Raw genomic sequence first — 137169 nt, forward strand, 5'->3', positions numbered from 1 at the left:
GTGTCCGTGTGTCTGTCCGTGTCCGTGTGTCTGTGTCCGTGTACCTGTGTGTCTGTGTGTCTGTGTGTCCGTGTGTCCGTGTGTCCGTGTACCCGTCCGTGGCCGTGTGTCCGTGTGTCCCTGTCCGTGGGTCCGTGTGTCCCTGTCCGTGTGGCCGTGTGTCTGTGTCCATGTGTCCCTGTCTGTGTGGCCGTGTGTCCGTGTCTGTGTGTCCCTGTCCGTGGGTCCGTGTCTGTGTGTCCCTGTCCGTGGGTCCATGTGTCCGTGTGTCCCTGTCCCTGACGGTGTGTCCGTGTGTCCCTGTCTGTGTAGCCGTGTGTCCATGTGTCTGTGTCCATATGCCCGTGTCCGTGTGTCCCTGTCCCCGACGGTGTGTCCGTGTGTCCCTGTCTGTGTAGCCGTGTGTCCGTGTCCGTGTGTCCCTGTCCCTGACGGTGTGTCCGTGTGTCCCTGTCTGTGTAGCCGTGTATCTGTGTCCATATGTCCGTGTCCGTGTGTCCCTGACCCTGACGGTGTGTCCGTGTGTCCGTGTGTCCCTGTCCCTGACGGTGTGTCCGTGTGTCCGTCCCGGCTCCCAGCAGGATCCCGGTCCCTCCGCCGCGTGCCCGCGGTCCGGCCCTGGGGGCGTGTCCCGGCCCGGCCCCGCCCCGCACCTGGCCCGGCCCGCCCCGCCCGCGGCCCCGCCCCTCCCGCCCCGCGGATGCTCCGGGGCAGCGGCGGCCGCGGAGCCGGCGCGGGGCCATGGCGGCCCCGGACAGCTGCGTCAAGGTGGCCGTGAGGTGGGTGCGGGGATCGGTGCTTCCCGCGGGGGAGGGCTGTGCGTCCGGGGGGGGCCGCGCGGAGCTCGGTGCGCCCGGGATCGGTGCCGAAAGGCGGGGCGGGGCGCTGCAGCTGCGGGTGCGAGGCGGGGGTTGCTGGGTGCCCGCTCGGCTCTGAGCCCCCCGGGGCAGTGAGACCCCGCCGGGCCGGTCTCTGCCGCACCCACCACGGCCCCGCCGCTCTCCTCCCCACCCCCCTCCCCACCGTTTCGGGATCTCTCCCCCCGCTCCCCGCCGGCTCCCGCGCCGCGCAGCCCGGCGCTGCCTTCCCTGCACCCGCCCCCACCGCCCGCCATCCCCCGGGGCCGGGACCCCCGGCTCCTCCACCTGCAGAGCCGGCGGTGCCCCAGCCTGGGCAGTTCCCGGCGCTGCGCGGGTGGGTTTGGCCGTCCGAAGTGTCACCAGGATGCCGGGCATTGTGGGGGCTCCCTGCCCGCCCCCCCTCGCTGGGCGGTGGGGAAACGATGCGGTGTCTCGGTGTCCTTTGTGCTGGGAACAATGCGCCTGCAGACCCGCACCTCGCACAGGAGCTGCTGGCGGCCTCGGAGCCCGCCGGGGCTCGGGGGGCTTGGGCCGGGCGAGGAGCGGGTGACACCCCCCTGTGTCACCGTGGTCTTTGTGAGCGCCATGCCGGGCCGGTGCGCGGGGCTGTGCCGCTCCCTGCCCCTCGGGAGGAACGAGTCCCCGCGGAAAGAGGGGATCAGAATCCCACGGAGCGGCCACGCGGGACCCTGCCCGGCCCGGGTCCCTGTCACAGGGGGAAGGGACTGGCCGGCCCCCGCTCAGCCCATCCCTGTGCCGGGGCAGCCGCATCTGCCGGGCCCGCGGTGTGGGAGCGGGTCGGATCCCGGAGCAGCCCGGCCGGACACGCCGTGCCTCCCCTCTCTCTGTCCCCGGTGTCCCCGCCGGCTCGGGCAGGCGGGGGCTGGTGGCAGCGGGGGCTGTGCCGGGGCTCGGAGGGCACTGCCCGCCCTGCCTGGTCGGAGCGGGAGCACAAAAGATGCTGCTGGTGCAGCGGCAGCGATGGAGGGAGAGCGGGTGGGTGTGGGGCTGTGTGTGCGGGTGCACGCGGATGTGCGGGGCTGTGTGCGTGTGCACGCGGGTGTGTGCACCGCCACACCTCCCAGCTCCCCCTGCCCCTCCATCCTGGGAGCAGCCGCAGGCGATGTTTTTGCCATTCTCTCGAGAGGCCGAGGGTCGAGGCCAGGCTGTGGCTATGAAGGATGGGGGAGCTGCAGGAGCGACGGCAGCCCCTGATGGGGTGGCTGCACAGGGGCAGGGAGGGCTGTGCCACGATAAAGTGTTTGTGCCAGGACACTGACCCGGGAACCGAGTTAATGCTGACCATGGGGGTGGAGATTTCCCCCTAGCCAGACTCTTCCCGTCTCCATCCTGCATTTCTTTCGAGATGATGCCTTTTAATATCATCCTGGAGGTGGGGTGGGTGCCCCGCGGCATGGCGGCTGTGCAGTGGCTTCTGCTGGGCTCTCCTGATCGCTCAGGTCCCTTCCAGCAGTGGGGTCCTGGGCCGGCTGGTGCTTGGCCAGGAACCGCAGCGGGGAGGTGATGGGTGTGCAGCATTGCAGTGGGGCTGGAGCGGCCGTGGAACCAGGGAGGGGGGGAGAGGTCCAACCCTCTTGCACCCCTTCCTTGAGGGACTGAGCCGACATCCCGCTCGGTGCAGCTGTGGGAGCTGGGCAGATGGAGGGATGTGGTGCTGGAGGTGAGTCGGGAGGACAAAGGAGCAGGGGCTGGGAGCAAGGAGGCTGCAAAACAAAGCCGTCAGGTCGCGGCGCCGTGTGGGAAGGTGGCTGTGATGCTGAGCTGAGTGTGCAAGGGCTGAACTGCTCTCCCTGCAGACCACCCACCTTTTCTGCCACTGCAGCCCCGGGAGGCTGGGTCCCCTCCTGTCTTGGACTTGGAACAGAGCGAGGTTTTCCTTTGTCAGTGCTGGTGACACCCTGCTGGTAGAGCAGCCAGGCTGCAGGATTCTCTAAGAGCCTTGAAGTAAACCTGCCCCAGATCCCACCTCTGTCAGCCATCAGAGCACAGAGGAGATTGAATGTTCCTGGGATGCAGCAGGACACGGATCAAAGCTCCCCTTTGTCCCTTGATAATAACATGAATGGGCCAGCTGTGCTGTTTCTTTGGGGTCTCTGTCTTTCTTTGGGGTCTCTGTGTCTGTGCTGCTAGTGGGAGGGAGGTGGGAGCTGGGGAAGGGCCAAGGACCCTGGGAAGTGGCAGAGTGGTGTTGGTGGAATGCACTGTGTCTGCTGGGGTCAAACAGTTGATGTCAAGAGTGCCACAGCCACATCTGTGGTCCCACAGAGCCCTTGGGGTGGGAGGAGTAGGGAGTTGAACAGAGATGCTGGATCTGTGCATCCCAGTTCCTGCTGATGGTCTTGGTCTGTCAGGAGAAGGTAGGAGGGATGCTGTGGTTTTTCACAGGCTCCCGTCTTCTCCTTGAGACCCTCGTCTGCCCCATGTGCACTGGGCTCCAAAGAACCCTGGTGCTGAGCCACCAGTTGTGGTGTGGGGACGTTACTGAGGCTTTCCACGTGCTGGGAGGGAAATGGCTGGTACCTGCGGCAGCGCTGCTGTCAGCAGGAGGAAATGCAGCAGCTCCTCCTGGCCCAGGGGCTGATTTGTTCCTGTACCTTGTACCTGCAGTGCCTGCAAGGGCAGGGCTCTATCCTGCCCTGGCCCTCGCCCTCCCTGCCAGCAGGGTCTGCCTTTGCTTGCCCCTTAGCCTGGAGTGTGACTTGTGTCTCCTGGGGTGGGGAGGAGCCGGCAGGGCTGAGCTGTGCTGCACTCAGGCCGTGCCTGGGTAGCGGTCTGGGCAGGAAGCTGCTCCTGCCGCGATGGTGCTGAGCCATCCTGGGGGCCAGCCCTCCTCAGACAGCAGCCGCTGCTTCCTTCTTGGAGGTGACCTTCAAACGGGTGGCTGCAATGCAGCCGGTGCAGCAGCTCCCCATCCTGCCCTCTGTCTAGGAGCACGGCCTTGATTTGAGAGCTGGCACAGAAATTTGAGGTTTGTGCCTTGAGGCTCGGCAGCCCCTCTGCCCACAGCCCCTCCAGGATCGCAGACAGGTGCTGCCAGCTCCTGCAGCCACAGTGAGCCGGGGAGTGGCACTGGCTGTGGTGGTTGCAGGAAGCAGAGCAGAGCAGTTTTTGCAGTGTCAGGAAGGGCTGATGGCATGTATTGACCCCCGGAGCTGTTAAACTCCTTGGACGGAGGCCTGAGTGGCCTGGCTGGCTGCAGTGCTGCTCCCCGAGGGCACCTCCACACTGGCTGTCTCCTTTGAGAGAGAGTGGCATCCCCTGTGCCAGAGCTGCCCCTGGCACTGAGCATGCCTGGCCTGCTGAGGAGACGCAGGAAACGGAGCTTGTGAAATTGGGGAAGGAAGTTGAGTCGTATTTCAAGTTTATTTAAACTCTGCAACCTCCAGTGCCCTGCCGCTCTCGCAGACGCTCCTGCTGCGATGCTCTGTGGTCCACACCATAGCCCCTTGTTGGCTGGGGAGTGACTCCCAGCTCCTGCTCAGAGCCCCCCCTCCCCTCATCACCTTTGGGGGGCTTCAGCCAAGTGACTGAGCTGGCAAAGGCCTGGTGTGGGATCAGCTGTCTCCAGCCCTGCCAGCGTTGTGGCATCTCTGTTGCCACATGGCTGGGGCTCTCTGCCTGCTGGGATGCTTTCTGTGAATCCAAAGTGTCTGGAACCAACTGGGGTCAGCCACCAAGGAAGTGAAGGTGCACCCCTTCCACATCAGCTCTTCTAGGATGGGTTGGGTCCAGCTGGAAATGTTGTGTGAACCCAATTAGTGCCACTGTCCGTGCTGCCCAAAGGCTCCAGTGGGGAGTGGGAGGGCACAGCCCTGGTACCTGCTGCCCACCGTCCCCTGCTGCTGCTGTGGCTTGGAGGCCCTTTGGTGTGGTCCTGGGGGGACACTGTTTCCTGACAGCTTTGGCAGTGTTGGCCTGGCTGTGCTCAGCTGGTACAGGGCCGTGCAGGGAGAGATAAGGCAATCAATTCCACCCCAAGGCATGGGATGTGACTGTCTGCTGGAGGGGGAGGGGAAGGGGGGAGGGGAGCAGCCCATCCTGCTGTAGGGCACAGCCCTGGGGTGCTCTATCTCCCGTCTGCAGGGTCAGGGGGTAGCCCTGATCCCCACAAGATCTCAGGAGGCTGCTAAATCCACAGGGCACTGGGCTGGCAAACCACTGCTGTGGGCACCCCGGCCCCTTTCTCCCCACCCTTTGCACCTACTGAGGGCGGCTCAGCCGTGGCAGAGGGGCCCAGCCCTGTCCTGTGACTGTTGTGCTGCTGGGCTGAACCCACCCAGACACTGCTGCTGCTCTGCTTTCACTTTGGGGCTCTGCAGCCTCTGTGACTCAGGGCTCCAGAGGGCAGGGACACAGCGAAAGGAGGGAGAGCTGGGCAGCACGCTGGGCTCTGGGGCAGTGCTGAGCCCAGGTGTGTGGGTGCAGGGGGCTCTCAGCGGGGTTTTGCAGCGGAAATGTTCGAAAGGGGATGGAGGGGGAGCAGGGCTGCACCCCCCGGATGTGCCAGCACCCACAGCAGAGCAGCTTGAGGAGGGTTCTGGTGCTGCACACATCACCCATGGCAGGGGATGTAGCTGAGCACCGTGGAGCCCAGGAGCTCGGGAGCCCAGGGCCTCCCAAGGATCAGTCAGAGGACAGAGCCAGCTGCTGCCTCAGCAGTGAAATTGGAGGCAGGAGAAAATTGCAGATGAAGCCCCAAACAAAGCTGTCAGAAACATGGCTCCTGGCCCCAGGGGAGGGAAGGCGATATCCTCTGTGAGCCCAATGAGAATCACAGAGCCAGCCCTGGCCAGTGGCTGTACTGCTGTTCCTGCTGGGGGTGGGGGGCTGGCCCCGGTGGTCCCACAGGGCTATTTCCTGCTGGAGATTGTCAAAACACTCCATGCCACTGGTTAAACAGCCGGCAGATTTGGGATGTGGTGGATTGTGAGGGCAGCTGTCTCTGGGATGTGCTGCAGGAGATCAGCCTGCAGGGGCTGCCTCTGCACCCTGGGCAGTTGCTGATGGGTTTTGCTTTGGCTTGGTGGAAGGGACAGTGACTGGCACCTGCCTGCCACCCCTTCCCTCTCTGGCAGAGCAGGAGCCAGTCCAGTGCTGCCCTGGTGTGTACTTGTGTCTCCCCTGGCACTGCCCTGCTGCCCCATCTTGCTGGGAATCTGCTCTCTGTGTACAGATGCAGGTGATCCAGTCATGGCACACAGTCATTACCCCCATTCCTGGGGAGGGTTCAGAGCTGAGCCTGATTCCAGTGCAATCCCTTTCCCTGCTCTGCAGCTCCTTGGAGCCTGACATGGCTGGGAAAGATTCCCTGTCACAGCTTGCTGTAGTGGAGCCCAGTGCCAAGCTCCCCTGTCCTGTGGTCCAGCTGCCCCTGGGGCTGTGAGGGGCTGTGGGCACCTCCCTGCCCACTGTCCATGCCTGACTTTGCCAGAGTGAGATGTCTCCATCCCTGCTCTGGTCTGGGATGCTGGCTGATGCTAGCAGGGGGCTGAACTCCTGCTCCTCCTCTTCCCCTAGCCTCCCAGCACTGAGTTCCCTGGCCCAGTGTTGCTTGGTAGGAAAGCACAACCCAGCCCCTCCAGCTGGAGGAGAGGGAGGATCTCTTGGTCCATGGTGCTGTGGTCTGTGCTCATTCACTGTTTCAGGCTGCACCTGTCTGAGACAGGCATTAGGTCCAAACCTTCCCTGTTCCTTGTCCAGGTGAGGGACTGGGTTTGCTCCTGGGTGTTTCACAGCATCCCACATCCTTCTGGCCAAGGGCTTGGAATTTATTTGTATTTTGGGGAAGGGCTGGAGAAGCACCTCTTTTGTGCCACCTGCTCCCATGAATTGTGGGCAAGTTTGCTCTGGTGCTCTCTGGGGCTGCAGAATCTTCTGTCAAGGTCCTGGTGATGTTTCCCCAGTTGCAGTTGGAGTGCACTGGGAGGCTGCCAGCACACCAGCTCTAGGGCAGCCTTATCTGCAGTATGGGCAGCCCATAGTGGTGCTGGGGTGGAAGTGGGACATGGGGACCTTACAGGGCACCTGGGAAAGGGAGAGATCCTGTGGGTGTGATTCACTGAGCTGGGAGGAAATGGGAGCCTCAGTACTGGGGTGCAGAGTTGAGTGGGGAAGTGTGTCCATGTCTCCAACAGACCTGTGGGATTCCTGTGCTTCACAGGATCAGGCTGATGGCCTGGCAGCCCGAGGGTCTATTGGTAAATGATGGTTTCCTTTAACTCCTATTAATTGCCAATTCTGCTGCTGAGCCAGTGTTTTTGGGGCTGTTCCTGCGTGGCTGGAGGGGAGCTGGGACTCTGCTGGAGCATGTGGCTCATCGTGTGTGCTGTCACACGTGTGTTTCCCACCCCACCTGGGGTTTGGTGACACTGCACCCCTTTAGAGGTGACTGTCCTGGCTCTGTTTGCAAACATCCTGGTGGTGTTCCCCTTGGGCTGAGCCCAGGGTGATCCCAGTCACTGATGGGGGTGAAGGTGGAGTCCAGGGAGATCCCAAACTGCATTGGCTCCTGCATCCCCTGGGCCCTGCTGGGGCTGGGTGTCCCTGGTGCTGGCTGTGCAGGCAGCATGTCCCTCATCCCTGCTCTCAGCACGGAGCAGATGGTGCAGCTCACAGCCTCGTGCTCCTGCCAGAGCTAATGAGCAGCACATGGTGCCTGCCACGGCCTGATTTAAAGGTTTCCCTAAGCCTGGGAAAGTCTGGAGTGGTGGGATTAGGGGGAGCCCAGGGGGCTCTGGGGTGCAAGGCAGTGGGGCTTGCCCTGCAGAGGAGCAGGCTGGTTGGTGTTGGGGTGGGTTTTCTTGGGGGATGGATGTAGAGGCATGTCCCCCCTTTGGGCTGTGCCCAGTGGGCCTCTGGGTGCACCCCAGCTCTGTGGGGTGTCTCCAGGCTGCCCAGGAGCTCTGTGTTGTCCCAGTGCTAATCCAGTCATGCTGGCTGTGGTACCCACTGCCTTGGCAGGGTTTGACTGGGCACAGTGGCTTGGGGGGCTCTGTGCTGGGCTTGGTTCTGCTGAGAGGTGCCTGGCTATATCTCTTAATTGGGCTGTTTGCTGACCAGACCTGGCAGTCTCCAGGGAGCCTGATTCAATTTTCTCTGATTGCTGAGCCACTTCCCTGCTGTGGTAATTAAATGCTGAACTTTGTCTTGATTTGTGTCCAACATAACCTGTGTGCAGAGAGGCAGCCCTTGGCAGCCAGCCTTCTCCAGGTCCCCATGCTCAGGGAGAATGGGGCTGGGACGTCCTTTCCCAGGTGAGGGGGGAGATTCTCCTGTGGGAGCCACTGGGGAGGGTGGGCAGCCCCATCCATGCTTGAGGTGTTGGCCTGGAGATGTGGGAAAACCTGGAGCATTTTGCTCTGATCCTACCCCGTGGAGCTGCTTGGCCAAGCTGAGTGCCCCACACACCACCTCACCTGTGGGTCTGTGATGCCTGGGCTGCCCCTCACCCATGAGATGTCCTGGGAGAGCACTGGAGGATGTGAGAGCTGCTCCTCCTGGCTGACTGGGCTGCTTGGTGGGATTACAGGGCAGCAGCAAAGCATGGACAGCAGGCTTGGGGCAGAGCAGAGTGAAGTAGGTGGGGAACAGAGAGGACAGCGAGGCTGGCACGGGGGCTGTGGGCAGGGCTGGGCTGCTGGGCAGCTGCTCCCGGTGCTGGGGAGGCTGGAGGGGCCTGCTGGCACAGGGAGCAGAGATGGGGCCATGGCAGGAGTGGGGATGGGAGCAGGGCAAGCTCAGGGGATGTGGGGATGGGAGTGGGGTGAAAGCAAGGTCATGTGGGGAGGGGAAATGGGGTGAATGCAGGTGATGTGGGGAGTGGGGTGAGCACAGGTGATGTGGGAGCAGAAGGAGTGCAGGCAGGGTGGAGAGAAGAGCCAGGTGCTGTCTGGGCTTGCCCAGCCCACCTGTCCTGACAGGCTCCCAGAGCTGGGCTGTGCCCCTGGTGGGGTCTGGCAGCTCCAGCTCTGCCAGCCCACAGTGGGCTGGGGGCAAGCCCAGGTGAGGAGCAGTGCCTCAGCAGCACTGCAGTGGGCAGCCGTGCCCCTCTGCAGACAAGGTGGACAGGAGATGGTGGCTATGAGTGTCTGGGGCCTGGCACAGAGAGGGAAAATCCCATGGAACTCTTCCACCCATCACTCTCCAGCTCTCTGGCTCTGCTCCCTGGGCAACCAGCCCTTCCTGGCTGGGCAGCCTCCATGGGAGGGAGGAGGAACAGCTCTTTGTAGGGTCTGCAGGCAGTTTGCAGAGAGGTCATGGAGGGACAGGAGCTCTTTGTGATCCCCCAGTCTATGAACAGCTGCCCTACAGCCCCCTGACAGCACTGGGAAACGTTGGAAGATGTGAGTGCTCAGGCTCCCTGCGAGGTGGAACAGTCCCCGTGTGACATGGGAGATCCTGGGTGATGGATCCGGGTCCCTCTGCCCCTGCACAGGGCAGCTGTGTCTCAGCAGGATGGTGTGGCCTGGGTGTGCCCACAGGCAGTTTGGTGGGGTGGGGCTGTCCTGGCTGTGCCTCTGTGCTGAAGGGCTGTGGGAGTGTGCTGCCATGGCTTTGCCAAAGTGCTGGGGGCCAAAGGGTGCTGTGAGCCCCTTGGGGCTGCCGTGGTGCTGGGCTGGGCTGGGAGACAGGAGGCTGGTACAGCTGGGTGAGGAGGACATGAACCCAGCAGTCCGTGTCAGCCAGGCTGTGCAAGGAGACAGCCTCCCTTGGGAGCACAGGAGGCTGCTGCTGTCAGTGCTGTGTGCAGCCCTGACCTGGGGATTCTGGCTGTGCCCCCATCCATCCCCTTGCCTCTTGTAGGGCTTGAGATGCTGGGATGGGGAGATCCCTCCGTACCTGCTAGGATCAGGGATCCATCCCCAGGCTGACCCTGCCTGTGGAGCTGCCTCACAGTGCCCACCTGGCACCTTGCTGCCAGCCCCTCCTCCACTCCCCCAAGCCTGGCATGGGGCAGCAGTGCAGAACAGCTCACCCTTTGTGCCTGCCTCAGCTCCTGCCCCTCGGGTGCAGGACCCGCTCCCCGCCCTCCTTGCAGATGCTCGGTGTCCCTCCAGCTCAGCCATGGAGACGGTGCTTTCAGCGCCTGCCAGCCTGGCAGGGATGGCAAGGGGAGCAGTGGAGACGCTCCAGCCGGGGTCCCCTTTGTGCGTGTCCCTGTGTGCTGCAGCTCTCCTGGCATGCCTGGCTCGTGCTGATGCTTTGGATGCTGCTGCTGGATCAGGCTCCTGCTGTGCCGCCCGTCATCGCCCCAGCGGGAGCTGCCGGTTCGGGAGGGATGTTCTGCACCCCTGCCTGCTCCTCTGTGTGTTCATCCTCCACCTCCTGCCTGGTGTGCTGGCTGCCTGGGAAGGTTTTCTTGGCAGGAGCATTTGGCTGGGGCTGTGCAGCTCTGTCCTGGCTCTCCATTCCTTGTCACCGTCCCTTCAGAGGGAGCTGAGGGGCTGATGTTGGTGTGGCTGTGGTCCTGCTGGCTTTCTCCTTTCCTGCTGGCTTTCTCCTTCCTAGGGTGCTGCCTGTGATGATGCTGGTATATTCATATGGGCAGGAGGGAGATGAGCACTGAGCTGCTGGCCTCAGGACAGGCTGTGTCCTCCCTATGCCAGCTTTGGGCAGAGGTGGTCACCAGTGCCAGTGTGGGGCTGGCTGGGCACAGGCTGTCGGGGAAAGCTGCGGCTTAGGTCACTCCTGCCAAGCTGGAGGGCAGCACCCTGCTGGTGATCTGTTGGTTAATTTTGGCTGGCATTTAATAGATGGGTAGGAACCCATCACGTAACAGGAGCCTGTGTCATGGGCTCGCAGGAGGGCAGCAAGGCTCTCCTGTAGGCCAGGACACCCCAATGTGTTTGGCTCTGCTGTGGGTCCCACTGGTTGGCACAAGCTGTCCTCAGGGCTGGTGGCTCATGACCAGGTGTGGAGCAGGTTGGCTATGTCTTGGTTTGAAAAACAGGTGTCCGCTGAGGAATGTGGGAGCCTCTCTTTTGAAATGGAAAATGTAAACCCCCTCCTTCCAAATTATTGTAATTTTGAAATTAAGGAGCTCTCAGGTAAAGATATGGGAATAGGAATAACAGTTCTTTACTAGGAAAATTAAAATAAAAAGACAGTAATACTAAAAAACAAAACACTGATGGAGTCAGAACACAACCTGACACTCCATCAGGCAGGGTGTTGGCAGCAGTCCCATTAAATGGTGGCTGCATCCTCCTGCAGTGACAGATGTGATTCAGCTGAAGCAGTGCTCCTGTAGAAGGTGCAGTTTTCCTCTGAAGGTCCAGTGATGTTGTAGAAGGGTCTGGTTTTCTTCTGGAATCCAGTGGAAAAGGCTGCTCTGATGTTCCAAATCTCAGATTTTATCTGGGTAGGAAATGCTTGGCTCCTCCCCCTGGATGAGGCATCTCCCAATGGGATGATGGAATTTTATCAGTCATGCACTGGGACTCAGTTGTGGAAAAGATGAAGAGCACTGCCCTACCTGGTTTAACAGATGGTGATAGAATCCATACTTTTGGTTGCATCCTGCTTTACAACCCAAGACAGGCTGGCAGGTGAGGGAGCATCTCTGTCATTCACAAGTTTGACCCTGACAGCATCACACCCAGTTCTCCTGGACCTATGAACAGACAGCATGTGGCCAGGATCTTTTTTGGTAGAGGTAGGGACAAGGAGTGCCAGAACACACTCAGATGGTGACTTTATGGCTACCAAAGTTGCTCATCTCTGTTGGGGAACATGGGAAGCTCAGGCAGAGGATGGCAGGCACTGCAACCTCCTGCAGCATTACTGGTTGGGGTTGGGGACAGGGCCAAGGACAGAGCCCAGGCTGGTGCTGTGGGTGATTGTCATGTTTGGCTGGAATGCTGCTGGCAGGAAAGAACCTGGTGGAGGCTGCTCAGTGCTGGCTGGCCATGAGCCCAGGTGTGCCCGAGAAGGCCAATGGGACTTGGCTTGTACCAGCCACGGGACCAGGGCAGTGCCCATCCCTCTGAGCTGGGCACTACTGAGGTACCTCCAATCTGAGGAACCTTCACAAGAAGGACATTGAGGGGCTGGAGCATGTCCAGAGAAGAGTCTGCAGCACCAGGAGCAGTTGAGGGAGCTGGGAAAGGGGCTCAGCCTGGAGAAAAGGGGGCTCAGGGGGAACCTCCAGACTCTGCACAAGTCCCTGACAGGAGAGTGGAGCCAGGTGGGGGTTGAGCTCTGCTCCCAGGTAAAGTGACAGGGCAAGAGGAAATGGCCTCAAGTTGTCCTGGGGAGGTTTAGGTTGGATATCAGGGAAAATTTCCTTCTTGGTAGGGTGGTCAAGCACAGGCTGCCCGGGCAGTGGTGGAGTTGCTGTCCCTGAGAGTGTTCAAAATATGTGTGGATGTGGCACTTGGGGACATGGTTTAGTGGTGAACATGGCAGAGCTGGGGGAATGGTTGGACCTGGTGATCTTAGAGGGTCTTTTCAATCTAAACAATTCCATCATTCCATGTTTGGAGGAGATGTCATGGTGCCTGGGCATGACTAGGAACTACATGTGGACACCTCTCTAACCCAACCAGGGTCTTGTGTTGCTCAGGTCCCAGCCTGGTGGGATTTCTGAGAGAGCAGGGGTGCAACACTGATGCAGGAGAGCTGGGGCAGTTGGACACTGGGGAGCAGGAGGAGCAGCTGCACTGGCCTAGAGAAACCTGTCTCCTGGTGGCTACATAAGATTTCCATGATGCTGTGTCGTGTGTGTGCTTTCCCACATGAGTTTTGGCAGCTGGTGCCTGTCCTTGCCCTCTTGCTCCACTCATCCCACTCTCAGAGCAGAGCCTGTAGTATTTGTCCACCAGCTGGCAGCAGCTCCCAGGGACAGCCCTGGGTGGTGCTTGGCCAATTGCCTGAAGAGCAGGACCTTCCTGGGGGATTCCTGCATCCCCAGTGTCTCTCATGTGCTGGGGAGATGGGGCAGGATGGCAGGGGGAGCACACTGGGGACTGGCACGTGGGTCCTCCCCAACCACAAAAGTCTCCTGGCTGGAAGAGCCAGGGTGAAGGATGGGTCTCTAGGGTACTGGGAGCTGGCTGGGCAGTGAGATTTGGGGAATGGGGCAGATGGTTTTGGTGTATGGACCCTGGAACAGCCCAGCATGGCCGGCTCCAAGTGAGTTCCTAAATGCCCTGTGAAAGATCCATGTGCACACACCTCTCTAGTGCTGCTGCTCATGCTGTTGCAAACCCCCCTTGCAGGTATTTAACCCCCTGGGAGGAGTGGAGAGACAAAGAAATATTTTGCTAAAATCCTGCTCTCGTTTTTCCTGAGACAGAAAAAATTCCCAAACGTATTGTGGCTCCAGTTTATTCCTCTGCCCATTCCCTGGGGCTGCAGTTGCTGTTCATGTCTAGGGTGGGGATGGGGGAAGCACATCATCTTGCTCCAAAAGTAATTAAAGTCAGGGATAATTTTTCTGGAGGAGGGTGGAACCCTGGGAAGGCGACAGGAACGAGTCTGGGACTGAGCACATCAGAAGCTGCTTTTTATTGTGGCTGCTGAGCTAAATATATCCACAGAGGCACAGAGCAGTTCCCATGCGTCTGCTGCATGGGCTGGGGGAGTGCAGGGGTGCTCGTGCCCTGCCTGTCCTGCTAGGGACAAACCCAAACACAGCCCTGGGCTTTGGCCCTCCTGGGCTGGGTGAGGAGCAGAGAATCACGCGTGAAGCTGTGTCAGGGGAGGGTCAGGTTGGATATTGGGGAAAGGTTCTTTCCCCAGAGGGTGCTGGGCACTGCCAGGCAATGGGCACAGCCCCGAGGCTGCCAGAGCTCCAGGAGAGTTTGGACAGCACTGCCAGGGATGCACAGGGTGGGATTTGGGCTGTCTGTGCAGGGCAGGGGTTGGACTGGATGATCCTGGTGGGTCTTTCCAGCTCAGGAGATTCCATGATTCTGGTCCCAATGCACACAGCCGCTGCTCAGGTCTTGGTGTGGCTTGCCAGGGATGTGGTTGGAAAGAATTAATAGCGGTGTTTATGGAGCACCCGGGGACGGGAGCTGTGCAGTCATTAGCACTAATGAGAGCTATTTGCATGGCGCTTGGCTCCGAACTCCTTTCTCCATGAGTCCCCTGGGAGCCCCCTGCTTCCTGCAGCCGGTGCATCCATCCACCGCAGCCGAGCTGTGCAGCCCTGCAGAGCAGCAGTGTCTGTGCAGGTCTGGCTGCTCTGTTCCCACACTCCTCAGGCAGGGATTGAGAGCACTGGGTGGGATGTGATGGGTGGGTCACGCTCCCTGCCCAAGCCAGGAGCCAGCACAGCCTCGCCTGTCCCGGTCCCGTGGTCGAGTTCAAGGCTGGCGACAGCTTTTGGGCTGGGTGGTGCTTTGCTTCAAACGGTGAGGACTGGCTTGTCATGGGTTTGTGTTTTGCATTTCCAGCCTTTGTAGCTGTAGTTTGATGTGTCTGTGTTGGGAGTGAGTGGGGCAGTGCTGTGGCTGCCTGGCTGTTCCCCAGTCCCTGCTGGAGCTGCTTTGGTGCCATCCACAGCCCTGTCTGTGCCCAGCCCTGCCAGGGGCATCGGGGGCAGTGAGCCATTGCAGCCACCAGGGCTGCCTGGCTGGGGGTCCAGGACAGTTCTAGGGCCAGGCTGTGTTTGCCACCAGCTCTGTGCCCAGCCCTGCCTGTCCCTCATTCGAGGAGGTGTCTGCTGGTATTTCTGGGATGTGTCAGCCTCTGTTCTCAGCTACAAACAGGGCAGGGTTATGGCTGCAGGAGCTGAAGCATCCCCTGCCCTGTATGCTCGGTGCTGCAGAGACGCTGCCAGTCTCCTGCCTACATGAGCCACATCTCCAACAGGAGTTGTAGAATGTCCTGAGCTGGAAGGGACAAGATTCACTGACTCCAGCTCCTGGTACTGTGCAGGACACCCCAGCAATCCTACTCTGTGCCTGGGAGCGGTGTCCGGACTCCCCTGGAGCTCTGGCAGCCTCAGGGCTGTGCCCATTCCCTGGGGAGCCTGGGCAGTGCCCAGCACCCGCTGGGGAAAGAACCTTTTTCTAATATCCAACCTAATCCTCCCCTGGCACAGCTCCAGCTGTTACTGGAGTCCTTTCACTGTTGTTGGGTCCTATCACTAGTCACAGAGAGCAGAGATTGAGCTGCTCCTTGTGGGGAAGCTGCAGACCTTAATAAGGTCTGACTTCAGGCTGCTTTTGTCCAGTCTGAACAAGCTAAGTGACCTCAACCGCTTCTCATAGGGTTCCTCAAGGTCCTTCACCATTCTTATGTCCCCTCTTTGGACACTCCCTAATACCTTTATGTCCTTCTTGCACTGTGGTGCCCAAAACTGCATGCTGCACCAGTGGGGAGCAGTCTTTTCCCTCTGATTGTGCTGGACTAGACACGCTCTGGCACATGGATCACAGGATGGGCTGTGCTCACATCCTCAGGACCAGACTGGTGTCCCCAAGGCTGGGCTGCCCTCAGCCTGCTTCTCCTCCCACAGGATCCGTCCGCAGCTGCCCAAAGAGAAGATAGAGGGATGTCACATCTGTACCTCGGTGACACCTGGTGAGCCCCAGGTGCTGCTGGGGAAGGACAAGGCCTTCACCTATGACTTTGTCTTTGACCTGGACACGTGGCAGGAGCGGATCTACACCACCTGTATGGGGAAGCTCATCGAGGGCTGCTTCGAGGGCTACAATGCCACTGTGCTGGCCTACGGGCAGGTACAGCTGTGCCCTCACCCTGGGGTGTGAGAGGGCACCTGCACAGCTTAACAGGGGGAGGGTGTGTGAGAGAGCAGAGTTGTCCCTGTTTGGGTGAGAGCTGGGGGCAGGGGGGGCCTTGGGTGGGAAGAGGGGGTGGCAGGGCTGGGAGTGTGGGAGCTGGGGGTCAGCAAGGGTGGTTGGGGAGCCTAAACTAGCAGGGGTGAAAATGTGGGGTGCATTGGGCAGAGCTGAGCCTGGGAGGGCTCAGGCAGCTCCCCCTCGCTGTCCCTGCACAGACTGGAGCAGGGAAGACCTACACCATGGGCACCGGCTTCGACATGAGCATCTCGGAGGAGGAGCAGGGCATCATCCCCCGGGCCATCAGCCACCTCTTCAGCGGCATCGAGGAGCGCAAGCGAGCGGCCCAGAGCCAGGGCGTGGCTGCACCCGAGTTCAAAGTCAGCGCCCAGTTCCTGGAGGTGGGTGTGGGAGGGCTGGGGGGCACCATGGCCCTGGCCTGTCCTTGCTCCCCTCCCGTGCCTCGGGCTCCTGGAGATCTCCGTGTCCTGACTAGTTCCTGGCAGAGCTGGACCCTGTGACAGGCATGGGGCTGGGGATGTGTCGAAGCACCCACCTGTGGTTGGCCTCCTGATGCTACCAGCTGGGTGGAGGGAGCTCTCAGCATGGGGAAAAGTCTTACAGCTTGTTCCCCTGGGATACAGGGGCTCTGGGCTGTTTGTTACCTCTGTGTGAGGTCAAGGATAGCCTGCTGCCTTGGACCAGAGTTCGCAGTGAAACAGGAGAGAAGAAAGTGCCACTCTCGTGGGGGGGTGAGGAAGGACTGTGCTATTTTCCCTGCCCTTTGTTGCATTTCTGACCTTGAGAATGCATCTTCTCCTGCTCAAAAGCCTCTTCTATTAACTGCTTCATTCCCTGGAGAAGTTTGTTCTGGGAAGCCTGTAGACCTCATGTATTAGCAGCATTTTTCCTGAGAGTTGCTCCTGGACTGAAAGAGGAAAGAGGTGTTTTAAGGCCCCAGTGAGAAAGCACAGGGTGGTGCTAAGCAAAGCTGAGCTCCCAAGCAAGTTTTGTCTGGTTGAGGTTGGGACCGGGGATGCTCCCAGAGAAGATGGGCAGGGAGGAGCCCTGAGCTGTGATCTTGCCTCTGGGTGGCTTTGTTGGCCATCACATCTGGGTGTCTTCAAATGTTGATGGCTTAGGGAGGGCCCAAAGTCACCTCCTTGCTGGAAAAATCCTTCCCACTTATGTCTCCATCTGCAGAGCCTTTGTTAGCTCCTGTGGTGCTGTCATGCCCTCCCATTCCCATTACTTGGTCTATCCAAGCTCCTGGTTGCCTGCCCAATTGTGCTCAGTTTGTGGGGCTTCTGTTTAGGGATCCTTTGTGCTGGGATGGAAATGAAGACAATTTCCTTCCTGTCCTGAAGTCCTGCATGGCTAAAGCAGCACATGGCCACATCAGGCACTGGTCACTACCCCTGCTGTCCTGGCAGGGGCACAGGACTTGTTCTGGCTGATCCCTGTCTTGTGACTTTGCTCCTGGGGGCAGGCTCTGGGAGCAGGATTATACCTCTGAGGAGCCTGGCAGCACCTGGGGCAGCCAGGGATGGATTAGCCTGATCCCTTCTGCTGGCCAGGAACCTGCAATCCTTGCGTGACCCGGTGCAGATCATGGGGGTGAAGAGGTGACATTGAATGGTGGTAGCAGGAGGACAGATGGGCTGGGGTGTTCCTCCATACTGAGGGGGCTGAGAGGGGACCCTGCAGAATTAGGGTATGGATGGAGTCAGCTATGGGGCAGCAGGGTTTTCCTGCTTGTTCAGCACCCCCTGGTCCCCCTTAGCCCCTTTCCACCTGACAGAGATAACCTTGAGCTGTGATGAGAGTAGGGTTTCACTGGCTCCTGTGGCCAGGTGACCCTGGAAGGCTGGGGGGATGTGTAGCTCCTGGGTGTTTGCTCAGTGGAGCTGCTTGTGTGTACCAGGAACTGGACAGCTTTGGGTTGCAGAAACCAACCCAGATTGCAGCTCAGAGCTTTGAATGGCAAGTTCTGGAGCACCAGTCTGATGAGGAGTGGTTGAGGGAATTGGGGGGCTCAGGGGGACCTTCTTTCTCTTTACAACTTCCTGACAGGAGGGTGGAGCCAGATGGGAATCAAGCTCTGCTCCCAGGGACAAGGAATAGGACAAGAGGAAACAGCCTCAAATTGTGCCAGTTGAGGTTTACATTGGATGTTAGGAAAAATTTCTTCCCTGAAATTGTGGTGTAGCACTGGCACAGCTGCCCAGGGCAGCAGTGGAGTTGCCATCCCTGGAAGTGGTCAAAAGATGTGTGGGTGTGGCATTTGGGGACATGGTTTAGTGGTGAACATGGCAGTGCTGGGAGAGTGGTTGGACAGGATTATTTTAGAGGACTTTTCCAATCTGAAGGATTCCATGATTTTGTGCATCTTCTCCTCTCTGCATGCACATGCTTGTGCCTGCTGTCCTACACCTGCACGCAGCCCAGCTGCCCTGTCAGCCTTGCAGACGTGTGAGCACACACGGCTATGGGGAGCAGCAGCAGGGTGCCAGAGGGCAGCTCCTGCCAGTCCCTCAGTGCCAGGCTTGAGCAGCTCGTGCTTGCTCTGCTCACCCCACACCCCCTGCCCTGCTCAGCTCTACAACGAGGAGATCCTGGACCTGTTTGACAGCACCCGCGACCCCGATGCACGCCACCGCAAATCCAACATCAAAATCCACGAGGATGCCAGTGGGAGCATCTACACCACGGGGGTCACATCACGCCTCATCAGCTCACAGGATGAGGTGAGTGCAGGAGGGGGCAGACACAAAGCAGGGCTGGCAGCTGGGTGCCACTGGCCAGAGATGTGCTATGTGGTCACAGCTTGGTGGGGGAAGAGCTCTCCCAGGATGGGAGAGCATCGCTGGGGGTGTTCTGGAGGTCATTGTGCTTGCTGAGCTGCACAGGGTCTGTCCTGACTCCCTAGAAAGGTGCTTGAAGGTTTCCTTCCCTGCCTGGTGTCGTTGTAGCTGATCCAGTGCCTAAGGCAAGGAGCTCTTTCCCGCACCACTGCCAGCACCCAGATGAACGTGCAGAGCTCCCGGTCCCATGCCATCTTCACCATTCACCTGTGCCAGACAAGAGTGTGTGCCCGCCCAGAGCTGGTGAGATGTGGTCCTGCCTCATGGCCAGGGTTCCTGGGTTCCATACCCAGGTGATGCATGAAGTTCCCTTGGGAAGGGGAGAGGGTTTGAAGTCTGACAAAGAGAAGCAGAGATTTTTCTGTCTTCTTTCCAGTCATGGCCAGCATTAAGATTTAATGGGAGCTGAGGGTGAGTTGATCCAAGGTGGGATGGTTCAGAGCAAGCTGCTCTGGGGATCCTGTCCCCATCTCTGAGGGGCTGGATATGGAGGGTGAATGCTTGGCTCAGACTCGCTGAGTGAAGGCAAGGGAGCCTCTGCCTGCTCCACTCTGGGGTAGTGACCCCTCATGTGTCCCTGGTTGCAGGTGAATGAGGAGGTGAGCAGCCTTCTGGATGGATCCCAACCTGCTGCTGAGTACGAGACCTTGACAGCCAAGTTTCACTTTGTGGACCTGGCTGGCTCAGAGAGGCTGAAGCGGACGGGTGCCACTGGCGAGAGAGCAAAGGAAGGGATCTCCATCAACTGTGGGCTGGTACAGCACTGGGCTGCACTGTTGGGTGGGGGGAGTGGCAGGGCAAGGGCTGCCAGGGAACCCTGTGACACTTCTGGCTCTTGCTTGGAGCTACCCTGGGCTGTTGGGGTGCTGCTGTCTTGGCTGGGGTTTGTGTTGATGGCATGAAGTGCAGTGCCGATGGTGAGAGCACAGCTCTGTGCCAAAGGAGGCTTGTGCTTTGGGGAGGGGTGCAGCTGGGCACAGTGGTGCAAGTCCCAAAATCAGAGCTACAAAACCCACTCTGGGGCTTGATGCTTCTTCTCAGTGCAGCCCAGGCTAAGGGAAACCCCGTGCCGGCCCCTTGTGCAACCCAAACCTGTGCTTCAGTGCATGCCCCAGGCCTGACGTGCTGGCCACATGGCAGCTGTATCCTCAGCCAGGGCTGAAGCTGGGGGGTTCCTTTTATGTTGGTAGCTGGCCTTGGGGAATGTCATCAGTGCCCTTGGAGACCAGAGCAAGAAGGTTGTGCACGTGCCCTACCGTGACTCCAAGCTCACCCGCCTGCTGCAGGACTCCCTTGGGGGCAACAGGTAAGGGGGTCCCAGGGGGAGCTGAGTTTGGGCTGAGGGCTGCTGGGGCTGTCCCCCTGCAGATGGGGCTGAGGGGACTCTGGAGCTATGTAGGAGCTATCTCAGGACCCCAGTGGCTGCCCAGTGAGGAAGAGATACCTTCTTCCAGCCATGGCATGGCATTACAGATGTAAAGACCATGGCTCCTCATCAGCCTCAGGTGCAATTAGCAGCTTTGGCAAAATCACCTGGTGCAAAACCTTCCTCAGTCCTCACAGATCTGGAACTTGGCAAGTGATGGTGCCCAGTATGGGATTGAATTCCCTGCCTCTTCTCCAAAGAGGGAGGCATTGAGGAGGGGCTTTCTTCGCTCGGTGCAGTGTGATGTACTTGGGTCTTGTGGATGCTCTGGCTCTGGGAGGGATGAACCCAGTTCATACCTTGTTTTAAAACCTGGAAGGGCCCAGGATGGGCTTCCATCCAGGATGGGTGCCTGGGGGCACATGGTCTGTGCTGAGTCCTGGGTTTCCACCTGCTGGGTTACTGAGCTGTGCCGGGACTGTCTTTCACCCTGCCCTTGCATCCCCAAGCCAAACCATCATGATTGCCTGTGTGAGCCCCTCTGACCGGGATTTCATGGAGACCCTGAACACGCTCAAGTACGCGAACCGGGCTCGCAACATCAAGAACAAGGTGGTGGTGAACCAGGACAAGACGAGCCAGCAGATCAGCGCCCTGCGGGCTGAGATCGCCCGGCTGCAGATGGAGCTCATGGAGTACAAGGCAGTGAGTGCTCCGTGTCCTGCTCTGACCCTGGCCAGCAAGGCAACCAATGCAGCCAGTTGTTCACTGCCCCCCAGTGGGATGGGGGAGAGAACTGGAAGAGTAACAGTGAGAACTCATTGGTTTAGGTACTGTTTAAGAAGTAAAGCAAACCAAGGAACTCATTCCCCATGTTCCATCACAGAGAGGTGTTCAGCCATCCCCAGCCCATCAGGGCTCCCTCAAGTGTAACAGTGACTTGGGACAACACTGCAGGCATCCTGTTTCTTCTTCCTTCCCCCAGCTTTATATGCTGAGCATGACATCATGTGGTTTGGGATATCCCTGTGGTGAGGGCAGAACAGCTGTCCTGGATGTGTCTCCCCAGCTCCTTGTGCACCCCTGGCCCAACGCTGGTGGGTCAGGGTGAGGGGCAGAACAGCCCTTGGTGCTGTGCAAGCCCTGCTCAGCAAGAGCTGAATCATCCCTGTGGGATCAGTGCTGTTTTCAGCACAGATCCCAAACACAGCACCACATAAAGCTGCTGTGAGGAAAATGAGCCTAGCTGATGGAGCAACCCTCGGGTGAGGAGGCAGAGACAGATAAAGTCCCCTCCTTTTGTTTGAGCTGGGGCAGGGTTAGTGGGACAGACCCTCCTGTCCCCTGCCCCTATGGATAGGGGTAACTGCTAGGAGGAGTCAGGACACTTAAGAAGCAGGGTCTCAGCTCCTGCCTGTAAAGGCAGGACCCTGGCCAGGTTTTGGAGGTGGTAAGGCAGGGAGCAGCCCTGAACCATCTCTCACCTGTGTGTTCAGCTCAGGCTTTCCTGGTCCCCAGGTTTGTCCCAGCTCTCTAGGCTGGGGTTGCCCCTGGGTGGGTCTGCGTGTCCCAGCTTGCCCTGCACTCAGGGGGTTCCCTCCTGTGCCCCCAGGGCAAGCGGGTGATCGGGGAGGATGGCTCGGAGGGCTACAGTGACCTGTTCCGTGAGAACGCCATGCTGCAGAAGGAGAACAACACCCTGCGCATGAGGGTCAAGGCCATGCAGGAGGCCATTGATGCCATCAACAGCAGGGTCACCTACCTCATGAGCCAGGAGGCCAACCTGATGCTGGCCAAAGCAGGTGAGGCTGGGCTGGTACGTGGCAGGGTGTGGCAGCCCAGGAAGCAGCTGGGACGGGGGCTGTGCCACAGCCGGTGTCTGCCTCTGTCCAGCTGTGCCTCTGTGCTGCAGGTGACGGCAACGAAGCCATCGGCACCCTCATCCAGAACTACATCCGGGAGATTGAGGAGCTGAGGTGAGTGGGCACACAGCTGGCACAACTGGGGAGTCCAAGGTGTGAGGCTGGATGGCTCACACATCTCACTGCCTCCACACTGCTGGGGTGAGCTGTAAGCCTTGTGCAACAGAGCTGGTGGCACTGCTGCTACAAAGAGTTGAAGGAGTCCCAACCTTGGTGCCAGGCAGTGCTTTGGTGATTGTTGGAGTGGGGAGGGCATTGATGGAGGGGGAGGTCCTGTTTGAAGTGCCTGGGGTATTCCAGGGACTGCTGCCTCCCAAAGGTGGGTCCAATCCAGTCTCATGCTCAATTCTGGTACCCTCTCTGGCAGCATTGTGGCTTTCTGACCCATCATTAGTTGGAATGGTTTAGTTGTGACTCTGTCCTTGGCTCATGCCATCCAAGCATATCATGTTCAGTCTATAGAAGACTCTGGGAAGATTTTAGAGCCCCTTCCACTGCCTAAAGGAGGCTTATAATAAAGAGGGAGAGTGCTGGATTTTAATTTTTTTACATGGACTGATAGTGATAGGACAGGGGAAAATGTCTTTAAACTAAAAGTGGAGAGATTTAGATTAAAGTAAGGAAAGAATTCTTCCCTGTGAGTGTGGTGAGGCAGTAACACAATTTGCCCCAAGCAGCTGTGGTTATCCCATATCTGCAAGTGTATGCAGCTTGGAGCAACCTGGCCTAGTGGAAGGTGTCCCTGCCCATGGCAGGAATGTGGTTCAAGGTCCCTTCCAGCCCAAACTGTTCTGTGATTCTAAACCCAGGCAAGATTTCCCCCTGCTGGGATGTGGGATGGCCCCTCTTGCACTGTGCCTGTTTCCCCTCCCTAGGACAAAGCTCCTGGAGAGCGAGTCCATGAACGAGTCCCTGCGCCGCAGCCTCTCGCGGGTTTCTGCCCGGCCCCCGTTCTCCGTGGGCTCCTCTCCAGGCTCTGGCCTGGCTGCTCTGTGCAGCCCCGCAGCTCCCACGGACACTGAGGCCTCTGACGTCCTCCGGAGGGCCAAGCAGGACCTGGAGCGCCTCAAGAAGAAGGAGCGGCGGCAGCAGAGGAAGAGGTGAAGGGAGCTGGGCAGGGGAGCTGTGTGCTGTCTGTGCTGTGGGGTTGGGAATCCTGCTTCCCCCATCCCTGCTACAGCCAGAGCCTGCACACCTGGGGCTGAGCCCTGCCCTGCCCTGCCCTCCCAACCCTGCCCTTGGTCTCCTGTTCACCCATCATGACCTTCCAAAGGCTGTCTTCCCCCAAAGCAGGAGGGAAGGTGTGCCCAGCAGGATCTGTTTGTGGTCACTCTCATGCTTGGACTCACCAGCCCCTCTCTGTTCCCCCCAGCCCAGAGAAGGAGGCGTTCAAGAAGCGGCAGAAACTGCAGCAGGACAATGGGGAGGAGACGGATGAGAACGAGGTGGAAGAGGTGAGTCTCCATATGGAGCACTGGAATTGGCATACAGGGGACAAGGACCAAGCTCAGCCTGGCCCTGGAGCAGTCTGGAAAGGTTGTTTTGCTGAGGACTCCGTGCTGGGGCAGGGGGAAGCTGAGTACTCTGCAGTCAGCCCGGCTGTAGAACGAGGAGTCCACAGTTTTGAGGGCTTGGTTTCAATCAGCATAGGTAGAGAGGGGTCAGGCTGCTAAACTGGGAAGGGATAGATGCAAGAATGGGTGGGTCAAATTGCTGTTCCTCTCAACAGGATGTGCTGAGGGTCCAGAAATGGTGCTGCAGCCCCTGGACATCCTGTGTGGGAGACTGAGTCCCACCTGGGGGGCTGTGGTCCATTGCTGTAGGGTGAGCTCAGGTCTGGAGGAGGGAGAAACTGTGGGGAGAAGGACAGACCTTCTGTCTCCTGCTGGCTGAGAGTAGGCACTCATGCTTTAGGAGGAGGAAGAACAGGATGAGAGTGGCTGTGAGGAAGAGGATGGGCGTGAGGACGAAGATGAGGACTCGGGCAGTGAAGAGAGCCTGGTGGACTCGGACTCGGATGCAGAGGAGAAGGGTAAAGTGGAGATCAGTGTGCAGCCATGCATGCATGGAGGGCCACTTGCTGGTAACTGGCAATGAGCTCTGCTTTTGGGGAGGCAGAGTTCATCAGAACATCCAACCACGTCTGCTCTGTGGGACTTGGAAGAGCCCCAGGGTTGCTGCAGTGCTCTTTGGGGTGCTGCTGCTCCCCAGCAATGTGCCTCGTCTGCCCTCTCCCTGTGCTGTGATTCTGGGGCCATAGAAGTGATGTTCCCCATGCCTCCCAGCCTGACTTTCTCCTCTGCCTCCAGCTGTGAATTTCCAGGCTGACCTGGCAGATCTGACCTGTGAGATTGAGATCAAGCAGAAGCTGATTGATGAGCTGGAGAACAGCCAGCGGCGTTTGCAGACCCTCAAGCACCAGTATGAGGAGAAGCTGATCCTACTGCAGAATAAGATTCGAGACACACAGCTGGAGCGGGACCGGGTTCTGCAAAACCTCAGTGAGAACTGCCTGACCCATGGGATCCCCTTCTGACAGCCTCAGACCCCAGTTCCAACTCAAGCCCAGCTAACTCTAAGTCAATCTGCCCCTTTCTCTGGTAGAGCTTTGTCATCCCCCTGCCTTTATTTGCATCCCTGGCACCCCCAAGACTCTGCATGTCTTGCCATGGGAGCAGCATCAGTCAGCTGCACAGCTCTGGACTCTGCTGGTGCTGGGGAAGGATGGTGAGGCAAAGCCTCTTCCAGCCTTGAGCACCACTTCATGGGCTGTGGGTACTCCTGGGGAAACTGAGGGGCGATAGACCTGGTGGTGTGGCTGAACTCCGCACTTAAATAGGACAGGGTCACCCATACTTGTGGCTGTGGGTCTCAGTCTGCAGCTCTGCTCAGGCCAGCCACTGTATCTCCACTTCGTGCTGAGCTCTTCCAGCAGATATTCCCAGCCAGCCCGCAGTTCATGATGGGGTGAGGGGGGCTCTGATGGGATAGGGAAGGACACAGTGCTCAGTGCCTCCAGGCAGGGAATGTGGGTGCAGGAGGATCCTGGGGTGCATGGCCACTGTGAGCTCTCTCCCCACCCACCAGGCACCATGGAGTGTTACACAGAGGAGAAAGCCAACAAGATCAAAGCAGACTATGAGAAGAGGCTGAAGGAGATGAACCGGGACCTGCAGAAGCTCCAGGCAGCCCAGAAGGAGCACGCTCGCCTGCTCAAGAACCAGTCCCGCTACGAGCGGGAGCTGCGCAAGCTGCAGGCAGAAGTGGCCGAGATGAAGAAGGCAAAGGTACCTGGATGTGCCAGGGCAGGGAGGAATTCTGGCATTGGAGCAATGTTTCCCACTCAGGTGGCGAGTGCAGAGCATGTCTGCTGGGTGGGTGGGGGCCCAGGGCAGTGGCACACGCGGGCCCCTCCTTACAGGTGGCGCTGATGAAGCAGATGCGGGAGGAGCAGCAGCGGCGGCGGCTGGCGGAGACCAAGAGGAACCGGGAGATTGCGCAGCTCAAGAAGGAGCAGCGCCGGCAGGAGGTGAGAGCCTGGCTTGCCACAAGCTGCCAGTGGCTGGGAGCTGGTGTTTGTCCTGCTCTGGCACTGCAGGTGCTCACAGATAGCTCGAGTTGGTGAAGCCTTACTGGAGCCCACACAGCCCTAGCAGAACACAGCTGGGTGAACGGCTCCCGAAGGATTCCCACAGCTCCTGCTGTGTTGTGGGGGATGCTGTGGGAGGGGAGGACGTGCAACCAGAGCAAGCTCAAGGCTGGGAGTCTGCTCGTTGTTACTTAGAATCAGTAGTGAGATTGTGCCACAGAGAGCACTGGGACTGTGACCATGATTGGTCTGTCTGGGCTGGACCTCAGTGGTGTCTTTTTCTTTCTCACTCATGTAGTTCCAGATCAGGGCTCTGGAATCTCAGAAGCGACAGCAGGAAATAGTGCTGCGGAGGAAAACTCAGGAGGTGAGGAAAGGGGGTTTCCTCCACATAGCCCCCCACCTCCTATGGAGGTCTGACCCCAGTGCTTGGCTCGGAGAAATCCCATCCTTCAGACAGAGCTGGCTTTGGGAGTGGGGTTCCCAAAAGGAAGGGAGAGGTTTTATGGCTCAGGAACTGGGTTGGGAAATGGTTGTAGGCAGCAGCAGAGTTCCCCATCCCAAGCAGCAGAGCCTGGTGGCAGGGGTGGGCTGTGAGGGAGGAGAGGGAACCCCATGAGGCACAAATGTCCCTGGGCTTTGAGCTGTGGAGCTGCTGCTGTCAGAGCTATGGGCACCTGGGGTGATGCCAATGGGTTTAGGCTGGGTGGGGCTGCCCAGCTGACACCCTCTCTTGTGCCCTTCCTCCGAGCAGGTGTCAGCACTGCGCCGTCTGGCCAAGCCCATGTCAGACCGGGTGGCAGGCAGGATGAACCAGAAGCCGGCCATGCTGGACTCGGGTGCTGAGGTCTCGGCCAGCACCACCTCCTCCGAGCCCGAGTCCGGCGCTCGCTCCGTCTCCAGCATTGTGCGCCAGTGGAACAGGAAAATCAACAACTTCCTGGGAGACCCCTCATCCTCCATGAACGGGGCTCGGCCTGCCAGGTCAGGGCAGGGGCTGGGTGCTGGGGGTGAGACATCCCAGGGACCCCCATGCCTGGCTTTTGGCTGGTGGCGGAGGTTGAAGGGTGGCTTCTTAATGTCCACTTGACCCATATTAAATTAGTGATCTGTGATAAACTGTGCTGACAGAGTGTGACTGTCACCTGGGCTTGAGCCCAAAGCCGGCCTTCCATGAGGTTTGAATGCCTGCTGGACTCATCTCTTGTCCCGCTTTGCTGCGAGGAAATGGAAATTTGGGCAATGTGGAAACAACACAGATGTGTCCTCTGTTTCTGGCCAGCCACATCCCAGATGTCTTCCTGGGGCAATGCTAGCTCTCCAGCACGGTGTGACCATCTGCCCATATGCCTCTTCTTCCCTCTGGCTGTAGGAAGAAGTTCCCCAAGAAGGGGACGAGCCAGACCTTCAGCAAAGCTGCCCGCCTCAAGTGGCAGTCGCTGGAGCGGCGCATCTTTGACATTGTCATGCAGAGAATGACCATCGTCAACCTGGAGGCAGACATGGAGAGGCTCATCAAGGTGGCTGTGGCACTGGGGACAGAGAGGGCTGGGTGGTGGGTGCAGGACAGGGAGATGACCGTGTGGACACTGCTAATCCCCCTCCCCTTTTCCCCCAGAAACGTGAGGAGCTATCGCTGCTGCAGGAGGCGTTGCTGAGCAAGCGAGCAAAGCTGCAGGCAGAGAGCCCCAAGGAGCAGAAGGGTCTGCAAGAGCTGAACGAGGAGATTGAGGTGCTGGGGGCCAACATTGACTACATCAACGACAGCATTTCAGACTGCCAGGCCACCATCATGCAGATTGAGGAGACCAAGGTGGGCAGTAGGACTGGGTCTGGCTGGCAGGGAGAATGTGAGAGCATCCCTTTGTGCAAAGAGCATCCTTGGGCACAGCCAGCTGGCTCTGGGCTCTGGTCAGAGGACCCTCAGTCACTCTTGGTGGGACTTCCCCCACACAGTCACTTCCCATGAGGTTATTAATTGCAGAGAGGAGTTCTGGCAGGTCCTTGCATGTCCATGGACAGGCTGCTGGTGTCCCCTGCCCTGGAATTGTAGAGAAGCTGTGGCCCCCATTTGCCCATGGGTCTGGTGGCACTTGTCCCCATGGTTGCTTCAGTGCTGGAAACATCCCAGGAAGACTGGGTTTTTCCCAGCAGAAACCATCGAGGTTTTGTGTCCAGTTGTGATACTGGGCATGGCACTGGGCAGCTCCCAACTGCCCTCAATGCCTGCAGCCTGAAAGGGAGGCTGTGTGCTGTCCCTGGCTTGTCCCCAGATGTCACTTTGATTAGCAGGGAAGAAGGGCTGCTGTTAATCACACCAGGCTGTGGGTTTGGGTGGGCCTGGTGGCTGTTCAGTGTCTAGTTTTGTGTTGGAACCAGAATTTCTATAGCAGTGCATAAACCCTTCAGTGTTGAACAGTCCCATAGTTGGATCTCTCCAGCAGCCACTGGCCAGACTGGGGAGGGCAAGGGTTGGACTGGGCAGTGCTTGCAGGGTGATAGAAGTGCTGTGCTTGCCACGGAGGCCCTTCCACCCATCCCACGTCCAGCAGCAAAGCTACCCTGCAGCATCCAGCACTTGTGTCTGTGTTTCAGGAGGAGCTGGACTCCACGGACACCTCGGTGGTGATCAGCTCCTGCTCCCTGGCCGAAGCCCGGCTGCTGCTGGACAACTTCCTGAAAGCCTCCATCGACAAGGTGGGCTGGGCTGGGGTGTGTCACAGGGGTTCTTTCCGGGTGCCAGGGTGGGGACCTGGTGGCAAGGACCTGTGGCACCTGCCTTAGTGCCAGCATTGGTTCTGCAGGGGCTGCAGGTGGCCCAGAAGGACGCTCAGATCCGGCTGCTGGAGGGGCGGCTGCGGCAGTCAGACGTGGCCAGCTCCTCGCAGAACCACGCCCTCCTGGATGCCCTGCGGGAGAAGGCTGAGTCCCACCCTGAGCTGCAGGCACTGATCCACAACGTCCAGCAAGGTGAGGCCTGAGGCAGGAGCATCTTCAGGCCAGGTGTGCTGCCTGTGGGGTGGGTGCCCAGCTGTGCTGGTCCTCCAGAAAGCGCCTAGAGGTGCTGTGGCTGGGACCCTGCCCCAAGGGCCATGGTGGGTGGGAGCATGTGTCCTGGCCATGGATAACAGGGACAAGGACTGGCTCACCCCCCACACCTTCCTGGGCTGCCCCCTCCACTGCAGGGTTGGATGGGGCTGGTGGCAGTGGGGTCCCCTCTGCTGATGCACTGTCTCCCTCTCACAGAGAACGGCTACACCAGCACGGACGAGGAAGTTTCAGAGTTCAGCCTGGCCTCAGATGGGAGGTGAGCACCCAGCCTGGCACTGTCTGAAGTGGTGGTGGCTGGCACACAATGCCTGATGCCTTCATGGATGAACAAAGCCCCACCTGAGCTTTTCTGTGGTGCCCAGCCCTTGGTGGGGGGAGCAAGATGTTTCTTGGACTGGAGCAGGGAGTGAAGGCTTGGTCATTCCTTGGAGAAAGGGTGCTGGGGAGCAGAAGGTGACACAAGGACTCTGGTGGTCCAGTGGCACCAGCTTTCTGAAGAGACTTTGGCACTGAAGATCCATCTTTGCTCCTTTCTCCTTGCAGCATCTCCCAGTCTTTCACCATGAAGGGCTCAGCAAGCCAGGATGACTTCAAGTTCAAGGTTAGTTGGCCTTTTTGTGTGGCCTGGTCACAGAGACTGGGAGGAGGGATGGAGGGATATTCAGTGATGCTTCAGGCCTCTACACTGCAGTCTGAACCTTGGGGAGCCAGGCTGGGCACAAGGCAGTATGGCTTCTCTCTGATGGGCAGAACCAAGGGCTCCTGGTCCTGTCCTGAAGCACCAGAGACTCAGGAAACACCCACCACACCAGCCAGTACCTTCCAAATCTGAGTGGCACCGAGGATGTCCCGGTGCAGGGCAGATGGAGGGAGGCAGCCATGGTTCTGTCATGTTTGTGTGGAGAGCTGGCTGTGATGGGCATCCCAGAGGGACATGGGGGAGCTGCTTTGTGGCCAGAGAGCACAAACTCCTCCAACCCACAGTGCTGGCTGCTCCCACTGCCCCCCATGCCCTCTCTGGAGAACCCAAGCTCTAGATTCTCTGCTCTAGGGAGAGCCCAAGCTTTCGGGACAGATGAAGGCAGTGTCTGCTGAGTGTCTGGGACCTACGCTGGACGTCTCCACCAAGAACATCACCAAATCCTTGGCATCCCTCATGGAGATCAAAGAGGATGGGATCGGCTTCTCCATCCGAGACCCCTACTACAAGGAGAAGGTGTCACGCACCATCAGCCTGCCCACGCGAGGAAGCACCTTGTGAGCATGGGCTGCTCCTGTTTGGGCACTGGGAGGCTCATGGAGGCCTGGGGAAGCTGTACCTGGCCTGTGCAGGTGCAGAGGGGTGAAGGGGAGCCCAATCCTCCATCTGTCCATGCTTGGTACAGCATGCAGTGGTGAATTTCCTCAGCAGGGCTTGGAGATTGTGTAGGAGTGGGTTGGTATCCTTTGCAGATGAACAGGAGGATGTTTCAGGCTCAGGGAAAGAAGAGGAGTGTGAGGGTCCCCAGCTCCCTGCTCTGGGTTATCAGACATTTTTTGAAAGTGTCTTGGGTTGCCAAAAGCCTCTGCACTCGTGGGCTGCCTTGAGATTTTGACTCCAGCCCAGTCTTGCTGTTCTGGGGGAGGACACAGGTGTTCATTGGGGTGGGATCCTAGTGCAGGGGCAGGCACCCACTCTGCTTTGTTCACTTCAGTCCCAGGCAGTCCCGGGGCTCAGACACCTCCCCCCTGACAAGGCGGAAATCCTACGACCGGGGGCAGCCTGCCAGGTGAGCTTGGGACAAATGGGGACATGGGCAGGGGAGGCTGTGTGGCCCAGAGCAGCGTGGAAGGATCCTGTCTGGGCCCTGGTGTGCCAGTCAGGTGCCAGGTGAGCCATTCCCAATGTATCCCTCTGGTCCTTTTGGCTCAGGCCTGCAGACATTGGCTTCACACCACCCTCATCCCCACCCACCCGTCCGCGCAATGACCGCAACGTCTTCTCCCGTCTCACGAGCACGCAGAGCCAGGGATCTGCCTTGGACAAGTAAGTCCTGGTGGGGTGAGAGTGTCTGACTGAGGGGCACCCAGACCATGAAAGCACATGGCATATGGGGGTATATAGGAACACCAGGGCTTGGATTGGCTCCAGCCAGTGTCCTGTCACTGCTTTCCCTCCCTGCTTCTCCCCGTGATGGAGCAGCTGCCATGCCAATGCTGTGCTCCTGCCCACTGTGCCCCCTCTGAGCTCACAGTCCTGGCCTCTGCCCAGAGACAGGGTGGTGCCAGACTTGGACCCCTGGAAAGGTGAGGGAGCAGGATGGGGTGAGGGGATGAGGGCTCAGAGGAAGCTGATGGACTGGCATCCACCCACAAATGCTGCTCCAGCCTCTCCCGGCAGCAGGTCAGGTGCTGCTCTGGGCTGGGATGTTGCTAGCAGTGCTGGTGTTCCCTGATGGAGACCTGCTGTCTGATCCTCAGATGCCCTCCTGCTCTTCTGCTCTCTCCTGGTTCTCCATGTGTGCTTCTCCTCTCCTCTGGTTCTCCATGTGTGCTTCTCCCTCCCTCCACTCCTCCTCTCTGTCCTACACTCGCTTGGATGCAATAACAATCTTCCACCTCTGACTCCACTGCTGCCTTCTCTAGTCTGGGTTTTCTCTCCCATAATCCTGCTAATTTTCTGCCCCTAGGTCTGATGACAGCGATTCCTCTGTCTCGGAGGTGCTGAGGTATAGACAACTTTCTATTTATTATCCCTTTCTCCGCTCCTCCTTCTCTCTGTCAGATGCCTGCTCTCCCTTTCCCCACATGGCCTACCTGCAGCTTACTGCTCCCCCCCCCTCCTGGCCTGTGTGTCTGTCTGCTCCTGGCATGCCACCTCTGGTGTCTGATGTTGTCCCTCAGCTGCAAGTGCAAACTGTTCCTGCTTGGACTAGCCCATGGTGCTGGGCTCACTAATGGGTTCTGGCTGGTTTGGGTTGGCAGCATGTTCTCCTCCATCTCTGATGGTTTCTTGCCTGCCAGCATGAGGCCACCACATCCCACCCCTTCCCCAGCAGGATGGTGAGATGATGGGGAGGGGTGCTTGCAGTACATCCTCTGTGCAAGCTTCTTCCAGGCAGTTATGTCAGGTTCACCCGGTTGTGCTTCCCTGGTGCTGAGTTGGAAAGGTCAGTCTCTTCACTACAGAAATCAAGTCAGATTGTGGTTCAGAGCTCAGACTTGGAGTTAAAGTTCTCCTGGGCTTCTCCCTCTGCATCCACCTGACTACAGAGGTTTCCCAAAACAAGGGCCACGTTTCCCCCGTCCTTTAGGAACACTACAGCCTTCCAGTGCCTAAAGGGGCTTATAACAAAGAGGGAGAGCACCTTTTTACATCTGGACTAGATGTTAAGAAGAAATTCTTCCCTGTGAGGATGGGCAGGCCCTAGCACAGGTTGCCCTGCCCCATCCCTGGAAGTGTCCAAGGCCCGGCTGGATGGGGCTTGGAGCAACCTGGTGTAGTGGAAGGTGTCCCTGCCCATGGCAGGGGAAGGAATGAGATGGTGTCTAAAGTCCCTTCCAACCCAAACCATTCCATGATTCAGTGATCAGCCATCCAGCACCCAGGTGTCCCCTCACCCTGCCTGTGCCCTGAGCTCCTGCAGGGCCCTGTCACTGGGGGAGAGACACTGCACCAGTCTGAGCTGGGTCACCCTGGGCAGTTTAGTCAGGCAGCCACTCCAAGTCCATGGAAGATGCCTCACCCTGCAGTGCAGGGATTTCCCCTTGGATTCAGTGTTGCTTTGAGACTGGTGGAAGCACTGGGGATTAGGGGTGGGCTGTTAGCTTGGCATTGGTACATGCAGAGCTGAGGGACATCATGTGCATGTGATCTCCAAACCCAAATTAATGAGCCTGTGCTTGTCCTCATGACTAATACAAACCTTACCCTCCTCTAGCCCCATGCATCACTTTCCCTGCCTGTAAGAACAGCACAGCTTGGGGTCTTGTGGCTGTGCTTGATGAGCAAGCACATCGGGGCCTGCCAGGGGTCACACACGGGAGGGGGAGGCTGCTGGTCCTCAGCACCCTGAGCATGTCTGAAGTGGAGGGGATTGGCAGATGATGTGTCCCCCAGAACTGACAGCAGTGTCCCTTGGAAGCAGGTGTGGCAGGGGTAGGTGCTCTCCTGCCCAGAGCCAGCAGTGGGTGCAGGAACAGCCATTGCAACAGGGCAATGCCCTTTGTGCTGCCCTTTGTCACCTTGTAATCTGTGTAGAGGAGCAAGGCCCTGTCCCCAAATGTCCCCAGCCAAAGTATATCAGCCTCCAAGGGAAGGGGTGCCAATACTGAATCCTAGCAGAGCTTTAGCTTCAGGCTGGAGAGGGCACAGTTCGCCCCAAAATGGACCTCAGGGCCAATGAGCTGAGTCTCCTGAGCTGTCCTGGATGTGCGCTGGTGAGGCATGAGAGGTTTGGAGGCAGAGCAGAGGTCACTGGGCAGCCTCTCCCTTTCCCTGTCTGATTGCTGGCCACAGGTAGGCAGGGGCTGCCCGTGGGGGGATCCCTGGGGTCTCCAGAGACCTCAGCTCAGACATGCCATGTTCAGGTGGAGGAGCCTGTCTCACTGCTGGGCAGTGGAAGATGCTTGGTGTGACAGCTCATGTTCTTCCATGCCCTGTGCTGTGGGCACAGTGCCTGTCCAGCCCTGCACTGTACCTGTTCTCTCTCTCCTGTGAAGGGGCATCATTAACCCCGTGGGTGGCACCAAGAATGCCCGGACAGCCCCCCTGCAGTGTGTCTCGGTGGCAGAGGGACACACCAAGCCTGTGCTCTGCCTGGATGCCACTGATGAGCTGCTCTTCACTGGGTCCAAAGGTGGGTGATGGGCACAGGGGCAGGGAGGATGCAGATGCTGTGGGAGCAGATTGGCATTGGGAACATGGGAAATGTTGGGCATTAGAGGGGTGATCCCTGTCTTCAGTGCTGAGCCCTGCCCTGCCCTGTCCTGCCCCCGTGCTGGGTCTGGCTGGCTCCTTTCCTCTGGCCCTGTGGGTGGGGGGAGAGGCTCAGAAGGCGTCCCCAGGCCACCGTGCCCTTGGAGGAGACACCTCCAACACTCTTGGGCATGTTCTTCCTCCCACAGACCGGAGCTGCAAAATGTGGAACCTGGTGACAGGCCAGGAAATCGCTTCTCTCAAGGGGCACCCAAACAATGTGGTTTCCATCAAGTACTGCAGCCACACGGGGCTGGTGTTCACCGTGTCCACGTCGTACATCAAAGTGTGGGACATCCGCGACTCCGCCCGCTGCATCCGCACCCTCACGTACGTGCAGCTCTGACCACCTGGGCAGCTCTGCCTTTGCAGAAGCCATTTCCAGAACCTGCAGGGGCTGGGGACATGGCCAGATACCAGCTCCTTTAGTGCCTGTTTGGAGTGCTGCTTCCTTAGGGAGCAGTAGGAGTTTGGGGTGAGGGAACTCATTGGGACCTCCTGCAGCAAAGACTCAGGGTCATGAAATCAGAATATGCTGAGTTGGAAGGGGCCCATCAGGATCATCAAATCCACCTCATGGCCTTGTGCAGGACACACCAACAATCCTGCCCTGTGCCTGGGAGCATTGTTCAAATGCTTCTCGAACTCAGGCTCAGAGCTGTGCCCATTCCCTGGAGAGCCTGTTCAGTGCCCCAGCACCGTCTGGGAAAGAACCTTTTCCTGATATCCAACCTGAATATCCCCCAGCTCAGCTCCAGTCATCCCCATGAGTCCTGTCACTTGTCATGACAGGGAACAGATCAGTACCTGACCCTCTGCTGTCCCTCATGAGGACATTGAAGGTGTCAGTGAGGTCTGCCCTCAGTCTCTTCTGGGCTGAACAAACCAAGTGACCTCAGCTGCTCTTCATGAGGCTTCCCCTCCAGACCTTCCACCATTCTCATGGCACTTTCTAGGATGCTCTCCAATGGCTTCATGCCTTTTTTGTATTGTGGTGCCCAAAACTGCCTGGAGAGCAGTTTTTTGAGGTGAGGCTACCCCAGTGCAGAGCAGGGCAGGACAGTCCTTTGACCAGCTGGCAGTGCTGTGCCTGGTGTGTCCCAGGACATGAATGTCCCTCCTGGCTGCCAGGGCACTGCTCACTCATATTCAGCTTTCCACTGGCCAGGATCCTCAGGTCCCTTCCCACAGCTGCTCTCCAGCCTCTGTTCCCTGCTGTATACACACAGCCAGGGCTGCTGTGTCCAGGTACAGAATCCAGCACTTGCCTTTGTTAAGGGTCAGGAGCTTTGAAGAGATTTTGCAGCTGTTCTGGGGGTGGCCAGGAGACCTGCCAGCTCCAGTGGGGTACACAGCCCCAAAAAGTGCAGTGGGTAAATCACAGGCCCTTCAGTGGAAACCTGGGTCTCTGTGAGGAATTTGAGGACCAGAAAGGATGGTGGAGCAGACTGTATCTGGGGCTGCCAGTCTGGAGTAGGGCTCAAAGGTTAGGACAATGTGGTAGGTCAGAGTTACCCACTTGCTCTAGCACAGATCTCCTTTCTCCTTCCAGCCTCAGCTCATCTGCCTTGGTTGAAGGTGCTTCTCTCTTGGTGCAGAGGCCTCTGCTTCCCTGTGCTGGATGCCAGCACTCACCAGCTCTTCCTTGGGAAGCAGAGAGGCACAGGAGGAGTGCAGGGGGCCCCTCAGCTGGAAACCAGGGCAGGATGCTCTGAGTCATGCACAGACCCTGCATCCTTGGCTGCCTTTGCAGGGTGGGCACTGGCCTGTGGGACAAAGCTGTTGGTGGTCCCAGTATGGCCAGAAAGACAGGGATGCTTCCAGGGCCTCTCCTCAGGGTGGGACCCAGCTGTGCCAGCCTGGAGCCAACAGCTCCCTGTGGCTCATCAGTCTCATCAGTCTCATCCTCCCCCTTTGATCTCTCCTTCCTTTAGGTCTTCTGGACAGGTGATCTCTGGGGATGCGTGTGCTGGCACCAGCACCCGCACTGTCACCAGCGTGCAGGGGGAGCACCAGATCAACCAGATTGCCCTCAACCCCACGGGCACCACGCTCTACGCTGCTGCTGGCAACTCTGTCCGTGTCTGGGAGCTGAGCAGGTGAGGGGCTGCTGGCCTGGGCACGACATCCTGGGGGTGCCAGGTGGGCACCAGCTGCTCACAGCAGCCTGAAGTGATCCCCCTGGGGAAAATGAAAGTCTCTTTCACAATGGGAGTTGCCTGGAATAAGGATTTCCAGGACCCTTTGCTATGGCACCCAAGGGGGGATGAGCAGCATTGGAGCAGTGGCGTGGGGGGTTTGTCTGTGCTCTGGGAGGGCTCAGCAGGAGGGAAAGGACAAGTGGGATGAGCAGCAGGACCCTGCTTTTCCCTTGCCCTCCTACCTGCCCAGTGGGCACTGGGCTGCAAACGCTGTGCTGCAGCCTGGGCTGTGCAGCCAGATGTTGGCACACTCTGAGGCTGTGCAGCCAGATGTTGGCACACTCTGAGGCTGTGCAGCCAGATGTTGGCACACTCTGAGGCTCCCTTCCTCCCCCAAATCAGACAATGGGGTCTCCCTGCCCACTCTCCCCCGGAGGGAGCAGCCCCTGCTGGGGCACTCCAGGGCTGGGGGAGGCTCTGTGTGGGAGGGCCCTTTGGGTGAGCTCCAGCACACAGGAGGAGCTGACCTGTGCCCTTGCACCCAGGCTGCAGCCCGTGGGAAAGCTGAGTGGCCACATCGGGCCTGTGATGTGTCTCACAGTGAACCAGACCGCGAGCAACCACGACCTGGTGGTCACAGGCTCCAAAGATCACTACGTCAAGGTACTCTCCTCCCTGGGGAGCAGCACCCCGAGTCCTGTAGGGAAACCCAGCTGTTGGCAACCCCTCATTCTCTCCTCCTGAAAGCTGAGCCCAGATTCTGTTTTCACCTCTGCATGTGAGGTTTTCACTTGTTTCCTCTTCCCAAATTTTGCCTTTTGCTTGGTCAACAATGCACCTTTGGAGAAGTTGCCTTTCTGTCATGCATCAGACTCTCTGACTGGGATTTGCATGTAAGGGCTCACCCAGATGAGCAACTCACTTTGTTCTGCTCAATAATCCCCCCTGATAAAGATGCCTTGTGCCTCCTCAGTCATAGCCCCAGCACAGCAGGAGCCTGTCCCTTCCTTTCAGGTTTTAGCAGGTTGAGTTAGAGCTGTCAGCAGGGAAGAGAGAAGGGGTGGTGAGATGGTGAGACAGGATCCCACTCAGCTGTCAGCTTGGCTCCTCAGGGGTGTGAAGGCTCACCATGAGGAAAATGCAGCAGAGTGAGGCTGTCCCTGGTGGCAGATCTCCTCTGCTTGTGGCAGGACCCTCAGCCCCAAAAAGCCTCCAGGAGCCAATGCTCAGTCCTGTTTCCAGCATCATTCTAGGTGCTCTGAGCCTAGAATGCAGAGGCCGGTGGCCAAACTCCCCAGGAGAGGCCCAGCTGTGTCCCCAGTGCCATCTGTTACCTGCTGCTGCTCTTCCCCAGGTGTTTGAGATCATGGAGGGCACAGTGGGCAACATTGGCCCCACTCACAACTTTGAGCCCCCTCACTACGATGGCATTGAGTGCCTGGCCATCCAGGGAGATGTCCTCTTCAGCGGCTCCAGGGACAACGGCATCAAGAAGTGGGATCTGGAGCAGCAGGAACTAATCCAGGTCTGGAGGGGAGCAGAGCACGGGTCCTGTGGTGACACAGGGCAGAGGGGGGTTGCTGCTGGGGCTTGGGGGTTGTCCAGGTACCTAATGCCAGTGAGGAGCTCACCAGAGAGCACTCCCAGTCCTGGGCTGTGTGTGGGTAAGGGTGTGCTGTGCCCCATTGGTTTGTCCAGCCGGGTCCTTGGGATCGCTGGCTCTCCATCAGACAGGCTGTGGCATCAGTTCACAGTGTGGGGGCTTGTATTCCACCCTGAATTCTGGGTTGTTGTGTCCTTCCCAAGGGAGAAACCAAGCCCTGACTTTGGAGCCCATACCCTTGGCTCCTACTGGGCATCACCAGTTCCACAGTCCCAGTCAGTCCCAGGGTGTCAGTGAGGGGCTGAGCTCCCTGAGACAGGACCCAGCTGCCCAGGATGGGTGTGTGAGGCTGCCTGTGGTGCTGCAGGTGAGGTTGGCCATGACCTGTGCTCTGTGCCTACAGCAAATCCCCAATGCCCACAAAGACTGGGTGTGTGCCCTGGCCTTCATCCCCGGGCGCCCCATGGTGCTGAGTGCCTGCCGAGGAGGCGTCATCAAGGTGTGGAACGTGGACAACTTCTCCCCAGTCGGGGAGATCAAGGGGCACGAGAGCCCCATCAACGCCATCTGCACCAACTCCAAGCACATCTTCACTGCCTCCAGGTGAGCCTCGGGCATTGCCCCACGGCCCCTGGGAAGGGAGACCCTGGGTTTGAGCCATCACCTGGGCCTGGGGGGTGTGCTGGGTGAACGGGGAGCGGGGAGGGAATCTCAGCTTTTTAGTCCCTCTACTCCATCATCTCCTTTTGCCCACTGTAGCCTGCCCATGGCAGGGCCTGCCCACTGCAGCACCAAGAGCTGTCCCTGCCCATCCCTGGGTTACTCCCCATGCAGGGACCCCTCTCCCTCGGGGCTGGGCATTGTCTGCTGCTCTCGGGGAGCTCTTCAGCAGCAAGACTCTGATATCCTCTTTTCGACCCTGTCCCTTTTCTCCCTTCCTTTTTCTCTGTCTCTCTCTGCCTCTCCTTCTCCCCACCTCCCATCTGTGCCACAGCGACTGCCGGGTAAAGTTATGGAATTACGTGCCTGGGCTCACCCCTTGCCTTCCACGACGCGTCCTTGCCATAAAGGGCCGTGCTACTAGTCTGCCTTGACCCTCCTGCTCTTTGACTCTCTTGCTCATATGCTCTTCTTCTGTCTCTCCTTCCCTTTCCTCTCCATCTCTCCCTCCCCTCTGTCCCTCTCACTGTTGCTTTGGCTCCTCTCTCTTCCCCCCCTCTTTTTCTCTGGTCTGAGCTGCTTCTTCACGGTATGAAATATTCTGCGTTTTTCCCCACTCGATAAGTCTTTGTTAGAATGGACTCACCCCCTTTTCCCAGTCACACCCCTGCCCTGGTTTCACTTGCTTTTTGGTTTTTTTTTCCTCGCCAAGTGCCCACATCTACTTTGGCCATGGCTTCCCACAGAGTTGCCTGCCCGTGCCTTTGCATGGATAGTGGGTTGGGAGTCACAGCCACCCCAAAATGAGCCCATGCCCCAGGAGCAAAGCAGCTCCCTGGATGTCACTGCTGGGACCTAGCTGGAGCTCATTCGAGGCGGGTAGGAGTCCTGGTGTGGGGTCAGCCCTGGAGGTCACCATTTCCCTTTGTCACCAGTGGGGTGAGCTGGAGGCTGAGCCCCATCGGGCTTGCCTTCTCCCCAAAGTGCATCAATCACCCTCCTGCCAAGAGAAAAGGGCCTGGCAGTTTGGGGGGCTGCATGCTGCCACGGGGGGGACAGGGAGTGCCTGTGGGGCAGTGTCTGTGGGGCTCCTGCCCCAACCCCTGGGTCATGCTGTCCCTCTCACCTTTGTTCCTCAGCGACTTGACAGTGAAGCTCTGGAGTGGGAGGAGGTTGCCTGCGGGGTCAAACTAGGAACTGCAGAGAGACTGGAAGGCGTGGGGGCAGGGTGAAGGTCAGGGTGCCTCCCCTGCTATCAGGACTCAGTCATCTCCAGGAGCTCAGCCCAGGACAGGGATTTCTTGGTGCCTGACCCAACGGGGTGGACAATGCTGCATCTGGTACTTTGAGCACTGTCAGCTCCTGTGAGGAAGCAGCTCTGGGGCAGCTCCACCTGCCCTCCTGCTGAGGTTTCTGGATGGTTCTCCAGTGAACAGGAATTGTTTCATCTCTCCTCTCACCCATCCTGCTGTAACGACTCTGGGGTCAGAGATCCCTGACTCCTCAGACACCCAGTTCCTGCTGCCCCTGTGGGCTAACGTGGCCTCTGCTGCACTGCTCCTGGGCTGGTTCCTGCAGGAGTCTTCCTCCACTCCACGAGGACATTTGGTGGCTGCTGGCCAGGACCACGACACAGAGGGTGCTTCTCTGGAGCCATTACTTGTGAGACACCTCTGCTGTGGGAACTACAGAAGGATTTCCTGGTACTCCCAGCCTTCCCTATCCTCTGTGGACCTGTCCCCAGTGGTCAGAGGGGTGCACCTCGATCTCCTTTGCCATGTCCCATCTCGTGAGGCACAGCAAGCCTGGGAACATCTCTGTTGGACAATGTCCAGACAGACCTGCTGCAGTTCCCTTGGATGTTCTCCAAACCCCAGCTGTAAACTCAACTGCCCCATGGCTCTGGGCTCTTCCCCACATGCCCAGCCTGCTCTGCAGTGGGAAGAGTTGCTCAGCCCTGCTCTGGACATCATGACCCCCATCAGGGGTTTGTGCTGGGTTCCTGCAGCGAGTTAACCCCCTTGAGATGGAGAAATGAAGCAAGAATGGAGGTTACAGGGCAAAAAAGCCAAGGCTGGATTTGTCACCCTGCTGCTGTGGCTCTGTCTGTCCTTCCCTTAGGTTCTGTCCTCAGACCTCTGCCTGGACTGGAGCTTGCTTAGGCTGGGCCTACATGGATCCAAGGATGGAGAGGACCCAGCAAGGCAAGGAGCAGCCAGAGTCCACTGTGGCAGGAGCAGAGGGGGGAGGGACTGCACACACTGATCTGCACAAGTCCCCTGATTCCCCCTGTGCTCCAGAACAATCCTGCAGTGGATGATCTTGCACAATCTCATCTCCTCGAGGGTCTGGGGGCTCCACCAGGAGTGTTTCCCCAAGGATGCACATTCTACAGGCTCTTTCCTCTGTCTCTCCTGTTCAAGGGGGGCTGGTAAGGCCCTGGTCTCACACTGGAGCTTCCCTCCATCTCTCCTGTGGCCCACTGGACCATCCCCTGCTCTGTCCTGCCCTGGGTCACCCAGGGCTCTTGTGGGATGGCCAAGGAGACCCCAGGATGGGTGTTCTTGCCTCACACGTTCTCCTTTCCCTTTTGTCACAGAAGAAGCGTACTTGAACTCAAATTTAAGGATTTCTCTGTGTGATCCCACCAGCACTGAACTGGGATCTTGGAGGCCAGGGGCTCCAGGACCTGCCCCATAAAGCACAGACCATTTCCCCTCTGCTCTCTCCAACCACGGTGATACCTTGAGCAGCCCCAGGGCATGTGCCAGCAGCCCTGATTCGAAGTGTTCTGGCTGGAGTGAGGGGATTCCTCTGCGTCATGAGAGACAGGAGTATTTCTATTGATTTGGTGGGGGAGGGGGGTTGCCTTTTTTTGGGAAAATTCCATCCTACTGGCTTGCCTTGTTGGAGGGTAAATGGTACCTGTGTGTGTGTGTGTGTGTGTAACCCTGCCCTGCACAGTCACTGCTCCCCTGTGCATGTGGCTCAGCCCTGCCCAGCCAGCACTGATGACTGTGTTGAGGAGAGGTGCCCAGCCATGCTGTGTGACCTGTGGAGCTGAGGTGCACAGAAAATGCACAGAGACCTCACCACACAGCAGCACACAGACATGGGGCTCTGGGGGTCTGCAGGAGGTGTTGTCCCCCCCAGCCTGTCCTGGAGAGGGTTTCTGCACTCATTCCTCAGCTGGTTTATCCTTTGCTTGGCTGGAGGGGCTGTGTGTGTCTGCCAGAGTGTTTGGCTGTGGCCTGGTGTGGTGTGTGAATCTCTGTCTGCTCTGGGATCTCCAGTGCCTGCCCTGGAGCCTTCTCTGCCCCCTGCTGCCATCGCTGAAGGGGACTCTGGGGCACCTAGGGTCACACCTGCCTTGCCTTTTGCCACCAATACCTTCCTGTGTGCAGGCTCTAAGTGCTGTTCAGCATTCCAGGGCTGAGTGACCAGTCCTGGGTGATGCTGAGCCTCTTGCTGCTGTGTCCAGTCTCTCACAGCCCATGGAGGAGGGAGCTGATGCTGGGGCATTGGTGTCCTGAGGCAGGGGGGGTTGAAGTGAGGAGTGTCCTGATTTGGGAATAGCATTCTCCAATTTAGTGCTCCCACTAAAACTGTGCACCACTCACACCCCCATCCCCAGCAGAGGGGAGAGGGGAATTGGAGGCACAAAAGATGAAAAACATAGGTTGAGATAAGAGCAATGTGAGATAAAAACAAATAGTAAAAAGCAACAATATTAATAACAAAAGTATACAAAAGAGAGGATGATTCACATGCAGAATGCTCACCCTGGAGTCCATGACCTGACTGCAGCCATGTTTTAGTGACCAGAATTGACCACTCCAGAAGAGAAGAAATGGATTCTGCCCCAGCTATCTCAATGGCACCAGGGTCCATTGTGTGTAAAGCCTTACACTCCTGTGGATCTGCTGTGCCAGCCTTGGACCCACACAGTCCAACAGAGCCCACTGCTGCTCTCCCCACCTGGCTGGAGGCAGGGCCCCTTAATGTCATGGTACTCACTGCTTACTTCTTGCAGATGTGAACTGAAGGTGCATTCAGGAGGATCAGGAGTGATGTTATCCCTTTAATTCTGTCTGAGCATGTGCCCAGTGGAAACTGCAGTGGCATTTATCCTTGAAGAATTTCCTGCAGTTGTTTTTCCTCTCAGCTCACACACCCATGCTGCTGGGGCAGGGGTGGGTTTTCCATCCCATTTCCTCTTGTCCTCTCTGTGGTTGTGCAGGTAGAACTGAGGGTTGCCTTGTGCTGTGTCCCCTCTCTCTCAAGAGAGGGGCAGTTGTTCCCAACAGCAGAGACTGTACTGGTGTGACAAGGGACATTTCCTCAGTCCACAGTCCATGGGCTGGTCCACAGTCTTAGACAGTCTTTACACAGCTGAGACACAGCTTGGTAGGAAGAAAAAAAGATGATGTTCATCATCAGAGTTGGGGAGTCACCTTTAACACTTTGTTCTCCTGTTGGCATCTGTGCCAATGAGCCTGTGCTCTGTACAGCCTCCTGCCACGTGGAGTGTGTATGCTGGGCCTCACCTGCAGATACAGGGCACTGCTGGTTATTGGAGTCCCCAGGGGCTCCCTCTAACACAGCCAATTCCCTCAGGACTGGCACCTTCTCCTTGGTGTCCCATCTGCTTGGGTGCACTGCTCCATCCTTGAGGGAATACCTTTCCCTCATGCTTGACAGGAGTTGCCTCCAGAGGCTGAGCTCCTCTCCTCTCCCTCTCCTCTCCCACACCCCAGAACAGGGATCCATCCCAGTTTCTTGGCTTCACTTCCATCAGTTCCATGATGTGGGCTGCAGTGTCCCAGCCTTGGAGCAGTTGGGTCACCAAGGGCTTGACCTGACTGGCAGCTGAAATCTCTTCACCTCTCAGCTCCCCTGGGGTAGGGATTGGGTGATTATCTCCAGCCCTGCCTCTTCCTCCTGTTGTGAGGATCCTGCTTCCTCTTTATCCCTCTCCATGCAAGCTGATTTCATCTTGCATTTCTTCTGTTTAGGGGTGGCTGCTGCCAGCCTGGGTTGTTGCTGTGTTCAGCTGCAGTTTGAGTGGCCATGGCTGTGTTCTCTGCTTCCCTCCTCCTCTCCCTGAGGGTTCTGTCCAGTGAAAAGCACTGTCTGATAAATGCTAACCAGGGCCCACCACACTGCAATGAGTTCCTCACTGGAACTGCCACAGCATTCTTGCAAATGCTCTGTCACTTTTACAGCATCTAGTACTTGTTCATGGGGACACTTCCAAACCACTGGAGGAGAGAATTTCTCCCAAAAGTGGCTCATTTTCTCCCCCATTCTATGCCAGTCATGACTGTTCCCCATCAGGGCAGATCTCTGAATAACCTCCCCTAGAAATCCCTTTCTTGACTCCAAAGATTATGTGGACTCCACTAAGGAGACCTGGCAAAAACATGATTTCTTTACCATCTGAAAGGGAACTCAGAACTTCAAAAGCTATTTTAACAGGCCTCAAGGAGGAAAAGTGAGTGAAAGACTGGAGAAAATAATCCTCCTCTGTTCCCCCACAGGCTGTTATGATTGTTAATGGATTCCCAAAGGTACTGACCAAGGTAGGGGTAGAAGAGCAGCACTCAAGACATATCCCAGATAACCCTCACTGTCCTTGATGTTATTGTGTCATAAACTAACAGAACAATCCTGATCCTCTCTCAGCTCTGAGACAGAGCACTGGGATGGGATCATACAGAAATATGTACAGGGCTAGGTACCCACATGGGCAGACCAAGCAACATTTTGACTTGGTACCTGATACAGAAAATGTTCAGATCAAATTTGTTTCCAACCCACCCTGGGCAGATCTGTTGTTACCTCAACGGTTCAAGCCCTACCTTGGATGCCAAAAAAAAGCTCTTGTGCTTTAGGAATGGTAGTCCCCAATTTAGGGTTCCCACTGCCACAACCCCCACCTCCCTCCTTCCCTGTGGTGGAATGCAGAGAAGAATTGAAGGCACAAAAGGTAAAAAAATCACAGGTTGAGATGGGAACAATTGACTGGAAACAGCAACGAGATAAAAAAAAAGTTAGAAGCAACAATATTAATAACAAAAGTGTACAAAAGAAAGCAAATCACATGCAAAATGCTCACCACAGTGCACACTACCCTTATTGGAGACTCCCTTCCCCCTGCCCCAGCCATGATGAGGGTGGCACAGAGGAACCTCTGGGCTCTGGCTCATCCCCTCCTGGCTACTGCAAGAATTGACTCTGTCCTGGCTGGAACCAGGACAGGGGTGCTGTGATCCCATAGCTGTGTGTGTGTGTGTGTGTGTGTGTGTGTGTGTGTGTGTGTGTGCAGGTCTCAGTACCTGTGTGGGTTGATGTTTCTCATGCAAAAGAGCATTTCCTGATTTCCCGGCTGTTGATCTGGTTCAGCTACCTCACGGTGCAAGCTGGGTGCTGTCATTGGGTTTTGTATTGGGGATGGGAGTTTGTGGTGTAGACTTTTTTTCCCCCTCTTAATTATTGTTATGGTTTTGACACTTGAATTCATCCTGGGGACAGGTGGCCTCAGTCCCACCTTGCCGCATGTCTGAGCCACCCCCTGTGCCCTCCTGGGCAGAGCAGCAGGGCTGGAGCCCCTGCACTGCCAGCTCCCACCTTTGCAGTGGGATTCCCCAGTGCAGCTGCCACACCGAGATTTTGCTCCCATTTCTAGAGGAATTTTGGTCTGAGGATCTGTGGTGTTGCCACTGGTTATTTGGTTGATTGGCAGCCTGGATGTGGCTCCCATCTTATCCCATGGAAGGGTGGAAAGGGGACTCTGAAAGGCTCAGCTCAGCCCATGTTTCTTCTCCTGCTCTCACAGATATTCTCTGTGGATGTGATGAAGTTCTTGACTGGGAAATGTCTGCAAAGCACATTGCTGGCATGGGCTGGTTCCAGCCACCACTTTCCAGAGCCTGCTGCAGCTGCAGGGCTGCAAGGACTTGGTGCTGTAAAAGCCTCTGCTCAAGCTGAGCATGGTCTGTGAGAAGCTGATTCTGGTGTGTGATGTTGGATTTTTCACTCCCAAAAAATGTAGTTGTGTTTAGATTCAGTCCCAGGCACTGAACAAAACCAAGGGTGGCCCTGGAGCCCCCAGCTCAGCCCTGCTTGAGGCTGGGAGCTGCCCTGGGCCAGGGGGTTGGGGAGCTCTGAGCCACACCATCAGTTTGGGATGCAGGTCCTCCCAAACAGGAAAGCACAAGGTCCCACAGGCTGCTGGGTCTAGGAGGGGTGGCCCTTGGGCTCTGGCCCTTCAGAGCTCAGGTGGGACCATGGCCTGAGACAGCTGAGGAGGAGGAGGGCTGGGATGAGGGCTCTGCCTGCCAGTGGCCCTGGGTGAGCTGTTCCATCCCGTTGCACTGTGCTGGCTGCTCCCTGAGCTCAGGGGCCCAGCTGCACAACTCGAGTCCCCTCTGGTGGTCTCAGAGCCCCTCTGAGAGCCCCTCCAGGGCAGGGACAATTTGGAGCTGCCTTTGCACCTCATTTTTCTTTGCCCTTGGCGCCTTGATTTGTGACAAGGGTGTGATCATACCTGCAGTCCTTCCTCAAGCTGCTGGGTTATGCTTTTTTCCCCAGGGCTAACTCTTGCTCTGGGGATCTCCTCACCCCCAGCACACAGGGGCCAGCTCCAGCCTCTGCAGGGCTGCCCCAGAGCTGAGCTTTGCACAACAGGGGTGGACAAGAGGAGCCTAAAAGCACTGGATCCCCAAACCACTGTGAGCCCTCCTGAGCACTGTCCCCTCCCTGTCACCCACAGTTCTGCTGACACAGGGTGGGCTGGCCAGCTGTGAGGAATGGCAGCTCTGGGCTCCCATCCTGTCCCCCCTAGGGGTGTTGTTCCTCCCCATCACCTCTGAGCACAGCTGCTTTGGGGTCTCAGTTGCTGCCTCCTGCCTTGGTGCTGCAAAACCAGTGCCTGCTTCCCACGGTGCTCTCCCAGTGCCCCACACCAGTCCTTCCCCTGCCCCACACTGAAGAGAGTCCAGGTACGATCCCTGCCAAGCACAGGGCTCCAGCTTGCTTTCACAGGCTCCCTGGAGCTTCACTGTCTCCTGCAGGCTGCATGTCCTGAGCCCCCCTCACCCTTCTGGGAAGGGACGAGGACCCCCAGCCCCTCCAGGTGCTCCAGCTGGAACTGGGACAGAGGCCAGCACATTCCTGACTCCCAGAAAAGTTCAGCCCTGCACCTTCCTCCTGCCCCAGGGCTTGTCCCCTCACCTGTCACACTGCCCTGGTTCCTACCAATTGCTCCTCCTGGCCTGGGACCCCCAATCCAGCCCCATGCAAGGCTGGGGCAGCTACAGCACTGTGTCACCTGCTCCATCACTCCTCTGCACAAGGAGCACAACAGCAGATGCCTTTTCACACTCAGAGCTTTTTCCAGAGGCCAGCTGCTCTGAAGGCTGGAGGTGTCTCTGTGGGGGTTGTGCAGCCTGGCCCTGGTCTGGGTTTGTCAGAGCACGAGGTGTGTGCGTGTGTTTTATACCTTGGTGTGTTCCTGTAAATAGTGTAAGTTATTGTGGTCTCCTGCTGTACGTTTTTCAATGGCTGTGTTTGTTTCTTGCCTTTTTGTCTTTGCAAATAAAATGTTCTTGACATGAAGGGATGGAGCACAGAGATGGCTTTGAGGAGGGGAAGGTACAGCCAGGAGCCTCCCATCCCCTCCTGTCCCCATGTGCCTGGCCCAGGGGCTGGGGGTTACATGGGGAGGGGGGACTGTGGCTGCAGCCCTGCTGGCCCTGCCCCATGGAGTGGAAAGTGTCCCTCCCCACGACAGGGGATTAGATGTGGTGGTCCTTAAAGGTGCTTTCCACCCCAAACCATTCTGGGATTCTATACTCCCATTGGTTGGGAGAAGATTGGACAAGAGGGGACAGTCTGAGGTTGTTCCGGGGAGGTTCAGGTTGGATAAGGGTGGTCAGGCCTCGGCACAGACTGTCCAGGGCAGTGGTGGAGTCACCATCCCTGGAAGTGTTCAAAACACTGGGTATGGTACTTGGGGACATGGTTGAGTGGTGAACATGGTGCTGGGGGAGTGGTTGGGCTTGATCTTGGAGGGCTTTTCCCAACTAACATTTCCATGATTCTAAACTGCAGTGCCAACCCCTGCAGGATCAGAGCATCCCTGAGCCTGCAGCATCGCATCGGAGGGGAAGGGGAAGGGGAAGGGGAAGGGGAAGGGGAAGGGGAAGGAACGGGAAGGGGCAGTGTCGCGAGGCTGCCGGCAGGGGGCAGCGCTGGCTGCGCGACCGCAGCGCCCGGAGCGCGACGAGGGGACACGGGAGGGGGGGGGTCCTGCCGGGGTTCAGGGGAGGGGCTGGGGGTCGGCAGGGTCCTGCCGGGGTTCAGGGGGTGTGCAGGGGGTGTGCAGGGTCCTGCCGGGGTTCAGGGGAGGGGCTGGGGGTGTGCAGGGTCCTGCCGGGGTTCAGGGGAGGGGCTGGGGGTGTGCAGGGTCCTGCCGGGGTTCAGGGGAGGGGCTGGGGGTGGGCAGGGTCCTGCCGGGGCTAAGGAGGGCTGCTGGGTCCTGCTAGGGGTGACGGGAGGTGCTGGGTGCCCTGCATTGCCCTGTGGGGTGGGGGGATATTGGGGCAATGCGGGGTCCTGTTGGTGAGAGGTTTGGGGGGAGATTCTGGGAGGTGGGGCCGGCAGGGCTGGGGTGCGGGGATATGTGACACGGTGCGGGATGTGTGACACGGTGCGGGATGTGTGACACGGTGTGGAGATGTGAGACACGGTGTGGGGATGTGTGACACGGTGCGGGATGTGTGACACGGTGTGGGGATGTGTGACACGGTGTGGGGATGTGTGACACGGTGCGGGATGTGTGACACACACGGTGCCAGTGTGCGGTGCCTGCTGAGCCCCCCGAGGTGACCTGTGCTGCCTCCTCCAGGGTGGGGAGGGGGACAGCGACCGCAGCTGCAACCCCTCAGGGCCGGGCTCAGCTCCTGCAGCCTCCATTCGCTGTTCTCCAGCCAGCTCTGGCTGAACTGGTGAGACAGAGCAGCGAGCCAGCCCCGGCTGTGCCCACACCGACCCTACACTGACGGACTCGGTCCCTGCCCCTGCCTGGGCTCCCCCTGCCCTGACAGCCCGGGTTTCAAACACGCCTGCAGTCCCGAGCAATGCCAGGCCAGCTCTGAGGTGTCTCTGGGGGCTGGCAGTGCCCAGAGGTGTCCCAGCCCTCAGCACTGTGCCCTGCACCACCCTCAGCCTGTGGCCTGTGTCACCTTGAGCCTCTGTACCAACAGCCGCTGTGGGGCTGCCAGGGCAGGTGCCAGCCTTGGGTTCAAACGTGGGGGTGCCATGAGCCCAGCTCCCCTGGCAGGGCAGGTGACATCACAGCATCCTGCTCCCACCTGGTGGCTCAGCCATGCACGGCACCACAGACACCTTTTCTTGCCAGTCATCATGTCACCATGTCACACCACACTCATGGCCACTTCTTTCTTGCTGCAGCAAGATGCCAAGCCTGGGCTGGCAGCACCCTGTGCTATGCACCCCACATGCCTAAAGGTGCACTGGGCTGGCAGCAAGGGGACAGCAGGGACACAGCCCTGGGAGGTCCAGCTCTGGTGGGGAGATGCTGGCAGCCCTGTGCCACCCTTCCTCAGGCTCAGGGATGGGCTGCTCTGTGCCCATCAGGGCTGTGGCTGCTTCTGGGCAGGGGAGGGTCCCATGGGCACCATTCTGCACTGTGCTGTGACCATGGCTTTAGGGAGTCCATGGGGACCCCTGAAGAGAGGCTTATGCCCTCCCAAGCTCCCAGCACAGTGTTTCAGAATCTCCAGAGAGTGTTGCCCATGGTGATCTCCCCAGGGCCCATTACAGGGCCCAGGCTGTGGCACATCAGTGGACAAAGGTGCAGGAAGGGCATTCCTGCAGGCAGGAAAGCTGCAGGGGGTTGGGGAGGATAGCTCAGATCCACTGACCTCCTGATTCCCAAACCCAAATGGAAGGAAGGGGCAGACTGAGCCACAGGAGGACCTGGAGGGCTCCCGTTATGCCAAGCACACACTGGAGGCTGAGGGTGTCACCCACTGGGAGCCCCTCTCCCATGGTGGCATTGTCTGGGCTGGCTGTGCTGCCTCCCTGAGGTCTGCAGGGAAGGGGGGCCCGGAGAGGGGGTGCTCAGGGTGGTCTGTGTCACACAGCCCTGCCAGGCAGCCACTGGATTCCCTGTCCTGGGCAGAGCTGTGGGTGGGTGGGCTGCACATGGCCAGGGCAGGAGACTCCCCACGGCCACATGACCACCTCGTCACCCCTTGGCTGGTGGCCCAGGGATGGCGCAATGCTGGCATGTCCCACCCTGCTCCAGGGACACCTGCAGTGTAGTGGTGGGTGGAAAAACCTCCCCCAGGGGCAGCTTTCCAACCACTCCGAGTGGGCAGCCAGGTCCCCAGGCACAGGGGTGCCCTGGGCTCGAGCTCTGGCTGGATGCACGGTCAGGCTCTTTCCCTGGGGGCCCTGGCTTGCCCTGTGGCAGCTGGGGCTGCTCCCTGGCACGGGGATGTTCCTGTGGGATGCTGTGGCCAGGAAGGGTCTGACAGCTCTCAGCACTTGTGATTGTGCTGTGGAGGAATGAGGCTGGGGTGGGATCAGCTGCTGGGACCCAGTACCTCCTGGGCCTGGGGGATGGGACATGGGGGATGTGACATGGGGGACAGGACACAAGCCACCCTGCCCTTGCCGGTTCATGTGCCAAGCTGGAGTATCCATGCTGGCAACAGTCTGTCACCACGGTGTCACAGGAGGTGGTGTGCTGCCAGGTTTGAAGTGATAAGGACCCTGAAGTGACAAGGAGGCATCTGTGTGATGCCAAGGGCTGCTCTGCTCCCAGGTGTCCAGGATTGCCTCAGTCTGCAGGTGGCATGGGCTTTGGCAGGGACTGGCCTGGGGCTCCCTTGCCAACACAGGGCTAAACTCAGCAGGAATATACCTCAGAAGGGCTCCAGGTACCCCTGCCTAAGGCTAGAGGGGCAAGAGCCACCAAAGGTACTTCTCCAAATGCATCCCACACCCCTGCCTCGTCCCTTGGCACCTGTCCCTGGTGAGCATGCATGCTAGCTGTTGCCAGGTGTGACATGGCAGGGCAGGGGCTGTCACAGTGCCTGTCCCAGACCTCCCCCAAGCAAAAATCAACCCATTCTCACAGAGAGAGCAGCAATTCTCAGGCACTTGCCTGGTTTCTGCTCTACCCCCACCTGTCCCCACCTGACCCCAGCTGATCCTGGTCCCAGCACATGCCCTGTCCCCAGCATTTGTCCTGCTGGGTCACTGAGACCCTCTCCCTGCTCTGGGAAATGTGTGCCTGTGCCATCCAAGCCTGTGCTGCAGGCACAGGGCAGCACACATGCACCTGCTGGCTGCCAGGGCTGGGCTGCCCACCCGGCCAGGTGCATGCCCGGGGCAATGTCCTGCTCTGCGGCCGCAGGCACACCCCAGGTAGGGATCTCTAAGCCCCAGGGCTCGCCCTGACCCCAGGGGTGTTTTTGGCTGCAGGAGCTGAGTGAACCTGCTGCTGTGAGCAAACAAACATGAGCCTGGCAAGAAAACAGCCAGTGTGGGTGAAACTCTGGGCACCGGTGGGGCACGGGCTCTGACAATGATTAAACTGGCCAACCCAGATTTCCCGGCAAGGCAGCGCAGGGCTGGGACCCGGTGGTTCATATTATGCAAATCACCTGGATCTGGGAGCATGAACGTTTGGGGCTGGAATTCCCCTCGGGCTGCCAGATTGTTACGCCGCCCAAGCTATAAAAGCCGAGGCACGGGCAGGGCTTGCCCATCGGCACCAGCCTCCCGGGGCCCATGAGCAGTGGCTAGTGGCCAGGCCGGGCTCCGTCTCCCCTTGCTCCTCTCTGGATTACCCGCCGCTCCCGGAGCTGCCACCACAGAAGGTACCAAAGCTTTTTTGCCGAGGCCTGTTGACGTCCCTCAGCCAGGACAGCTGCTTTGCTCTGCTCCCCGTGCACCTTGGCTCTCCGCGGGGATGCTTTGGCCTTTCCTCGCTCCACGTTTGCTCTCCTACCGCGGCTAAGGCCCTTTGGGGGCCAGCGGGACAGCAGCTCCCCTCCAGCCCCCAGGGTCTGTACAGAGGACAGGACAGTTTGGCTTTTTGTGAGGGCTGAGCAGGGGCTGGGTCCCCTCCTGGCTGTGATTGGGATGTGATTATTGCGACTGGTTGAGAGGACCGGAGCTGCGGGCACAGCGGCGGGCAGCGGGGCAGCCAGCCGTGCCATGGGGTCAGGAGTGCCCACGGAGGGGCTCTGAGTCACTGCTCTCTGCCAGCCACCTTCTTGGTGTCACCCCTTGCTGGCTGCCAGCAGGGCGAGGCCAGGCTGCTGGGGACAGGGCTGTTACGAGCAGTGACGCCACGTCCCCAGTTCGCTCCGGCTCAGCCTCCCTCTCTGCTGGCCCCTGAGGAGCTGGTGAGTCAGGCCCCAGCCCCAACCAGCAGGTGCTGGGTGCATATTTCTGCAGAAGTGACCTGAGAGGTGACGAAGGGAGGAGGGAGGGACAGCCTGACCTCACCCAGCCTGACGCTGGGGTGCTGCAGGTGCCGTGAGCCTGGGTCCCTCTGCCTCCACGGGGGCTCACTGTCATCTCTCGGCACAGAGCTCCATGGCAGGATCTTGTGAGATCAGCAACATCTTCTCAAACTACATCAGCGCCATGTACCAGCCGGATGAAGTGCAGCCAAACTTGGACATGCTGGGACACCTTGGGGACGAGAGCAACCTGGGGCTCAGCTTCCCCGCCAGCCAGCCGCCAGCACAGAGCACAGGTAGGACCAGGAGAGTGGCACTGGTGGCACTGGGGAGCCATGGGGCAGCTGTGAGGCAGTGCCACTGTCTGGGAAGAGCACTGCAAGGTCCTTGTCCCAGTGGGACAGGTCAGCAGCTCCCACCATGCCTCAGTTTTCCCCGGGAAAGGCCAAAAGGCTGTGCCACCCTGGGTGGCACAAGGTATGGCTGTTGGGAACACGTCTGATTTACCCAGGACATGGGGGAATAATTGTCCTCCTCCCACAGCACAGCGTAGGGCACAGGCTGCCAGGGTTCACAGGAGCAGATTGGAAGTACAGTTCTGTGATGGGGGATGTCATCTGATGGTGCTCAGGGAGGATGAGACACACAGCAGCACAGCAGGGTGGATGGCAGCACAAACAGGACAAATGGCACCGAGGCCAGCCCTGGGACAGTGTGGGGTCATTGCCATCTGCAGGGCAGGGCACTAAGGACACTTTAGTCCCGTAGCTCTCCAAGTGAAGGGCTTGCTGTGTCCCACAAGGTTGCACTGGACCAGACCAGGTGTCCAGTGGCCACTGGCAGCCCACACGAGGCACACGGTGCTGGCACGGCCACCCTGCCCTGAGCCCTGCTCTCCCTCCCTGCAGACAAGCCGGAGTGGTTCAGCGAGCTCCCGTACTTCTGGACCAAGGTGCAGGTGCTGGAGTGGATCAGTTACCATGTGGAGAAGAACAAGTACGATGCCAGCTCCATCGATTTCTCCTGCTGCAACATGGATGGGCACACGCTGTGCCACTGCACCAGGGACCAGATGCGCCTCATCTTCGGGCCCCTGGGGGATGAGCTCTACGATCGCCTGCATGAGATCAGTGAGTGTAACAAGGTCTCCTTCATCTGCAGGCCTGGCAGCCTGAAGGAAAAGTTTGAGAAGCCTCCACTAGCCCAGGATCTCCTGCTTCCTGGGCACTGCAGAGGCTGTGTAGGAGGGTGTGGGGGCACAGACCAGAGTCCAAGCATGGCTGGGCTCGGCTCCCAGTATGCAGTATTCCCCTTTATATGGAACAGACAGTGCTAATCCCAGTCCTTCACCTCTGTAGCATCTGATGAGCTGAACTGGATCATTGATTTGCTGGAAAAAGAGGAAGCAACTTCCCAGACCTTCCTGAACTCCAGCCACCTGGGTAAGAGAGGAGTCCTGGCCAAGCCTTTTCCCCAGGGATCACATACTGATGGCAGCAAGGCTAATCCCTTCTTCCCTTCTCTGCCCCTTCCAGAGCTGGGAAATCCCTGTGCCAAGGACTCCCTGGAGGACTTAAAGCCCACAAACCCTTTCACAGACTTCACCTGCTTGCCGGGTGCCCTGTCCCCAGGCAGCTCTGATGTCTCAGGTGAGTGTTTCGTCAAGGGTGGGTTTGTGTCTTGCAGCAGTCTGGTGGTAGGGGAAGCAGTGGGAACCAGGGGGAAAGCGTCCAGATGCTCAGCAGTCTGAACCCTGATCCTTTGCCTCTCAGGGCCTGTGATGTCCCATAGCCCCAACTCTCAGGACTCCGGTGGAAGTGACCTCGACCTCGACCCTGCAGAATCAAAGCTCTTCCCTGAGGGTGAGCTGTTTGCTTCCACACAGGAGCTGGGAGGGGTGGGCTGGCTCCCGGGCAGTTCTGCACTTCCTACCTGCCAATGGTTTAGGGACAACACCTGAACACCCATCCTCACTGAGAAGGAGGAAAAGATCTGTTTCCCCAAGTGCTGTGCTTCTGTTTCTCTCCATTGAGCAGGGTGATGGGCTGGGGTAGCTGGGCAGTGGTGATCCTGGTGGGAAGGGGTGGGTGCTGGCAGATGGGTGAAGACTGCAACCAGGGATCCTGGTCACAGAAATCAGTGTTGGGTATTGATCTCAGCTGATGATGACACTGGAAACATCGGGAATGCAAGGAAGCAGTAGGGTTTGGAGAAGGAACAGTGTGCTGCCCTAAGCATAGTATAGGGGATGAGGGTGGAATGAGGCTGGAGGGAATGGGGTGACCTTGCTGTCAGGGGACATTTCCCTGGCACCTGGGCCTGAAAAGAGGGTGGACAGGGAGGGGGCTGCAGCCCAGCATGTGCTCCCCAGCCTGACATGTGCCCCTTTCTTGTGTGCACAGACCATTTTTCAGGCAGCAAAAAAGGGGACAGCAAACACGGCAAGCGGAAACGGGGACGGCCCCGAAAACTCAGCAAGGAGAGCAGAGATTGCCTGGAGAACCGCAAGAGCAAGCACTGTAGGTGAACCTTCAGCCCAGCAGCCTGGACTGCCTCCCCCTCTTGGCTTCATGGGGAATGATGGGAGGAAAGGCCTTGGCAGAGGGGTTTATAGTGATCCAAGGACTTGCAGGAGCTTCCCTCCTTTACAACTCACAACTTTACAATCTCCTCTTTCAGCCCCAAGAGGCACCCACCTGTGGGAGTTCATCCGGGACATCCTGATCCACCCCGAGCTGAACGAGGGGCTAATGAAGTGGGAGGACCGAAGGGAGGGAGTCTTCAAGTTCCTGCGCTCGGAAGCAGTGGCTCAGCTCTGGGGCCAGAAAAAGAAAAACAGCAGCATGACCTACGAGAAGCTGAGCAGAGCCATGCGGTGAGTGCCCTATCCTGTCCTGTGGGGGGGAACTGCCCCACACAGCTCAGCCTGAGCCCTCCAGCAGCTCCTCAGGGTGTGGGGCTGCATCCAGAGCCCTGATTCCACTCTGTCTCCCACAGATATTACTACAAACGAGAGATCTTGGAGAGGGTTGATGGACGACGCCTGGTGTACAAGTTTGGGAAGAACTCCAGCGGCTGGAAGGAAGAGGAGGTGCTCAACAGGAACAAGGAGCTGTAGGAGTCCTGGATGAGCCAGGGTCTGATAAGCCCCTCAGGGCCAGCCCTGAGCCGGGCTCCTTGACAGGAACCTTTGCCTGCAGCTGTATCTGGGAGCTGCTGCCCCGTGCAACGTGTGGAATTACTACCCTGCATGGGCACGCTCGTGTGTGCGGGTGACTGCCAGCACTGAGGTGTTCAGAGCCAATATTTTGGCTCCAGTAGGTTATTGCAAACTGTGACTTCCTTTGCTGGATTCGTACCTCCAGTTGGACCCGTGGGGACTGTGGTTGTTTCAAAGCCTGAACAGATGAAGGGGAAGAGAAGCTCAAGCCCCACTGTGAGAACCCAGCAGGTCTCCTGCTGTCACCCACCTCCTGCCTGGGTAGAGGAGCAGCACATCTGTGTCACCTGTGACTGAACAGAGCTTGTCCTAGCTGTGGGGTCTTCCCTCCCACTGCTTGCGCCATGCTGAAGGAGCCCCCTGTCCTGTTCACTGCATGTGGGTTGGGTGAGACCCCCTTTGTGTAGCAGCTTCTCAGTGTGGCACCTGCTGAGAGAAGATGGGAACATTGTGGAGCTTCACCCAGAAAGTCCTCAGTGAGAGGAGGACATGGGACAGCGGGGCCATGCTGCATTTCCAACCTGGGCTGTGTCTAGAGACAGCCCTTTTCCCCAAAAGTGGCGTCTAATTTATGTAAGACCCAAAAAAAGCACAGAGTGAATGTACAGATATATTTTTTCATGAGTAAGATGTTCCTGCGTGAGAGTGAGTGCTGTGGGGCACACAGGTGTGTGGTGGCAGGTGGTGATGCTCAGCTGGACTGAAGTGATGTCCCAGGGCACAGACTGGTGCTGTGCCAGCCACAGAAGAGGATGTTAACCCAGCCAGGCACCCACCAGGTGCCTGTGGTTTCCTCCTTTTCAAGTGGGAATGTAAGATGAATAAATTGTTGCTTTTTTGGGTTTTTGTACCTACTTGTAATTTTTCTCGTTTTTCTTAAACCCATGGTGAGGATCAGGCGTGTCCCATGGCATGAACCTCTGCCACCATGTCTGGCTGCTGTGGTCTGGGCCTGCCTGGTCATCCTGAGATCACAGGCTCTTCCTCAGGGTGAGATGGGACTGGCTCAAAGCCACCCAGGGAGGGGCATCTTACACCCACTCCCAAACCTTGGCCCTTCTGAGAACCCTCTGAAATTCTAGCCCTGGCTCTCTCCTGGAGCACTGGCTCCAAGCCAGAGCTCACCAGCTGCAGGCTGATGGGATGTAAAGTCCTGGGTGATCTGGGGAGGGGCATCTCTCAACACTCTGCACCTGAATACCCAGTCACAGCCTGTGGGAGGACCTTTAGCCTCTCTCGGGCCAGGGAGGCATGAAGGGATACCAAGAGGCAGCACAGGCACTACTGTATGATTAATGCTTGCTCATCTTCCACCCTGGCTGTTTTCTGGCCTCTTCCAAGATCTGGGTGACACGAACACCACATCTCAGGAGGGGGGACTGCACTGACCTGGCAGTATGAGCAGTCCAAACACATCTTACCTTGTTGTGTTGTTCCCAAACACGTGTTCCCCTTCTTGCCTCCCCCATCCAGTCCCAGCTGTGAGGCAGCCAGGAGTTGCTCAGGGGTGCTCAGGTTTCATAGTGAGTCTCTCTGAACACTGCTGGGCACCAGAGGGTCTTGGTGCCATCCTGACCTTCTGCTGGTGCCCAGAACCTGCTGGATGGGGGCACACAGGGCACTGGACACTGCTCAGTTCCTGCTCAACCCCAAAGAGAAAAGCCCTGGGACCTGTCCTTTGAGCTTGGAGCTGGACCAGGTCTGGGACACCCAGGCAAAAGCTATGCCTCATCCTCCTGAATGGCTTCAGCCACTGCCTGGAGGGATTAAGGAAAGAAGCCAGACCACCAGCAGGAGGGTGAGGGGAGATTTTGCTGCCTAGACAGTAAAGGTGCTTTGCAAAGCCTGAGATGCATTTTTAGCAGTGGGATCCAGCCATTATCATAGAATCACAGAATCATAGAGCAGTTTGGGTGGTAGGGGACATAAAGCTCATCTCGTTCCACACCCCTGCCATGAGCAGGGGCACTTTCCCCTAGCCCAGGTTGCTGAAAGCCTCATCCAACCTGCCCTTGAACACTTCCAGGAATGGGGCAGCCACAGCTTCCCTGGGTAACCTGTGCCAGGGTCTCACCACACCCATAGGGAAGAATTTTTTTCCTGATATCTAATCTAAATCTATCCTCTATTAATTTAAAACCATTCTCCCTGTCCTATCTGCCCATGTTCCCCTACTGCCCTTCATTACTGCCAGAGACATGATACTGTTCAACATCCCCCACCCAGCACTTGCAGGAGTGGGACACATTGCAAAACAGAGCAGTAAACCCTTGAAAGCAAGGTCTCAAACAGACATCTAGGCTGTTCCCCATGAGCTGTGCTGCCTGCAGCAGTTGGAATTGCTCCCAGTCTGCCTGGCCTCAGCTTGAGTGTGAGGTTGGTGGCTTGAGCATTCTCCTAGAGATGCTGCTGCAATATCAAGGGCATGACCCACCTGCTTTGCAGGGGCAGAAGGTGCCCATGGGCCAGACCCATCTTCTTTTTGTGGGTTTGACTGCTGTTTATATATGGAATTGCCCTGCTGGTCCACCTGGGATGCCTGGTCTCATATGGAAGACCTCTTTTTGCTGCCTTCCAGTATGCTGGGCTGAAGTTGTATTGTTCCCAGATACACACTGGGATGAGGAGATCAGGGCTGCCCTGTGGTGCAAGAAGAGGTCCCAGTCCCTGGGTGTGAACCTGGAGCCAGTCCGTGGTCTGGGCTGCAGCCAGACCTCCGTCAGGTTCCTTGCGTAACCCTCCCCAGGGAACAGGTTTTCCTGGCTGGTGTCTGCCGGCTCCGGTGAGTGAAGGGTGCTCCAGGTCTATCCCTGAGCTCCTACAGAGAGCAGGCTGGAGGGGTGGCAGCAGGGACAGTGGCACACTGCTCAGGGGCCAGGCCGGCGCACGGTGCCCATCAGGGTGTTTGTGAGCAGACACGGGGAGTGGGGCAAAGCCAGGCTCAGGCTGGGTCTGGCAGGAGCTGCCTGTGCTCCTGGCTGCTGGCCCTCAAGTTTGGGGTTGTGGGCGAGGTGTTTATTCTCCGTAAATAGATAACCCCAGCATGCTGGCAGTGAGAGGGGAGCACTTTGTCACGCAGGCTGGTGCCCTGCCAAGTGCGCCTTGTTTGCTCAAGCAGTTTCATTTCTTTCTCGCTGCAGTTTGTGTTACCTAACTGGCCTGGGACAATGTTTAACCAGCTCCAACAGCAGCAGGGAACCTGTCTGCCTCGCCTCCTGCGTGTCCCCAGTGCCCATCTGAGTACCCACTGCCTTAGCTGAGTGGGTGGCACACCAGGCAGGAGGCTTGGGGCAGACGCAGGGTCTGGAGATCATAAAGTCTGAAAGTGGTTTGGAAGGGAATTTATACACCAGTGTGATAAACTCCCTCTGCCATGAGCAGGGACACCTTCCACTATCCCAAATTGCTCCAAGCCCTGTCCAGCCTGGCCTTGGACACTGCCAGGGATGGGGCAGCCACAGCTGCTCTGGGCACCCTGTGCCAGGGCCTCACTTCCCTCACACGGAAGAATGCCCTTGTAAAATATAATCTAACCTACCCTCTGTCACTGAAGGCATTCCCCCTTGTCCCTTGAGGTCCCCCAGCTGTGTGGGTACCTTGTGAGAGAGGGGGAGGCAGGGGTGTGTGGGCACAGATGGTGGGACCAGATCCTGCAGCTTCTCATGAAATTTCTGTGGGTCAGTGGGATGAAGGAAGGACTGGAGAAAGAGCAAGGCTAGAGAAATGCACACATGTACACCAACATATGTGCACAACCAGCACACACTTGGGGTAACCCCTACAGCAACCTCCAAGCCCACACTGAGCCACCCTAGCAGAGCCTCCCTTCACTGGCAGGAAAAACAAATGATTTGTTTATTTTTTTATTCTCTTTGGTGATGCCTGGATTTTATGGCTGTGGCAAGCCATGACAAGAACTGAAGAAAAAGAGGATCTTCCTCCAAGACAGTCTCCCCTCACACTTTTACCCTGTTGGGAGACTTTTCCCATCAGGTGGTCCCAAGTTGAATATGCTTCTGGCACACAGTTCTCATGCAGATATCTTGGGCACCCTTCAAGTCCCAGCACTACAGTGAGTTTTGTCATCCTCAAGGCTTCCCAAGGCCATTGCTCAGCCCTGGTCCCAGTTAGGGAAGAGAACAGTTTGCCCTGGCCACTCTTCCCTAGTGGCCAAAAGCAGGTTGCTATGGCTGAAATGTGCTGAGTGGGAGCAGAGAAATTGGGTGAGGGGAGAGGTTTCATCTGGGCCAGCAAGAAGGTGTCCAATATCCCACATGCCAGACCATGAACTGCCCCTGAGCACAACAGCATGACCTGATTTTCCAGCCAAGCCAGACTGTGGCCATCCTTGAGCAGATCAGAGGAGATGGGAATGCAGTGGGGATGGGGACAGCTGGTGGGAGGCAGGGACCATCCTTCTGGTTTCCCCTGCTCTCACTGCCTTCAAGCTCCCTGCAGTCCCTGCTGGCCTCACCCTTCCTTACCCTCCTGCCTTTGCAGCCAAGGGCAGAGCTCAGGGGTGGCAGAGCTCAGGGGTGGCAGAGCTCAGGGGTGGCAGAGCAGGGAAGGCACTGTGGGAACCATGCACACTTTGAGGACAGTGGAGGAGAATTGTTGTACTGGATAGCATTGGGAGAAAAGGATGTGGAGCAGGTGGAAGCACTGCTGAGGGGCTGGGTGGAGCATTAGGGGCTGTGCTGCGGGCAGGAAGGTGAATGTTTGGGGGGCCATGCTGTGAGGGAGAGGGCTGTTACACATCTGCACTACTGAAAGTGGGATTGCTGTTGCTCAGGTCATATGTGGCTGCCCAGGGGACCCACATCACACAGGAGCTGGCCAGGACAGTGCTGCCCGGGGTTTGCAGCAGGGTGCTGCTGCAGCAGGCTCCAATCCAGCCTGGCTGGCATGCTCAGGGCTGGGCAGGCCCCCTGGGCTGCAGCCCTGCTCCCCGGGGTAGCAGCAGTGACCTGGGGGCAGTGACCTGGGGGCAGGTACCAGAACACCCTCCCCCTGCCTCGCAGCCCGACGGTTCCTGTGATAATCACTCCCACCAGCAGCTGCCAGGGGTGCCTGCTTGGCCAGGGCAGCTGCCTGCTGACATGAGCTCGTCTGGCAACCCTGGGCTGTTTGGTTAACAAGAGAATGGCTGTTCCCACTGGAGGAATGGGGAAGCTGGTGCAGTTGCCTGGAACCAGAGGCAGCAGGTAGCCAGTGACATTGGGAAGGACCCGAGAGCAGGGGTGCTTCCCCCGGGTACCACTGGGACACACTGCATGCTTCTACCTGTTCATGCCCATCTTCCTCTCTCCCTGTGCCCAGCACTGCATTTCCACTTGTGCATCCCACCCACCCCTTGCTTCCAGGCAGAGTTCCTGAGGGCTGTACCAGGACATCCTTTGCTTGTACATGCAGGATGGGACTGGAGGGTCCAAGCTCCCAAATGGCTGGCTCCTGGTTTCCCACTTGGTGATTCAGCACAAGGCATTTTCCCTGCAGCCTGAGAGAAAAGCAAAAGCTGCCCTATCACCCATGGGGAGGGCCTGTCCCAGCCCCATGGCCCCATGCTGTGCTTGGTGCTTTTCTGGGATCAGAGCTCTGCTTGCACTCCAGCTCCTGCTGACCAGGGCAGCTGCTCCCTACTCCTCAGGGACAGACTTCATGAACAGTTTGCCCAAAAATGTTGTGGCTGCCCCATTCCTGGAAGTGTCCAAGGCCAAGCTGGATGAGGCTTGGAGCAACCTGGTCTAGTGGAAGGTGTCTGTGGCCATGCCAGGGGGGTGGAACCGGATGGTCTTTAAGACCCTTTCCAACACAAACCATTCTAGGACTCTGAGTACATGACCTGACTCCAGTCCAAAGCTTTATTCTCACACGAGTTTAACAAAGCTGTATCTCTATATCTTCCCTAGCTCCTGTTCCTGCTCAGATGCTTCCCCTCCTACAGAAAATACCAGACCTCAGACTACCCAGGATGGGATACGTGTTCAGCCCTTGGTTTCTGGCATCCTGAAAAGGGTCTTCTTGGGTGGATGTCTCTCAGCTTCCTTCATTCCCCTCTCTCTCTCATTGCCACCAATCACAGGCCTTTTTCATTGTGGAAAAAAAGAAATGTTCATTACATTTTTGTTTCCTGGACGGCCCTGCCCTTTGTTATCCACCAAACATGATAGGGAGCCTGGCACTCCACCAGCTTGAAATGGAGTCGCTGGGCAGAGAGCATGAGCTGGGGAGTCCAGGAATGGGAAAACACAAACTGAAGAGCCCAGCCAAGCTCGTGGCATCCCTGGTGGGCTGGCAGATGCCAAGGAGGCTGCCATGGGCTGCTGCAGCTTCCATCACACAGACATTTCACTTCAACTGACCAATGCCTCCTGAGAGCTCCTTCCTTCCCACAGGCAATCAGGCACCACTAGCTCTTCTCTCCGCTCCCTCCTGAGCAGGCCACATGCAAACAAGCCCAGGAGCCCTTTGCCAAGCCATCATGATGTGTGCTCCTCAAAGCCCTGTGTTCTGGAGAGGCTTGGGGCTTGCTGATGAGAGCCCGTGGTGATGGGGCAGCTGTGGCTGTGTGATGGGGACAGAGCTGTGTGAACTCACAGGCTGCAGCTCCCAGCTGGTATTTTCTTTCCTCCAGTCTGTGCAGCTTCATTTCACAGTGAAGTCACCAGGAGCCCCAATCTCTTCCACTTGCTGCTCACCTTCCCACGCAGTTGTGGCCACATGTTCATCTGTAAGTTTTCACTGAGAACATACATGGTAAATTAGGGTGTTTGAGCTCACTGAACCATTTTGGGTGCATTTTGGCCCCAGTTCAGCAAGGCACTAAGTAGCAAGTGTTACTCTTCAAAAGACAGAATGTCAAAAGCCAGTGTGGCCAGGGCACTGCACCTGCACTGCTCCAGGTGTGTGTGAGGTTGTCCCAGCTCCAAACCTTCCCCAGTGCAGAATCCCAGCACGGGAGCACATGCAGTCAGGGAGGAAGGAGAGCTGTGGTGGGGGGAGAAGGATGGAAGGAAGGAAGATGAGGAGCAGTGATGTCTGAAATCCCTGGGAGGAGATGCAAGGGAGTGGTGAGAACTGGAATACAGGAGCTACCACCCTGCTGCACTGTGATGATGTCAAATGAAGCCACAGACATGGGGAGCCCCTTGCTGAGCATTTCTTTGTGCCCATTGAGCCTGGTCAGAAAGGGAAATATCTCTGGGTGCTCCACAGAGGATTCTGGGGGTTCCTGACTGGGTATGTCACGAAGGCTGCGATGGCCAGAGGTGTTACAAGGGCACACAGGGAGGAAATGGGAACAACCACACAGTCAGTGTGTCACCCTGTGGCAGGCAGCACCACCATGGCCATGGACAGGAGCATCACAGCCCTCCTGTGTGTCTTCCTGGCAGGATCCCAAGGGTCAGTGGGTGGAGATAGGAGACAGGTATAATACAATATCCTGCCTGCTGAGCCATGCACTGTGTTGTGCTGTTTGCTCCATTTCCCTGCCTGCCTGCTCCTGGATCACAGAACCATTGGGTTAGAAGGGAACTTGGAGACCATCTCGTTCCACCCCCTGCCATGGGTAGGGACACCTTCCACTGTCCCAGGCTGCTCAAAGATCCCTCCAACCTGGCACTGAACATTTCCCAGGATGAGGCAGCCACAGATGCTCTGGGCACCCTGTACCAGGGCCTCAGCACCCTGAGAATTGAGAAGAATTTCTTCCCAATATCCCATCTATCCCTGCCCTCTGCCAGTGGGAAGTCATTTCCCCTTGTGCTGGCACTTCAGGCCCTTGTCCAAAATCCCTCCCCAGCTCTCTTAGATCCCCTTTAGCCACAGGAAGGGGCCCTAAGGTCTCCCTAGAGCCTTCTCTTCTACAGACTGAACAAATCCATATTCCCTTATCCTTTCCTGTCACCATCCACAAACACCAGAGGTTTCCATCTGCAGTGTGCCCCTTGGGCAGGACAGGGCTGCTGGTGCCCTGAGAGCTGCGGGCACACCCGCTGAGCACAGGACAGGTTTGCAGTGTCTCTTGCGTCAGCCCCGCTCCCTGCAAGAGCCCCAGGGCAAAGGTGTGCTCGGGGCTGAGGTGTCAGAGCCGCCTCCATCCCTAAAGGATTGTGTGAGCCTGGCAGATGAAGAGCTGAGCATGTAGTCCTGGTCATCCCAACACAAAACCTTGGCAGGTATCACTTCACATTGATCTGGCTGGGGGCAGATCCCCCTGCCTGGGCTTCCCTCATCCAGGGAACTCACCTCTTGGGGTGAGGTCTCTGCTGCTAAAACACACCCCAGGGCAAAGTGGCTGTGGCCACAGTAGCCAGGCCATGGATGGCAGCCTCAGCTGGGGCACACCCAGCTGGCTGAGGGGCTGCCATTGTGTGGCAGCTCCTGTGTGATCCTCAGGCTCCCTGGAGAGCTGGCACTCCTCCAGCCTTTGCCTTCAGGACTGCAGGTGAGCAAGTCCAGGCCTGAGCCTGCTCTTGGGCAAAGGGTGGGTCTGACAAGATCTCATTGCTCTAGGCCTTTCTAAAACGAGCTGAGTTTCAGAGCACTCTGTGGGAGCCACAAACATCAGTGCCATTACATAAGGCATGCTTGGGGGGTGTGCAGCAGGGTGAACTGAGAAGAAGCCCAGTTCCTGGGCCACAGTGGTGGTGCAAAAACCAGGGACATTGGGGCCAGGTCCTCAGGAATGAGACAATTGTGTTTTCTCCATGGAATCTGCATTATTCCAGCACCAGGAGGAGATCCTTGGTTCTCTCTGTCACAGTGGGCACAGTGTGGCTTGTGCCATTGGAAGGACTGCACAGGCTCCCGGGTGTGGAGGTGCCTATCCCAGTTTTCTTCCTTGCACATTTCCAGTGTACCCAGCTGGGACCTGGCTCTGGGCTCCAGCTGGTGGCATCTGAGGTGCTGGCCTTGTCAGGAGCGAGGCCAGAGCAGGCAGTGGGTCCACCAGAATGCACAGAAAGTGTCTGGCCCCCTGCTTCTGGCAGTTGCCAGGATGTTCTGTGTAGGATCCAGAGAGGCAGAGAGACCCTGAGTCCCTTGGGGTTTACCTGAGGAGAAGCCCTTCAAAGCCCTTCACCTCCTCCACCCCAACAGACTGGTGGAATCCACGAGCAGGAAACCCTTTTCCAATTCAGGACTAAGACAGAGGGTGCCCTGACATGTGCCTCAAGGGTTCTTTGAGCACAGCAGGAGAGGAGATACGAACATGGAGGAGCTGATTTGCTGTGCCCTCTCCCTGGGCACATGCAGCGAAGCCCTGAGGCTTCCTAGGGCCTCTGGTACTGGGAGCCCTCCCCAAGCTTATCCCAGAGAGCAGGTCCCAAGGGTCACTTTACCCGTGGGCAGGTCCTCAGCCTTCGTGCAGACCCATCCCTCCTGCATCCTCCCTTCCCAGAAGTGACGGTGGCAGGCGGTGGCAGGTGGCCAGCTCCACCTGTCTGGCAGGTAGAGCAAGGGTGGGGGCAGTGGCTGGCACCCGCTGCCTGTCCCAACCTGTCAGGGTCCTGCCAGGAATCACTTGTGGCAGGAGCAGGAGGAGAGCTGCCCCCAGCCCCAGTGCCACCGTGCAGGGACAGCTCTGCCCCACCACACAGGGAAATCAAGAGGTGATTCAATGCTGGGTGAGGATATCCTGAGAAAGGGAGTTGGGGTTGTTCATCCTGGAAAAGAAAAGTTCCAGGGAGACCTTAGAGCCCCTTCCAGTGCCTAAAAGAGGCCTATAAAAAAAGAGGGTGAGCAATTTTTACACAGGAAGATAGTGATAGGACAATGTTTAAACTGAAAGAGGAGAGACTTAGATTCGATATCAGGAAGAAATTCTTCCCTGTGAGGGTACTGAAGCCCTGGCAGCAGGTGCCCAGAGAAGCTGTGGCTGCCCCTGCATCCCTGGAAGTGAACAAGGCCAGGCTGGACAGGGCTTGGAGCAACCTGGGATAGTGGAAGGTGTCCCTGCCCATGGCAGAGGGATGGAACAGGATGACCCTCAAGGCCCATTCCAGCCCAGGCCTTCCCACAAGTCTGTGCCTCTGTGATCCTGCACCATGTCCTGTTACCCACACACACCCAACTGCACCACACACACAGGGGGTCACGGGGGGTCAGACACTGCACACACACGGGCACTAACAGAGTGTGTGACACTGGAAACATCCCAAACACAGAGACACAGCTGATGCAGGCACAATGTGAGGGTGACAGTCACACATGGACATGCAGTGTGTGAGCTGCAGGTGTGCACACACACACACACAGGTCACACTGCAATACTCAGGTGTGTCAGCAGTTACACACAGCATTACTCACATGCAGTTACCCACACAAGTACCCACACAAGTCCTCACCCATGGGCATACACACTCCCTCAGGCAGGCTGCACCCAACACAGTGGTGGCCCAAGACACACACATGTCCCACCTCCATCACCCACAGAAGATGCCCAGGTGTCCCCTTGTCCTCAGCCAGCCATACACACCCCAGCCTGTCTCTTTGCTCACAGCTCCCTGGATGGAGAAGGGCTTTGGAATAGGCAGAAATCCCTGAGGGGTGATGATGGGAGCAAGGAATCACAGTGGTGTGTCATGCCCTGATCCAGCCCACCTGGAGGCAACAAGGAAGGGCACCTGATGATATGGGATAAATGCTCCCTGTTTTGTGGCAACAGAACCCCCAGGTGTCAGAAACTGACCCCCAACTTTGCCTGGTGAAGGTGCAAGCAGACCACAGGTGGACTCATGCCCATCCCTGCCATTTTATCAGGAGAGGGTGAAGACAGCCTTGTATCTGCTAGCCAGCACCCTGCCTGCTCTGGCACCCATCCTCCCAAGTATGTCCCCAGCAGGGGCTGTGAGGACCCATTTGGGGCAGGGCTGGGCAGCGTCCAAGGGCTATGAGACCCCACACTGTGTATTTTCCTGGTTTCAGTCCCCACAGATTGGTGGCCTCAGAGCTGCAGGGACAGGCTCACCTGGGGTCAGAGACCTCCAGCATTCACAGCATCTCAACATCAACTGAGAGTCACAAATACCCTCCAGATCTGGCTAGGCCACTCCAGCCCTGAGTGACAAGCAGCAGCATCTTGCCCAGCCACTTCCAAACGAGCTAAACTGCTTGAGGTCTTGCAAAGGTGCTGCAGACATCTCAACCCTCTCACAAACCAAGCTGAGGTCTGGGCTGTGCCTCTCTCCTCCAGGCAGGGTGAGAGTGCCCAGATGCAGAGATAGGTGGGGCCTGGCAAGTCAACCACAGTGGGTCACACACACCAGCCCAAGTGACTGGTATCTATCTCAGTTTGCCCAGGCAAAAGCCACCAAGCGTCCCTAGGGCTGTGGGGTGTGGAGCACACAAGTCCCAGAACACAGGGGTAGGGTGATGGAGCCCAGTGGGATGAAAGCAGCAATCAGGTCTCCATGAGGCAGACACGCTGGCCAGGGTTCAAAGCAAACTTCTGCCAGCTGAGGGAGGGAAGGAGGGCTGAGGGTTCAGCACAGCAAGAGGTGAGTTGGCATTGTGCAGAACTCCTGGTGCACAAGGTTCTGGGGAGACCAGTTCTTCCCTACAATAACATGTTGGGAATCCAGAGCCTACAGCAGTCTTCAGCGTGGTTCCCCCCCATGTCCTCAAACAGAGAGCAAATCCCATTTATCCTGAGGAAACAGGCACCCAACATGGGTGTGCCACAGGGAAAGCTGGATGGGGAAAGGGCCATGGGCTGCAGCTCCCATGGGCCTGTGACTGTCCCACACTGCCCCCGGGGTGGTGATGAGATCATCCCGCTGTGGTTACCCTCCACACCGCATGCCAGGTGCTTTGTCATGAGGCAAGAGGAGGAGGGGAAACAGGTTATTCAAGGTCTGCAGGGCCCAGGGTACGAACAGGGTGAGGGCAGGGGTGGGGGTAGGAGAGCTGGGCCGGCAGGGAGGGTGCAGCCCCCTCCCCTTTCTTCAGGAGCTCCAGGAAAGGGGGGCTCAGGAGGGAGCCAGCGCCAGGCACTGCGGTACAGCCACAGGGCACGAATGGAGGGAGCAGCAGACTTTGCCCCCGCCTACAAGGTGTGGCACAGAGACTGAACAGTCTGCAGGGCATAATTATCATCAAAGCCGGAACAGGTGGGTTGGCATCAGGAGAGGTCATATTTGGGTCAGGTCAGGAGACCTGACCTGCATGTGATCAACAGAACTCCCCTGTGATGGGCTTTGTAGCATGACAGCCTCCTTCCATGGCAGGGGCTCCTCAAAAGTCAGTGTGTCCCCCACTGGCCCATTCCCAGCCTGAGAACCAGCAGCTTCAATGTGCCCAGATGGACCAGAACAATTCCACAGCCCTGGAGCACCTCCTGCCCTCCCCAGGCTCTTTTCCACCTGTCCACCAAACTGGGCAAACTCCTTTTGGAGAGGCCATGATCCTGCAAGGCACAGGGAGCCGGCAGAGCAGCCCTTCTGCTCTGCCATCCCAGGGCACTGGACCCTCTGGGCACCTTGGCGACCTGGTGATGCTTCACAGAATATTGTTCCTTCTCTTCTGCTCCAACCAGTGCTTTTCCTGCTGGCAGATGCCACAGCCAGAGCCCCTGAGCCCCACGTGCTTATCCCCTCCACCTTTGGGGAGGTTGTAGTGCTGTGCCCCCTTCCCCTGAACCGTACCACCCCCCACCCCCAGATCCTCCTCTCATGCACATCCCAACCCTGTACACACACATACTCACCATCCTTGCCCTCCTCTTTCCCCTATCCATGTCCCTCCCTGCTCTACCCCTTGGGCTGCAGGTTGGGGTCTTGGGGTCATGGCTGCTGCCACAGAGGGTTGTCTTGGAGAGCCCGGTGTCGGGCTTGGAAACTTGGTGTCATCTGTACAAAGATTTGGCTGCTGCCAAGGTCTCTAGAAAACAGAGGAGGAGCTGGGGAAGCACTGTGAGAGGTGAGGATGCTCCCAAACCTGCCAAGTCCCAGAGCCATCCCTGTCACTAGCACACAGTTGGACACTGGCAAGAGCCAGCAGGGACCTCTTCTCTCAAGGGCTGGGGGACTACAGGAGTCCCCCTTCTTGAGGACAGGTCCAGCATTGCCCCAAGAGTGCACCTGGTCCTTGTTCCAGACACTGGCCTAGGAAATGGTTGTAGCTCCTCCCTGGCCTGATGATGGTTGGAAATTTTCTCTTTTCATGTTGAAGTACGACAAGAGACACTGTTGTCCAGTCACTTGTCTTTCTGTGACCTTTGTGCGTGGCCAGGAGAGCTGCCCCCCACTCCTGACAGCTTGTTGGAGGACATCTGGCTGGGCTGCACTCACACCCCAAAATCTGGGGATGGAGGGAAGAGCAGAGCTGAGGGCACCTGCCCTGTATGGTAGCAGAAGGATGCCCTGTGGAGAGATGACCTCATACAGGGAGCTTCCAGGCACCAGCCCAGTGCAGGGGGCACATCAGTAGTGCAAAGGAGAGAGGGTTTGAGAGACCTGCAAACCTGGGGCATGGCCAGGCATGGCTGAGCTGCACACTGCCTGGTACACCCAGCACCAGAGCAGGTCCCTGGGTCCCTGGCTGAGCTGGTGGGAGGAGGGAGCTCCTTGCAGCCCCCTGGTGTGGTGTACCCAGGTGGTGTTTGCGTTGTGGGAGGTGTGTGCGCACGCGTGTGTACGTGGGCAGGGCCCCCGCGCATGGAGCTTACTGAATGCCATGTCAGACAGGCTGCGGCACCACCCATACATTCATTTTGCAAACAGTCATGGGGTCATGAACAACATAAAGGGCAAGTGTAGGTAGTGCCAGCGCCCATGCTGAACCATGCCTCCCCATGTAGGTCACCCCAGGAGAGCTGAGATGCAGTGGGGCACAGGGGGATGGGTGGAAGGACACAGGGAAACTCTGCCCTGGGAGGAAAGTACAGCCCCAACTCATGCAAAACCAAAATGAGGGACTGAGGATTCCCCCAGCCAAGTGCCTGGTGGGTCTGTAACAGCTGGAGCTGCATTCCTGTGCACCTCCCCCAGCACTGGGCATAAGAATCTGGGGTTCATGACCAGCTGGCTGGACTCCCGCTGGAGATGTGGGAGGCCAAGGAGGTTCCTGGCACCCATTCAGATCTCCAGGGCAGCTGGGGATCCTGCAGTCCTGCTGGGTCTCCCAGGGCTGCTGAGGGTGGCCAGGCTTTTAGTTCAGTCTAGCCATGGTGACCGCAACACCATTTACCTGTTGCTTGGTGCAGTGGCCAAAGGCAGGGCTGGATGTTCTGGTGCTCCTATCCCTGCCCTCCCTGCTCTCACTGCAGTCCCATGGTGGCTGGGGATCCCACTGTCTGTATTCCACCCTCCAGACACCTGCAGGCAGGGACATCAGGGCACAGCCTGGGGAGACCAAGGACACCTCATCAGCCTGAACTGGTGGTTTTCCAGAAGAGGGATGTGGTAGCCTTGACAAAGCTCTGCTTCTCCAGCACCTCAGGTGGTTCTCTCAGCTGCAGATGGCATTCAGCGTGCAGGGGTGTCTTGAAACTAATTTGCCTTAAACCTGTTGCTCACAGAAATAAAACACAGCACTGAAAGTGCCAGTGGAGACCCCAGAGTCAGGCCCATTTTGAAAGCCCTCCTTTCCCCCAGCCTGCAGCCCGTGGTCCTGCTCTCACAGGAGCCCTTGCCCTCTGGCACAAAGCTGTGCAGCCCCAGACAGCGGATCAGGGCCTCGGCAATGTGGTACAGGTCTCACTGCTGTTAATGCAGGACTGGCTGAGATACCCACTGGGATGAAGGCAGCACCTTGCCCCCATTTCCCAGAGAAAGGAAGGTCTGTCAGGGAGGGGAAGGGCTGTAGGACGCTCTGAACTTTGCTGCTGTGTCCTGCTACCAGGCCAGTTCACAGGCAGCCGCGGAAGATTGCCTGGTGCTGCCCACACGCCATGGGGCTGCAGGCTGTCCCCTGTCCCTGCGGGCACCACTGCCACTACGGCTCTCCGTGCCACTGGATTTTCCGAGCACTGGGCTCAGCCGAGCTGCCGTGGAAATTCCCCACCTCCCTGGCCCGGCAGGAGCTGCTCCGCCCCAGCAGCCCGAGGGCTGTCCCGGGCCGGGCCGCGCCTGTCCCCGCGGCCTGGAGAGCAGCCCGGGCCCTGACTCTGCAGAAGCCCTCATGGGCGAGCCCTGGCAGCGCTGCAGGCGGAGCTGCCTGCGAACAGTGGCCTCTTTGTGGTGGCCGGGAGCTCCTGCGACTGATTTATTTATTTATGGAGGTGAATGCTTGCTGCTTGTTTGGAAGGAAAACACGGCACCTCGGGGTGCGGGCAGCGGGGCCTCCCCACGGCCGAGCCGGGAATCCGGAGCTGGGGCCGTGTCCTGGAGGGTGGGGAGGGCCCGGAGCACCCAGGGACCACTCGGTCCTGTTGGACCCCAAAACCCTGGGATTTCTGAGCCTTCTGTGCTTTCTGGCACTGATCCCCTGCAGAACACTGCTTTTGATCTGAAGCCATGGAGAAAGCTTCTAAAATTGAGTAATGAAGTTAAAATCACGGGTGTGTAGTTAAATAAAAGTGTGTGCTTTTAAATTTGAAGTTTTATAGTACAGTAATAAGTATGAGACAAAATAAAAAGTTTTAGGTAGTGTCTCTTTCAGTATTCATCTTCCTTCTTCATAAGTTTCGAGTAGTAGTTTCTAGCTGGTCAGTGTCACACTAAAGCTCATAGGAATTTAGTTATTAAGTAAAAAAAATAAATAAGTATTAATTCTCTAATGAACTGTTTAGTTTAAAAAAAACCTTATAACAACTAAATCTTCCTCCATTTTCCTTGCTTCTAGCAAGTGGCTAGAAGTGCTACTGAACACTCTGTACTTTTTAATAAGATGTAATAAACAACCAAGCCCAAACACAAGAAAATCCATTCCTTTCATATATTTTAAATCCTAACTCTAAGTGAAAACAAACAAACAAAAAAAAACCCTAAACCAAACCACTAATTAAGTAGTGCAAAACTCCCACCACTGTTACAGGTCCCAGTGCAGACCCCACCCCAGCCCTGCTTTTTGGGAAAGGGGACACTGAGGCAAGAAGGAAAGGACAGCAAAAGGCCTCCAGGATCCTTCCAGTCCTGTCCTATGGCTAGGACTTGAGGCAAACACCACATCCAGCCCTTCAGGGCTTGTCTGGATCTGCTCCAGCCCTGACACAAGCTCATCCCTCACCTGGAGCAGCACATGGAGTGCTGCACCCATAGTGGGCAACTCCTCCCTGCCTTTGGCTTACAGCCATAGTGAAGGTGCCACCAGGCTGCTGCAGAATGGCTGATGTGACCCTGATGCCATGTCCCCCAAAATCCTTCTGCTCCTGGGACTGGGGGCAGTGGGCAGGGAAGATCAAGGCACAAACTTAGTGAGGTTGCAGTTAGGAAAAAGAATGGTCTTGATCAATATATTGGGCTGTCTGTGGGCAGAGGAGCTTCATGTCTACCCAAACTGCAGGTCTTGGCTGCCATGAGACTTCACTCCCACAGCACAGAGTTCTCCATCGCATGAACTCAGCTGGCCAAACCCTCTCCCAAGGTGTGGCTCATGTGCCTGCAGAGAGGAGTGTCTGTGTTTTGGGGGGCAGGCCAGGTGAGAAGCTGCTAGGTGTGTGGGAGGGAACTCTGTAGCTTTGGGCTGTGGAGAGGAGCTGCTGAAATGTTCATATTTATCCTCCATCAGTGTTATCTCACTAACCACAGTGCCACCTTGGCCATCCTATGCCTGGGATACCTGGGCATCTTCTTCCCTATCAGTGGAGATGGCACAGTGGTCCTGCCTCTCCTCCATCAAGGAACATCATTAGACCCTTGTGGCAGCTCCTGCTGGAGTCTCACCCACTTGGCCCCATGGTGATCACGGCCACAGGGATGACTCCATCCAGGAGGTGTGGTAATTCTGGGTCAGGACCTCAGGAAGCCTGAGGTGTTCCAGCAGTGTGTGCTCATTCTTTAGTGCTAGTGACCTGCAGAGGGGAATGTGTGCTTCTGGGGACATCCAACTCTCCAGCCTTTGGCGTCCTGGGGGATGATGACCAACAGTGGTGATGCAAGTGTGTGGTCATGTCCATCAGTCCTGCTGCAGCTTGGCTGGTGGTCTCCCAAGAGCAGACCATCATGTCCAGTGAGGCTGGGGCAGGTTCAGTGGGAGCAGGTGGGATTTAAGCTCATCACCAGGAGAGGCTGATGGCCAGCACAGCTTTAGGATGAGGTCCAGCAAATCTGGGGAGAGACTGGAGATGTAGGAGCACTGTGATCTATTGCAGCTGCCTCTCTGAGCACAGCTGATTCTGGTAATGGGGTGGCCAGACCAGCCTGGACCATCTCCAACCTTCTCCACACACAGAGAGCTGGACTTGGCTGGCCTGGGAATGGCCACAGGAGGGCAATGACCACACAGGACATCTGGACAGTGCTTGTAACAAACTCTGTCAATGGAAACCTGTCCTACATGGAGCTGGTGAGCCCACGTAACACTGTGGGCCAGCACAGAGCTGGTCTGTTTGTTCTTTTGCTTGTCTTCAATTTCTGCTGAAAAAAGACACCTGCACCAATCAGTGTATAACCTTCCTGCTTTGAATTCATCACAGACTGAGTCTGCAGAGGTTTTGTTCTGTCAGCAGACTGGTCTGTAGATGTCTGCTTGTTCTGTTTCTGAACAAGGAGAAATCAGATCAAACCAGCCCATCTGATTGATCAGTGCAGTTTCCCAGTGGCCACTGACAAGTCACTGGGGTGCTTGAGCTCTCCCCGCTCATTAGCTGTGGGCAGCCATGAGTCTGCAGCCACCAAACGTGAGATAACAAACCATAAGAGCCAAAAGCAGAGTTCAGTGCCCTGTCATGGCTGAGACCACTGATGGCACAGAGGAGGGTAAGGTTCAGGTGTCATGGCTAGACTTGCTCAGACCCAGGGTACACCTTTACTCCCAGCACCCACCCAGTCAGGGAAAGTTGCCTTTCCCATGTAGAAATTCCTGTGCATCCCCAGGACCATCATCATGACAACGTCTGCAGGATAATGCAGGTCTGTTCACCCCTGAAAGCAAGCTGGTGAATCCCTCCTGCAGCCCACAACAACCCTGCTGCTGTGGCAGTTGTGGCTTGCCAGTATCCCTCACCCTGCAGCCTCCCAGCTCAAACTGGATCTGTGTTTTTATTGCAAAGCCTGCTGTGGGGGGAGCAGGGGAGGCAGGCCTGGGGACACAGCCAGGGCTGTCCCTCCCTGCCAGCTGCTGGCTGTCCCCATGTGCTGTTTGCTCAGCTCTGGGTACCGTGTGAAGGCAAACAGGGCTGTGCTGGGAGGAGCAGAAACGAGGGCAAACAGAGGCTGTCCCAGTCCTGCAGCCACTGGGCATGGTGAGTGATGTGTGGGGGTTTCCAGGCACAGGCAAAGCCGATGTCACCCCAGGGCCCCAAGAGCCCCTTTCCTCCTTAGTGGTGTGGGATACCCTGCCCAGGGGCTCTGGCTGCCACAGCCCCAGCAGTGTCCCCCTGTCCCCCCCAAACTGCTCTCACAGTGTGCAGATTTAAACTGTGCCACGTGAACCAGGTTGACCAAACTCCCCAGAACAGAGAGCTTGGTGGCCCCTGAGGACACAGTGACAGTGCCCAGCAGGAGGGTGGCTAATGCCATCACACTAAATTTGCCATCATTGTGTGCCATCCTGAGAAGCAGAGCCTGGACTGGTCAGTGACCCTTGTGCCATCAGCAGTGTCCCCCCCCCCACCCCCGCATGCAGTGCCTGCCCCTCCTCTCTAAGCCCCAGGCATGTCCCCTGCTGCTGTCACCTGTGCAGCCTCATCCCCCTCCACTCTCAGCTCCTTTTGGCTGCCCCAGTGGAGGGGAGGGAAGGGAGGAGGCAAAGCATCTTTCCAGTGCTGCTGGGGAAGGATTAGCCAAGTTCAAACCAGCAGCACGTGGGGCAGACAAGGGGCCCATCTGACCCTAAAAGAGACCTTGCACATCTGGCTCCTTGGGAGCCCTGCAGCCCATGGCCAGAGCTGACCCCGTGCCAGGCCAGGACCTGGCTGACCCTTGACCGTAGGAGACTCTGAACAGTATGTCACCTCCTCCTCCTCTAATTAGCACAGCCATTTGCTGGGGAGCTGTGCTAATTTTCTCCTATGACATCTGAGGTCAGGGACAGTCCTAGTTTTTCTCCTAACACCTGCTAAGCCTGATCTGCTGAGAATAGAGTCTTCCCATCCCACACGTGCTGCAGCAGGCTTTGCTCTGCTGGGTCTGCACAGGAGGATGCCTGCCCCTGCACTGTGGGAGCCATTTCTACACCTCTGAAAGGGGCACCCAAAATAACTTCTCACCTCCCCCCATCTACCCCACAGGTAGTGGCAGAGGGGCCACAGCGTGTCTCTGCTGTGCCAGGAGCCACCCTGACATGGGCAATAGGGATGTGGCCAGGGCTGCACAAAAAAATGCCCTGGCATTTCCAGGATCTTCTGCCGATTCAAAGCAGAGAGAGAAATCCAGCGTTCACAGGCTGATTATTGTGTGCTTGAGGTGTGTCTGCAGATACATTATCTGTCCCATGGTGGGGTCTGAAGTCCAGGAGATAAGAGGCTGGGGAAAGCACTCTGCAGAGCTGCTGTGGGAGAGATTCCAGGGTCTGGCAGAGGGTGTGGAACAGATTCCCAGTGCACAGTGCTGGTGCTGCCAGGTGGTGCTGGGAAAGGTCAGGTCCCCTGTGGCACTGGTCCAGTGCAGGGCTGGCTGCCTCCTGCGTGCCAAGCTGTGCAGAGGGGCAGGGGGACATCACTGGGATGTGCTGGAGCAGCAGGAACTGCCCAGCGAGGGTGATGTGAGGTGGAACAGGGCTAGAGGCATTGCTGGGGCTCACAACAAGCAGAGGGGAGCAAATGCTGCTCTGCCAAAGCTTCCTGCATCCCCCCATCCCCACACAAGAATCCTTTGTTTCTGCCATGTCCCTGTCCCCCCTGCTCCTCCATGAGTGAGGGACGAACCCCACAGCTCTGGTGACTCTGGCAGGCAAAATGAGAATAATTAGAAGGAGGTGCCTTTATTACAGGTGTCTGTGAGGGCCTGCAGAGTCTGACCCGGAGGGCCCTTTGATCTCAGCTTTTGAAACCCTATAGCTTTGCTGACAGAGCTTCTCTGTATTTCCAGGTCACCAGGATGATCATTTCCATCTGGGAACAATGAAGTCTTTATGCTGCCCTGTGTGCTGGACTGTCCCTGTGTGGAATGAGTTGGTGTGCAGGAGGATGTGCTGCTGCACAAGCCCTGTCAGCCTCGACTCCTCTGGGTGGGTGAGGGACAGCAGCAGGAGAGCCCACCCAGCTCAGCATCCTCATTACCAGTGGAAAATGGGAGGCTCTTAGTGCCAGGGGATTAAATTTACCCAATGCAGAGCCCTGTGAGAGGGCCTTTATTCCCCAGGATGTACCCAAAACCTTCCTGTTCCCCTGGGGAAAAGCCCTGGACATCCCCAGCTGTAGCAGCAAACCCAAAGTCCAGCATCTGGGATGTTCCACAGGGAATTTGCACGTGGGGGAATTGCTGTGCCTCCCAGTGCAGTGGGCCCAGCACCTCACAGCAGGGGCAGGAGATGTCAGGGCTCCTGAGCAGGTCCCTGGCCAGGGCACTGCAGGGTGGGCACCTCCACTGTGTGCAGTTTGGAGGGCTCCTGGCATAGCCCCCAAAACAGCAGATCCCCAGGCACTGTCCTGGGTCTCCTCAGTGCCCCATGCTCAGGCCCCTGTGCTCTGCTGGTGCCCAGGCAGCAGCAGAAAGCCCGAAGCCTGTATTTCTCAGGGCAGCTTGGACTTTGCTGGGGGGAGCCATGCTGCAGAGACTGGAAGCTGGTCAGGTCACCTGGGGACAAGGCAAGGACAGAGAAACACTTAGAGAGGAGAAGCCCCTCAACGCCCTTGTCCCACTTTGGGATTTTGTCTGAACTGAATAAGCAGCATCTGAAAAAACCCAGCATTTTCCTGCTTGATGTGGTCTGCCTGGGCCTTTTCCAGCTCTACAGCCTTCCTCAGCCTGGGAATCTGCAGACACCTTCCTCTCCCTTTCCTCTCCTGTCAGGCTCCCTGGGACTCTGTATCCGTCTCCTGGTCCCAGCTTGGCTGGGGCTGCTGGAGGCTGTGGTTTGCTTCTTCTTTGTCAAAACAACACATTGTTTGGTGGCAGCTGCAGGCGTGGGGACCGGTCCTGCCAGTTCCCTTGGCTGGGACAGTTTTGGTGGGGTACAAGGTAAAATTTTGCCTGGATAAGCTCCAAGGTCTGCTCCCTGGGAACAGGGTATCCCCACAGGTACTCTGGGGACACCCACTGGATCCAGTCTGACCCCCTTGGGCTGTGCTTGGGTGATGGTTTCATCCCTCTACACTTGTTGGAGCATGGCTGCTCCCAGCCTGAGGAATGAAATGAGTTGCCTGTGTGGAGGCCAGCAGTGCTAGCCACTGTCTTCCATGCTCTAACAGCAACTGGCTCCAGTGCCAGACATCAGCCCACCCCTCTCCTGTACTGATGGAGTCCTGGTGGGCACTGTGGGATGGGCTCTGAAGCCAGAGCACAGATCCTGGGCACCAGCTGGTGTGAAGACCTGTGGTGGTGATAACAACAGCCTGGCTGATGGATTCATGGATAACAAGAACACAGCCAGCAGTGTGTGGTTTCTCTGGGTGCTTGCTGCCCTCTCCGTGCACTGCATGTCACCTCCTGGTTTTGCAAAGCAAATTCTGGCTGTGCAGGAGCAATGGAGGGGGCACACCTGCTTTTCTGACAGATAAATTCCCCAGGGACCAGAGCCTCTCTGTCAGTGGGGTGTGGCACGTGGGGGCACTCATCCTGCTCCCTCTCCCCTCCATGCTCACACAGAGCTGTCTCCAGGCAATCCAGCCAGAGAAGGAGAGTCTCTCCCCTGCAGAGGTGTGCTGGTGCCACACATACCTCACATACCGAGATGCAGGCATCACCAGGCACCAGGATTGCTAACCCTTTCCCATTCTCCAGGCAGCAACACTCCAGCTCAGTGTTGCTCTCCCAAGGATGCCACTGCCCTCCAGACCCAGACCCAGTACCCTGAGGATGCAGCATGGTGTAGGCAGTGCTGGCACCCAAGAGCCTCCATGGTGCCAAAATTTGGCTTTGCTGTCTCTGCATGTGTCCTTCCAGCCATGAGCCAGCTAAAGTGCAGCTCACACTCCTTGAACCCTGTCACCTGTTTTCTGTTACCACCCCTCTGGAAATGTGCACCTCCCTCCATCATCCTCTCAGACAAGGATGCTCCCAACTACCTTAGAGAAACAGAAGTCATAGAATGGAATGGGTTGGAAGGGACCTTAAAAATCATCTCATTCCATGCCCCCTGCCAAAGGCAGGGACACCTTCCACTATCCCAGGTTGCTCCAAGCCCTTGGACACTTCCAGGAATGGGGCAGCCACAGCTGCTCTGGGCAACCTGTGCCATGCCCATGCCAGGGTCTCTCCATGCTCACAGGGAAGATTTTCTTCCTAATCTCTAATGTAACCCTGCCCTCAGGGTTTGAACCATTCCTCCTTCTCCCGTGTCCTAAGTCACAATGTCAGTTGTGATGTATAGAGTTCACTGCAGGTGGAGCCTTCCCAGAAGCTCTTTGTCTGCCTTCAACAATGTTCAGGGGAATCAGACTGGATCTTTGCTTATTTCTAGGATGCTGAAAGGTCCACCACATTCTCTGCAGCATCTCCCACTCCCATATGCAGCCTGGCCAGCTATGCACTGGCTGCTTCCAGCAAGCACTCACCCCATGCTCAGGCCATGGTGATCTGACACCCAAACCTGGAACAGTGAGCCTGGGGAAAAATCAACATAAGCCCCAACTGTGGCTCTTCAAACCTCCCAGCCCACATTTCACATCCTTGGAGGAGGAAGGTTTTTTTCTGCTGGAATCTGACTTCCAGCTGAGCCCATGTCAGAGTAGACAGGAAGTTCTTGCATGTCTAGCAATGCAAATGCTGTGTTTCCACTTTGGCATGCATGTGGATGTGTATGCCTTTGTTGTAGATGCCTCAGCAGGTGAGAGTCTGCATATAGCTGAGTCCCCAGGTTGCTTTCAGGTGTTTGTGTGTTCTCCTGGCTCTGGGTGCTCTCTGCAGGGTGGGTGCATGCAGAAGAGAATCACATTATGCCTGTCCAGGGGCTGCAAGTCCTACTCTTGCACCATCAGTTCTCATTGCAAGGACTCCATAAGATCACCCTACTCATCTCTCTGCCAGTGGGCTTTGCTTAACCCATTGTCTTGGAGTAATTTATGATGATAGTCTACTCCATGACTCTCTGCTTTATGCCCCAAAACAGCTGCTGTATCTTTCAGGCTCAGGACTGGATGTGTGCAGGGCTAGGGCAGGTGAGGAGCTTTGGGGTTTTTGGTGGCATTTTCAAAGCCTCACTGCCCAGGCATTCTGTGGCACTGTGTAGTTTGGTTTTGCTTGACTTGCTTGGGGTTTCTTTTTGGCCCAGGTAAAAAGCTTTTCCCTTCCCTGGCTTGGAGAAGCTGCAGCAGCTGCTTTGAGCTGAATCTTTTAGTTGCCTTGAGCTGAACTGAACTGGTCAGGGGCTGGAGAAATGGGGCTGGTGGGAGTGGACCACCCTGTTCCAGCCCCAGGCCTTGGGGAGCTGAGCTGGGCAGAGAAAGCACACCAGAGAATCCAGGCCAGCTGCTTCACCTGCCCTGGAGAGCAGGTTGACACCAGAGGGTTTTGCCTCCTGCTGGAACTCCTCTGTGAAAGCTCCACTTCCCTTGGCATGAAAGCTGGTGCCATCTCATATCATGTGTTGGAAAGTGTATTTACTTGTTCAATGCTTGTCCCATTCTCTGGACATTTTTGGGTCTTTGTTCCTGTTGGGGTGTGAGGAGGAGGAGGGTGTGAGTTCTGATAGTTCAGTGTTTAGCAGCTTTTTCCTTTTCTCCTTTGCTTTGTGGGCACTGTTGTTAATAAACTGTTGGGTTGGTTTTCTTTTTCACTTTCCTCCATTAGCATTCTTTTTTTGGTGGAGGGGGATTGTTGACACTCTTTAGAGGAGACTACTCATTGCAGAGTGTCTCCTCTTAAATTTGTCTCAAAACTGAGACACCCACAGTACAAGCTTCTCCTGCATCCTCCAGCCTGCTGTCTGCCTGGCTTTGGGCAGCCCATGCTGCAGAGGCTGATACCCTGGGACTGCCTGAAGTGATTCTTCCCCCTGAGCCAGCCTGGCTATCCTGACAGTACCCAGAGACTCATGCCATGCAGGGGCACGCTCCTAAGAGCCCTCTAGCCAAAGCCCTGGCATCACAGGGCTGTGGGGGTGGTCTGGACACCCTCAGTCTCTCCAGCTCCTCACAAACCTGCACAGCTCGCAGTGGAGCAGGAGGGCTACAGGATGGGACAAAGCCACGGGTGGGATGTTCTGTGCCAGAGAACAGAAAAGCTTGTGTTTGGAAGTGAGAGCCCCAGCACCAGGCCAGGCATGGGTCTCAGGGGTGCTGGGTGTCACACCCACAGCACAAGCAGCGTTATTTGGAAGCCTTTGTAAGTGGCATAAAGAAAGAAGGGGGCAGGTCAACCATGAAGCATCACATGCAGGTGCCTCTGGAGGATACTAAAGGTGAGCTACACACAGGCAGCACCCAGCACACACTGTGCTCCAGGCCCTTTGCTAGCCAGAAGAGAGGATGGAGTCTGGGCTGCCCAGGGGGGCGCAGGAGATTTTTGTTTCTTGGAGAGATGGATCCCAGGAGACTGGTGGGACTGCTAGCCCAGACTCTCCTCAGCTGTGAGTTCTGCCCACTGGCCCTGTAGTCCAAGAGGCTCTGCCAGGTGGTGGCTGGTCCAGGCTGTGCCAGCCTGAGCACAGCTCCTATCACAGCACACTGTGGCTGGTGGATATTTCACGGGTGCCTAATGGCAAGCACCCAGGTGACTGGTCCCTGAGGGCATGCTGAGTTGACCTGAGCTGGGGATGCAGGTCTGAGGGACAGAGCTCTGCTGCAGTGCTGAATGCTGGGGACACGGTGTGGAGGTGAGCAGGGGAAGCCTGGCAAGGAGCTCAGAGCACTTGGAGCAGACGGGTCTGGCACATATACCATACTTCCATCTCCTCAGGTGTTACAGCTGTTCCAGTACTGCCAGCTCTGGAGTGAAAGGAGTTTAGGGAAACCCCACCTTGGTGATGAGACCAGATTTAGATCTTGTGGCTAAGGAAGGAAGCCTGCTCCAGGGCATCTTCCAGCAGCAGCAGCCAGTCTGGAGCAGATTTCTAAGCTGATGGGAACTCTGTTCAGTCCTAGGTGGTATGGCTCATGCTCAGCAAGGCTGCTCACAGCCACAGGGCAGCCCCATGCTGGAGGAAGCAGTGGGTGGAGGTGCCCAGGGTGATACACAGCAGCATGTGCAGAGCCAAAGGATGGGGAGATCCCCATGGTATGCAAACCAGCAAAGCAGAGGAGCACGTGACTGTGGGGTTCACCTGTCTGAGACAGAAATGCCTGGCTGCCCCAGGAGCTGAGCTGACCCTGCCCACCACCTCCACCTCTCCAAGCTGGTAGGCTGTGCCTGGACCACCTCCACACCAGTGCTCCCCCAACATGGCATAAGTCCCCCTGGCCCTGCCAGGTGCTGGGGTGAGCCATGAGCAGAGACCTGACACTACCTTAGAGGGTTTTTTATGGCTTCCCCATGAAGTGGCAAGGGCAGCCTGCACTGTGCAGCACCGGGGCTGATGGCCCATGGGCAGGGCTGAGCCCCAGCACAGGCTCTGCAGCCACCAGCCCAGTGGAAGCCAGTCCAGACCCCCCCCAGCCTGTGCTTCTCCCCTTGCCCATGGTGCTGGGAGCAGAGCCACAGCTGGGCTCCTAAAGCAGCTCCTGGGAGTTTTGGGGAACTCCCAGCCCAGTGCCCTGTGCCACAGGTTCTTGTGTCACTCTGCACCAGGTGGGTGCCAGCACCATCCTGCCATGCTGCCATAAGGACTTGTTTCCATGGCAGGGAACTGCATTATTTCCAAATAAGTGGAAAGGAGCTGAAGTCCTCCCTCATGCACAGCTGGCACAGGTCCTACAAGGTGTAGACATCACCTTGAGAGTCTCCCAGCACCGGTCCTGACTGGCCCCCAGTGATGAAGAGTGGGGACCAGCTGAGCACTGCTGCCAGGGAGAGGGTTCCTGCTGGCTCAGAGAGGCAGAGTCAAATTCTCCATGCAAGCAGAGTTCTTGGATGTTTTTTCCAAGCTGCATTTGCACCGTGCTTGGGTTAGAGTCATTTCTCTCCCCCAGCAGCAGTGGCTGGCCCAGGTTGCACATCCTGATGGAACTTGGAAGGGGTGCACTGCCAAACCTTTGCAGGGTGCAGAAATTGCCCCCAGCTCGTGGTCCTCCCCACATGGGGGTGGAGTGTGATGTGCTTGGCCCTGTGGAGGATGGGTCTCAGGTGTCAGTCCTCTGAATCTGCCGTCTCCTACCTGGGAGCCCTTCTGCCACAGTGGGGAAACTGAAGCTGGCACAAGTCATGACTTACTCCCATTTTCAGGCATGCTGGGGGTGATCTGGGCCCAGCCCCTTGCAGGAGAGGGGACCCACACTGGAGGCACTGTGGAGTGGAGAGGAGAGGGCAGGATGGTGGCAAGAGGAGCACCCGGAGTGCAGGATGACTCAGCTGTGATGTGTGGGGGTGAGGCTCAGCCCAGCCTTTCGCAATGTGTTTACCAGCACCTGGGTGGCTGCTGCCTTCCAGGACATGCAGCCCATCCTCCTCAGCCCCTGCTCACCAGGCTCAGCACAGCTGGGGAGTGACCTGTTCCCACCCCAGCCTGGCTGCCTTGTTGTGGGGAGCTGGGCAGGGAGCCTCTGGCCAGCCCTCTGCTGCAGCACTGCTGCTGGCACACTGCCCCTGCCCAGGGGACAGCAGTAACCCCAACTGAGGTCATGGAGTGTCCTCCCAGGGCAGGGAGGACACTCCCTGCACCAAAACACTCCCAAACTATGGGAAGGTGGTGGCACATGGCAGCAGTTATGTCCACATGATGTCAGCCCAGGGAGAGGGACAGAAATTCCCCTGCATTCCTTACACAGTTTGCTGACTGCCATCCCAGCCACCTGGCCACCTTCTGCCAGCTGCCAGGATACGTGTCCTATGTGGGCAGGACAGGTAGTCAGGGGAAAGTCCCTTTATATGGATAGTTTTAGAGCTAAATATGTTGTTTTGAGAAACTTCCCTTGAGGAAAGTCAAGGGTAACAGATGCAAAAAGTGTTTTATTTCAATTCAGCTTCTTGTGGAGCTTGAGATAGGAAATGCTGCTCAGAAGCAAAAACCCCAACATTTCCTTCCACAGGGGGCTGGGAAGAAGGGTGTCAGGCCCATGTCACTGCTTTCTGCTTTAGGTTAACTTGTTTGTGCTGTCACAGCACTGCCAGGGACAGACACTCAGCATGACAGTCATCACTGCTCCTGCTGCAACTGGAAACTACTGCTGTGTCATGGGCAGGAGTGCCTGCCACATGAAGACCCCAGACAAGGGATTTTGGAGCCTTCAGTGGAGAACTCAGGTGCTTCCAGCAGGCCCATGTTGATCCCTAGAACACTGCACACAGGGCACTGCAGAGCAATGGCACTGCCTGCTGCATCCTGCTGGCAGCGGGCCAGCCCGGACCCTTCGTCACGCTGAGCAGATGACCTGTGTGCAGCAGTTAACCTCAAAACACCGTTCCCAGTTAACCTAGTTTGGCTCTGGGCAAGGCTGGGCCTTCTAGAGAAAACCACGTGTGGGCTTGTCTCCTGCTGGCCTCTTTGCTGGCCCGTTTCCATCGCATGATTCAGTCAGCTCCCAGTGCCAGCAGCTAAGAAGGAGCCTGTGTCATTGCATTGTCCCTGGGATATTTACTGCCTGCTTACTGATAAAGGTTCAGGCTGGCAGGAGCTGGCACCACAGGCAGAAACTGGTGTCCCCAGCCTGGCAGGAGCTGTGGCTGGGTCAAGGTGGGCAGCTGACCTGCCCCTCCAGCATCACTGTGCCATGGGGGGATGGATGGTGAGAGGCAGCTGTGCAGTGCCATGGCTTGGCAGCTCTCTGGCTGCCTGGGGGAGGCTCAGCCATCCTTGCTGCCCTCCAGGCTCCTGCCAGGCACTTGCTCCACCCTGACAATGCCCCAGCATTCACCCTGACTGCTTTGCTGCCCCAGCTCTACAGCAGGAACATCAGAGAGGGCAGGGCCCACACATGAAAGAGAAATGTCTTCATCCACCCCATGCCAGGAATATCTGCCTGGAGGCCATGTGCACTCATGGGCATGGCACGTTTTGCCTCAGCTGATTCTCTAATGGGTCCCCAATGTGTTCAGCCCAGCCCCTTCCTCTCTGGGCTGACCTGCAGCTCCCATGCTGCAGCAGTGCCTGGCAGGTACCAGACTCCTGTCCCCATTGCCGGGTCAGAGGCTATCCAGGGAGGTGGGGAAGGTGCTACACAGCACACCCTGGAGCCACCTGTGCAGTAAATCAGTAACAAAGCGACAGCTCCTCATGTGACTGCAGTCTGCAGCCTCTCCCTTGGCTGGCAGGCAGGAATAGGCAATGCTGTAGCTATGCAATGTGTGGCCATCGATTGCCACGCACACCGGCTCCAGCGCCCCAAGTGCCGGAGCCGGGACGTGCACAGGGCAGGGCAGAGGACAGCTCCTCTTCCCCGGGGGCTGTGCTCACCCCACGTTCCCGGTGCTGTGGAGCAGGCAGCTGGGGCTGGGGCCTCAGCCCTGGGACACACACCTGAGCCTCTTCTTCTCCTAGTCCTTGTTTAGCAATGCCCCTCATCTGGGACCAGCTCTTCCCTGACCACCTCTCAGCCCCTGTGTGGATGTGATGGCAAGTAACCTAGCCCAGTAACCTAGCCCCTTGGTGGTCTCTGGCAGATGACACTCCTGGGATACACCCATCCCTCCTAACCCGAACCCTAACCCAATCTCCAGGGTCTGGAACAAAGTTTAATTTCAATTATCTGATCTTTACAATAGTGAGAGATAGAGGTGGCACAAAGAACCCCTGGTTTCTGTGGCAACCAGGAATAACCTCCTTGGAGACAGTGCTGTTTGTGTAATTTCCATCCCAGACCCTGGCGATACATCATTTCATGGATACAGGGGCCAGCACGGCCTCTTGAAGAGCCCCATGACAACTAAAGCAAGTCCCTTAGCTGCAGAGCCCACCCTTTTCTGGTTTCTCTACCCGCTGCCTTTGCTATACTGTCCTGCTCTGCAAAAAAAATAAAGCCAAGAGGGATTTCTGCAGTTTCACAGCTGGGGGAGCAGGACAGGGCCCTGCCCTCGTTCAGCCCAGCCTGCAGCCCAGCAGCTCTTTGCTGCAGCTAAGTGCTTCTGCCTGGCAGTCCCACTCCGGACTGGGAGAGCCTCTGCCCCACCCTGTGCTTCTCCAAGCTACGGTGGCAGGTGATGGCACCCTGTTCACCCTGTCACAAATGACAGGGGTATTCCTGCATGGAGATCTCGTGAGCCCATGACTTCTGCAGCTAGCGCTGCACTGGCTCACACCTACATGGGGCAACCCAGCACGGGGGTGCACAGGGGCTCATGACCCATCCCTGGGACAGCGAGGGACTCTGCTCCAAGGCAGCTCACAGCACTGCATGGCACAGAGCCCTCCATGCCCACAGCTGGAGAGCGCCCTGGCAGAGGTTACCCAGACAAGCTGTGGAGCCACCTCTGGCCATGGTCCTGGGCAACCTCCTGCAGCTGACCCTGCTCTGAGGAGGCCTGACGGACTAGGTTATCTCCGGAGCTCCTCCAGCCTCAGCCCCCGGGCAGGTGTCTCCCTGCCCCTCGTGTCCAGGGCCACAGAGTGCCCAGAGCCGGCGGGGCTGTGAAGGAGCGGCCTGGCCCCGCCATGCCCCGGCTCTGCCTCAGGCGCCTGCCTCGGCTACGGTGACGTCATGGCGCAGGAAATCCTGACCCCGAGCAACGCCGCAGCGCCGCCACTCCTGATTGGCTGCAGCGCAGAACAAGGTGGCTCGCAGGGCCAATCAGAACACAGTTACTGCTCCGCGAGCGTGGCAGCGAGGAGGGCTCTGATTGGCTGTCGGGCCTGCCTTGAGGGTTTATTGGTGGATGCCTGGCGCTGATTGGCTGGGTCGGTGCTGGAGGCTCATTGGTTCCCTGCTGAGTGCCGCAATGGCGGCTGGTGCGGGCTGTGGTGCTCGGCCCTGTGAGGGCGGAGGGCGGCCCTGGCCCCGGCCCTGGCCCTGTGCTGCTTCCTGTGGGTGTCTCCTGTGGGGCAGAGCTTTTCCTCGGCTCATGGCAGCGGGGCACGCTGTGTTACAACCCAGCCCTGGCACTCATATCCCATCTTTAGAAGACACAGCCTACCCCTGCGACCTTCCTTGGGTTCGTCCTCTGCTGGGAATGGCCGCCGGTGGGCATCGAGCTGGGCCAGGTTTTAAGCATCAGTTCCCAGTCTTTCTTGCTCCAGTCTCTTGTGTCGGTACAAGTCCCAGAGCCTGAGAAAACAAAAAACATTACACGTGGAAAATAATTCCTGGCTACAGTGTGAGGGCTTTGAACAGTGTATGGCGTTCCTTAGGAGAACAGTGGAAGGAGGGACTCCGTCTGTGCAGCACATCCCGGAGCAGCCCTGTGGGCAGGCAGAGGCACCAGGCAAAGTCAGGGGAAGTGGTGTGAGACAGCACTCGTGTTCTTCCCCCTTGGGCCTGAATGTTCCTTGGTGGTACCAGAACAGTCCTTTCCTGTTCCATCACACACACAGGGGGTCCTGAGGAGCTCTGAGGCACCAACCTAACTGCTGATCCTCTGTCTCCATAAGGGCTTCTGGAGCTTTTAATGCCACCAGCACCGCCAGCTCCAGCAAGGATTCCCAAAACACCCAGCTGGTGATCTCAGTCTTTGGGGAGCATTTCACTGCCAAAACCACTCTGACTCTTAACTACACGGATCCCCTGCCAGGCAGCAGCCCTGCCTGGGAGTTCCCAAACCTCTGTGTGAAGACATTTCTCCCTGTGAAGATGCTGCCATTTTTCTCTCTTTACATTTATTCATGTAAACTAATGTGTTCTGAAATGTTCCTCTCCTCATATGAAGGACCTCCTTGAACTTCTTCAGTGTGCAGAAAGAGCACAGCCTGGGAAGCCCCTGAGTGCCTCAGCAGGGACTGCAATGTGAGGCATTTATCTCACTTCTCCTTACAGCTCATTTTCATGAGTGGTCCTGTTGTACTCTGTTGTTTGTTGACTTCAAACTCTTTGGCAGGCAACCACCTTTTGTCTACTCACAAAACACTTGGAAGTTAGTTGTTATGCTTTTAGCAAGTTGTCCCTCAAAAAAAAAAGTTTTGGCTTGCCTGACCATGGTTTCACATTTCACCTGCCCAGGCTTGCCCTCCTTGGTGTTTGGACATGGTTATGGCTTATTCAAAGATATCACTTTGCTTCCAACCGGCTCCCACGCTTGCTTTTCACAAACATTTGCTATAACACTGCTGCAGCCTCTATGAACAGACACACACGTTTGCTTTTTGCCTCCAGGATCATATTTACACAACTTCCAGCATGTTATAAAGGCAAGAGATAAAGCTGTTAAAGAACAGCCAAAGGAGGGCTGTGAGGATGGTGACAGATCTGGAGGGGCCACATAAGGAGCAGCTGAGGGCACTTGGTCTGTTCACCCTGGTGCCTGAGGTCAGACCCCACTGGGGGCTGCAGCTCCTCCTGAGGGCAGCTCTGATCTCTGCTCTCTGTGACAGGGACAGGAGCTGAGGGAAGGGCTGGAGCTGTGCCAGGGGAGGGTCAGGCTGGGTACTGGGGAAAGGTTCTTTCCCCAGAGGGTGCTGGGCACTGCCCAGGCTCCCCAGGGAATGGGCACAGCCCCGAGGCTGCCAGAGCTCCAGGAGAGTTTGGACAACGCTACCAGGGATGCACAGGGTGGGATTGTTGGGGTGTCTGTGCAGGGCCAGGGGTTGGACTCAAAGGTCACTTCCAGCTCAAGAAACTCTTCTGGTTTCTAATTTTAATTTTTAAATTTCCTTCTTTTTTATAGTTTCCTAATTTTAATAGCATTCTTTTTGCACATAACTATTGCTGCTGGTCACATCTTGGCCCAGGTTTGTTGTCCTGCATGTTAACATGTACACAGAGACTGGGATGAAGGAAGTGTCTGTGTGACTGGCTGGGTTTGAAAGTACCAGAAGGAACTCTAAAGAGGAAAATTATGAGTGTGGCTTGCACGGGGCATAGTTAAGACCAGGAAGATGCTGAGCAATCTGTTGTTTGCATCAGCCCAGATGGCTGGACTTTGATTAGGGCTGGGGTGTAGGTAAAGCCAGCAGGAGACCTGTGCTTTGATAGTGGAAGGTTGGCTACAAGATACAAACTTGTCCCTCACATCATCCTCCTCCCCTGACACCATGACAGCACCTGTAAAGGCACCACAGCAAGAAAACCCAGACAGAGGCAATAATCCAGCCTGAGGCTCTCAGAAGATAGATCAGGGGCTCCATGATAATGGTCAGTTCCTAAAGGGTGTAAAAAGAGCTGTTGGCATCATTTGCTGTAACCACTGAAGAGGAACCCATGAGCCACCCAGGACCCACCTACCACCACCCCTCATCCCAGTGCTGCACTGGTCACCTGGTCAGGCCCTGTGCAGGTGAGCATGAGGATGAGTGAGACTGGGAGATACACAGTGTGAGTGACTTAGGCAGTCATTATTTTCATAAAATCCCCTTCTCCAAGGATATAAAGTGCCTGGCCCACCTGCTTGGCACAAGCCCCAGCATGCATCCCACTGGTAGGGCCTTGGAGGGCTTTCCTGCTCCACAGCCTGGGTTTGGGGGCTGAGGTGCCCGTGGTATTTGTGTGTGTTCAGCCTCTGCCACACACTTGTGGCACTGTCCCTGAAACTGCAATCCACCTGCAGTTGTCTGTGGGCTGAGGAGTTACTGATGTGCTGGCCAGGCTGGCCATGCTGCTTCCAGCAGCTCCTGGGAACACATTCTTGGAGAGTAAGGTTGGATTCCACAAAGGCAGAGCCCCTGTGAAATCCTAGAGAGCTGCAAAGAGCTGCCAGAGCAGCTGTGAGCTGGGGATGGTGTGCAGAGAGACGGCTAGTGCTGTGCACTCCTCAAACCTGCCCAGGCACGTGGAGCTCTATGGAAGGGGGTTCTCCTGAAGGCAGCCTGGACCACGGATCTGTGCTGGTGGGCAGCATTGCTTCTGTGCCCTGGAGCTGGGGAGGGCTCTACTTACTGTGACTCCAACACTGCAGGAGGAGAATAATGCTTGAGAGAGGATCTGTGCTGGTGACCACCCTTGCCCTGCTGAAACCCTGCAGATCCATGCTGGACAGGCTTCCCCCAGGAGAAGATTCCTGTGGTGTCAGCCCAGTGTCTGGCTGGCCAGGAAAGGGGCTGCTCAGGGGACATCACTACCCAGCAGAGGTGGGGTGTGTGCTCACAGCAAGGTGCTGGTGTGGGCATGAGTGCTTGTGGCCTTGTCACCTGCAGGGAAAGACATCACCCACAGAGTGGGAGATCCCCTGCCCCGTGTTGTTGTCCTTTTGTTGTCCTTCCCTGCCACCCCATCCCGACTGCATTCCTGCAGCCTGACTCAGGGTTTGCAGATACTGCCGAGCCTGCCCAGCCACCCGGGAGGGCTCAGCCCCTCCTCCTGGCAGAGCAGCTTGGCAGAATTCAGTCAGTCAAGGTCAGAAAGGTGTTTGGAATCAGGGAAAGGGGGAGGGCAGAGTGTAGGTATCATCATGGAAGATTTGGAGCTACAGTAGAGGCATCTTGCAGTCTCCTTGCTCCTGTGGGAGGAGACCTCTGCAGTGACCCATCAGCATGGTTCTGTCAGGATATCCCAGCTCAGCACCCCTCCAAAGCAGACTCCAAGGAAACCACTGGAACACTGAGTGACTAGTACCCAGCAGTTAATGCTCCTTGTCAGTTCTCAGTCACTGAGTGGGAAAAGACCAGTGGGATTAGAAGGGTCCTTCCATCTTCCAGGCTGAGGTTAGAAAACTTCAGCATCTTCAAACACTGGACAAGAAAAAACGTGAGAAAATGGTGATAGGGAAAAGAGAAAAGTCGTTTCAGCAAACTGGTCCATTTTAACAAAGAGGAAGAGATGGCTGAAGATGGGTCCTCAGCCTGAACATGGATGAGGGACCAGAGGTGTCTCTGCCAGTGACACAGGAGATGAGATGGGATGAGAAAGACACTGTAGGCTAAAAGCCATGTTGGACAGCAGAAATTGCAGACCTTTCCCCAAGTTCCAGGGACTGTTTGTGTCTGAAATTCTACCTAAAACCAGGTATTGTCCCCAGTGAACTGGTGACCTCCTAACTGATGGCACTGATCAAATTAGGCTGGTGAAGATGGGGGCAGAAATGCAGGAGGAGCAATGACTTCCTTCCAAGCACGTACCAAAACTCAGGGCCAGACCTTGATGTCAGGGGATTTCTATTTTAAGTGGAACTGACTCAGTCTCTCTCACTTCTTGCCGGTCTCTGTCATCAGGGCCGCCCCCACCCTGAGTTGTTTGCACAAGGGGCATGGCTGGGACCAGGCTGAGGCACAGGACAGGGCTGCCACCTCAGGTCTCCTCTGCATCCATCCTCTCACCTGGCAGTGACAAAACAGTTTTGGGGAAGGTTTTGGATGCTTCAGCAATTACTATTGCAGGATCTTTCACCTCCAAACATTGTTCTCTTCACTTTCCACAAGACTCGGGCAGGGCTACTGCTTTTTAGCTGTTCATTCTCATTTTGGGTGTCTTTTCTCACTGCTATCCCATCAAAGTGTTGGGAGAGGAGGAAGTCATCAAGTATGTGCTGGCATCACGTTCAGCTCAGGAGTGGGCTGGCAGTAGTGTCCTTGCTCTGCCTGGCAGCATTGCCACCTGCCTGGCAGCCTGTCTTTGCTCTGGTTCTGGAGTCTGACACAGCACTAACTGAAATACCTGCCCATGGTATCTTATCTGCCAGCCTGCTGCACACTGAGAGTGGGGAGATGGCCCAGATATTTCTTTTCATGGCTTTCCTACATCCACAGCCATGAGCTCTCCTGAGCACAGGCATGTAGTGCAGGAGCACCCTGGCTGTGCTCCATTGGCTCTGCTCAGCACTGGCCCTCTGCTCTTCTTTGGGGCTCACTCAGCACCCTGCAGACAAAGGGATGTCACGTCCTGAGGTGCTGGAAATCCTCCAGATCTTTGTCATGTGATGCTCACAGAGTATCACCACTTGGATCCTACTCTCCTGCTGCCCCCTCTGACATTGCTCCCTGCTGGCAGCCCCAGGATTGCTCCTCTACAGGGAGAGGAGAGAAATTTTTCAGTGTTCTGAGTGTTCCAGAGAGAGAGAGACTTGCCAGGCTGGGCAGGACATGGTCACCTGCATGACTCCCATTAGGACTTAAGACAGCCTAGTAGACCCAAATACAAATAGTCCCCAGGAGTGTGCTGGGTTTGCAGCCAGCCCTGGACCCCTGCTCCATTACAGAATCAGAGAATCATGGAATCTCCTGTGTTGGAAGGGACCCACAAGGATCAGCTCCTGACCCTGCACAGACACCCCAACAATCCCACCCTGTGCATCCCTGGCAGTGCTGTCCAAACTCTCCTGGAGCTCTGGCAGCCTCGGGGCTGTGCCCATTCCCTGGGGAGCCTGGGCAGTGCCCAGCACCCTCTGGGGGAAGAGCCTTTCCTTGATCTCCAGCCTAACCCTCACCTGGCACACCTTCATGCCATTCCCTCAGGTCCTATCACAGAAGAGGATGTGGTGCCTGGGGCTGGCTTTGTTCCCAGGTGGTGCCTCTGGCTCTGTGGAGTGGGCAGGAAAGGTCCCAGTGTGATGGTCAGGATGTGTAGGCAGCAGACTGTGCCCATGGTTGTGCTGTCAGGGACAGGGACAGGTGAGGAGGATTCCTTGGAGCTCAATAGCTTCTCCCAGGGAAGAAGAGCCCAAACCCTGGCAGACATTGGACATCTGCCAGTCGAGTGATCTGCCTCACCAGCTCCCCAGCAATTTCCCAAAGCTGTGAATTGCAAAGAGACATCCCCCACTACAGTCACGAGTGCTACCAGCACCAAACTGCAGCTGTTGCTGCATTGCCTCACATCACCCATGGTGCTGCCACACCTGAGACATACCAGCAGGATATCGTCACCTGGTGACTCAGGGCCACTGGCTTTGGCTCCAAGCTGGAGTCTCTGACCTGAAGCTAGGGGAGAATACCTTGCAAGCTGCTGGCCCTTGCCTCACTGTGGCACTGAGGAGCTCCAGGCCTCTGTGGGTCACTGGCTGAAGGCCCTCTGGGTCAGAGAGTCAGTGCTCAGCAATTTACTGCATGGGCCTGAGTCACTGGAGAGAGGGGAAAACTGCTCAGGGAGCCTGAGGATTTCTCCATCCTCTCCCTCTGGCTCTTCTGCTGCCACAGTGTCTTGGGTTGCAATCCAGGAGAGAAGCTCCTGCCTTTCTTAGCAGACACCTGGCCTCGAAACCAAGACACACAGCCACAGCTAACAGCTCTGCCCTGCAGGTGGCAGGGCTTGGAGCCTGGGATGGATGGTGCTAACAGCCTCAGGAGTCCCACCTGCACCTCTGGGCTTGTCACTGGCCTTGCTGATACTGAGGATGTTGGGGCAGAGCAGCTCCAATATCGGTGAGAACTCATCCTGCCCATCTGTGGACATGTCCTCATGGCTGTCAAGTGGGCATCCCAAGGTGCAGAGAGTCTGCAAGGTAACAAGCTTAGTAGGGAGATTTTTCCCTTCCTGCATCATCCTTCAAGCATCCCAGGCAGTATCCCGAAAAACAGGACTTTTTAGGAAAAGGTTTAGGATAGTCCCTTCCTGTCCTGTGCCCTTCCCTGAGCCTGGTCTGTAGGTATGCTCAGAGCACACAGTGCTGATGGTGTGCAGCTCTGGCACCTCAGGGGCTCCTGCCCCTCCATCCATGCAGCATCAGCACAGTGCCAGCACTGCAGTGCCCTGCAGTGGGCACAGGCACCAAACTTGCATGGCAGAGCATGGACAGATGCCTGTCTCCTCCCATGACCTCCAAGGACCCTGGCATAACCTTTTTCCCCACTTGTGCACAGCAATGGGGATGTGACCTGCTCCATGGGACACCCCTGGTCCCTGGGGCCTTGCTGGCTTCTCTGGCTCCAGAGGAAGGGCCCAATGGCACGGGGCTCTGCATGGCACAGCCCACCCCAGCTGCACAGACAGGCTGTGGGCACTGAGAGCTGCCCTGGGGACACAGCCATGCCCTGTGACCAGGACAGCTCCAGGGGGAAGGACAGGTTTTGTGGGGGGCAATATGTGTGATAGTGACCTTAGTGGGGGCAGTATGGAAACCCCCAGCCTGGCTGGGGCTCGGAGAAGGGAGTGCAGTGGCAGGGGTGTGGGCACAGGATCTTCAGCCCTCATTTGCATGTGTGCAAAGCAGGGAATTTTCCATCAGCAAGCAGCTGAAATTTCTGCATAGACCTTTGTCCCCATCCAGACTCAGAGCTCACAGCAGCTGACAAATGTCAATATGGTGCCCTGCTCCCCCTGGAGCTGTGGGCACCCAGGGGACTGCATTCTGCCCCCACAACCTGGCAGTGCCAGCTCTGTGCAAAATAAGCAGGACCCCCAGATCTCCCCCAGGGAGGGCAGGGACTCCTGGACCTCAGCCACCTCTGGGCATCAGTGGGTGCCAGTGCCCTTCAGTCCCCTCTGCCCACCCTGCTACCAGCCCCTGGTGCTGCCCCAACCCCACAGGAAGGGCTGAGCTGTGTCACAGACTCTGTGGAGTCTGATAGCAGATAATGGACAGACATTTCTGGGGTCACTCAGCACATCACAGCATCAGGACCTGGCTGCTGTGGTCGGTGCTGCCCTTGGGTGCAGGGTGGGCAGTATCTGGACAGGATGGAGAGGGTGAACTGGCTAGAAGTGGGACAACTGGAAAAGGCCACTCAGGAGATGAAGAATGTGGGTTGGAGGTCTGTGAATAGAACACCTGCAGCTGGGACAGCTGTGGTCACCACCCCAAGGAACTGACAGCCACGGTGGGCTGGTGCACACAGAGCCCCTGGATGCACTTCAGCCCCTCCCAAAGCTCACCTGGCTCCGTGCTGGGCACAGAGCAGGCTGTGGCACTGGTGCACCTGCAGCCTTTGGGAGGTGTCCCTTGCCCTGAGAAGCACACAAAGCACACACTGCCCTACACCACCTCCCCCTTTGCAGCCTTCCAAGGAAACACAAATGACAGTGTTCCTGTGAAGCACAAATCACCTTGACTTTTGCTCAGAGCCCTGGAATTTGTGGGGCAGAGCGCGGCTGGGCAGCAGTGCTGTGCCTGGCTCAGGGCTCCCTGGCTCTGTGAGCAGATTCTTTTCTGCAGGTGCTGCCCCAGCGCCAGTGCCTTGGCCAGCAGATGCCATAGGTCACCCCATCTGCCCACAGCAGCTGAACAGCAACCCCAGCACAAATCACCCAGCACAGACTCTCTGCTCTCAGAGCTCCCCCAGACCCTTCCTGTGTTTCTCTGGAGCCTCAGTGTGCCCTGTGGCCAGATGGGCTTGGACCTCCTTGGCTGCAGGAGCTGCTGGGGTTCACTGAGAGCAGCCAGGGATGCTAAAGCACCCTGAGAGTGGTGCTAGAAACAGGGGGAACAAGCACATCACCTTCACTGGGATGGGCTTAGGGGAGCTGCTGCAACACTCCCTGTGCAGCTGTCACCCAAACCCAAGCTCCACTCAGCACTGGAGCTCCTGAGCTCCGCTGTGTGATGGCCAGACTGGGTGGCACAGCAGCAAGGGAACAGGAGGTTTACCCACAGCAGGGAAAAATGAAGGATTTCTTGCTAAAGCCAGAGGGACTGCATTGACACAAATGGAGAAATATTCATCCCAAAAGAAAAGTAGTGGATTTGAGGATGGTTTATTTTCTACACTTAACTTAGGAGTGGTTTTGCTCAAAGTCACATTTTTGCATTTATGACTTTTCCCTGACATTTACAGGGAACTTAAAGGTAAATCACCAAGGGGGATCATCAAAGGGGAGAGCTCATGGCCTCTCCCAGTTGCCTTTTGCTGCTTGCAGACCATTGCTTGTTTAATTCCACATGAAAATATTGCCTCTGCCCTGAGCTGACCTTGCTGTGGGTTCTCAGTTCCTCTCGGAAAACGCCGTGAGTGCCCCGATGCAGACAGGAGCGCAGGCCCTACTCACAGAGCTGAGAACACTTCCCTGCACACCCCTGACACTGACCCACTGAGTGCCTGGGTGTCCCTGCGTTGTTTCCTGCGAGGCAGCCCCAGGAACTCACCTCCTGCTGCAGGGGAAACCCGTGGGAGCAGAGCTGGGATCCCACAGGAGGCCACGGGCTGTGAGTTCACTGCAGCAGCACAGGCAGAGTGAGCTCAGCTCACACTGGCATGGTCAGATGGGAGCAGCTTTTCATTATCCCCTGGAGCAGGGGAGGAGAACGTGCAGATCCAGAGCTGTCCTGGCTCCTGGTTGGCACCGTGGTGTGCAGGTCAAACACCGAGGGTGCTTCACTCCCCAACCCCCAATTCCCCTGCACAGCATCCCCACAGGGAGCAGTGGCACACACTGGGGCTGCAGTGGATGAGTTTCTCTTCCCTGTGTTCCCCTCTCATGTTCCATCATCCCCCTCAGGGAGGAGCCTGGCAGGGTGCAAGATCAGTTCCATGGAAACCCTGATGGGAACCCTCGGTGTGAGTGGGGCAGGCTCAGCTTGGTGCCCTGGTGGCACAGGAGGCTGGCACAGACACTGGGCTGGCACAGACACCGGGCTGGCCTCAGCCCCCAGTGCGAGGGCTGGAAAATCACAGGGAGTGTAGTCCCTGAGGACAAAGGGGGACAGCAAGCCGTCAGAGGTGCCCACTGCTCCAGCAGCAGCCTGAGCCCTGGGTTACCTGCAGCACCGTCTGTGTTTACTGTGTCCCCTCCCTGCCCTCTCCCTCCTTTCCTGGGCAAACAGGCGTGTACCAGCCTGGTTATTGCTTTGCTCCCGCAGCCGGACTGTTTGGTGGAAACAAAAGGGAACGTTTTCCTCCTCCCACGGGGTGTTTGTGCCTCACGTGCCGTGGCTCTCCCAGCAGGAGAGGTGCCGTGGGATGAGGGGCTCAGGCAGTAGCAGGAGGTGGGGGGGATGCAGCAGTGTCCCCTGCAAGGCAACCAGGACAGGTGTGGTGCTGCTGTGTGCTGTCACAGAGAGCTCGTGGCAGCCCTGGCAGCTCACTAAAGCTCTCCAGAAGGCTGGCTGAAGCCTCATGGGGTTCTAACATTGATTCTGATTTAAGAAAAAAAAGATGTTTTCATTAACAGAGCAGGGGTGAAAGAGTCTGAGCCCTGCAGGGCTCTGGGAGAGCCGAGTTATGCTGGGTCTGCTCTCACTGTCAGGGTCTGATGAGGCACACACTTCTGCCAAGGGCAGAGGAGCTGCACAGCTCTGGCATCCCCAGAGCTCGGTGTGAGGCTGCTCTGTAACATGATGGCCACACATGAGGAGCCTGAGGTCATGGGCAGGAGCCTGGGGACAAGGTGATGGGGACAGGGCAGCTTGTCCCTGCTGCCCTCCCAGCCTAAGGCAAACAGCTCAGCATCGCTGGCAGAGTCACCTCCTGCTCCTCATGCTGCCCCATGTGCCTTGGGGTGACCCATCCCATCTGCCCATCCCCACTGTCCATCTCACCAGCAGCATCACACTTGCAGGCACTGCTACCTTACTGCCCAGACTTTCAAGCTTCCTCCATCTCTGCCATTCTTCTGGGCTTGGATTGGAACAAATAGCGTGGAGAAATTCTCCTTTCCCCCAGAAATTCCCAAGTCAGTGAGCAGTGGCAGAGAGAGCACACACTGCTCACCCCACTGGGCTCCTCCACAAGGGAGATGCTGGAGCCTGAGGACACAGGAGCATCCTGCAGAGGCAAGGAGGGACTCTGAGAAACTCAGAGAGCCCTGGGGTGCCAGCTGTGCCCACCCACTCACCCTGGTGTTTTGGTGCTGGTCCCCTCATTATGCTCCCCTGCTCCCCACCAGTGGGATCAGACATGTGTCCCTGTTCCACCCCCAGCAGCTGGGGAGCTGTGGGGGTACATGGACATGGGGGCTTGAGGTGGAACAGATTCCCAGGTGGTTTTACATCTGCCCTTGGCTCCAGCAGAGCTGTGCTGTCCCAGAGCAGCAGCCTCAAAGAGCCTCAGAACAGGGCAGTCAGTGTGGTCAGTGCAGGCTCAGGAACACTCCTGACCTGTGTCCCTCTTCTATCAGAGTGTTTGGAATGTGTTCCTGGGGGGTGTCCCTGTGGGATGTCAGTAGTGTACGGTTTTTATGCAGACTTGTCCAAAACACAGAGGGTTGAATGAAATATCTGGAAGGGAGGATGTAGGAAAAAGTCTCTCCTGGGTCACAGTAGAATATTTAGACTCTGGTGAGGCACCTCCCAGGAGACATCTGCAAAACACACACTCATCTCCCAGGAAACAGTCTCACCCCCCTGTGAATTCAGACTGGAGAAGATAAATGTGCCATTCCCAAATAGTGTCCAGGGCTACTGTCTGGCCCCCAGGTTGGTGACAGCCACGGACCCTCACTGGCTGGGAGCTTCTGGGAACAGGGAGGGAAGGAAGAGGAGAATCTCACCAATCTTGGACAGTGATTCCATGGGTTACAGAGCCAGCCTGAGGTCACTCCTGTGCCACTGAAGTGTCACCTTGCCCCAGTGACCTCTGCTGTTGTCTTCAGGCAGCTCCGTGACAACGCCTGGCCCTTGTGCAACCATGAAATGAAACTAAAAATAGCTCCAGGTCCTTAGAGAACACCTGGCTGCCAGCACCTGCCAGGAGCTGCGCTGCAAGGGCTCCCTCCTCCGAGCTGATGTGGGCACTGAGGGCACACCTCAGCCTGCTCCTCTCCTGCCCAAGCCTTGCCTGGCCCCTCTCATCCCTTCCTCAGCAATCTGGGCCACGTTGGAAGGATTCTGGAGAATGCTGTGGGGTGCTGGGGCATGTCAGGTGGATGCTGGGGGATGTCAGGGTGTTGCTGGAGATTTTGGGGGGAGCTGGAGGATTTTCAGGGGATATTGGGGGTTGCCAAGCTGCCCATCCTGGCCCCTGGCACAGTGTTTTTTGCCCAAGCCTCGCCAAGGTTCAGTGTCATCACTCCCTGAGCCCAGTGTGGGGACTGATGCCACCATCTCTCCTGCCTGACCTTTTCAGAGGGAGCTGGGGTCAGCACTGGGGGTTCTCTGAGGAGAAAGTTCAAGTTATTCATCCTTCAGTTAACACAACTTCATCTTGGCTGGCCAAGCTGCCCATGCCCTGACTCTGCTGGCACCCCCACACCTGGGCACAACACTGTGCTCCATTCAAACTGGACACAGTTCATCTCTTTTGGGCTTTATTTTCTCCATTAAAGAAGATACTTGGCTCGTTTTAGGTAGAGGGCAGGACCAAGGCCAGAGCAGTCATGAACTCTGAGGTGTCAGGTGAACTTTTACAGATTCCCTGGAGCCAGAGCACACAGGAGTCCTGTGAGTCCTCCTCAGGTCAGTGAGCTCAGGCTGAGCTGTTCATTCTCTGTTGCAGTCAGGCTCTTCCAGCATCAGGCCAGTGATCCCTTCTGGCCTCCCTCACACAGGCCAGACCTTGAGCATTGCCACTGTCTGCTCCTGTAGAACCCAGCAAGAACCAAAATCCTCTTTTTCTCATGGAAAATTTTCAAATGATACTCAAAACTCCGAGTGTTATTGAGAGTCAGAGAGCAGCACCTGGCTGCAGCAGCAGTGTGAGAAGGGAGAGACCCCAAGTACAGCTGGGAGCCTCGGAGCTCTGTGGTTGTGGCTGACCCTCACTGTCACACACACTGAGGAACAGCTCCAGTGCAGGGGTGATGAAGGGCTTGTGGTTCTCGGATCCCATTGATTTGGGAGCTCTCACTCCTGCCCCACCCCGAGTTTCTGCCAGCCCAGCTGTGGTGACCAAGCACCAAGTGCCAGCTGAGCACAATGTGACTTTGAGTAGAGCAGGGGGCATCCCCCCACCAAAACACCTGTCAGCAATGTCCCACATCCCCCCATAAAGCCCGTGGCACCAACGCCCTGCATTCCACCATGGAACCCCTGTCAGCAGTGTCCTGCCCATCTGGGGCCACACACTCCCCTGGAAGGAGCACCCTGAGTCCCAGGACTCAGATTCCCTGCTCCGGCTTCAGTGGCACTGTCTGTCCCAGTTCCCAGGCACACAGCAGGAGGCCCATGTCCCCCAGCCCATTGTCCCTTCTGGCTCAGGCAGGGGTGGACAGTGCCAGGCAGACATGGCACTGGGGTCCCAGGAAGGGAGAAGCTGGGCTTTGCTGGCTGCCAGGGCTGAGGTGTCCTGGCCCTTGCCACTGCCCTGGGCAGGATGGGGACACCCTCCTGGAGCTCCCCTGGTGTGGAGCAGCTCTGCAGCTCCAAGCCTGGCACACATCCATCCCCACAGGCTGTCTGTATGGCACCGGGCATGTCCCCAATGGGAACACCATCGCCCTCCAGTCCCACAGGCTGAGAAAGAGGTGACAGTGCAGGGAACAGGAGACCAGGACAGAGGAGACGAGGTGGATTTGGGGTTAGGAGGGAGAAACAGGGAAAGATGATGGGTGTGGGGAGAGCTTATGGCTCTGGGGAGCAGTTACAGCTACAGAGATCAGGCACCCCAGTTCTGTTCAAACAGCTGTCCCAAGGGGAAATCAAGAGGAAAAGCAGCAACAAACCTTGGGAGAACTGGGCCAGCAGATCTGACCCCACATTGTTGCAGGAAACATCACCTGGAGTCCCCAGTCCATCCTCCTGCCAAGGGCAGCCCTTCAGCCCCCATCCCCAGTGATGTGGCCATTTGAGGTGTCCTGAGCCCAGGCTGAGTGTGCAGGGGATGTGCCACATCATGCTCAGTGCCAGACATGCCACAGGAGGCCCAGTGCTGCACCTCAGGCCTCCCGAGTGCCACCTGCTCCAGGGAGAGAGTGCAATATCTGTCATGGGAAAAGCTGAGCGTGGCTTGGCCCGTGCCAGGCTCCGGGCATCCCTCATCTGACTTGTTCTTAGGGGATCTTGGGGGATGCTCGGGGCTGTTGCAGAATATTGGAGAATCTTGGGGGATATTGGGGATGCTGAGGGAAGCTGGGGATGCTGGGGGCTACTGGGTGATGCTGGAGGATGTTGAAGGGTGATGAAGTATTTTAGGGGGGATGCTGAAGGGATGTTTGAGGATGTTGGAGAATTTTTTGGGGATGCTGGGGAATGTTTGGGGATAGGGGGCGATTTGTGGGGATGGCTGGGGAGAGGTTTTGAGGATGCTGCAGGATGTTGGGGGGATGTTTGGGGATGTTGAGGCAAAAAGGGTGTTGGGGGATGTGGACCTGCCCAGGCTGGCCGCTGTCCCATCCTGCGGGCGGTGGGTGACCAGCAGAGGGCTCGGCTCCCCTCCCGCCACCGCTTTTTGCTGCCCAGCGCTCCCCTGGCGCCCAGAGCCGCGCTCGGAGCCGGAGCGAGCGGCCGTGCCCGGACACCGCTCCCGTGCAGCCCCGGGGCTCCCGGAGCGTGCGGGGGGACCATGCCTTCGCCACCGTTGCTGCTGCTGCTGCTGCTGCTGCTGGCCCCGGGGGCCGCGGGGATGCGAGGCAGGGCTGGGACCGGCAGGACTCACCATGGCCCGGCTGCCCGGGACATCCCGGAGGGGCCGGAGAGGAGCGAGAGGCAGCGGCGGGGCACGGAGGAGGACTCCAAGTCGGTGCAGCAGTACGTGCCCGGGGTGCGGGTGGAGTTCCCGCGGCCCCTCAACTCCGCCAGCCTGCACCCCACCAGGGCCCTGCTGCCATCCAGCACCGACCCCTCGGAGCAGCAGCCAGGGGTCCCCACGGACAGGGACAGGACGGAGCCCCGAGCCAACCTCACCACCGTGTCCGACAAGCGGCTGCAGATCCACAATCCCCTGTACCCGGTGACTGAGAGCTCCTACAGCGCCTACGCCGTCATGTTCCTGTCCCTCATCGTCTTCACGGTGGGCATCATCGGGAACCTGTCCGTGATGTGCATTGTGTGGCACAACTACTACATGAAGAGTGCCTGGAACTCCATCCTGGCCAGCCTGGCTTTCTGGGACTTCCTCATCCTCTTCTTCTGCCTGCCTGTGGTCATCTTCAACGAGATCACCAAGAAGCGGCTGCTGGGGGACATGTCCTGTCGCATTGTGCCCTTCATGGAGGTAAGGGGCTGCACAGGTTCCTGGAGGGATCGAGGACTCTGCTCCGCTCTGCCCTCTTGCTCTGGGGCAATCCATGGTGCTGGTGGGCTGGCACAAGGACTGTGCCAGAGACCCCTGCTGCAGGGCACGGCAAGGAGTTGAGGGACAGTCCCCATAGGGACCTTCCCTCTGTCCCAGGGCATTCCTCAGGCTCTGCAGTCAGCACTGATGCTGCCAGGGCTTGGAAAAGCCCATTAGAGCTTCCTCCAGCCAGCACAGGGACTTCTGTCAGCAGGGTCCCTCCATTAGTGTGTTCCTGTCCCAGCTCGATGCTCCAAAGCCTGGGGGGTCAACCCTGCAGTGTGCTGGCCCAGAAACTGGCCACTGCAGGCTGCTGAGGATGGTCCAGGGGCAGAGGGCTGCAGGTGGACAGTGCTGGCCAGCGCTGGAATGAGACAGCCCAGCAACTAGGTCTGGAAGCCTGAGATCTATGTTTGTTCCTCAAACCTCAAGGGTGACGGGTTGGGCACACTCAGGGAGAGTCAGGGACCCACTGAGGCCAGAGGGACTATGGTGACAGGGGATGGCAGAATGAGCAAGAGGGCAAGATTTGGGTTGGTGCTGCTCCTGTGCTGGAAACCAACCCTCAGTGTGCTCATCTGCCATCCTCAGGGGACCCTTGGGGTCCAGCTGTGCCCCTCCCTGCCTGGGTGGGACAGACAGACCAAGCCTGCCTGTTCTCTGTGGCCAATGCCCCATTTATCAAAGGGTGCAGACACCTGGGAGAGCTTAGAGACAGTGTCACATCACTGAAGATCCTCTCAGACTTGGTCAGACCAGCCAGGGTTCAGAGCCTGCCCCTCCCACTGAGCATCCACCACTGTCTGTGCCCCAGGGCCTCGTGCAGGGTCTGCACTTGTGCAAGGGTCCCTAGCTGTGCACAGCCCTGTAAGCTCCAGCAGTGCCACTGGGTGCTCTGGGTGCAGAGTGATGTCCCACTGAGCACAGCCCCAAACCTGCACAGCACAGCCCAGCATAGGGATGTGGTGTTTGCTGGGACAGCCCTGCAGCCCCCCTGCTCCCCTGTGTCCCTGCCCAGCAGGCAAGAGCTGCTCCTTTGCAGAGGTGTCTCACCCCATTCTCTCACTAATTGGAGTTTGCCCCGTCCCTGTCCCCACCTCAGGCTTCCAACACTGCACCTGGGTGGACTCAGAGAGGGGCAGGAATTTGCCCAGGCTGGCTCAGTGTCCCAGGGAAGGATGATGTCCCCAAAACAGACCCTGTCTCGAGGAGGATCTGAGGAAGATTTGCTGCTCATGGGCTCCCTGTCCCCATGAGAGAACCCTGGGGATGGCACCACCAGGTACAGGAATTCAGCAGCACCAGGGTGCCCTGGGACAGCTTGGTCCCAGAGGAGTCAGGAAGGGACAGGAATGGTGGAATGTTGGTGCTGAGGAGGATGAGCATGTCACAGGCTGGAAAGCAGAGTCCTGAAGTGGGAACTATTCCTGCTCTGCCTCCCAGCACCAGCCCTGCACTGCCCTCCTGCCCCCCAAAGCATGGGCAGAAAGGGGCTCCAGGGCTTCAGCTGGGACACAGCTGCAGGGAGCCTGGGTGGGAGCCACAGCCAGGCCAGAGCAAAATCCCCAGCAAAGGGTCAGCGATGGAAGGAGAACCTATCTGGAGGTCAAGGGCTCGTGTCTGGTGGGATTGTGGTTCAGGTCACTGGATGGATGCCAAGGGAAGCAGATCTATCCTCTGTAGCTGCTCAGTGCTCTGGCACAGAGCCAGGTTTTGGGAGCAAAGCTGGTTCCAGGGGCTTCTGGGGACAGGCCGTGTGCAGGGATGTGCTGCACTGACTAATGCCACCAGTTACATCCCTGCCAGGGCACTGGAGATGGGTGCTCTGCAGGACCAAGGCACCAGGAGAGGCGGAGGAGCCTGTGAAGGATCTAGGGAGGGAGGTGAAGGATGTAGGGAGGGAGGAGGCAGCACAGGCTGCTGGATGCCCAGGCTGGCTCTGGGCTTTGGGCAGAGGACTTGGGACACGCTGGGGGGTGGTGCTGGGTGCAGGATGTCCTGATTCTGTGTCTGGGGAGATGCTGCTGTGCATAACCGATGGTGCTGCTGAGTGCTGGCATCCCTCTGGTCATCAGCTGCTGGAGTGACCAGCCCAGGGCCAAGGAAAAGGCTGGGGGGGTCGAGGGGGTGGCAGTGTTCCGGGCTGCTCCCCATGCACCACGTGGAGCCCTGGGAGGTTTCCTGAGTGCTGGGAAGGTCTTTCAGCACAGGGTGATGTTTGATGGCTTCGTGAGGCCAGGAATGGCCACAGCACTGGGGCACCAGCATGTGACTCTGCCATCATCTTGGCCAAGGGCTGTGGGATTTGGCTCCCAGCTCTGGGGCTGGGACTGGCAATGCTGGTTGGTGCCTGACCAGCCCAGCCAGAGCCACAGCGATTCCTCTCCCTCCCTTGGCCTCCTCCTTTGGCAAAGGGGATGTTTTTCTTGCTATTCTCAATGCAGCGGAAATTGCCCCAAGCTGATTTGAGACAAGAGTGCCTTCAACTCACTTGGCCTGTCCAGGCATGCCTTGGGAACCCTGGGAAGGTGCTGGTGGGTGTGACGGTCCCTGCTTCTCCTCTGCAAGAGCCATCCAGAATAGAGGAAGAGCCTGAAGGACAATTCTGCTGTTCCCACCCTGGCTGGATGGACAGACAGACATCCAGCTAAACTTCTCCCTTCTGCAGAAAAGGGAGCTGGCCTGGGACTAGAGGGTCAGGGGACATTTTTATCCTTTCAGGAGTCACAGAAAAGTGGCTCTAAATCCTGGGATGCAGCCACAGGCTGTGACCTCCCTATAGCCTTTGAAGGAGGGGTTATGGTCTTAGGTAGCCAGGGGTTTGCCATGAGCCTGGTAGAGCCAAACCCCCTGAGATGTCCCTGCAGCAGGGTCCACCTGTTCTGCCTCCTCCCTCACCAGGTATCGTCTCTGGGAGTCACCACCTTCAGCCTCTGTGCCCTGGGCATCGACAGGTTCCACGCGGCCACCAGCCCCCAGGCCAGCACCCGGCCCATCGAGCAGTGCCAGTCCATCATTGCCAAGCTGGCTGTCATCTGGGTGGGCTCCATGACGCTGTCGGTGCCGGAGCTCCTGCTCTGGCAGCTGGCGCAGGACACGTCGCCCGTGTCCGGTGGGGTGACCGAGTACTGCACCATGAAGCCCTCGTCCAACCTGCCCGAATCCATCTACTCCCTGGTGCTCACCTACCAGAACGCTCGCATGTGGTGGTACTTTGGCTGCTACTTCTGCCTGCCCATCCTGTTCACCGTCAGCTGCCAGCTGGTGACCCGGCGCATCCGCGGCACCGACAAGAAGAGCGAGTGCCGGGGCAGCAAGCACGGCCAGTGCGAGGGTCACCTGAACTGCACCATCATCGCTCTGACCGTCATCTACGGGCTCTGCACCACCCCCGAGAACGTCTGCAACCTCGTGGTGGCCTACATGTCCCCCGACATGTCCAAGCAGACCTTGGATCTGCTCAACCTCATCAATCAGTTCTTCCTGTTCTTCAAGTGCTCGGTGACGCCTGTCCTGCTCCTGTGTCTCTGCCGTCCCCTGGGCCAGGCCTTCATGGACTGCTGCTGCTGCTGCTGTGAGGGCTGCGGCCCCGACACCAGCTCCAGCGAGAGCAGCGCCGACAGCAAGCTCAAAACCGAGATGTCCTCCTCCATCTTCTTCGACAAGCCCCGGGAGACTCCCCCACCCCTCCTGGCCCTTGGCACCCCATGCTAAGTGCCCCTGGGGAGCTGTAGCGATCATTTCACCACCTCCTCCCAAGACCAAACGTTGTTTTGCCATTAGTACTCATGTCTGGATGTGGAACAAGCAGAAAGAGACAGCTCAGGGGGCTGCACCGTGGGCTTCAAACCCAGCATTGGGCAGGTGGGGCTTGAAATCCCAGTCCCCAAGGCTACACTGGTGACCCTCCTGCCTCTGCCCAAAGGTCAGCAAGGACAGCAGCACTCTCCTGTCCTGGCTGCTGGCCAGGCTCTGTGGGGCTGCTGCTCTGGAGATGGCATTGTGCTGGAAAGGTCTCACCTGAAAGCACAGAGGCTGGCCCTGATGGCTCACAGAGGACACAGCAAACACAAACTACCCTCCCCCTGTCCCCTCCCCTCCTGCCAGCCCCTCCACAAGAGGAGAAGGTCCAGCTGGTCGTATTCCACGGAATCAAGCCGTGCCCTGTATGAGCTCAATAAACCAGTAACCTAGAGCATGTCGTGCTTGCAGCTGCTGGCACTGCTGGGCTGAGCCCTGGGAGCCCCTTGGAATGCTCTTCCCTAAACCTGGGGGGCTCTGGGGTGGGCATGGACAGCTGGGGGGCAGGAGGGCAAGGAAGCAGCTGTGCCAGAGTGGGCAAGAGTGAGGGGAGATGGGGAACAGCCCCCAGCCCCTTTGCTCCCTCCCTCTGGGGTGATGGTGAGTGGTGCCTGTGAGAGGGGGCCCTCTGAAGTGTTGGGTTTGGGGTAACTTGTAGGACTTGAACTGTCTCAGTAAAGCCCAGCCAGCCCAGCACAGGGCTGAGGCAGCCCAGAGCCTGCTGGCTCCCTGTGTGCACGATGCTGCTGTGCAGTGCTGGGGGAAGACGTGGGACCACCACCCCCAGCACCTCTGGGAAGCCCTGGGGTGAGAGCATCTCACCTAAACTGCCCCACAGAACTCCTGGCCCACAACCATGTGCCCCTTGCAGGGACAGAACTGTCCCAGCAGGACAGCTGCAGGGCATCAGGGTTTCAAAGCCCACATCCACCCCCTGCCCACGGCCCTGCAGGGGCAGAGTGGGTCAGGGAGCAGGGCGGTCAAGGAGCAGGCAGGACGGATCTGCCTGAGGGCAGCCTGGCCACGGCAGCCCATCCACCGGAGCTGTTAGAGCTCCTTGTCCCCAGCGCTGGCAGCCACTCCAGCCCCCGAAATGCCGGGGCGAGGGACACGGTTGCCACGGGCAGTGAAAGCCCGGGGCTCACTGCGGGCTTTGTGCGCAACACCCACCGCGCGCTTTGCTTTCGCAGCCCCGTTTCCAGGGAAACAAAAGCCCCAGTTTTCTTTTGAGAGCACAAAACTGGGTTTTTCCTTTCATCCTCCTCCCCTCAACCCCGTGCTGGGCCCCACGGTTTGGGAGAAGAGGGGTCTCATCTTGGCACAGGGATGCAGGGGGCTCAGAGTCCAGGCCATACCTTCAGTCCCCTGTGTGCCCACGGGGTGAGCGAGGTCCCTGGGAGGGTCTGGTGGCTCTGGGCTGGTGGGGGAGGGCATCTCTCATGTGCCTGGTCCACATCGCTCCGTCCTGAGCCTGGGCCAAGGGCGAACAAAGCCGGGCTTGTGCTGCGGCCCCGCGGGGCGGCAGCGTGGGGAGGGGCAGGAGGTGCAGGCAGCACTGTCACCAGGGCCTGCAGCCCCACAGCAGGCACAGCACCCCACGGGCTGGGCTGAGCCCCACTGCTGACCCACCCTGCTGCCTGGGCACCTGCCGAGCGCAGGGCACAGCCCCAGGGTGCAGGGCAGGGGATGCCAGCAGCAATGGCCACCACCTCCCTTTGGAGGCCACCTCCAAAGGACACAGGGCAGGGCGAGCAGCAGTGGGCACAGCCCCCAGGAGCGAGCAGGGAGAGGGGGCAGGAGCACTGCAGGCCCCCCAAACCCAGTAGGGTTCTGCAACAGTTCTTGGACACAACAGAAGGTCCAGCAGCAGTGATGGCCACGGATGGAGTGTCTGAGCTGGTCCTGGCACCCCGGCCAAGAAACAAGGCATCTGGAACCATCAGAGGTGCCTCCAGCACCTCTTGGGTGAGCATGACCACACAGGTGCCCAATGCTACCCAGGGGACAGGGACCTCCCTCTCAGGCAGGGCCCAAAGGATGGGTGGCAGAGATGGTGAGGAAGTAACACGATTGCAACCACACCCAACCACACCCACAACGCAAAATTGTTAATTTATTATTAGGAGGCAAAAAAATTATACAGTTACAAGAATCATTTCCCAACAGAGGTCAAATCTGAGTCAAAATATCTCTTACAAAAAAAAAAAAAAAGGGGGGGGGAGGTGGGGCGGGGGGCGACAACACTTTACAAGTCATTAAATTAAAAAAAAAAAAAAAGAAACCTCTCTTTGTGCAATTCTGCAAAAACAAGAACAGAAGGTAAATGCCCAGCCTGACGCCCTGGAGCTGAGTGGGAGGAGGTTGAGAGGGGCCCTGCAGCCCCCCAGCCATCCCCACCCTATGCCCCAGCCCCCCTGCGCTGGGACCTGCACACCCACCCTCCAGTGCCAGCCCAGCCCCCCTGAACTGGCCCCAACCTGGCCAGGCCCCCAGGCTGCACCTCAGAGCCCCAACCAATGGCACAGACATGGCACAGACAGCCACAGCCTTTCTCATCCCACAGGACTCCCCCAGTCCCCACCCTGTGCACACACCCCATGGCTCCCACACCTCCAGCCAGAGCAGCAGAGCAGGGCTTGGCATGGGGAGCAGGCACAGGGAGCAGAGCAAGGGGAGCAGGGAATGGAGAGCAGGACATGGGGAACAGGCACAGGGCACACCCCTGGCTCTGGTGAGCAGCACTGAGGGTGCACAGATGCTCTGAGTGTGTCTCCATGTGTCCCTCCCTCTCTGGCATGCCAAGGGATGTCCCTGGCCAGGGCAGAGCCAGCAGCCCCAGCCAGGCACAGGTGGTGCCGGTTGGCATGTGGGGAGCCAGCACAGCTGTCTGAGAGGTTACACAGGGCTGAGCCAGCCCTGGCACAGGTGGGAGGCAGGTGCCAGCCCCCCGCTCCCCCAGGGGCTGCTGGCATTGCTGGGCCCCCAGCACTGGTACCAGTGGCCCAGATCATCCCCCGAGCAGCCAGGCTGGGCAGTGGGCAGGATTTGGCCCAGGCACAAGAGCAGGGGACACGTGGGGCAGGGGGACAAGTGACCCTGGGCCCCAATGAGGGGTTGGGGAAGGGGAGGCAGTAGAGGAAGGCTGATGACAGCGGCTTGTGGCTAATCCCTGTCCCCTGGAGGGGTGAGGAGCCTGTGGATGGCACTGACATGTCCTCCCCCCACAAGTCTGAGGCAGGCAGGGCAAGGTGAGCACCCCCCAACACCCCAACACCCCAGGGTGGTCTCTGCCTGGAGGCAGCAGCAGGACACCCAGAGAAGGGAAGAGGGAACCCCAGGGGACCTGCATGCAGCTGGCACAGCCCCATCCCCAAGGGCTGCCTTCTGCTACCACCCTCCTCCTCCTCCCAACACTGAGCCTTGGCTGCCCCTGGGGAGCCCCAGCTTTCCTACTGCTCACAGGGCCCAATTTAATAACAGCACTATCCCTTAAATTAAAAAATTAAAATATATATACATATATATATACTGTATACACAGACAACAACAGAACAGTGCCAAAATGGAGGAAGAGAGGGGGGAGGAGAGGAGAGGGGGAGAAGAGGGCAGTCAGACATCTTTACAATAAAAACAAGGACTCTGCCCCAATGTGAGCAGAGTCTGGGGTCCCCTAAAAATACCCATCTAGAGAGAGAGCTGGAGGGACAGAGCAGGAGAGAGGGGCATGGGCTTGTACAATGGCATCTTCCCAATCCGAGCCAGGCCTGCAGGACCTCAGCTTCGCCTGGACTTCGAGTGCTGGATAAGCCACTGTAGGGTGATGTCTGCAGAGGCAAGGGGACACTTACAGCCTCTGCCTGTGGCTGTCACCTCCCCTGTGCCCAGGCAAACACGTGGGCACGAGCTGCCCCACACCCCCCATGACCCAGCCCAGGGCACTCACCGATGTTGTCCTTTTCTTTGCAGGAGATGGAATAGCAACAGATCTCTCGGTCCTGGATGGCAGAGAGGTTCCTGTGGGAAGGGAGCAAGTGCTGCAGACTCTGAGCTGTGTGGGGTGGCCCAGGAGACGTTCCCAGGCAGCCCCTGGAGGGTCCTTTTGGACTCTGTCTCTAAGACAGGGCACAGTGAAGTGGCAGCAGCTCCCCAGGCTCTCCAGGGTCAGGTGAGGGCACCATTGCTCCATGCCTGAGGGGCAGGAGTGGTCTGGGGGGGCTATGTCACAGGGCAGGAGGGACCTGATCCCACAGAGACCATGGCCACCAAATCCCATAGGTCCCTCTGAGCCCTGCAGCCACATGGGGTAGGGAGGTTTTGGGAGCAGCTGGCAGCATGGGAGCTGCACAGGTGCCCATGGTCCAGAGTTGCCCTGAGAGGTGGCTGAAGGGGAGGAAATACTGTGAGTCAGTGCAGAATCCCAGATGCCCCCTGCAGAGAAGCCCAGCCCCACTGTCCAGTGCAGTACCTGGGGGAGAACAGCTCCACCAGACAGTGCCACGCTGTGCCAGGCCCCCACGCCACCATGTGGCATGTGGGACCCAGCCCTGGAACTGGTGGTTCCAGCTCCTCTGTCTCCATAAGGCACAACCTCAGCCACTCACCTCTGCCAGCCCACCCCAAGCAGCACAGTGCCATCCCAGATGGTGCTGATGGGGACAGAATGGGGAGGGGCTCACACTGTGTCACACCCCCCTGTGCCCAGGGCACTGGCACACTTACATCTTCTCAATGAGCTCCTTCTCATCCAAGGCACCGGGCAGGTCCCGCTTGTTCCCCAGGACGAGGACCTGCAGGGCAGGACAGGGGACACCTGAAACACCCTGCCACCAGACCAGGCAGGAACCTGCTTCTGCCACTCAGAAACAGACCCTGCTTGTACCACCAGACAGCCCCTTCAGCAGAGAAGGCCCCTTCAGCAGCACTCAGGAGGCAGAGCACTTCAATTAACTGCCTTAATTAGGCCGTGCACAGCATCTCCTGTGCACTCCCTACTCCCAGTGCGGAGATGGCCCCACAGCACATCCTCTCTGAGGGGCACCAGCATCTGCTGTGCCATTTAGGACATTCTCCCAGGAGCCTTTCACTGTCTCTGAGCAAAAACTCAAGTGAAATGGCTAATGCTGACGTGATCCACAGGAGCAAGCTGTGGATGCCAGGCAGAAGCCACTCTGCAGGCAGCCAGCCCAAACCAGGATCAGCTGTTTGTGCCACCACTGATCTCTCCTTCAAGGCTCTGGAGAGCCACAAAAGCATTCTCAGATTGTGCAAGGAAAATAAGCTCCCGGCAGGGCTGGTTTGTCCCTCCGGAGCAGCCATGTGACTGTCACCTGACAGGGCGGTGCCGAGGCTGTGACTGCCCGGGCTGTGCTGGGGCTCTGCGGCAGCACAGGATGAGCATCCCCTGCTTCAATCAGGAGCCTTGTTCTCAGAAGAGAGCCTTCAGAGGCTTGCAAGTGCAGCATGGTATGTCAGGAGCTTAATTTAGCTGGCAGCGGACATTTAGAATCCATGGCAAGATCTTCAGTTAGCTGCTTTCAAAGGATGCTGATTTGGGATGGTTGGTGCACAGCCCACCTGACACATACACTGTGCCACACTCCACCCCACCTCCTGCACGTCACAGCCCAGCAGCTCCTCTCACAGGACACAGCACCTTCCTGGCACACCATAAATCAGGTGCAAATCCACGTGAGAGGATTTCACCCAGGCAGCCTGATCTGTGCCCTAAAGGTCCCTCTCTGTTGCTTGGCCCAGTTCTGACCTAGAAAGCCCCTCCCTCAGGAGTGCAGCAGGGAAGTGACACCTCCAAGAAAGGGGAGCCCCTCCCTGAAGCTGCTCTGCAAGCCCTGGCAGTGCCCAGCCTTGGCAGCACGAGTGGCTGGGGGCACCGAGCGAGGCACCAGCTCACCGGGATGCCCTGGAGCTGCGGCTTGTCAAGCAGGTTGTGCAGTTCGTTCTTAGAGGCCTCTATCTTCTCCTGGTCAGCAGCATCCACCATGTACCTGCAAGGGAAGGGACAGCCCTGAGCACAGGTGCCCATGTCTCCATGCCCTTGTGCTGTGCTGAGCTCTGTGCCATCCCCAAACCTCCTCCCACAGCAGCTCACTGGAAACTGGGCCAGCACATGGAGGTGGTTGATAACAGGATCCTTCCAGCAGGATGCCTCTTCCCAAGGATGGCTGTGGAGCTGAGAGCCCCTCATGTCTCTGAGGGGAGTAGGGACCACCCTGTTCTTGTCTCTGCAGGTGACATCCTGCTGACAGCAGGGACAGGCTGGGAGAAGGAAGGCCAGGCAGGAGAAGCTGCAGGACACACATTGCCTCCAACATGTGCACATGGCAGCTCCCATGTAAACACCCAGGATAGAGGACAAGCAGAGAAGGCAAGAAAGCTCAGGATGGAGAGTTGATGATGACCCAAGGGGAAGGACCTCCTCATTCCATCACTGGGGCAATCTTGGGAGGGGCCATGGAACACATGGATGCTCCTCTGAGCAGAAGAGGAGATTTGGGAAAGGATTTTGTCCTTACAGGCCAACTTCTATCCTGCAAAGGATGTCAGTGAAGCCAAAACTTGGGTGAGGAACTGGTCAAAGCAGCCTTGATTTCAAACACCCAGAAGCTGGGAGAGAAGAAGCAGCTCATCAGGTTTTGGGGAGTTATTTAAAAATAGGAAAAGAGTGACTACTGAAGTGCTTAACACAGGAAAATGGGAATATTGTGTGAAGAGGGAAAAACACCCCCAGGAACTGCCCCAGCCCTTGGCATGTTGGGGGGGCAGACTGCAGTGTGACCTGGATGCTGACAGGTCCTTTTGATTCCTGACAACCACACAGGCCAAAATTATGACATTATGGAAGGAGGCAGCAGAGGAGTGAAAAGATAGATATTCTATCATTTCCAGCAAAGCTCATTGTAATAAAAAGTGTAATAAAAACCCTCCTGCAGGTCCAAGGCCATGTCCCACCATGGTGACAGTCTGCAAGGGCAGGAGCAGACACCACTGTCCCAACATGCAGAACAAGCAGTACCACCCTCCTCCTCACCTGCTAAGGCTTAGAGATGGGGGGACAGCACAGAAAGCAGCCCTCCAAATCTCAGGGTATGGTCACTTGGGAAAGATCTCATGAATCTCATTTTCTGACTGGGTTTAAGTAACCCCAGTATGGTGTCCCAGGATTAGTACCTGTCCTTTGGAATAGGCAACCTGCCTCCCATGAGTGCCTTGCCATGCTCACCCCGAGCCTGGACTCCCTGGGATTGCTGTTCCTGCACTGTTTGCAAGCAGGAGACACCCAGGGACACTCAGATTTGCTGACTCAGCAGTGGGTGAGACTCCTGCTCCCAGCACAAGATTTATCTGGCAGCACACAAACATCCTGACCTGGAAACTAGCCCCTGGGAAGGGCTGAAACCCTGGGTTCACAGCCCCTGCAGTGAGCAGCCAGCACAGAGGATGCACAGGAGCCTTGAAGGGTAAGATCTGAGGAACAGAGCTGGACTGAGTGGTGCTGGAAGGGAAGAGAAGGGTTTGGCACAACTAGAGGGACCTGTCTGTCCCTTGCTTAAAGCCCATGCTGACATCAGTCCACAGGGGAAGTATGTGAAAAAAAGGAGCCTCAGGGGAGACCTTCTGGGTCTCTCCAGTTCCCTGACAGGAGGGTGGAGCCAGGTGAGGGTCTGGCTCTCCTCCCAGGAAACAAGTGACAGGACCAGAAGAAATGGCCTCAAGCTGAACCAGGGGAGATTTAGGTTGGATATCAGGGAAAATTTCTTCCCTAAAAGGGTGGTCAGGCCCTGGCACAGACTGCTCAGTCACCATCTCTGGAGGTATTCAAAAACCATCTGGGGACACAGTCCAGCAGTGAATATGGCAGTGTTGGGTTAATTATCTTAGAGCCCTTTTCCAACCTTTGTGATTCTATGATGATTCAGTGATTCCAACTCCTGACACAGGTGTCCAGCTCAGGCAGCAAGGGCACTGCAGCACCCTGGAGTGGGGTGCTGCCCCCAGCCCCTGGCAGGGCTCAGCAGCAGCAGGGGTGGCAGCAGGCTCTGGATACTCACACGATGGCACTCACTCCACGGCAGTATCGCTCCCACATGCTGCGGAACCGCGGCTGCCCGCCGATGTCCCAGAGCTGTGACACAGACATGGCAGCGTTAGCACTGTGCCCATCACCCCACACTCCTGCCCAACACTCTTCCTCCCCCATGTGGCCACCTGGGGCATTTTGGCCGTGCACCAAACCCCCACCCTCTCCTCTCCAGCTCAAACCTCAGGAGGAGGGCCCTGACTCGATGAAGAAGGGCGAAACCTCAGGAAGAGGAGCTGGAGGATGCTGAATCCCCCTGCACTGTGCCTCTGCTGGCATGGAGGGACCCCCTGGCCCAAGCCAGGTGCTCCTCCCCATGCCCATCACACCTCCTGGCATCTTCCTGAGGCATTTCCCATTTAAAACATTTGGCACACTCTCAAAAATGCTCCTGCAGAAGCCAGAGATTCCCCAGCCATCTTTTCAAGCCTGTCCTTGAAAAATCCAGAACAAGTAGAATCCTCCTCTTCCTTTGCTCCCAAGGCAGAGACCACCACTGCAAGACCTGTTTTTCTCAGCACTACCACCCTCAGCAAGGTGACCACATCCATAAGTCCCCACCAGCAAGCCAGAGTTACAAGGAAACCTCCAGCTTTGCAGCCCAGACTGACTCTTATTGCACAAGTCTGGATTTCCTACATCCCTTCCCACCACCTCCTCTGGTGGGTACCTGCAGGACACTAACAGGGCAAATCTTTCCAGATGGTGGAATCACAATCTCTGGAAAAGTTAACAAAACACGTGGATGTGGCACTTGGAGATGTGGTTTAGTGGTGAACATGGCACTCCTGGAGGAATGGTTAGATTTGATCTTAAAGGGACTTTCCAACCTTAATGCTGCTATGCTTCTGTTCTATGAGCTGCAGCTGGGATTCCTGGAATTCTTCCACCTCCAGCAGAAGAGCCACCAATCTCTCTCACCTTCACCCTTCATCCCAAGAGCCCTCACCAGCATCTTACCTTTATGGTAACATTCCCTTTGGTGATCTTCCTCATGTTGAAACCCACTGTTGGGATCATGTCTTCATTGAACTGTCCTGACTGCAAGGAACAAGGTGAAACAGTGTTAGGAGGCAGAGGATTGGGGCCAGCCTGCCCTGGCAGGGCAGCAAGGCTGACAGCCTGGGCTCAGCACAAAGGCTCTGCCAACCCTGCCCTGGGCACAGTGCAGCCCTCCTGCAGGTCCAAGCCAGGAGCACAGAGCCCAGGAGACATGGTACCACCAGGACTAGGAAATGCTGTTCCATTCCAGCTGGGAGAAAGCCTGTTGGGCAGAGGGAAGCCATTGTTCCATTGTCTGGTGCTTGGTGAGCATTTTGCATGTAAATCACCCCCTCTTTGTACACTTTTGTCATTACTAGTGTTGCTCTTACTGTCCTCTTATCTCGTTGCTGTTTTTAGTAAATTGTTCTTATCTCAAGCTGTGATCTTTGCCTTTTGTGCTTCCAGTTGGAGGGGGAAGGGGAAGCAAGAGGCATCGAACACCTAACACCAGTGGGAGCACCAAACTGGGGAATACCATTCCTAAACCATGAGGCTGTAGCTGCTGCAATGGACACAGGTGCCCTGGGTGCCCAGTACAGTCCCCAACCCTGCAGCGAGCTGCCAACCTCAGCCCTGGACACACTGCTGTCCCAGGGGGCTGGGGCTTGCCCCTCCCAGCTCTTTCAAGCCCTTTGTGGGAGGAGGCTGAGACCTTCATCCTCTGCAGTGACCTTTGGTGAGGCAGCCCTGCAAGGACCCCCGGGGGTTCAGGCTGGGCTCCCCACCCATGGAGCCACCTCCTGCTCCAGCTCCTTTCCAGCTGCAAGGTCCTGCAGGCACCAGCACGTTTCCTGCTTTGGATCATTTAGGGCTCAGCTCAACACCAGACTGACTTCTGCTTTCAAGCGAGTGCTGTCTAAACGAGTCCCCAAGTTCTGCATCCTGTCTGTGCTGGGTGACTTAGGGGGTCACAAAGGGCTCCCCTCCCAACCCCAGGAGCTGCTCCCAGTGCAGCTCCAATGTCTGTTGAGTTTATGCATCACATGCACAAGATTCCCTTGGGGCTGCAGCATCCCAGCCCTGCTGTGCAAGGGGTCAGGTTGAGGGAGCAGTGAGCAGGAACCAGCCCCGTTGATGCTGGCTCACCAGCCCACGTGCCCAGCACCACACCAAAGGGTCTGGCAAAGCCCTCCCCACACTCCAGTTTGCTGCTCAAATCCCAAGGCTGCAGGAGGGCCCAGGTGGAGCAGGACAGAGGGACATTACAGGCAATCCCAGCAATGATGTGGCATCTCTGGGGCAGGAGCCAAGAGCTGGCACAACCCTTCACCCACTGCCTCCAGCAGCTTCCCTGAGACTCAAACCAGACTTAAGGCCTGTAAATGCATCCTGGGGGGAGGCCATGCTGAGGAATGCTGAGGAGCCAGTAGGGCAGAATGTTTGACAACCAGGTGAATGCAGCTGTGGGACTTTGGCCATCAGTGCCAGAAATGTGCAGGAGCCACCAACCATGGCCAAACTCATCCTAGCAGGTCTTTACTACCTTAAAACCCTCAGTTTCTTGAGGGCTTTTCTCTTAGTTAACACAAACCTCAAAACAGGAAGTCAGTTAATGCTATTTTGTCATAAGCAGATTTTTGTGCCCAGTTGAGCCTGTGGCTCCTCCAGATGCAGCACATCAGCACGTCCCCAGGGCCTTCCTGACCTCCTCCAAACGCTCTGCAATACACACAGTTTCCCTTTTTCATATCCCTTTTGCATCCAGCAGCAAAACCCAGCAGCCAAGGGGTGTTCAGGCCATGCTGCACCCAGAAAGCACTGAGAGGAAGGGCATGGGGAGAGGAGGGGAAGCAGGCAGGGATCCAAGGGGATGTCTCCTTTGGATTGAGGTTCAACATAAGTGAGCTTTATGAAATTAAGAAATCCTCAGTCTTTGATCGGTGGGCACAGAGAGCAATTGCTGAAGAGCTCTGGGAAGCTGCAGGCACCTCCCTTAGGGATTCCAGACCACATCATGGGATCTGCTGGCTGTGCAAAAGCCACACAAGATACAGTTCTCATGTGATAGAAGCTTATTCCAGGAAAGGGTGTAAATGCAGGAGTCAGGAGTCACCTCTTCTTTCCTCCATGGGTGGGACAGAGCACGTCGTGTGAGGGACCAGAGCCTTGCTTCCTGCCCCAAACCCCTCTCCCACTGCAGCACCTGCCTCCAGGCTGTCCAAGCCGAGGGGCCAAAACAAAACCACTTGAGCTGTCCAAAACAGGCTGAGCTGGGAATGCAAGGCATTGTGTGGTCCAGGATGACTCACACGTGCTCCCTGCATCAGCACCCACAGAAGCATCTTGCACGTGCATCAGCTGCTCTCTGAACGCAACTCAGTGGTGGAAACACAGCTTCCTCTTCCCTCTCCAACGAGCCCTCATGCTGGTGCCTCCAGTGTATTTCCAGCTCCCTGCAGGGTCCAGCCATCCACAGCTCCATTGCCAGGAAAGCAGTGAGCACCCAGACGGAGACAAGCAAAAGCTTCACTGGACACATTCTTCCCCCAAATTTTGATTATGTAATGGACATAGCATCCATGCTCACCCTGAAGATGATGCCAAGCCACACTAATTGCTTAAGAATGGGATTCCACTGGGAGGCACAAAAATCACTGCAGGCAAGATCAGGTCTGCCTTGTTGGTTTTGCCAGGGTCAACCATTGCTCTGCCCAAACCACTCTGCCTTGGTGCCCCGCCTGGAAGGCAAGAGACCTTTCTGCCCAGCCCCAACACTTCCCAGTTGGGTCACTGGCAGAGGTGCCAGAATTCAGCTCTTGCCAGGGCAAGCAGTGCCCCCAGCTCATGCTGAGCCCCACCCTGACACATGCACATGGGCACTGCATCACTGCCACTTCAGCCATCACCCCTGGCTCAGACAGGGCCTGGGTGGCAGAGGAGCCACCTCAGCCTCCACCCACCCTGGTGAGCAGCAGGCAGAGTGAGGTGGCCAGGCCCTGCTCCTCACCATGGCCAGGTGGCTGTCACTCTGTCCCAGCACAGGATAACACAACTGATGTGACCTGCTCTAGATAAATCACTGCTGGCTGCTCTGCAGCCCAGTTCCCCAGAGGGCAGAGATGTCAGTGCTGGGAGCCAACCCTGGGTCTGTGCAGTTGTGTCTCCACCAGAGCATGGCCCTCTGTGGGACAGAGGCAGGAGCCCAAAGCACCTCAGGTTGGGTGTCTCCCACCACTGCCTGGACCATCCCCAAAACTGCCCAGCCTGGCACTCCTCCAGGCATCTCCTACCACGTGCCAAACCCTGTCCAAGTTCTAACATGGAGGGAAACTTACATATAAAAAAGAAATGTTCTTTGTGAGAGGTGAGGCTCTGGCACAGGTTACCCAGAGAAGCTGTGGCTGCCTCATCCCTTCAAGGGGATGTTCAAGGTCAGGCTGGATGGGGCTTGGAGCAAACCAGTCTAGTGGAAGGTGTCCCTGTATGTGCCTGCCAATGGTAGAGGTGTCAGACAAGATGATCTTTAAAGGTCCCTTCAAACCCAAATCACTCCATGATCCTCTCAGGAAAGCCACACTGTCCATTTTTCTTGGCTCACGTTGACAGAGCTTGCAGCAGCAAGACAAGAGCATGCCCCAGCCAGATTCTCCTCCTCTTCCAGGAATATGCAGAAAGCCCCCAGAAAACCTGCTGCATTCTGCATTAGGGGGCAAAGACACACCTGTGGAGGGCCCAGGTGCTGCATCTGGAGGCAGAATGACCATGAGGCCACCTCCCAGCCATGCTGGCCATGCCAGACCCCGCTCAGGGGGTACACCTGGAGTTCCTGGGAGAGGTGGGTGTCAATACAGACCAGCACAAGTGCATCAGAACAGTATCTCCCTGCTACTTCCTCAGCACCTCTCTACTCCCCAGCCAACCCCAGGGACCTTGCAGACCTGGAGTTGCACCTTCTTTCCCAGGCTCAGGCACCAAAGCACATCCTGCCAAGAGGAATCAGCTGCTGGTGAAGGGGTGAATGTCCCTCTGAGGATGGATGGCAGCAGGTGCTGAGCTCTGCAGTCCCCTGAGCCACTACCAGGCCATGCCTCCCCTGGCAGCACTGGTGGAGAGCTGGCTGCCTGCCACACTAACCACCATCCCACCTGTGCCAAATACGAGGCTGATGTGGTTCCACAGGATGGGTCAGGTTGGAAGGACCACAGTGGGTCATATGATCCAGCCTCCCTGCTCAACCAGGATCATCCCAGAGCACATGGCACAGCATTATTCCCAGACAGTTCTGGAATGTCTCAGTGAGGGGGACTCCACACCCTCTCTGAGCAGCCTGTTCAGTGCACAGTCACTGCACAGGAAAGTTCTTCCTCATGGTCAGGTGGAACTTCCTGGGAATTGGTTTCTGCCTATTCCTCTTGTTCCATTGCTGGGCCCCAGGGAGCAGAGCCTGGAGCATCCTCTGCCCCCTCACACTGACACTGATGAGGGCCCCTCTCAGCCATCTCATTTTGGCTGTTTGGCTCAACAGCCTCAGCTCCCTCAGCCTGTCCTCGTAAGAGAGATGCTCCAGTCCTGTCAGCATCTTCACAGCCTTCACTGAACTCTTGCAGCACTGGTCTGAATCCCTTCCCAGGCAGTGCTGAAGCCCCACAGCTCCCACCACATCTCCAACACCCTGGCAGTTGTGGCTTCACTTTTCTGGAAGGCTCTACCACAGGTAGAATGTGTGTGATGTTAAAAAGCAGCAATACTCTCTTGTTCTAACCATGGCCTGCACTGACAGGTTTTGGGCCCTGGCTCCTGGTGAGGAGCTCTCCATGCCCTCAAGTAACCCATGTCACCACCAGACTGGAGAAAAGGCAGTCAAAAGCCCACCGGCTTCAGCTTAAATCAAGACCAAGTGTACCTACAGTTTTTACTTCTTGCAGAAAAGACTTCAAGCAAGGAAAAGAAAAAATAAATCCTGGAAAATCGAAGTCCCCAGGCAGGTGACCCAGAAGGAGTCACCCTGATCAATCATAGCTGCCTTCAGCAAAGCCCCTGCCTGGCACAACCACAGCCTGGCTGCTGGAGGGAGCCACCCACCTTCAGGGAACCAGAGTCCACTTTTCAATCAGGCGCAGCTACAAATCCTGGAAGAAAAGGACGGTGCCAACCCCCCTAGAGCAACTCCAGTCCCAGACAGGTTTCTTGTGACATCTCCTCAACAGCACCAAAATCCCATACTTCTTCATTTCAGGTTTTCCCCCCATAAAGCCCAAATCACAGCTATTTCCTCTTCCAACAGCCCCATTGCAACACCCAAAGGCAGACACCTCCAGACCTCCTCAGGCAGTTCCTGTCCAGACTCCTCAGGCAGTTCTGTCAAGCTGGCATTTTCTGTGTCATGCTTCTATTTAGCTGTGCCCAACAAGTCCTTCTTTCCAGAATGTCTTCTCAGAAGCTGGTGGCCCCTTTTGTGTGTCACAAAACTTGAACTTTCCAAATAACTTGAGAGGCTGAACTCAGCACCCTGAGCCCAACTGCTGTGTGAGGGTCTCAAATATCCCATAAGGGCCCTGACAGAGCAGCAGGCCATGGTGCCAACCTCAGCCACCTCAAGAGCTGCTATAATTCCTCTAAGTACCTTTTCCCTACACCAACAATCCTGCCTAGGCAGAGAGTCCCAGTCCCCAGGGTCTTGCCAGTGGGGTCTTGCCCACAGTAAATGTGCCAGCTACAAAGTATTTACTCACACAAGCAAACCCCACAAAGCGCACACCGAGCCCTGTCTGCTCCAGATGTGGCTGGGAGAGGAGGAGGCACGTGGGGAACAGGGAGCAGAGTAAAACCAACCCTCGGGGTTTCCAGTCCTGTGCAGGCAGAACAGTGCAGCAGGTCTGGGATGAACCTCCATCACCCTTCACAGCTTAACTTGGTGATTAAAACCAAATTACTTTGCCATTTTTAAGACGCCCTGAGTGCTGTTAACAGGTAGCAGCATCCAGTAGATCCAGAGCAGGAGCAGCCCACCCCAGCAGGAGTGTCCCACCCTGGCATGGGATTGCAAAAATTGACTATTAAACACACAAATGGCAGGGAGAGGTCCCCCAAAAATAGGACTGGTGCTCAGGGTCACTGCCCCAGACCCAAAATGCTCCCTGTCTCACAATGCTGGTGTTGGTTTATGGGGGGAACTAGCAGGAGATTGAAGCACTCTGAAGTGACTTCCAGCAAAACAGCTGGAGAGCAGGAGTGCCATCATCTCTAGGATGAAAAGCATTTTAGGCTCTCCTCTCTCTGCCCCTAGACACTTCAGGAAGGACATTTTCGTCCCTCAGCCCCTCCCAAAGAGCATGGCTCCAGTGCGACGAAGCCTCCACATGAGCTGAAAATCCCCTCTGACAGCCCAGCAGCTCCCAGCACCCTGAGCAAGCAGCAACAACTCTGCTTCAGAGCCACGGCAGGCATGGACACGGAGCAATGTGCAGGGAGCAGCGGGAGAACCAGGGCGGATCTGCATCCACCTCCCCTCATGAAACCCTCCAGGACCAGCAGTCCAAGCCCATCCCTTCAGGATCCTCCCGCCTTGCACCACCACGTACTGAAAGGGCGAGAACAACCCAAAAGCAAGAGGGGAGACTCAGCCCAACATCCCCATGCGGGAAGCCACGCCCTGGGCTCCGGGATCCAGGACATGCAGCTGGATCCACTGCGGGATGCGGGGACGAGGCAGCACGGCCGGGGAGAGGCCGAGACTGGAGGGGCCAGGCGGGTGTCGCTGCCCCGTTCGCTGCTGCTGGAGAGCAGCCGGCACCCACAGGACGCTGCTGCTGGCGGATGCTTCCCCAGGAAGGTCGCCAGGCAAACACCTCCCACACCGGCCCCCCGGCAAGGAACCCCGGCGGCACCGAGCCCGGCAGGGCCGGCATGAGGCCCCACCTGCGCGTCCGGCGGCGGCAGGGACGATGACAAAGCGCCGGCTCTAACGGGGACGAGAGCGGCTCCCCGGGCCGGGCTCCCGCAGTCCGGGGACCGGCTCTGGCCGCTGACCACCGGCGGAGCTCCGGCCGGAGAGGGCAACAGGGAGCCGGACCCTTCCCAGGGCCTGCTCCGGCTGTGGCCCCGAGCACCCGAGCCCAGTGTGGGCTCTAGGGATGGGGGAAGCAAACGCTGCGGTTTGCCTGGGCCTGCACCCCACTGCTGTATTCCGCACCCTGCACCCCACACTGAACCCCACTGTTGAATCTCACACCCTGCACCCCACACTGAACCCCACTGCTGAATCTCACACCCTGCACCCCACACTGAACCCCACTGCTGCATCCCGCACCCTGCACCCCACACTGAACCCCACTGCTGCATCCCGCACCCCACACTGAACCCCACTGCTGCATCCCGCACCCCCTCCCCAAAGGCATTTTCAGGCTGGGGTGCGATAGGGCGGAGACGTTCTGAGAAACACCCAAGAGGTGCAATGGGGACATGCAATGGAGGTGCAGTGGGGCGGTGGAAGGCGCGGAGATGCAATGGGGGTGCAGTGGGGGTGCAATGGGGATGGAATGGGGATGTAAAGGAGGGGGGGGTCCAAGGGTGGGGACGTGACCCCTCGGGGATGGGGCGATGCGGGGCTCCCCGGGCTCACCGCGATAACGTTGACGAAGGTGGTCTTGCCCGAGTACTGCAGCCCCACCAGGGTCAGCTCCATCTCCTCCTTCCAGAACAGCGCCCGGAACCAGTCCAGCAGCTTGTTGAAGAGCGCCAGCATGGTGCCGGCCGGGCCGGGCCGCGCTGAGCGAGGCCGAGTAGAGCCGAGCGGAACCGGGCCGGGCCGGGCCGAGCCAAGCGAAGCCGGGCCGGGCCGGGCCAGGCGGAGCCAAGCCGAGTGGGGCCGGGCCGGGCAGGGCCGAGCGGGGCCGACTGCAGCCGAGCGAGGCCGAGTCGGGGCGGGGCCAATCGGGGTGGAGCCGGGCAGGGCCGAGCGGTGCCGATGGAGGCCGAGCCGCCGCCCCCCGGTATTGTCCGCACGCCGCGGGCCCTGCTGCCGCACCGCCGTGCCGGGTGGGGCCCGCGCGCCGCCTGCGCCCGCGCCGCTGCTGCGCCCCCTGCCGGCCCGGAGGACCAGCCGCATCCCGGGACGGCCCGGACAGGCCGCACACCCTGTGACAGCCCGTACCTGCCCTGCCCTGCTCTGCTCGCTCCCGGCACCCTGTAACACCCATACCCTGCTCTGCTCTGCTCGCTCCCGGCACCCTGTAACACCCATACCCTACCCTGCTCGCTCCCGGCACCCTGTAACACCCATACCCTGCCCTGCTCTGCTCGCTCCCGGCACCCTGTAACACCCATACCCTGCCCTGCTCTGCTCGCTCCCGGCACCCTGTAACACCCATACCCTGCTCTGCTCACTCCTGGCACCCTGTAACACCCATACCCTGCCCTGCTCTGCTCTCTCCCGGCACCCTGTAACACCCATACCCTGCTCTGCTCTGCTCGCTCCCGGCACCCTGTAACACTCATACCCTGCCTCTGCCCTGCTCACTCCCGGCACATTGTAACACCCATACCCAGCCCTGCTCGCTCCTGGCACCCTCCCTCCCTCGGTAACCCAGGGCTCCTCCGATCACAGTGCGGCCTGAGGGAGGGGGCTGCACCCTCGTACCGCTGCACCCCGACACACCCGTACCCCCAGTTCCCCTGCAGCCTGCGCCCAAAGCCTTCCTGCAGCCTTCCCCCTGCGCCCCCCGCATTTGCTGCACCCCAAAATCCCTCCAGGCTATTCCTGTGCTCCCAGCACCTCTTCACCTGGTGCCCACTGCACCCCCACCCAGCACCACCAGCACCCAGCACCTGGAACCAGTGTCCACCCCCTTCCATCACCCCCTGTGCCCAGGGATCCCCGTGCTGGTCACCTGCACCCAACACTGCCAGCTACATGCCCTGCACTCGTGGCATTGCCCTGCCACGGCTGGCACCAGCCCCTCCAGCCGTGCCGCTGGGCACACCCCAATCCTGCACCTGCACCAGCCCTCCCACACACCTTGGAGTGCCACTGGGAGCCCTGGCACACACAGCAGGGCTGAGCCAGCCCGTGGGGCTGCCCCACTGCAGCCCACACCACCGTCCCCAGGTGTTCCCTGTCCCCCGGGTGTTCCCTGCCCCCCTCTTGTCAGCTGCCACAGGTACAGCCATGGCAGAACAAGCAGCACCTGGCCAGTGGCCAAAGCAGGAGCTGCCCCTGGCCATGGGTGCCCCTTGCCCAGGGCTGGTGCCAGGTGCCTCCAAAGGATGTGTGGCAAGGTAACATGTGTGGTGAGGCCCCAGCAGGGACCCTGGCTCCTGAGACACGGGGAACACTGGGGGATGAGGTGGGGATACCTGGAGGTCCAGCCCTGAAGGGAGTTCACCATGGTGTGATGGGGCCTCCATGGGCACAGAGACAACCTCATCCATTTGCTATTTCCTTGGGTCATGGGCCAGTCACAGCTTTTGTGGCTTTGGAGGCTGTGCTTTGACCTGGTGCTTGTTTCAGGCTGTTTCTCCAGGTGATGCCTGCGTGATGGTTCGGGTGCAGGGGGCAGGGATGATTTGGGTGCAGGGATGATTCAGATGCAGGCTGCAGGGATGCTTGGGGTGCTGGGGGTGCAGGTGTTTGAGGGGCACAGGCAGTGTGAGCAGTGCTGGCTGGGGGAGATGCAGGGCACAGGGGTGCTGGGGTTGCAGAGGTTCTGGGGTACTTGAGGGTGCTGGGTGTGATCAGTGCAGGAGAACTGGGGGTGCAGGGGTGTGGGGTGTACAGGGGTGTGCAGGAGTGCTGGGGCCAGCAGCCAGGGTGGGCAGTGGGGGTGTAGGGGGTGCCAGGAGCCCCAAGGAATGCAACAGAAGCTGACAATTCCCACCTGAAGAACGAGACAACACAAAGGCACAGCTTCCTCAAAGGATGTTCCTGTGAGACCCCCACCCAGGCTGCTGCCACAGCGGCCTTCAGCCATCAGGTTGGGCCCTGCAGCCTCAAACCCCTCATGCTTTGCCCCTGTTCTGCAGGGCTGGGGGGATGCAGAGCTGCTCCAGGTGTGTGCTGGCTGTGCCTTGGCTCTGCTGTGCTCTCCCACACTGTGCTGAATGCTCAGGGCAGGACCAACAGGGCTCAGTCCCATCCACGTGGGATTTGAGCCAGTCCTAAAGTGAGGACTGACACACCAAGCCGTTTTCAATTCCCGTACACCAGGTTTTTTATTCCAGCAGTTGCTGGGGAGAGCCCATGAGTAGAGGCTGCTGGTGCTCTCATGAGAGATAAAGATGCTGAATCTGCTGCTGGGGCTGCCTGAGACAAATGTGTGTGCACAGGAAATAGGGAAACTGAGTTCAGGTTTGATTCACCTCACAGGGGGTATCTCAGTCCCTGACAATTAATGGTGGGGAAGTTTCCCTCACGAGCTATAAGTCACGGGGAAGCTGCCTTTGTTTTCAGAGACAGCATTTTGCTTTCCAACCTGCTGCAGCCTGCTTAGGATCCCTGTGCTCTCAAAGGGAGGCCTGAGGAAGCAGAAACACAATTGTTTTCTGTAATCACTCCATCATAACTCCTCATATCAGTGAAAAATCCATTATCCCCCAAATCTTGCATGTAATTTCTGCTTGAAGATGTTTTTTTTTCCCCCAAAGAATCAGAGGATTGTTCAGGTTGGAAAAGACCTCTAATATCATTGAGTCCAACCATTATCCCAGCACTGCCATGGTCATCACTGAACCAAGTCCCAAGTCACCATCCTGCAGGGATGGTGACTCTATCACTGCCCTGGGCAGCCTGTGCCAGGGCTTGGCCACCCTTTTGGTGAAGAAATCTTTCCTAATATCCAATCTAAAACGGCCCCCAGTGCAACGTGAGGCCATTTCTTCTTGTCCTGTCCCTGTTCCCTGGGAGCAGAGCCTGACCTCCCCTGGCTGTCCCCTCTTGTTGTGCAGAGTTGTACAGAGCCAGGTTCCCCTGAGGCTCCTTTTCTCCAGGCTGAGCCCCTTTCTCAGCTCCCTCAGCTGCTCCTGGTGCTCCAGACCCTTCCCCGTCTCCATTCCCTTCTCAGCACTTGAGGTGTCTTTCTTTTCATGAGGGGCCCAAAACTGTACCCAGCATTTGAGGTGGGGCCCCACAAATACAGGGGGGGAAGAGATTTTTAATAAAAATTCACATTCCAGCCCAAAGAATGTCCCTACTCCAGTTTGGGGCTTCCCCCCACCAAGCATCCCTGTTGCACTGAAGCTGTTAGAGGTTGCCCCTGGATCACAGGGATGTTCCTGCAGTCCCTGCCACAGGAACTGCCCATCCAGTGCCCAAACCAAGCTCACCCATCACAGCAGGAACAACAGCTCCCTTGTTACCATCCCCACACCGGGAGAGACATGAACACATAAGCAAAAAAGATAATTTTCCTGCACTATCCCCACTCCACCCACCCTATGTCCCTTATTTCCATCAAGGGGAGCCAGTCCTGGCAGGTGTGGGGACGTTTGGCTGTTTCCCACTGGTTCAAACCAGAGTTCCAAGCTCTGCTCCCTGCACATGCAGGGGTGCACTCAGCAGATGTGGTCCCCATGGTTACACCCTTTCAGCACTGTCCCCTGTGGTGTCACCCCATGGTGTCCATGCTAAGAGCTGGGGACCAGGCAGAGCTGCCCTGTGCAAGAGCTGGAACCACCCCAGGGCCTCTCCAGACAAGAGCATGTTTGACATTCCCAGGAGGTTTTGATGTGGTTGCTCAACCAAGTTCCTTAAGGAAAGAGAGGTCAGGGCTGTGCCAGCCCACGTGGGTAAGGGGTGGCTTTTCCTTGTGCTCCCCTGGCTGAGAGTTTAACCCTGGCTTAGCAAGGACCAGTACAAAGAACTGTGACTCCCATGTCCCACAGTGTTCCTGGTGCTCTCAGCCCCCAGGTGAACCACCCCCGGCGCTGGCTGAGTGCTGCAGGGTGGGCTCATCCTCTGTGGGGTCCCACCTGCTGCAGGTGCTCCCACGGGGCCTTCTTGAAACCTGGGACCCCAGTGCTGCCTGGAAATGTCAAAGCATGCCCTGAAATGTCTCCTTTCCAGGTGATGGCTTGATCACTTGGGTGTCCACGGGTGCTGTTGTTTGCCATCACTCACCTGAGAGCAAAGCTGTTATTAATTACTCAAGATGCTGGATTTTGGCATGTGCTCTGCCTTTCCAAGGACACAAGCAGTGCTATCTTTGATGGCATTGAAGCTTTCCACCAGGTCCAAGTGAATTTGGAACATTCTGGGTCTACTTGCCACCACCAAAGCTGGTGTGTGCCACAAAGGTGATGTGTCCCATGTTCTGTTCCTTCCATCCCAGTGAGTTGTTGCAAGGGGAGGGAATGGATTACCAGCCTGGAAAACCCCAGGCCAAAATTACAGTCATGTGGATAGGACAGGATCTTTCATCTTGTATCTTTTTACTTAATATATTTTCTTAGATGTAAGAAAAAAAAAAAAGGATTTACAAAGAGGGTGGGGAGGCCCTGGCACAGGTTGCCCAGAGAAGCTGTGGCTGTCCCATCCCTGCAAGTGTCCAGGGCCTGTTTGGACTTGGAGCATCCCTGGCTAGTGGAAGGCTTTGGGACTAGATGGCCTTCCAACCCAAACTGTTATATGATTCTGTGGAGGAAGGACTTTTCCAGAAGCCCAGGAACATGACTCTCAGGATGCTGAAGCCCAGGGCCCTCAGTACCAGCGTGCTCTGTCTGGCTGGGCTGTACCTCCCGTGAAGCACAGGAACACCGTGAGAAGGACAAGGACAGCTGGGACCATACCTGGGGTTTAAGTGGGGGAGTGAGGAACAGGAGCAATCTTGGCTGTGCTGAAACCCCATGCCAAGCTCAGGGGCTTAATGCTAGCCCAGGGCATGGGAAAGCATGAGATTTTGGAGAGATTCCTTTCCTCTGTCTGCTGGGCACCCTGTGAGGCAGTTTCTCAGGACACAGCAGAGCAGATCAAACCCTGCTGCACCCCTGCCATGGGGTGAGGCCAGGATGGGCTTTGGCAGTAACACGGGCCATGGTTCAGCACAGCCCCCAGCACTGCTCAGGGAGTCAGTGCACAGAGGATGGAGAGAACTCACACAGTGTCCAGGTAAGTGTGGAACAGATGGAGCTGGTAGAAATTGAGATGAAAAGGCAGGAAACCTGCTTAACTGATCATAATCTGCATCAGACAGCTGAGCTGGAAAAACTCCCAGCACCTGATGGGGAGTCTGGGAGGAGGTGACAACACCCCTGGCCCAGCTGTGGTCCTGGTGCTGCTCCTGCATGGCTTGGGAGACCCTCGTGCAGCCCTTGGCATGAGCCTGCCCTAAGAGCTCTCCTCTGGACAGCAAACTGAAAGCATGAGGAAAATGTTTTGTGTGTGTGTGTGTGTGTGTGTGTGTGTGTGTGTGTCCTGCTGTCCAGGGAGTGCACAAAAACTGTCCAGGTGCAGTTTGCAAGGCTTCATCTTCTGCCTGATGGCAGTAGGCAAGGAAAGACACGAGGAGGGGGATGCTGAATAAAGCCTGTCTCACAACTCAGACCTCTATTGGTGCCTCCAGAGACACGATTGAAGGCAACAGGGGCAGACCAAATCACCTGAGAAGGCAAAGTCCTGAGCTATCCATGCACTGACCTGCAGGGAGCTTGCAGAAGCTCCACAGCCTCTCCAAGTGCCTGAGCATCATGCAGGAGTCCCACAGAGAACACAGTTCCCCCCAAGCACCTGGCTGGGCAGGCTGGGCACAAGGAAGGGCTGACCTGGCACTGGGAACAGGGGGATTTCTCTGCCAGGATGATCAAAATGCAGTAGGTGAAAGGACATTACTTGAGATCTGCTCCTTTTCCTGCTGCTGGGCCAGGAAGCAGATTTGTTCCTGGGAGGGAAGTGGACAGGGAAGGCTACTGGGCAGCAATTCAGCTGCATTTTGGGGACCCATGGAGTGGTGAAGGGGCAGGTCATGCACAGAGCCCTGAGCCAGGGAAGTTCAGGGAGCCCAGGCAAGCTCAGACCCATTCAGCAGGAAGATTGACCCTTTCTTCCCTGGATCTCACACTGGGTCATGTCAGGGCTTATGACACGGGCTGGCACAGACTGGGCAGATCCCACCTCCTTCCCAGCCCTCACTGCCCAAGGGGGTGCCCATCAGCCAAGGGCAGCTTTGAATACCTTCAGAATTCTTCAAAATACTTCACAGAATATTTCCATCTCCATGCTTTGCAACAAAATGTTTCTCTGTCTTCTATTTTTCCCCCCAGATTTATCAGTTAAAAAGACAACCTAATAAAACCCAAATATTATTTTGTTCTGATTTCAGAAGAAGAAACCCCAAGAATTCAAAATCTCCACCTTCATATAACAGAAGGCAATTGGGAGCACGTCACTTGCAAACTGCACTTGGGAATCTCCCCTGCTAGGGAGAGGGGAGGTTCAGGTTGAATACTGGAGAAAATTTCTTCCCTGAAAGGGTGGTCAGGCACTGGCACAGGGAGGTGGTGGACTCACCATCCCTGGAAGGTTTCAGGAAACAACTGTACATGGCAAGTCATGATACAGTTTAGTGGACACAGTGGGGTTTGATCACAGGTTGGACTCGATGATTTTGGAGGTCTTTTCCAACCTTAATAATTCTATGATTCTACCTTAAGGCTGTTGGAAAGGTGTTGGCTGAAGGTGGAGAGGAAAGCAAGCTGTGGAACGCTGTTAGCCAACCGTGCACCAAGCCATCAAGGTGTGTCTTCAGCAGGAAGAGCTCTGTGGTGCTTGTTTGGAGCAAGCCCAGCCCTGCCCACAAAGGATGCACAGCCAGCACAGGGGCTCCATTTATTTCAGGGTAGTTCCAGCAGCGCTGTGTCTAACGGGGTGAACATTTATGTGCAGCTGAAAGGCAAACCGTGCTCCTGGCATCTGCCAGCTGCAGCTCCTCTGCACAGCTCGCTCTTCTGGTCCAGGATCTTGCACCTCTCAAAAGCCAAAGCTTCTTTCTGTGGGTGAAATCTGCCTGGAGCCAGCAGCAGAGGCCACCTCGAGCACCCATGGCACCACCTTGCTCATCCCAGGGTCCAAAGCCACAGTCCCTGCGGGCTGGCTCAGCTGTGCTCATCCCAAGGGATGTTCATGCTGCTGCTCTGTGGCCTGGCAGCATCAGGAGAGTATTTGGTGAAGGTGTCCCCGAGGCTGGTGCAGGAGAGGTCAGAGCAGGGAGCCACAAGCCCGGTGGGAGCCCTGCACTAGCAGCCTCCCCCCTCTGGCAGCTGGGAGGCGTAGAGAGCTAGTGTGTGATGGAGGAACTGGTACTGCTCGCTCGTCTGGATCATCCCACCTCTGCAAGGGAAAGGCAGGGGCCACTTCAAACACTGAACCCTGTTCCCAGCTCCTGTTCCCAGGGCACAAATATTCCCACTGTGTCACCAGCCATGTCAAGATGCCTCTGAAACAGGCACTAGAGGTTCAGAAGCATTGCTGGGCTGTTCAAAATGAGATTAGTACCTGATTTGGTGCTAATTTTCACCTGTACTTCTGGAAAAGTGGCCAGGTGGAGTTTCTGGATGTAGTGGCTGAGCTGGAATGCAGGAGCAGATGGCTGCCAGGTTCACAGCCCCTCTCCTCTCCCTCATGTCCTCAGGTCAGAGCTACAACGGCTCTGACAGCAGAATCAGCCTGGCACTGGGAATCATTTGCTATCCACACATCTGCATCCCCCAGCCAGAGCTACAACGGCTCTGACAGCAGAATCAGCCTGGCACTGGGAATTGTTGGCTATCCACACACCTGCATCCCCCAGCCACCTTTCAGGTTTCCAGAAATAATCCCCGTGCTCCCTTGGGATGCCCATCCCCAGGTGTCTGCCCCAGCCCTCCCACAGCCCTGCTCTCAGGCTTGGCACCCTGCAGGAGCCCCCTGCTCTGCACACCCACCTGTCTATGCGCAGCCGACACACAATTCCCAGGATATCCACCTCCCCCTTGTCCTGCAGCTGCTGACACCCGATCCTGGTGGCAATGAAGGAGCCGGTGCGGCCAATGCCTGCGCTGCAGGACAGACAGACACAGCTGTGGGAGCTGTGACAGCATCCACTGCCACATCCTGCTGAGCTGGATGCACTCCTGGATTGCTTTGCTGTGATTCCTTCCTAGAGGGATTCTGGGCTCCTGGCCCCAGCTGCCAGACCAAGCTTCTTAGCCAGGCACCAAAAGCCACGGGCTGGGGTCACTCTGCCATGGCAAGTTCTTGCTGTGTTGCACAGCCCAGCTGAGGCTGCTCTGGAAGCACAAAACCAGTCTGTGCCTGTCCTTGTGCAGTGCCAGAGGGGGAAGCAGCCCCATCCCCTCCCAGCTGGGCTCTAACCCCAGCACCAGTGCATGCTGCATGTTCCATAGGGACAGCTGAGTGCTCTGCTCCACTGTCCCCAAATTCACTCAGCCAAGAGAGAAAGTAGGCAGAGGCCCCCTCCTGCACCAGGGCTGTCCTGAAACATGGCTCCATGTCCAAGCCACAGGCCATGCTTGGTGGCACAGGGAGCAGGAATCACGGAATCACAGAATGGGTCAGGTTCAAAGGGACCAACCATGGAGTCACCTGGTTCCATCTCCCTGCTCAAGCAGGATCTTCCAGAGCTGGAGCTGTGGGTGTACGGTGGAGCTGGTGGCTGGGTCCCAAATGCAGACCCTTCCTGCTCCCACCCTGCTGGACCCAGGTGTAGGATGTGCCACCATTCTGCTGCCAGGACAGTAGCTGCTGATTGACCTCTCTGCTGTGGGGTGGCTGTGCCCTGGTATTTCTGCACTACAGTGGGAATTTCCCCTCAGGCATTTGCAGACTGACCCCGAGGAGAAGCACACACAGGGCTCAGGTGAGGTGCAAGCTCTTACCTGCAGTGCACCACGATGGGCCCTGGGCTGGCTGCAGTCTGCAGAGCCTCCTCCACCTTGGACACCAGGTGCAGCAGAGGCTTGGCTGACTCGGGTGTTTGCTGGTCGGGCCAGGAAGGGAAGAGGATGTGTTTGACCTTGCGGCACTCCTTTCCAAGCTTTTCCAGCACAGCACAAAGAGAAACAGGGATGTGAGAGCATGGGCCAAGTGAAACAGGGAGTTCAGCTCAAGCAGAGGCCAAGCAGCCTGTACCCATCTCAGCCACTCTCCTCCTGAATCCCTCTTTGACCCCTGGACCAGAGGCAGTGGATGTGTCCCATCCCAGAAGATGAGAACAGATGCAGAGTATTCCAATTCTGTCACCAGAGTCCAGGCAAAGCAAGATCTTTTAGGCTGGTGTCAGCCCAGGGAGACAATAGAAAGCCCATGGGCAGAGCCAAATGATACTGCACAAACACTGGGCTGGTGGTGCTGCTCTGCCCAGCTGGCCCCTTCTCCTCTGTACCCCAGGGCTGGGTCCTGCTCCCTCCCAGCCTCTCCAGGCAGGAGGGGCTCTGCAGACCCCTCCTCTGGCAGAGGCTCCTGACAATCATGAACCCTCCTCTTTGCTATCACAGCATTGCCATCTCACTAGAGATCCCAGGGGTGTCAGGGCTCCCTCTCTGACCCCAGGATGAGGCTCAGACCCACCTGGATGGAGAGATCCCGGACCACGTACTCCACAGACTCGCTCACCCCCTGCACGCGGATGGTGAAGGGGCCATAGGTGCCCTCCTTCTCGGGCCAGTAGTGGACACATTTCTGGAGAACAAGGCAGGTTTGTGGCTGTGGACATGCTCAAGGCACCCACTGGATGTTTGAGCTGTACTTGAGTCAGTGCTCTTGGGAGGGGACATCACCTTGGGGGTGGCAGGGGAGCAGGGAAGGTGGATTAGAGTGATTCAGAGGGAAAGCAAAGGAGGGATAGATCCCTACCCCTGCATCTGCTGCACTGCACCCTCTCCCATGACCTGCCCTGGCTTTCAGGCCCCAGGGATGCATATCTCTGCTCAGCCCAGGAAGCTTCCAGATGCAGCAGGACCCAGGGCACAGGGAGAGAAGGGAGCAAGGACAGGGCCAGGAAAGAGTTTCCAGTCCTCAATCCCCACAGGCAGCTGCTGTTGTCTCCCATCCCACCCCAGAAGCAGAAGCAGTGGGCAGCAGTGCCCCTCTGCTCCCCCCAGATCTCTCTCCTGGGCTGGATCCCCTGGCTGAGAGGTCCCAACCCAGGGGAGAGCTCTGAGAGGCCAGAGGGGCACTGCTGCCCACTGCTTCTGCACCATCCCTGGGGGTTGCCCTAAACCCTTTATCCTATTATCCAGCTGGGAATCTCCTCCTCCACTTGTGAATCACCAGGGAATCCTCTGAGATGAAAGCACAATAAGTGGGTGCACAGACCCCACATTTGGCCTCACACAACCCTCTGCTGTCATCAGTACCCCACTCCTCCCTGGGCCTGGGCAGGGTCAGTGGTGCCCCTGGGCAGGGTCAGTGGTGCCCCCTGGGCAGGGTCAGTGATGTCCCTTGGCAGGGTCAGTGATGTCCCCCTGGGCAGGGTCAGTGGTGTCCCCTGGGCAGGGTCAGTGATGTCCCTTGGCAGGGTCAGTGATGTCCCCCTGAGCAGGGTCAGTGATGTCCCCCTGGGCAAGGTCAGTGGTGCCCTCTGGGCAGGGTCAGTGGTGACCCCTGGGCAAGGTCAGTGGTGTCCCCTGGGCAGGGTCAGTGGTGCCCCCTGGGCAAGGTCAGTGGTGTCCCCTGGGCAGGGTCAGTGGTGTCCCCTGGGCAGGGTCAGTGATGTCCCCTGGGCAGGGGCAGTGGTGCCCCCCTGGGCAGGGTCAGTGGTGCCCCCTGGGCAGGGTCAGTGGTGTCCCCTGGGCAGGGTCAGTGGTAACTCCTTGGACAGGGTCAGTAGTACCTCCTTGCTCTCCTGCAGCTCGGTGATCATGACGATGAGAGGAGCCTCCTCCTGCCACACCATCTCCCAGAAGTCGCTGACAGTGTTCAGCATGGGTCCCTGCGTGGCAATGTACTCCCGAGGCCGCCCCGCGTAGCCCTGCGAGCACAGGGCCTGTCAGCGACCCTGGGGGGACCCTGAGGGCACTGGGGACTGTCCCCAGCTCACTCCAGTCCTCATGAGGCTTTTCTCCTCTACTGTTTAGAGGCTGATCCACACATGCTGTTTCCTACCAAACCTGTCCTTAAAACGCTTTTTTAGCTCTGCTGAGGAACCACCAGGCATCCTCCCCATCCTGCTGGTCCCATCATCCCATCCCATCATTGGCTTTGCACACCAAGCTCCTGCAAGCATCTCCAGGCTATCAGTGTGACAACAGCCAGCATGATGGATGCCTTGGTGAGGCAAAGCTCACATTAGGAGCTGCACTCCTCACTGTGAGCATTTCCCCAAGGACAAGCAGGAATCCCTGTTTCACAGCATCCTTTGTCTCCAGACACTTCTCCTAGTATAAAGCTGCCAAAGGTTTCGAAAACCATGCCTTCCCAGCAATCTGTTAATGATTTGGTCTCACAACAAGTTGCACTGGCCCAGCTAAGGGACAGGAATGTTTTCAGGAACATTTTGCAGAGCTCTATTTTCGTGCCTTGAGATTATTCATTTTTCCTAGGAAATATGATTTTCCATTCAGGGGACCTGGAGGTGTCAACCCTGGGAATTCCACCTTTCCCCCACATCCATGCTAGAAAACATCTCATGGAACACCATCAGCAGCAAGAGCATCGATCCCAGGTGGGGTTGATGTGAGCAAACACCTGCAGAGCACTCCCAGATTCCTGTGTCTCCCAGGTATACCCAGGCAGGCTGGGTTGCCAATTTTCTGATGTGCCCACAAATTCCTGCACTGCTACTACACCTTTGGAGAGGTAAGGGGAAGGAAGAGGTCAGGAAATACCAGCTGCACACAGGGGTGTCTGGGCACAGGTGTGTGTGCCACAGGGATGGGCAGTGCTGGTGCACTGTCAGGTGAGACAGAGGGGATGCCACCACACCCCAGGGTGTAGGGACAGAGTGCTAGTGTCACCTAATGTGCAGCTGCACGCTGCCAGCCTGCCCCAGGGAGACACAGTCCATGGTCAAACTGCCCTTGGACACCCCAGCAGCTCTGGGCACGGTGCTCCTGTCTCAACCCAGCTCCCTGCCAGGTGCTGGTTGCTGCTGTCTCAGTGGATCTCAGCCACAAGCACCATCAGAAAAGAAACGTCCTAACTGCGCTCCTGCTCCACGCTGCTCCCTCCCAGCACCTCCCAGGGGTTTTTCTGTCACCCCAGACAGCATTTTTTGTGGGCTACTTTTCCAAGTCTTGCTTTCCGTCACTGCCAAGCACTCAGAGCATCCATGGCCCCACCACTGCTTCTCAGTGCCCTGGCCAGTGCCAAGGGAAGGGTGCTGCAGTGAGATGCAAAGCTGGCACCTGAGATCTCACACAAGACCCCATTCTGGCAGAGACTACAGCCTGGGAGGGTTTGCACAGGGATGGATAGCAAAGCCAAGCTATCTAAGTAACATCCCAGGGTCTGGGGATTTCTCAGTCTCTGGAAAGGAACCCCGCGGGGTGCCAAAAATAAACCACACCCCATCCTCATTAGTTCTCTTCCTGGGAAATTGTAACAAGCTCCCTGAGCAGAGAGGAAATCCCAGGATGTGTGAGGTTTGAGGATCTCTGACCTGCCATAATCTTCTGACACATGGCTTTGCCAGACAGAGGGACAGTGTGTGAGGAGGAGCTGGAGAAGCCCCTGCAAGGGAGATTTTTGGGGTGCCCAGTCTGCCCAGGGTCTGAGAGCAGATCCTTCTCGAGACTCGCCCATAGGAGCAGTGTATCTGCCCTGTGCAGATGGAGCCACATCTCTCCAGCTCCAAAAGGGTGACAACTGAACTCTGCTGCCCCAGAGCAGCCCAGGAGAGCAGGTAACAGTGCCCCAGCATGTGTGACCCCGTGTGGCACCTGCAGCCTGACTCTTGTGAGCCCTGGGCTGCAGGCCTGGAGGACACTCACTGTGATGTAGTTGGCATTTATGTAGCTGTCTTCCTCCTGACTCCCAGCCCTCCTGAGGCAGACCCGGCTCTCAGGATCTGCAAGATGTCACAGGTGTTACCAAGGGACTGATCCTGCCCATCCTCCCTGGGCTGGAGGCTGAGTCCTCCTGCCCCATGCCGTGCTCAGAGCAGTCTGCACCCTCCCTCAGCCCTGTTCTTGTCCAACCCAGTTCAGCCTCACTCCCCTGGCAGGGCACAGCCCGTAGTGAGCAGGTGGGGTGACTCACCTGCAGTGATTCTCCCAGCACCTCCCCACAGAACCTGACTAGAGCCCAGCTGAGTCCCCCCAGAGCATCCTCAGCCTTTACCCTCTCTGGGCAATGCCGTTGGCACAAGCAGGGCCCCACGAGTGCTGGGCACCTGGGCAGGACACCCCGGGAGCAGCTCCCCATGCACCCCACAGCACTGTGAACACCCCCTGGCACACAGCACCCAGCTCCTGCAGCAGGGCAGAAGGAGCAGCATGGCAGGAACAGCAACAGCACCCAGGGGTGCCCACCCCAGTGCCAGAGCTGCTGGAGTCATCCCTCACCCACAGGCAAACACAGGGAAATAGGAGGCAAAGGGACACAGTGGCACGTACTGGGGAGGATGGTTTTGTATCTGTCCTTGAGAGCACGTCCTGGGATTTCCAGCTCCTCCGGACTCACGAAGTTGGGTGGGATTTTCTGCAGGGGGAGAAAACAGCCATGAGGAAAAGCCCATCTTGTGTCCCCCGGTGGTGGCAGACCTGCTTGCCCAGCAGGGCAGGGCTGACCCACGGGCATCAGCAGAGATGCCAGCTCCTGGGGTGAGTCCTGTCTTTGCTCCAGTTGTGGTGGGACTCCTTCCAGAGAGGCAACCCTGGGAGAAGAGCACGGGAGGGCAGGACAGGGTTTTCCAGGGACCCCAAAGGGACATGTGTGCACCAAGGAGCAGGTGGCATGTGGGCACTCTCCCCTCTGTTTGCCCACACCTCCTGCCCTCCCACTGGGGCTGTGGGACACAGCTGGGCTCAGAGCCTGATGTTCATCCCTGTCAGTCCCACCACCACCCCTGCCACCCCTCCTGTGAGGAGGGAGAAGGAATCATCGCACCGAAAACTCCTCCTGGAGCTGTGCCAGGCTCTGGGCGTGCTGCTGGAGCTCCTGTTTCCTCAGCACGTGGCTGGATGTCCTCAGAAACTTCAGCGTGATGTCCCGTGGTGTGCAGACAGGCTGGATGGGCTCCACATTCCCTAGAGAGCTCATGTCCAGCACTAGTGAGACATTGGAGCCCCTCCTGGAAGGCAGAGGGGTCCCTGGTTGATCTACTGCCACCCTGGGACAGAAGGACAGCTCATCCCACCATATCATCAGTTAAAACAACCCCACATGGAGCAAAAGCCAGATGGAGCCCCCAGTAGATAGGGAGATTGAGGAACAAGGAACTAGCTGATCAATTTGCCTTTTGGCAGGGAAGCCCCTGTAGGACGGTGTGGACATCTGTCCTGGGCAGGGTGGGAGCTCAGACCTGGCCCTGCACATGCTGGCAGGCAGAGGGCTGGCTGGAGGGAATGTTAGGGGAGCCCTGGGGATGAGCAGAGCCATGGGTACCCTGGCCAGGGCTGAGGCACACTCACCTCTCCTGCAGACGCACGTGCTTCTTGGCAGAGGGGCTGGGCTTGTCTGCCTTGTCCATGTCCGCTGCAGCTGCCCGGGCTGCCAGGCTGCCCTTATGAACTCTGGAGCACACCAAGCAGGCTTGGACCATGCTGCAGCAACCACAGAGCCCTCGTCTTGAAGCACAGCAGGGGCACTCGGGGGGCCCTCAGCTCCTGGGAAATCATGGAGCCATCAGAGGAAAAGCAGCTGGAAAAGAAAAGTTAGATCTGAGAGATACCACAAGGCTGGTGGGGCTCCCAACAGATGCTCTTCAAGCAAGGGACGGCTTTTAAGTCCTCAGTTGTCCTGTAACAGGACCACCAGCCCCTCTATCCAGGCAGATGGAGAGCTCCCAGCACAGGGATGCATGCAGCACTGCAGCCCACATGGGCATCACTGGTGACCCTGGGCATGGCACCGAGGGCCACCTGCTTCCTCTGACGGGAGAACACTGTGGTGGCAGGGCACAGGCTGGTTTGGGGGAGCCCCAGATGCTCTCCACCTCCATGGAAGCACATGCTCTGTGTTTCCAGCCCTACCCCATCACATCCCTCTGCTTCGTCCTGGGGACATGGTGGGGAAGAGTGAGAGCTGGAACACAGCAGGTGACGTGAGCTGGCTGTAGCCACTGCATGCAGTCTGGCCGTCTCCTGCTAAGGGAGACACAGACCAGGCACCCTCAAGAGCCTCGTGGCTCTGACAAGGGAGGGATGGCCCTGGGGCAGCCTCCTCCTTCCTGCAGGTCACAGCAACTGTCGAGAGGAAACGGCTTTATCTGGGTGGTTGAGCAAAAGGCTATGGGGCAGCCCAGCTGGGGAAGGTGCCAGACATTCTCCATCACCAGCAGTGGCTCAGCCCCTGGCCCGGCCGGGGAGATGCAGGTGATGCTGATTCACCTCTGGACACAGCTCCTCATGGTGCAGGCAGTACCCTGGGATCCTCAGCCTCCTTCTCATACCCAGCTTCCTCCATGAGGAGGAGACAGATGCACAGAGACAGGGAATGATGCAGTCAGAGCTCTTGGTGGGCAGGGTGGGATCCCAGGCCCATTTGCTCAGGGAGGTCTTGTGGAGAGCTGGGGTCGGCACGGTAGTTGATAACACAGCGAGGGCAGGAGCTGCTCCCCAGGAGTCCCTGCTGCTCAGCGGCATTTCTGGCAATGGCAATGCCACCACTGCCACTCACACCATCCCCATGCCCCTGCAGGGTGTCCTGGTGTTCTCCATCCAGGCAGGACAAGAGCAGCTGGTCAGCAGGAGCAGCATCAGGAGAGATCCTGACCAGAGAGAGCCCAGGCTCCCATCCCAGCAGCTGGAAACACCTGGGAGATGCCCTGGCTAGCAGAGGGGCCCAGGGAAGCTGCCAGCACCTGCAGGGAGAGCGCTCCCATCACCTGCCCAGCACCCCAGCCCTGCCTGGGGCTGCCCATCCTCACGCACATGCCCACCGCCCCTGGGCCCGGCGCTGCCTGCCGGGGGCTGCTGGCCAGCCTGAGGGGCTGGGGGCAGCACGAGTGGGCTGGGGGGCTCCTACCTGTGCCCTGTGCCATGGGCTCGTGGTCCTGGCCCGCGGGCACCGCGCCTGTCGGTCTGACACCACGGTTTGAAAGTGTTCAGGAAGCTGCTTATCAAAGGAGCTGCTGCTTCCTCTCCCTCCTTCTCCCCCACCCCGGCTGCCGCCCACACACATACCGGCCACATCTCTGCAGCTCGGCTCTGCCGGGCCGCCTGCACACCCAGCCCAGCTCCACACCCACCAACCTCGGTCCTGCGCCCGTGGGCACGGCCTGGCCTCCCCTAAACCCCGGGCTGTCTCCACAGGCCCCTCTGCTGGGGTGCTCGGTGCCCTCTGTGACAAGCCGTGGCCAGCAC

The 137169-nt window shown here is 57.5% G+C and overlaps 5 protein-coding genes across 12 annotated transcripts in view; 3 read left to right on the top strand and 2 right to left on the bottom strand.

Annotated features, from left to right (window-relative positions):
* The first annotated feature begins 710 nt into the window (after positions 1 to 710).
* Positions 711 to 39017, top strand: KIF21B (kinesin family member 21B). 6 transcript variants are annotated; one of them, XR_004420077.1, is made up of 36 exons: positions 711 to 779; positions 15349 to 15571; positions 15850 to 16032; positions 18229 to 18378; positions 18604 to 18738; positions 19083 to 19250; positions 19686 to 19801; positions 20371 to 20566; positions 21474 to 21663; positions 21774 to 21837; positions 22659 to 22883; positions 23156 to 23237; positions 23698 to 23815; positions 24093 to 24284; positions 24871 to 25070; positions 25205 to 25312; positions 25671 to 25739; positions 26127 to 26356; positions 26745 to 26892; positions 26991 to 27185; positions 27968 to 28069; positions 28177 to 28342; positions 28619 to 28679; positions 28967 to 29024; positions 29475 to 29680; positions 30118 to 30192; positions 30336 to 30449; positions 31093 to 31131; positions 33125 to 33261; positions 33530 to 33710; positions 35315 to 35479; positions 36067 to 36184; positions 36876 to 37046; positions 37528 to 37727; positions 38119 to 38373; positions 38924 to 39005. XR_004420077.1 is itself a non-coding variant. In XM_033079932.2 (36 exons), exons 1-36 carry the CDS (start codon positions 742 to 744, stop codon positions 39014 to 39016), a joined length of 4926 nt encoding a protein of 1641 aa, XP_032935823.1. In that variant the 5' UTR covers positions 711 to 741; the 3' UTR covers position 39017. The 6 variants fall into 6 exon arrangements, 5 of the variants coding, with proteins under 5 accessions (XP_032935823.1, XP_032935826.1, XP_032935825.1 ...); XM_033079932.2 differs by having other exon boundaries at positions 38119 to 38128; positions 38924 to 39017; XM_033079935.2 differs by lacking the exon at positions 38119 to 38373 and having other exon boundaries at positions 38924 to 39017.
* Positions 39018 to 50641: 11624 nt separating this feature from the next.
* ELF3 (E74 like ETS transcription factor 3) lies at positions 50642 to 55204 on the top strand. Its single transcript, XM_033080242.1, has 9 exons — positions 50642 to 50701; positions 51420 to 51588; positions 52201 to 52422; positions 52651 to 52734; positions 52828 to 52941; positions 53065 to 53154; positions 53695 to 53811; positions 53972 to 54167; positions 54290 to 55204. The coding sequence occupies exons 2-9, from the start codon at positions 51426 to 51428 to the stop codon at positions 54408 to 54410; spliced, it is 1107 nt and encodes a 368-aa protein (XP_032936133.1). The 5' UTR covers positions 50642 to 50701; positions 51420 to 51425; the 3' UTR covers positions 54411 to 55204.
* A 43833-nt stretch (positions 55205 to 99037) lies between these two features.
* Positions 99038 to 104034, top strand: GPR37L1 (G protein-coupled receptor 37 like 1). Its single transcript, XM_033080043.2, has 2 exons — positions 99038 to 99779; positions 102741 to 104034. The coding sequence occupies exons 1-2, from the start codon at positions 99129 to 99131 to the stop codon at positions 103551 to 103553; spliced, it is 1464 nt and encodes a 487-aa protein (XP_032935934.1). The 5' UTR covers positions 99038 to 99128; the 3' UTR covers positions 103554 to 104034.
* A 1701-nt stretch (positions 104035 to 105735) lies between these two features.
* Positions 105736 to 120741, bottom strand: ARL8A (ADP ribosylation factor like GTPase 8A). Its single transcript, XM_033080044.2, has 7 exons — positions 120341 to 120741; positions 112696 to 112776; positions 111707 to 111780; positions 109549 to 109642; positions 108360 to 108427; positions 107584 to 107654; positions 105736 to 107464 (listed from the first exon to the last, which is right to left on the bottom strand). The coding sequence occupies exons 1-7, from the start codon at positions 120461 to 120463 to the stop codon at positions 107415 to 107417; spliced, it is 561 nt and encodes a 186-aa protein (XP_032935935.1). The 5' UTR covers positions 120464 to 120741; the 3' UTR covers positions 105736 to 107414.
* A 6779-nt stretch (positions 120742 to 127520) lies between these two features.
* The window catches only part of PTPN7 (protein tyrosine phosphatase non-receptor type 7), a 14306-nt gene continuing 4657 nt past the window's right edge, over positions 127521 to 137169 (bottom strand). For 2 of the 3 annotated variants that reach the window (XM_033080317.2, XM_033080316.2), the window contains 9 exons: positions 135277 to 135505; positions 134753 to 134936; positions 134260 to 134344; positions 133636 to 133712; positions 131538 to 131675; positions 130274 to 130384; positions 129583 to 129740; positions 128629 to 128742; positions 127521 to 128035 (listed from right to left, as the gene is read on the bottom strand). In XM_033080317.2, coding sequence (XP_032936208.1) covers positions 127942 to 128035; positions 128629 to 128742; positions 129583 to 129740; positions 130274 to 130384; positions 131538 to 131675; positions 133636 to 133712; positions 134260 to 134344; positions 134753 to 134936; positions 135277 to 135407 — 1092 coding nt within the window. In that variant the 5' untranslated portion in view covers positions 135408 to 135505 and the 3' untranslated portion in view covers positions 127521 to 127941. Of the gene's footprint in view, positions 128036 to 128628; positions 128743 to 129582; positions 129741 to 130273; positions 130385 to 131537; positions 131676 to 133635; positions 133713 to 134259; positions 134345 to 134752; positions 134937 to 135276; positions 135506 to 136831 lie in introns of all 3 variants that reach the window. The other variant, XM_033080319.2, reaches the window with a different exon arrangement.

Source organism: Catharus ustulatus, chromosome 25 (assembly GCF_009819885.2).
Source record: "Catharus ustulatus isolate bCatUst1 chromosome 25, bCatUst1.pri.v2, whole genome shotgun sequence".
Classification (NCBI taxonomy): domain Eukaryota; kingdom Metazoa; phylum Chordata; class Aves; order Passeriformes; family Turdidae; genus Catharus; species Catharus ustulatus.

Coding starts and splice junctions, on each gene's coding strand:
- KIF21B (XM_033079932.2), top strand. CDS start 742: ATGGCGGCCCCGGACAGCTGCGTCAAGGTGGCCGTGAG. Junction 19,251..19,685: donor TCTCCATCAACTGTGGGCTG/GTACAGCACTGG, acceptor TTATGTTGGTAG/CTGGCCTTGGGGAATGTCAT. Junction 28,343..28,618: donor GATCCACAACGTCCAGCAAG/GTGAGGCCTGAG, acceptor TCCCTCTCACAG/AGAACGGCTACACCAGCACG.
- ELF3 (XM_033080242.1), top strand. CDS start 51,426: ATGGCAGGATCTTGTGAGATCAGCAACATCTTCTCAAACTACATCAGC. Junction 51,589..52,200: donor GCCGCCAGCACAGAGCACAG/GTAGGACCAGGA, acceptor CCCTCCCTGCAG/ACAAGCCGGAGTGGTTCAGC. Junction 52,423..52,650: donor CGATCGCCTGCATGAGATCA/GTGAGTGTAACA, acceptor TCACCTCTGTAG/CATCTGATGAGCTGAACTGG.
- GPR37L1 (XM_033080043.2), top strand. CDS start 99,129: ATGCCTTCGCCACCGTTGCTGCTGCTGCTGCTGCTGCTGCTGGCCCCG. Junction 99,780..102,740: donor GCATTGTGCCCTTCATGGAG/GTAAGGGGCTGC, acceptor CTCCCTCACCAG/GTATCGTCTCTGGGAGTCAC.
- ARL8A (XM_033080044.2), bottom strand. CDS start 120,463: ATGCTGGCGCTCTTCAACAAGCTGCTGGACTGGTTCCGGGCGCTGTTC. Junction 111,781..112,695: donor AAGGGAATGTTACCATAAAG/GTAAGATGCTGG, acceptor TCTGTGTCACAG/CTCTGGGACATCGGCGGGCA. Junction 108,428..109,548: donor CGCAGCTCCAGGGCATCCCG/GTGAGCTGGTGC, acceptor CCTGCCCTGCAG/GTCCTCGTCCTGGGGAACAA.